Source organism: Astyanax mexicanus, chromosome 19 (genome assembly GCF_023375975.1).
Source record: "Astyanax mexicanus isolate ESR-SI-001 chromosome 19, AstMex3_surface, whole genome shotgun sequence".
In the NCBI taxonomy this organism is placed as follows: domain Eukaryota; kingdom Metazoa; phylum Chordata; class Actinopteri; order Characiformes; family Acestrorhamphidae; genus Astyanax; species Astyanax mexicanus.
Window position 1 is genome coordinate 24,966,543 of NC_064426.1, and position 144,179 is coordinate 25,110,721.

Genomic DNA, 144,179 nt, shown 5'->3' on the forward strand with positions numbered 1-144,179 from the left:
ACCCTTTCAGACCTGAATCATCTCCAGTAATGGAAAAAAATTAAGAATGCTTTTCTGTCTGTAATACACAGAAAAAAGTATTTTACTATATAAAACTATATAGCAAATAAATCAAATTACATTAAATATTTAGTAGTTTTTATTTCCATTGCAGTGGAGGCCTGTGTGTAATATTTTATAGTTCATATTGACCGTTTTATTTTTTTTAAATCATCCCTAACCAGTAAAAACATGATTAAAAAGTGTTTTAAATCACATTAAATGCCTCAACGGCTCTAGTACTATTGTTTTTCCAGTGCGGTGGGCGGGGCCAAGTTACTGTATGTTTCAATGGTTTATAAACTTCATTGGCTGATTCATGGTCTGTTCTGATGGACAACAGTTCTCAAATAGTTTTATGTGCAACAAAACATTTTAAAAATAAATTAAATACATGATGTCTGTTGTAATGGATGCAGGGTTTGAAAGAGTTAAGGTTATGAGCTTCATTTGGGTTCAGAAGTATATGGACCGATTTTTATTACGACAATGAACTTTGCAGAATTAAATCGCTTGTTTAGTCTTTATTGCTACATTCTAACATTGTAGAAATGTTCCTCACTGTCAGCTCAAGCTACATACAACTTAACTTGATATTAAAAGCAATTCAACTGCTTTTATTCAATCCTCATAAACACTTCACAAAGGTAGAGAAGCTGAAAGCCTACAAAGTTCGATCTGGCCCAGCCTTGATTAAAATGAAGAGTGTGAGCCTTAAACCCAGTGTTATTTAAAGAAACATGGCAGGTCATGTGACATATAGATGCTTATCAGTTTTCTGTGCTCATTTATTATTCAATACCCCTTCAACCCCACCCCCTCCCCCACCACCCTCTTTCTTTCCTTTTCTCACAGCCTCTCTCAGTGGGTTAGCTCTGGGGTTGTAATAGGATAACAAGCAAGTTTGTGGTGGATGAATGACAACCATAAAAGTTGAGGAACATAGGCCAATATATGGCGGTCAATCAGCTCATTATGAAGAAGCAGGGCATGCCAGGCAACATGAATGAAGAGGACTTCCAGCCTGGGGAAGACTTCATAGTGTCTGTATCGCTGGAAAATCAAACGTAAAAAGTAAAACATATAAAAACAGGCAAATAGTCAATCGTCAAACAAAAAGTCGCAAAAAAAGTTGCACCCAGCAAAAAGGGTTACTTTTCTATGCTATATGTGTGACCTGGTCATATTTATTGAGCAACACATACAAAAGTAGTGCGTAATGCAATGCATGTGTAATATGACAAGACTGACATCTCATCATGGAGTTGTAGAGGTTCCTAATGGTGCCCTATGATAAACCATCCCATGCAGCTGCAGACTGCAGTAGATGAGAAATATTGATACAGCCTCTATATGCATCTTGCACATTATCAATTAATTAACAGTCTAATGATTCTAAACATTTGAATTTGACAATTAAAAGATTATTATGAGACAAAAGATACAAATTTTAGCTTTCATTTTCAAGGATTTACATTTGGATCTGATACAGAGTTTAAGATAGAATATAGAACCTTCTGTCTGAGCCATTTTTCTAGTCAGCAAAAGTATTAGAACACATTACTGTCAGGTGTGTTTTGTTGCCCTGATGTGTCCTATTACATGAATTATTAAAACTATAAACAGCCCTCAGTTTCATATTTCGGTTTTATCTGTACAGACTGTGCAGTATAGTTAGAGGAATAACCAACATGAAAACCAGAGAGCTGACTATGGGTGAAAAACAAGCAACTTTGAAGCTGAGAGAGGATGGAAAAGCAATCAGAGCTATTGAACAAATATTGTACATAGCCAGAACAACTGTTTGGAATGTGCTAAAGAAGAAAGTCGTCACTGGTGTACTAAATAAAAGGTGATGAGCAGGTAGACCAAGGAAAGCAGGAGCAGTTGATGACAGAAGACTTCATGAACAAAAGTACAGATGCTTCACCAGAAGATGAAAACCACTAATCAGCAAGAAGAACAGGAAGGCCAGGCTGGAACCAGGCTTTTCAAGAAGTTCAAAAACCAAGCTGTGCACTGATTTGGACTGATGTGACAAAGATTAACCTTTATCAATGTGATGAAAAATGGCTAAAGTTCGAAGAAAGAAAGGATCTGCTCATGATCTCAAACATATCAGTTAATCTGTGAAACACAGTGGAGGTGGTGTCATGATTTGGGCTTGCATAGCTTATTCTGGGATATGCTCATTAATCTTCATTGTTGTACAATGAACTCAGACGTCTACAGAAACATTTTGTCTGTGAATTTAAAGAAATATAAAACCAAACTAAATGGAAGATTCTTTATCATGCAGCAAGATAATGACCGAAAACACACTGCAGCCTGAAAAAACATCACAGAATACAGAAGAACACAGAAGGTTAGGGATGTCAGTGTGTCACAGACATGATGCAGTTACTGCAAGCAAGGGATTTGCAACTTTTAGTAATTAATAAGTCTTAGTCACTTTAATTTACTTTAAGTTTATTTTTTCCAATGTTATCTGATGTAAATACTAGAAACAATAGCTGAAATGTTAATCTTTTGTTCATCTTTTAATGTCAAAACGAAATGTTTTCAGTCTACAGCTGAACAATTATAAGCATGCCTATTATTTATGCTAAATAATACACTTGAAGATACATGATCAAGAAATGTATTCTTATTAAAATTCATTTTTGTTAAACTAATCCTTGTTATTGTAATAAGATGTTTACAAACCATATTGTGTGTTCAAGAAAGTGTTTTAAGATCTATTTTTTCTTCTTTTTGCATAAATCCTTCTCCCTTACACAGACTGTTTACATCTTCATCTTCCTTTTCCTTATCAGCAAGCACAAAGTGTTAATTTACACAATCATATGGGTGATAAACAGATTGCATTCAAGCCTTTCATTTCATTAAACCTTTGCTGTTAATGTTTATATCTTTGTTTTATTACACACCCACACGAACACGCAAATAAACAAAAGATGGCTTCCCAACATTTCAGCATTTGCAATATATCATCATTTCAGTAATCACTCAGGGCCCAGTCGTGCTGATGGATGCCTTTAATTCTCTTTTGTGCTGAATATAAAAACGTCCCATCTAGGAGAGAGACGCTCCGTTCCTTTATGAGATCTCTCCATTATTCAACACAGAGCCTGAGATAAAGGAAATGAAAGCACTGAGATGTCTTTAGCAGTTGGCAATTATAAATACAGTTTAATAAAATGTCTATGGAGTTGGAGTAGGATTGTCAGGCAGCAGCCTATCTGACTGCACACGGACATCGCCTGATGGATTCATTACACATACACTATGCTGTGTGTCTAAATGTTTGTTGACACCTGTTCTACACAGAAAAAATTGTAGGGGAGACCAGGGATGGTTGTAACACTTTGCGTGACTAGTCATTTTTACTAGTCAACTAATTATTCTAAAAAGTAGTCAGCTCCTTTCAGCTCCTTCCAAAGATGCTCAGTAAAATTAAGATCAGAGCTCATAGAAGACCACTATTAGCCATTATTGAGTGTTTTTAGCCGTGTGTTTTGGTCATTATCCTGTTGCAAGACCCATGACCTGCAACTGAGACCAAGCTTTCTGACACTGGGCAGCACATTTCTCTCAAGAATCCATTGATAGTCTTGAGAGTTCATTTTACCCAGCACAGATTCAAGACACCCTGTGCCAGATGCAGCAAAGCAGCCCCAGAACATAACAGAGCCTCCACCATGTTTTACAGTAGGGACAGTGTTCTTTTCATGATATGCTTAATTTTTCCATCTGTAAACATAGATCTGATGTGCCTTGGCAAAAAAATACATTTTCCCAGAAGCTTTGTGGCTTGTCAACATGTAGTTTGGCAAATTCCAGCCTGGCTTTTTTTGTTTTGTTTTGTTTTCAACAATGTTGTCCTCCTTGGTCATCTCCCATTAAGTCACCTGTGATGCCTGTGATTTGTAGAAACACTATAATTTAAAATGTCTTTTTGGTTACATTATTTCCAGGGGTACAATCATTTTTGTCCAGGCCTGTTCAAAGAATTTACTTTTTAAAAGAATTCTGTTGAACCACGGTTCAAAATCAATGTCGCATATTCATTTGTGCATTTTTGTACAATTTTAATTTATTATTGCTTTTGTCAGATTCAAGTTATTTCTGTGTATAGATAATAGGTCTATACAGATGGGCTATGCAAAACATGTTTTTGAATTTCTTTGCACCAGCTTTATTCTAAAGCCAGTTTCAGCCGTTTAAGGGCTTGGTCACTTTTATACAAATAATCTGTTGCTGGCCCTGTCTCATGTTTATGTTGAGTGTTTACGACATTTTAGTTTTAGCTTGTGCTAAATGACAAAATAAAAACTAGCAAGTTCATGCTTAACTGTGATAGAAACACAAAATGTGTTATTTTAAAGGACTCACACTTTTCTGCTGATTTGCTATAGACAGTAGATACAGATCCCTCCCGCAGACGAAGCCTGGTGTTGGTAAAACCAGCAGACCCAAATGGGGGATGTTTAACTAATGTAGTTAGTTAAACATTAGACGGGTAAGGGGTGGTGCCAAAGGGGGGTTATGCAGGTTTCTTTGTTGTGACATCTTTTCTTTATTGTGAAAGTCTTTCAGCTGATTTATAGAAAGCGAATGGATGCTTTTTTTTCTGTTGAGTGTTTTTAAAAGAAGTCGAGACCCAAGTGGAAATACAAGAGACCCAAGCATGCAAAAAGTGAGTTTTGCATCATTGTTACCTGCTGTGTGAACATGCAGTCATGTAAATGGAGAGAAAAAACATTCAATCCACTCATTCAAAGTCACCCAGACCTTGACTCTCCTGAATAAGAGCGAGAGAGAGGGGAAGCGAGACAGGAATGACATCATCACCAGCAGGTCCTATTACAGCTTTATTGAAATTCCTCTGGCCTTGGAAACAGCTATTGACCAGTATGACACACTGCTATCCGATGTTACACAAGGTCAAAGTCATACCTTGGCCTTGGAGTAAGACGTGGCCGCGGCTTACTGCCTCTTTAACCTCTTAAACAACAGCCTTATTATTATATAGAGTTTATTTACAATACCAGGCTGGTAAAATTCATTTATGGTGTGACAGAACAATCAGGGCTGTTCATGCTGTGAAGCTTATATGCTTCCAAGCTTCCATCCTAATCATCTCATCACAAATATAAAGATTCATTTAAAACTGAGCTGAAAGACAAGCTCAGGCACTGAAATCAATAAAGAGCATTTAGGAGAGATCAAGCACTTTATAGCTAAGCAAGCCCCTAGAAACACAAGGCCTTCAGTAAAAGTTCCTAAAGTCAATAAAGTGTAATTAGCCTGGCTTCCACTCTGAGGAAAAGCATACCCTCTTTTATTATATGTTTGCATTGAGGGATTTTTTAAAAAAGTCATACGCACACACCAGCTGTGTGCAGTGTGCAGTGTGTCTGGTGTGTCCTCTATTGTTCACCAGCAGATGGTGCAAGTTCATCTGTTAACTGATGGAGACTGAGAGTGGCGTGTTCCTCACAAAGGGAGATAAACAGAGAGAGAAAGGGATTTCCTGTATTGGGTCTTATTTTTAAAGAATGTGTTTAATTTAGTTTTTCCGAAAAAACTGTGTGCTGCATTTATGTTTATGACTATACTCATAAAAATCATATCACATCCGACCCTTTGGCTTTTCATATTAATCAATAGTAATCAGGAGTAATTAAAAAAATTAAACATACATAAGTGTATATCATGAATGCAATACATACAACTAAATGCTGTCATTTGTATTATTTGCACAAAAGATTGTTGGGGAATATAGGGTCTCTCTGGAGATCATTGGGATCTTTTATTTCACGTAATTCCAAAACATATCAATTGGTTATTTAATCATGAATTTTTATAGATAGAAAGACAGGGAGAGACACATTAAATTAAGGAAAGAAAGAAAGAAAGAAAGAAAGAAAGAAAGAAGTAAGAATGACATACATACAGAAAAAAGCACAGAAAAAGAAAGGAGAAGAAAGAGGTCCCACTTGTTCTTTCTTTCCCTCACATCTCACTTTTTTGTCTTCACATCTTTTCTGTCATTGTCTCACACACCCTCTCTGTCTGATTATTTTTTTCTCTCTATTATCTCTATCTGTGTTTCTCCACTTATATGATTATCTCTCTCTCTCTTAATTTCTTTACCTCTCTGTGATTCTCATTCTCTCATCTCTCCCTGTCTCTCTGTTTATTTACTTCTTTTTCTGTGTTGGCATCTGTTTTCTTACTGATTCTCTCTCTACTTCTGTTTTTTTCCTTCTCACTGATTCTCTCTCTTTTTTCTCTCTCTCTCCCTTGTTTATGTCTCTTTCTGTCACTGACTCTCTGTCTCTCTCTCTCTGTGAATCTCTCTTCTCTCTCTCGCCCTGTGTTTATTTCCTTCTCACTGTTCTCTCTTTCTTTTTTCTGTCTCTCTCTTTGTCAATTACTCTCTGTCTCTCTCTCTCTCTCTCTCATTCTCTCTCTCTGATTCTCTCTTTCTGTGAATCCCTCTTTTTTATTTGTTTTTTTTTTTCTTTCCCTCAATATTCAAAGCTGTCTTATTGGCATGCCAGTATTGACAACAATATTGCCAAAACATTACAACAATAACAACAAAATAGTTACAATAAAATAAAAGCATTATCATTAATACAACAGTGGATACAAATGATCATTAAAATAAAGTTTCTGAAAATGTGTAAAATAAATACATATAAATGATTTATGTATATTTATATCAATACAAAACTCTCTCTTCTTCTTTTTTCTTTGGTGTGTGTGTCGGTGCTGATGCTGTTTATCTCTCCCCCTTTTTCCTTCGCCACGCCCACCTTTAATTCTTCCTTCTCCTCGCGCGCCTGAGAGCGAGCGCGTGAGTGTTCCAGAGCGCAAAAGAGCGCGAGCCTGCGAGCGAGCGGCGGAGTCGGGAGCGCGCGGAGCTGAACTCTACAGGAACAAAGTTCTGTAGAACCGGTACCAAAGTGGACCGAGCAGCTCTGAGAAGTTCTGAGAGGTTCTGTGAGAATGCCTGACCCCGCAGAACCCTAACTGAAGCATCTCTCACCTCTGCAGAACCAGAAGCAGCGGCAGCAGCGTCTCCAGGCATGGCGGCTCTCCGGCGCAAATTCGGCGAGGACTACCAGGTGGTGAACACCAACCGGGGCGCTGCGTTCTCGGCGCCCGCCATCCGGAAGAAGCGGCAGCGCTTCGTGGAGAAGAACGGCCGCTGCAACGTGCAGCACGGGAACCTGGGCGGCGAGACCAGCCGCTACCTGTCCGACCTCTTCACCACGCTGGTGGACCTGAAGTGGCGCTGGAACCTGCTGATCTTCATCCTCACCTACACGGTGGCTTGGCTGGTGATGGCCTCCATGTGGTGGGTGATTGCCTACATCCGCGGGGACATCCAGCACGGACACGACCCCTCGTACACGCCGTGCGTCGCCAACGTCTACAACTTCCCCTCCGCCTTCCTCTTCTTCATCGAGACCGAGGCCACCATCGGCTACGGCTACCGCTACATCACCGAGAAGTGCCCCGAGGGCATCATCCTCTTCCTCTTCCAGTCGCTGCTGGGCTCCATCGTGGACGCCTTCCTCATCGGCTGCATGTTCATCAAGATGTCGCAGCCCAAGAAGCGCGCGGAGACCCTCATGTTCAGCCAGGACGCGGTGGTCTCGCAGCGCGACGGCAAGCTCTGCCTGATGTTCCGCGTGGGCAACCTGAGGAACAGCCACATGGTGTCCGCGCAGATTCGCTGCAAACTCATCAAGGTGAGCGCGCAAGCGAGTCGCTGGAGAAAGCGTGCACGGGCGCGCGCGCACCCACCCACTTTACTACAGGCTCTACATGAAGTCGCGCGTAATGTATAGGCAACCTGCCGTATCTACACCCGCTTAGTAGCCTGTACACGCATATGCGTTATGCACATTACGCACGTGTACACACTACTATATCATCGAGAACACTTCAGTTTCTGAATCAGTTTCTCTGATTTTGCTATCTATAGGTATATGTTTGAGTAAAATTAACATTGGAGAAATGGCTGAAATAACAAAAAAAGGTGCAGAGCTTTCAAAACTTAAATAATTCAAAGAAAACAAGTTCCTATTCATACCGTTTTAAGAGTTCAAAAATCAATATTTGGTGGAATAACCCTGTTTTTTAATCACAGTTTTAATGCATCTTGGCATGTTCTCCTCCACCAGTCTTACACGCTGTTTTGGATAACTTTATGCCACTCCTGGTGCAAACATTTTGTAAGCAGTTCAACTTGGTTTGATTTCTTGTAATCATCCATCTTTCTCTTGCTTATAGTCCGGAGGTTTTCAGTTTTGTATAATCAAAGAAACGCATCTTATTTTTTTTTTCCAGAGCTGTATGGTCGCCAGAATACTCATCTACACACGGAGGCACTGTTCGTACGCGCGCGCGAGTATGCACGCTTGCAATAGCCGTATATGCAGTGTCTGCACGCGCATCATACATAGTATACGAGCTTGACCAGAAACTGTTGGTTGTTCGTACGCACGCATATACACACACACAACAACACACTTGTTGTTTGTACGCGCATAGTATCTATTATCGTCGCTGTCCAATGAAACTCACCTCACTCTTTGATAAATGAATCAATAGAGATTCTCCAAAATGACCTGAAATAACTCTTTTTTCATTGACTTCCATTGTAGTTTAAGAAGGTTTTATCTCTCCCTGCTGTTTTGTAGACACTTGTTTTGCATTGGACAACAAGGTTATACACTTGTTGACAGGGTCACATCTCAAATACACCTGTGCTTTTTGGTTCTTAAAACTTCCACAAAAGTACTTGATATTTTTTAAATTCTTTTGACTATTTCTAATGTTTATTTGATTACACAAAAAAATCATATTTTTTCTAACTTAATTATTTGCAATGACGGGAAATCAAAGGTGAAAAAAATAAAAATTACAGAGGAGACCATTTTAGATAAAGTTGGCATTTTAATTGTTAATGTGCCCTTGTTTTGCTTCACAGACAGTTTTTTTCTAAATTAATATATTGTAATTATCTTAAAATACTGTACCACAACTGTGTGGACAGCTTAAATTGTACCACAACTAGATATGGAGACAATATGATACATATTATGTGAAAGAAATACACTCAAAATATACACATAAGACACACACACACACACTTGTACTCAGTTCGACGCACACTTCCACACACTTGCAATAGGCACACGTTGGGAAGCATACACACTTTTTAATGCTGTTGTGCACACAAGCGCAAGTGGGTGCTGAGGTTTATAATCTAAGGCTAAATACAGGGACACACACTCACACACACATGTTGTAGAGCCTCCCAGCAGACACAGGTTTTTATGTTCCTACTTGACATTTAGACCAGCTGCTCATAAAGTCATGCATGCGCACACTCGGGTACTTAAAAGAAACGTTCCACACAAATATAAAACAAACAAAAAACCTCTCACCTTACAGTGAGGCCAGACTGACTGAAAATAAGAAGATATAAACAATAATTTGCCTTTACTTCCACTTATATAATGAAGTATTCTCAGCTTAGAAATCCCATTTTGTGGCAGTAGTGGCTCATCACGGGTTGCACTTTGAGTTCACACGTTCACACTGTCACTGTGTGTATGCTCACTAGCTCGTAGGTGTGTGTGTTTTACACCAATAGGTTAAAAGCAGAGCTTACAGTTCATCTTTGTCCAACATAAATATGGTGAATATTGCTTGTCTTGTCTTGTAAGCCAATTTGGAAACACAGAGCATAATGGATTAAATGACATAAGCAGGGTCAGACTTGCTAAGGCATCCCTAGAGCGGGGAGGGTTAAATGTGTTGCTCAAGGGACCAACAGTTGCAGCCAGGTTATGAACCCATAACCCATCAGTTATCAGTTACACAGAGCCTCTCCACATTTCCCAGGTTAGAAAGCTTGAGTCATAGCAGAGGGTCAACCATACAATGGCACCCCAGAGCAGAGAAGTGTATGGGAAGACTAATGAACTTGGGTATTGAACCCACAACCCTGTGATAAAAAATCTAGTGTCTCGTGTTATTCAAGTTATTCAAGAAGTTAGAGCAGAGAATCAGTCATCCGATAGCATCCTGTAGCAGAGACATTTAAGGGAAGATGAATGAATGGACCTGGGTATTAAACCCACAATCGTGTGAACAAAATTAAAGTGTCTCTTATGTCATCCCATCTTAGAAAGCCATGACCAGAGCATAGAATTTTGCTGAAGAGCATTAACAGTAGCAGTAGGGCATTGAACCTGCAACCTTTGCAGTCTCCTCGCATATCCAAGGTTAGAAAGTCTGCATCAGAGAATAGGGTCAGCTTCCCTTTGGCAATCTTGGAGCAAAAAAAAATTAAATCCAGCTTTGTGAACTTTGTGGGTATTGAACCCACAACCTTGGGAGCAACAATCCAAAGTCACCTTACATATGCCATCTTAGAAAGCCTGAGTCAGAACAGAGAGGTTTAAGGGAAGAATAATGGACCTGGGTATTAAACCCACAACCCTGTGATCAAAAACCTAGTGTCTCTTATGTTATCCCAGCTTAAAAAGGTAAGGCAAGAGCACAGATTTAGCCATGCTTAGAAAGTTGGGGTCAGGGCACAGGGTCAGCCTTGCTGTTGCATCTCTGCAGCAGAGAGAATGATAAAAGCTTTGTAGAAGATTAACAGTGGCTGGCAGGTATTGAACCCACAACCCTGCGATCAATAACCTATTGTCAGTTTACATATCCTAGCATAGAAAGCTTGAGTGACAGTACAGAATCAGACACAGCTAAACACAGCTGAGTGGACATGGGTATTGAACCCACAATTTCTTATGTTATCCCAGCACAGAAAGCCTGGTTCAACCCCTTGACCTTGTGTTCTTGGTTATGCTGATGTAAAAACACGCCGCTAACCCCTAAACCACACCACAAACAAATGTTTGTAAACCAAGACAGTCAGGAACTGACTGTCACCTTAAAGCTTGACTCAGAATGCCCTGCAACCACTTTTTAGTATAGAAAAAAAACACTGCATGAATAACTACAAACACCCCCACAGGAACATGTGAAATGTACATCAGTGGTGTTCTTTTTTAGCACACACTCAGGCTCAGTCAGGGAGAGAGAGCAGTGCTGCTTCAGTGATTCCAGACTTTACAATATATCACTTTTTATATACTTATAAATATCCCTGGGATAGTGTGAAACAGTGCCCAGGAAAGCGATACCGAGGGTTTTTCGAGGTTAAACACAATTCTTAGTTCTGAGTCTCGATTTGGTCAATAGTGTATATTGATTTGAGCATCAAAAAGATGAATAAATGACCTACAGCTGAAATTAATTACATTTCGTATACGATTTCCAGGCTACAGTGGGTAGCACTGTCACCACACAGCAAGAAGGCATGGGTTCAAGTTCCGGCAGGGAGGACTGGGGTCTTTCCATGGGGAGTTCTTTCTGTGTTCAGGTGCTCCGGCTTCCTTTCATAGTCCAAAAACGTGCTGTTCAAGTGAATTGAAGATGTGCATAAAAGCAAAAAGACACATGAATTCTAATTTGACCATTCACATTCGTGTCACATGTCCATGGATTGAATACGTATCTGATTTAGGATCACATATGAAAGGGACTCAAACCTGATTTAAAAAACTGAATTTGGCACGTTCACAGAGCCATGAATAAAATCTGATCGAAGCCACTTTGAGGAAAAAATCAGATTTGATTCACTTCAGCCTGGCAATGTGAACGTAGCCTAATAGATTGTGTCTCACTGCCCTGCGATTGATAGCTGGCCTGTCCAGGGTGTATCGTGCCTTACGCCTGATGGCTCCCGGGATTGGTTCCGGTTCCCCCTGTAACCAGAAATAGATTAAGTGGTTGACGATGAATGAATGATTTTTAGGCTGTGTTCAATTTCTCCTCCTGTTCATTTGTGTTGTTGACTATGCCAAGATCTACACTGAGAGAAGTAGAAATTGTCACTAAACTAAGTTGAATTAACTAAAAACATGCTCTGTAAGCAGTTACTTTTCCCTTTTCAGTTGGCATGAGTATTTTCTTCCTGTGTATATCAAGTTGATGAATGTGTATTGTCAGTCACATCTCCCTTTCCTGTCAAAGTAATCAAATCTTAGCCACGTTTAGTAACAAAGCTCATCTGAAACTCTGATGATAGTCTTAAAGTAGGCCTGTTAAACTATAATCCAGCTAACCAGAGACATATTTGTCTACCAAAATGGTCATTTTTTCTAACTGCCTGCTTGTCAAGAGACTGGAGTTCATTAGTTTGAATCCCATCAATACCACATTCCTCCATGATCAGGACTCCTCCAATCCAACCTGCAGATAGAAATGAACAGGAAGCACACTGAAGGGCGAGAACACTTAAGGCCTGTTTACACCTAGAATTAAAAATCGTTTTTGTATTTTTTTTTTATCCACATGGTAGCTTTCCTTTTTTGTGTAAAAAAACACTTTAAATGTGCAATAATTCTGTTTTACTTACTGTAAAAACATTGGTTTCTCATACAAATTGTCCTTATCAGGAAGTGATTGAATAGATTAGAGTAATGGTTGGGGTTTTACAATACTGTGAAATAATAGTTATCTTAGTATTTTCAAAAATGTGATAGACTATTTAGTGCTTACTCTAGTGCTCTCATTCACCAGTAAGCATGCACATATGTGCACACACAGACACAAAGCAGTGGAGAGCAAAACAGAGCAAGGGAGAGTAAGGGAGGTAAACAGAATCCAAGTAAAGAAAACACTTTCTTTTTACACTTGTGTTAAATGTGAATGAGATCCATCTCTGACCAACTCTGAGTGTGAATTCGAGTGATCTGATATTAATTCGATCACAATGCCAGGTGTAAACAGGACCTTACGTTCAAGTGTGAACATGTGGTTAAATCCATTACAGAATACAATTCTAATACAAACCGCTTTAAATGACAAAGTGTGAATGCGGTAAGTGTGATCCGTGGAAGTGGAAGTGTGACATTTGGGCGATCAATTCATTTCAAGATCAACCCACCCCTCTTTTCTTTCCCAGTGAAGGTCTTATCCCATGAAAGCCTCAGACATCCATTAGCATAGCTCTGACACGGCGAGCCTGTGGAAGAGATGAGTGACAGCGGGCAGAGACTGACTGTTTTAATCAAACAGCTGGATGCTCTGCTCTGTGTCGAAACGCAACCTGTGGCCAAACCCTGTCACTCTGCAGCAAGTGACATTTAACGATCCCCGTGCACCATGAGTGCTTGTGTGTGCTGGAGGAGGAGAGGGAGGTGGAAGGGGGGGGTATGCTGTATTTTTGTTTTCAAAATTATTTTACTAGATTGAAATTCAGAGCTGAGTATTGCCAAGAACCTGGGGAAATGACGCGACTCTTAATACAGGATTTATGATTCCATATATTGCAGTATATTGTGATTAGGGTTGCAATGGTATGAGATTTAATTTTTTTATGGTATGATAACCATCTCAGATGATTTTACGGTATTACAGTATGACAATATTTTAGAATAATAATTAACAAAATGCTAAATATGATAGATCACAGACTGTAACACACACACACATACACTGGGTTGCTGCTATGAGATTTAACCTTTGATTACATCTCTGGAAACAAGTGGATTTTAGCTGTTTTTCCAAGCTGGATTACTATCTGATAGTTGTTGACAGGTTGAGGATGCCATGCTCTTGGCCTTTGTAACGATTCATTATTTATATAATGCACATTGCTAACAGCTGGGCTCAGCCAGATTGCAAACTGTTTTTCCAAGCTTAATAACTCACAATAGTTTTTGATTGGCTGAAGGCTAGTTAGATAGATGACATCTTGGTGTTTGTTTCTAAATCTGTATAATTTCTGTAGTATATTCTAAACTTGTGTTATGAAGCCTAGAATATCAGGTTAGCCGCAATGCTAACAGCTGGCTTGGGCAGGCTTGAAACTTGTTAGGTGTAATGCCAAAGTTTTTTTCCAAGCTTGATTACTCACTGATAGTTGTTGACAGGCTGAAGGCTGGTTAGACAGAACATATCTTGTTTGTTATTATATGTGTACCAAACTTTGCTGTATGAATATTTTCTTGCATGCCTTTTTAAAAGGTGTATATTTTTTTTTTCCATGAGCACAATATGCTCTGTGCATCTGAATCAGGTAAATTCAGCTCATCACTTTTTTCAGCACAGAAGCTGCTGGTTCCAGCTAGTAGCTTCCAAGATGATAGGAGCAGAAAAGAGATTCGGTGAAGCTTTGAGCCTCCCACCAGCGCCAAGGTTACATCCGCAACCATGCCAGAAAATCTGTGCCTATGAAGCAGTGAGAAAACCTGCGTTGTTTTTTTTGTAGGTCACAACTCTTGAGGAATGTGCATTGTTGTGTTCCTGGAGATGATATAACATGAACAGTGAAAACCTGCAGCAGAAAAACAATGATGCAAGGATTTAGGCAATTTAAAGTAGAGCAGCTCAATATCGGTTCAGCCTTGCCATCACAATGAGCACAGGCACAATAGTCGCATTTAGCAATGTTTTTAAAAGGTTCAAGGAAGAGAACAGAAAACAATAAAGCTGTGAAAGCTAAAATTAATGAAGAGAGATGAGGAACACATGAGAAATCATGCAGTAAACTTAAAAATGTTAAACAAATCAAAATACTCTGTGAAGCGTTTATGTTGACTCTTGAGCATCTGGGGTGCTGTTATCTTACAGTTTCTTTGGCTGGTAACTGATGAGAGCCAGTTTAATCATTACATTTCTGAATGTCTTTGCAACTGCACAGAATACTTTCAAAGTTCTTGATTTTTTGTATTGACTAACCTTCTTAAAGTATTTTTTTCTTTACTTAGTTGAGCAGTTCTTGAAATAATATGGATTAGAACATAACTGAAATAGAGCTATTTACTGTATTCACCAACTCTACCTCTTCACAACTTTACAACTGATGCTCTCAAACACATTAAGAGGCAAGAAATTCAAGTCATTAACTCTTGACAAGTTCAGCACAGCTGTTAACTGAAAGCCATTCCAGGTGACTACTTCATGAAGCTGACTGAGAAAATGCAAAGAGGTGCAAAGCTGTCTATCTAAACAAGAGGTGCTTCTTTGAAGAAAAGTAAAATATAAAACATTCTGGTTTGCTTTACACTTTTTTGTTTTAGTAAATAATTAAATTTTTGCTTCACAGTTTGGATGACTTTCGTATTAATCTACAATGCAGAACATTAAAAAAATGAGAAAAAAAAAAACCCTGTATTTAAGGTGTGCCCAAACTTTCCAAAATATACAGTGTATTGTCTTACCATTAACAAGTGGAATATTCTGCAGGCCTTTTGTTTAGGCTGTGCGCATCCACACGACCGCAGCACACTGAGCAAACGGAGATACTGCTTAATGACGCGTGCAGTATTCCACAGGGACAGGGACATTGTGAGAACACATACTTACACACACACACACACACACACACACACACACACACACACACACACACACACACACACACACACACACGCGCTCAATAGGACTGTACCGGTCATTAACCACTGACAACATATAGATCATTGCTCAACCCAGTGGGCCATAACTCACTGAGCACAATGAAAAAACAGCCATTGTCCAAAATTTTCAATCCTTTATTCACATTTACATAAAAGTACACTTGATAACTTAATTAGCTCTGTATACTTAAAAAGTTTAAACTATCAGTTTAACTAACAGTTGCAAGTTCACAACCTGCTGAGTTAATATACTGTACTCCTAATTGCTAGGCAATGTAAAGTATTACATAGGGAAGTAATTTACAGGGTGTAATTTTTTTTTTTTGAGTTAACTCAATTTAGTTCTCCTTACTTATTACTTATCTCTGTTTGGTCATACAAAGAGATCCCACCTGTCACAGAAGGGCATCTTCCGCATTTTAACAGGGGCACCCTAAGGCCTGCAAACGATTTGTGTTTTTCTATGAAAAATTAGGTTAAGGTACACTTGAAACTACTTTAAATGTGAACTGATTTATTTAAGTTTTAAGAAACATAAAATTCGTGGTTTTGCATTATTTGCAAATAAAAAAAAACATACATATTTTCTAAACAAAAAAAAAAGATTTTTTAAACAATTCAGAATAAGTTTTACGTTTTAAATTCTTCAAAGTAGGCACCTCTGTCTTAGATGACAGCTTTGCAAACCTTGGCTGGATTTTCTTAGTCAGCTTTATAAGGTAGAGTCACCTGGAATGGCTTTTTTTAGTTAACAGCTGTTTTGAACTTTCAATTTCTTGAAATTCTTGCCTCTTAACGTGTTTAAGAGCTTCATTTGTAAAGTCATGAAGAGTAGAGTTGGTATACAGAGAATAGATATATTTGAGTAATGTTCTAATGCATATTATAGCAAGAAATACTCAAGTAAAGAAAAACATTCCTTTAATAAATGAAGGTCAATGCAAAATATTTTAAGAACTTTGAAAGTATCCTCAAGTGCAGTCGCTGTGATGGCCCACTAAGATCCCCACAAATGGTATGTATAAACATTAGTTAGGTGGATGCCTGGGTCCCAAACATGTTTATAGCTTAATTTTAACCTGCTAACCACAAGTTCTTATTTTACAATGTTAAATACTATTAGAGACATAGTTCTCCGTTTTTACCCCAAATTTGCTGTTAAACTATTAACATCCCTATTAAATTGTTTACTGTATTTTCAAAGAGCTCTTAATAGGTTAAAACTACTGTTCATATTCAAATTTTGTGATCTATAGTAAACTGAGTAATCTTTAAAACTGTTCAATGCTAGGAGTGCACACTAGTAAATGAAGAGTCAGACCATAGAATGGGACAGTTTTAACATTTTTATTGAGCTCACCAGTACTGTTTTACTGCCTTTTGTCTGTTTCCCAGGAGCCATGTCTGCAGCGTGGGTCAGTGGGTGGTGGATTAAAGGAAGTGCGGGCCTATTGAGCAAGTCTTTATAGACATGCTGTGAATTATGGGTAATGGAATGTACCATCTGGTACCCTTTTAGGGGGTAAACCAGTGTCTAAACAGAGAACTGAATTGCTAGACAATATTGTTTGTATTTAATATTTAGGACTAACATGTTGTTTGTATGGTTGTTTATGTTGCTTATTGAATGTATAATTTTGTCCAGTTAAAAATATTTGTTTAAAATGATATGTTAAAAAATGATTACCCTTGCTGTTTAAAATAGACTGAGCCATTATTTTAAAAGGGGCACTGTTTGCACTGTGTGGGGAATGTTTTTTCATGGCTTTGCTTGTCATAATGGTGGAGGTTGCTTCCTAAACCTGAAGTTCGTAAAAAAAAAATCTTCCATGCTAAGAGTCAGTAAAATTAAGTATTTTGACTCCTTAATGTGCCTCCTTGCCTTGCATTTGGTCACACTCTGACAGTCGCAAAGACCATTAAAAACAATGGGATGAAACTGGCTTTCATCAGGACTACCCCACCTATAGATCAAGAGTTGCATCTGTTGCACTGGATAAGTTAATCAGAGTTACCAGCCTCAGCACCCCAAATAAGAGCTACCTAAATGCTTTAATGTATTCAATGTAGAGAAAAAAAGAAAAACATTGAATGAGAAGGTGTGTCCAAATGTATCACTGGTACTGTATATCAGTGCTTTTAAAACATTTTTTTTGGTGGTGTATTTATTGCATTTTTTTATTTAAATGCATTTATATACACAATACTGCCTGGAAACCCCATTTAAACGAGCAAAGTTTTTTTTTTTTAGGTGGCTTTTGAACGTGGCTTAGCACTGTAAATAGCATCAGTGTGTTAAGTTAACAGAATAGAACAGCGCTTATCTCTGCATAAATCACAGGTGAAAATCGTAGGGCTGACACGTTTTATATACCTGTCAATAAGCTGAATAGCCAGCAGCAGGGTTAGCAGGATGGCTCCGGTAGCCTCGGCGGTGGGGTCTGTGAGGAGCCGCAGACAATGGGCCTTATTATCCAGTGGAGAATGAATTAATTGACGGCGTTCTGTGGGTCAATGGTGCCGGAATTAATGAAGCACGGCCTGTCAGTTGGAAGTGAACAGAGTTCTTCTCATTTGAAAGAGAGAGAGACAGACACTGAGAGGGAAAGAGACAAAGAGATGATGAGGTTAAACGCACAAAAGAGACCGAATGGCATCTACTTTAGCTTTGAAGAGTGAAAAAGAGGACAAAATCTGGATGAGGGCCACAATGGTGTGTTAAAGAATAGAACCTGAGAATAAGCTAGAATTAAAGAAGTCTCTTGTTCAGTATGATATACAGATTAAATTACGAACACACTGTTTGTTTTTGTTTTGTTTAGCTGAAGGCTGAAAAGCAAATACTAGCGCTGGGTGATATGCCTGAAAAGGTTTCAGAAAAATGTTGAGATTCAAAACTATACAATATTATGAAAACCTTACAAAGTATATTTTTAGTAGTAAATAATAAAATGATCAGGATATTTCATCAGATATTAAGAAAACTTTTCTAACTAGAACTGTGTGGTTTGTCACCGAAATCTATATGGGTGTTGACACCACCCAGAGGTTGCCAGGTTTAATAACACAACAACGATGCTGCAGCCATTTGAAGCTAGCAAGTGGGCTGATTCAGCCTAAACCTATACTACCCAGCTTAAAAAGCTCAATGACCGAAGATGGAATAAAACAGAGGTAAATATCGGCAATGAGTTTGACTGATGGAGAAGACTTTGAGCTCAGAAAGACTACAAGACAGACGCCAAGCTGGCTACTTTTTCCTGAACAGGTAATCTAACTAACTACTTTAGCCAGGAAATTTATTAAAAACCACTAGATTACTAGCTTACTAGGAACGGGCATTTTAATTCATTTAAAAAATGTGATAGTTTACATTCATATCAGTGGTCTGTGTGCAGCTGGGGTAACAAGGCAGAGGGTACTGAGACAGCTAACTAGCTAGGTTAGTAAGGTAAGCTAAAGTGATCTGGACTGTGCTTGCTAATGCAGTCAAGCTACACTTGCTAAGGTAAACTGCAATTAGTCATGATGGTAAGCAGACTTGTCATGTCTGATTACTACCTGGACAGTCCAAAATAAATATGGGTAAACCTTACTCATGGCCATTCCTTAAAACTAGCTAGCGTTAGCTATTTAGCTGTTTATTTTCAGACTTTACTTGACACCAGGGAGGGCAGGTCATAGCTAAGATCTAGGTCAGGTTGCAGATTTATATGTTATCTGCTAAATTAAGCAGTATATTACTGGAATCTGTAAAATAATAACTTCTGCTCTAGGGTGTTTATTTTCATTACAGTGGGCTTGTTTGCAGTATAATGGACTTGGCTTCCTCAGCAGTGCAATTTTAGTCATAAATTCCCCTTATTAATATATTTCTAATTAATAATTTACCATATTTTTCTCACTGTGAGGCGCACTTAAAAGTCCTTTAATTTTCCCAAAAATCGACCGTGCCCCTTATAATTCAGAGCGCCTTATGTATGAATTTTACCAGTCAGGTTTTAAGGAACAGTAAAGCCTGGAGCAGTATTAGCATTAGTCGCTAATCGCAGCGTTAGCTCTTTCACCATTCAGAGGTAAATATATTGAACTGTAGCTTGCGTGTTAAAACCGCTAGCTGATAGCACCCTGGCTTACCAGAACATAAAGGGTTCCTCAGTCTAGTGCTATCAGGCGGCATTTACTAGCGCTAACTGCTGCTAACCGCGGCTAGTGCTGCTGCTAATTGCGCTGTTGATAATTATTGGAAAATGTACGCTTTCTGTAAATAAACGGAAGGACTTTACTCTCCCAAATAAACTGTTTTCAGGACAGAAATCTGTGTAGATTAACATCTACTTTGAAAGAACTTTCTTTTTTTTATTACAGTTTTGTTTTCTTAGTCCCCCTCAGCAGTGAGACCTGCTAAATTGGACATGGCGACACCCTTGTTCCATACTATTGTCCATTAAAATGTGCCTTCTGTAAGAAAATAGACCAGAAAATACTTTTTATAATAATACGTGCAATATAAAATACTTACATAGTGTACGTTTAGTCACAAAATGCACCTCAAATTGCTACTCAAGTCACATGTAAGTGGAATTTACTCAGAAAAAGGGAAAGGGAGTCTTTTGGCAAACAGACAAATGCTAAGGCTAATTATGCTAGCCAATATGGCCAGTATGGAAGAATTGTACCTAAAAAAAAACTAATTTAACAGACTGAAACCTTGTTACACTAATGAGTAACTTGACACCGGGGAGGGAACAAGGCTAATTGGACACAATTTAGTTATTTTTAGTTTTTAGTTAAGGGTATACTCATGTTTGTTACCAGCGGTTTAGACATTAATGGCTGTGTGTTGAGTAAGGGCACAGCAAATTTACACTGTTATACAAGCTGAACATTGGCTACTTTACATTGTATTATAGTGTCATGTCCACATTGTTGACCCATGAAAAAGTATAAAAAAAATAAAATATTTGCAAAAAATTGAGGGATATTCTATACAAGTAAGATCTTTCGTTCTCCGTCTTTATCTATCTCTGTCCCAGCCTACACTTTAATCTCCGCAGCATTTTTATTCCGCTTTGGGGCTTTTAAAACAGGCCAAGAGTTTTTTTTCTTCAAAGACCCTCAGCCCGATCAGCTTCACTAAAATAACCCTGAGAGCTTCGGGAACAATTGGACCCAAACTATGTGACTCACATTATGCGGGTTACGTAACAGCGGAATAAAATGTTTTTTCATATCAGAGCATAAGAGGTTCTGTCTAATATAGCACAATAATAGAACTTCAGCAAATACAACAGCGAGGGATGCAGCCCGAGGAAATAATACTGGAGCTGTGCAATCCTAGAAAGTACATCTCAAGATGAAATAAGGTAGAAAAACAGATTTAGAGCAATACGGATTTTGTTCACCTATGTTTTCTAATCTGTAGTGGCACTAAGTGGCCACTGGAGGCACTGCTACACCTCCCAATTACCGTCATTACTGATGTCAGCCGGTACATGGAGCGTGAGTCTGTTTTTCTTACACCAGGCAGTAAGCAGTGTTTGATGTAGAAATGTAGAGGAGAGAAAGATACTCACACGATGAAAGTGTATCATTACTGTCATGTCAAAGCAAGCCCTGAAGCTTATTCTTTCATATACCATTTAAAACACCAGCTGTCCTTTATATGGTTAATTTAGCACACGTTAATGTCATTGCTCACAGTGTAATTAATGGCAAATCTAAATGTGTGTCAGTAAAGATACACACTCTCACACTAGTGAATACAGCAGTGAGAATATACACTTCCAGAGCTGTGAGCCTATAAAAAATATTATTTTTTCAGCTGGCCAAATTATTATTTTGTTATTTAAGCCTAAATGATGCAGGAAGTAGCTTTGTAGCTTAAACAACCATGGGGAAATCCTGTGCAGGACCACATGGAAAAGATGTTATTCTATTTTGGTATGCATCAAGCAGAGAAAACGTTTAAGGTGAGCTGAAACTACTAAAATTATGTTAAGAACTGTCCAACACATTTTTTAAACCTTGGGAAACATCATCTTCGGATGTGGTCGGGCGGTTTGTTTGGTAAAATCAGATATCAGTACAAAAACGAAACTAAAACTGAAGGATGTGTTTAATAGTGAAGGTAAGAGCTTTTCCACATGCACAATGTGACTGGATCTCAGTGGATTGGGACTAAACAGTTGTGTAGTCCTAAGAAAAACTCTGATCAGTGAGGTTAACTGGCAAAAATCGCTTCACTTTGCTAGAAAGCATAAAGATTGGACTCTGGAGCAATGGAAGAAGGTCATGTGGTCCAATAAGTCCAGATTTACCCTGTTCCAGCATGATCTTGACAGTAATTCTAAATTTCCTTGGCAGTGACATTCCAGTTCAGATGCAATGGCAAGATTAACAATGAACTACTTCAAAATCGTTCGTAATTTTGTTTTTTTACACCTGAAAGTCTGGACCAGAGTCTAAACCAAGGTTCATGTGTTTGTTACATTATACACATTTAATCCAGGTAAAATAGTTTGAAAAGGAAATGTGAGTCGGATCTGCCTGCCTGCCAGGTTCCTATTCACAGAAGGACAGTAAACAATTCCTCTTGGGTTCCTTTTGTACGTGGCAGTGCTTGCGACTCAACATTTATTGTTTGTCCACGGAGCGTTTTGATGTCAAGACGGGGGGCATTTGTTGGTGAGGTGGCTGCCTTACCTAAATAGAGCTGCGGGAAACCCTGACTGTTGGTTACTCTTAGTGTCTGTGTGAAAGTGTGCATGAGGCAAGGCAGAAAACTTGTGATACGTTGATTTTATTTTAACATCAGGATGATGTCAACATCAGTACGAGAGAAGAAAGCCCTATCTGGATGGGATTAGTTTCTCAGGGGGTCCTGGGTTAATGTTCTCTTTTATGGGGGGGTCGTCTGTTATTTTATTCCTGTCCTGAATGACCATGTACGTGTTTTTCCAGACGTCCTCTGAGAAAATGACAGGCTGAATTACCTACTGTTTTTCGCTGAACTCCATGGTCAGAAGGTAATTTTAGTCCTGTCCGGACGCACATCTCTGAGTTTCGTCACCTCGCGTTTAATAAAACAGCAATTTGTCTACTGCCATGCACCGTATTTACACTTTGAGCGTGCGTTTCCACAGAGATCTGCGTAAATACAACAGCAAGTGCAAATGGAGGAGCTACTGAACGCAATGTCATGTGACCAAGAAAGACAAAAATCCCACTGTTTTTTCGATTGCAGTCCGGGTGCAAGGGTTTTAGCACTGAGTAGAAGTGTAAAATATTTTTCACAGATGTCCCCCTGAGAAACTAATCCCATCTGGATAGGGCTTAAGACTTAACCTAACCACCTTACACTAAACAATCAAGATAGTCAGAGCAGACCATAACTCATTAACTGACTGGAAATTTGTCTGCTATGGATTAAATGCTGAAACAGTCTTTTATTTGTTGCCTTTTGTATTGTTTTAATTAGGAATTAAGAGATTATTATAACAGGTAGACTGGATATATTTAAAACTGTAAAATGCTAAATTTGAGTTTTTTGAAATTCAGATTATATGATATTTACACCTTAACAGCACCTCAAAATGCTGTTATTGGGATCAGGCCTGCATATATAATATTGGCCACAGCAGTGTTTAGACCCGAGGGGGGTTTTATTACAGATTTATTATACACACACACACACACACACAGCTGGGCACAGTAAAATGTTTCTTTGCCCACCCTGCTCTGTACCTGCACTGGCCTTTGTATCTCTCCATGGAGCTTGTGTTTTTGATTTAATAGTTTCAATATGACTCCTTTGTTGTCTGGCGATAGCCATCTGGTGTGTGTATTCAGATTCCAGGAACACACACACAACCACACACACACACACACACGTTCAGCTGTAAATACACGGTTATGAACCTGAGTACCAGCAGCGCGCCGTAATTGCGCTTATGTTTGCTCGCAGATGTGCTCTTACATGTAAAATATATAGGATTATATAGTGACACTTTCTGGTAAGGAAGAAGACTGCTTGTATATGATCATGTGTGTGTGTGTGTGTTTGTGTGTGTGTTTATTCATGCATTGGTGTGTGACTGAAATATAGTCATTATTCCGATAACAGTCTCAAACCCGGAAACACACCCACCCCTTTCCCTGCAAGCATTTTTAATTCATCTACTGTAAAGCTAACCTATACACTGTCATTGAGTAGGAACTAGTTATTGTGTCCCATGACTTTTGCCATGCGCCATGAAAGCCAAAGAATTCTGCGCTGAGCTATGGGATACGTGTGAGGGGCCTCTGGCACTACATGTGGATGTGACTTCTTGTTTGCTTGGACAATTCTAGCCAGATACCTCCGGTCATGATCATTACCACCCACTACTCTGTCCCCTTCTGAATGCCTTTTATGACATATTCCCCCAGTGCACATGTGACACTGTGAATGGAAGAATGTTAAATACATACAAAACTTTGCAAATGGAATGTCCTATCCATCTGGCACCCACTATTAGGCTTCGCTCAAATGCTGATATTTCATGTCGCCTTGCCATGAGCATGCTGGCCAGCGATTAACCCTGTTCACAAAATAACACCTTACAACATATACAGGTGTTAGCTTTTGCAAGCCATCCCCTGAGGTGACACTTAATGAGCCATTTAGGTACTGTTATCCCATGACTTTTGGCAGTGCATCACATGATTTGTAGTTTGTAGTTGAACTTGTAGTCTACAGAACAATAATTTGTAAACTCTAAGGGCCTTTTCACATCAGCACTATTTGGTTTGGTTAAAACGGTCTCTGGTTCATTAGTACCTTTAGTGCAGTTCAGTTGAGTAGGTGAAAAAACAGTACTCGCACTCAGGTGTGGATCAAAACAACTGGACTGAGACCTGCTATAGGACATCTTCCAAGACAACTCTGGAGCGGTTTAAGCTAAACTGCTGATAAGGCAAAGTTTAATCTGATATATTAGCCAGATAACGCTAATTACCACAGCTGCGAACAAACGCTGTCTCTGCTCTTTCATGCTGTTTACACCCGCAGTCTGTGCTGTGTTCACTGCTCGCACACACGTGACTCCATTTACTATGTGTACATCTCCATTGTAGCTTCTATTGAAAACACTGTGTTCGAAAGAGCTGCTCTCGGTGTTACAGCAGCATCGCACCCATTGCAACACAGAATCTTCCCCTTATATTTACTTATATTTACTTTCTTGCTCCCGCGCCAGACAGCTCTGACAAATCGGAGGAGACAGTGTGCTCACATGGATTATTGATGAGCATTTTGGTGCGTTTAGGTTTATGCCTGTGTGAAACCAAACCAAACAGAGGCAATAAACGCTTCAAGTAAAGAAACTCATTAACTGATCCAGTCCAGAGAAACGAACTACAGGTGTGCAAACGCCTTAAAAAATACGGTGAGAGAAACTTAACTGTAATAAATGCAGCTAGTTCTGTCTGTTTTTATAGCACTAGAAGAGAAAGTCTTGAGGAATCATGGGGTATAAAGGCCCCCAGGATAGTAGTTCAGTAAATTGCCAGTAATTTATTCTACAGGATGTAGGGATGCGGGAATGCATCTTAATAGTAATGCAAATGATGTCGTTATTTAAAGTAGAACACAATGAATATGCAAATATTTTAGAAAGGAATCAGGCCTTGTATGAATTTATGGTTTAATAATTTGACCTAATTGCATTAACCCCTTAAATCATGCCGGTAATCATGCTCTAAAACCTTCTAAAAGCCCAGCTGGAGAACTCTGAAGAATCTGTTATTCCACACCAACACTGTCCTCCTCGATCTTCCCTCCTTTTCTTCTACAGCTCCTCACACTTTACCATCCGCACTCTCTCCTTCACTTTGGCTTTCATCTTCTCCCTCTCTCACACACATACACACCTCTCGATATGTCTCATCTCTCCATGCTTTTTTTCACTTGTCCTGAGAGTTTTCCAGTGTGAATGAAAGTGTGTGTAGGAGAGAAAGAGTAAGGGTGGGCCAATAAGAGGAGAGCAGGAGGGGAAGAAACATTACAGTGCAGATGAAAAGGGCAGAGACATGAAAGGCGACAGCAAGCTTTGTCATATCTGGCTCTGTGGCTCAGCAAGAACAAAAATGCCAGTGATTTTCTCCCCGCTGGAGACAGCAGACAATGCGTGCTGTCTGGCGAAAGTTTGGGGACACTTAAGTGAATGAAATTCTAATGATACTCCACTTTTCATGCTGTCACTGTTAAATTACTAGTTATCTGCAAAGGTTCCAGTAATATTAAAGAGCTTGAACATTTAGTCTTGAACATTTTGTGATAGTCATATCATTTATATATATATATAAATTAACGGGGTCTGAGCCCCGGATCTTTACATACCCAGGCAACGCCCCTGGGGATCGACCCCTTTATTTTAGAATACCAGAAACTACCAATCCCAGTTCCTACTGAAATCAGTGATCTGGGGTTCACTTCAAACAGACTTGAGGGCAGACCACACCAGTGGAAGCTATCTGAGCTCAGGTCCATGTGGAACCTTATGTGATTGGTGAATTTTGTACTTAATACCTAATAAATCCACACTTTAAAAGGACAGGAAAGAGGGTACTCCCACCTCTGTGGAGTGAGTGTGTTAACTGACAGCATAAACGCTTATCTTGCGCTGCCTTGCATGGATAATAATCTTCTCATATGGAAACAGCTGCTGGTTTGGAGGAGCGTCACGGTGGAACGTCATGCATGTCAGACATACTGTTCTTCGCCACTTTTTAGCTTATAAAAATAATAAAGAACAGAAAAGTGACATATAGGATTGTGCAATCAATCCATGGTTTGTTAACATTCTCATGTATGAATACAAATCAGTGATGATAAGCTCCTCCCCCAAACAAGCCCAGAATTGGTCCTTGGTGTGGACTAAATTTTTTCACGACGTGTGAAAACACTCTTTATGCTTTAGCATACCAATAGGTTTTGGACAATTTTATGCTCTTTGCTGAGAGAGTTTGGTAAGGAAGAACTTGACTGGCCTGCACAGAGTCTTGGCCTCTTGGCCTTCTCATTCGACATCAGTGCCTGACATCACAAATTCTGGAGAAATGGTCGAAAATGTCCATAAACACACACCTAAACCTTGTGGAAAACCCGATCAGAAGAGTTGAAGCTGTTATATCTGCAGAGGGTGGGCCAACAACATATTAAACTGTGTGTATAAAGAATCGGATATCAGTAAAACAAAATGTTATTAGTGGTTTTGGTACATAACCAACACAAATTTGAGAAAGTGAACCCTTTAAACCAGGCACTACTTTTGGTAAGCAATGGAAAAATCAGTAATACATAACCTGTGTTTATCTGACTCACAGTCCAATAATATACTGTAGCCCAGTACATGTGTTAAAGACTTTTATCTCAATAATATTTTAAAAAGCTTGGAGTCCAGACTCTTTTAAGCGGCAGTGTGTGAGTTCGGATCAGTGTATAATATGCAATTATAAGTGTAGGAGGAGAGGACAAGAGGAAAGGACGATGCCGTAGAAGATAGAAAGCCCTGGAAAGCAGAACTCGAAGATGCTCTTGAGTCCAGTGGGTGGTGTCTGATGCCTTTGCTGATGCCCTTGACCCTTCAGGGCTGCATATGAATGCTGACAGTGTAGTTTTACACACACTGTTGTACATTCCGCTTTAGATGTGTGTACATGTGAAAACAAATGCACCGACATGACTGCATATAAACAAGAATCAACACTCCCAGTATTTATATGAAGATCTCCTGTGGGTGTAACACACATAAATCTCCATAATCCATTTAATATTATGTATTTATGTAAGCGGAAACATAGTGTCAGGCAATACATGCAGGTTTTACAGGAGCATTTGTCAAGACTCAAGAAATACAACATTCAAATCATGAGGAAAATGCACATGCTACACGCATATTGTAAAGTATTCAACACATTTTACCCTGATTTGTTCTGCTGCCCTTCACAATGTTTAGCTTCTTGATTGCACAAATATGAAACCAGTAAACTTAAAGAATTTGGGTTGTAAGAATTGGCTAATTTAAATAGTCATATGTTTTTGCTGTCTACTAGGTCTTTTGTAGTAAATCACCATGAGTTTTCAGTCACTACCTGTGTTATAGGGTTTCTATTTATTTCTTTGAAGGAGGATCACAAAAAACTTTACTCTCTAAAACTTATATAGAACTAGAGAAATTACATAGCAGTACCACTGTAACATTAAATGTCTAAAGTGCAATTCATTAACAATACAATGGAAAATATCCAGGTGAAGTAATGTTTTGTTAAAGTGATGGGGTGGAGTAATTGAGCATTAAAGTGATGGGGTGGAGTATGGGAGTGTTGGGGAGATGGCATTGAGTACCGGGGTGTACAGAAGATGGAGTGCAAATTGGGCAGATAATTTGAAATTATAGAAGATTAATGATAAGATTAATGATAAGATTAATGATAATGATAAGATAAGGAGATAAGGGTGCAGTAAACGAGACGGTGTTGAGGTAATGGGGTGTTGGGGTGATTAGGGTGGAGTAATGGGGTGTTGAGAAGATTGGGGTGGAGTAATAGGCCGTTAAAAGGAAAGAGTGGATTGAAGAGGTGGGGATGTGGAGGAGAGGGACTTGCATAACAGGACATTAAGAAGATAAGGTGGAGTAATGGTATATTGATGAGATAAAGATGGAGTAACTGAGCACTGAAGTGATAGGGTGGAGTAATGGGGTGATGAGTTTGTTGTGAAGTAATGGGGGTGTTGAAGAAATTGGGGTGAAGTAACAGGGTCTTAAAGAGGTGTGGGTGGAGTAAGGGGGGTTTTGAGGAGATCGGGATGGAGTAATGGGCCGTTGAAGAGAAAGGGTGGAATAAAGAGGTGGGGATGTTGAGGAGAGGGGCTGGCATAATAGGACATTAAGGAGTAATGGCATGTTGATGAGATAAAGGTGGAGTAATTGAGCATTGAGATGATGGGGTGGAGTAATGGGGTGTTGAAGAGATTGGGGTGTAGTAATGGGAGTGTTGAGGAGATGTGGGTGGAGTAATAGAAATGTTGTGGAGATGTGGGTTGAGTAATGAGGTGTTGTGGAGATGTGAGTGGAGTAATGAGAGTGTTAAGGAGATGTGGGTGGAGTAATTGAGCATTGAAATGATGGGGTAAAGTAATAGGAGTGTTAAAGGAATGTGGTTAAAGTAATGAGATGTTGAGGACATGTGGGTGAAGTAACAGGGTCTTGAAGAGATGTGGGTGGAGTAAGGGGGGTTTTGAGGAGATCGGGGTGAAGTAATGGTCCATTAAAGAGAAATAGTGGATTGAAGAGGTGGGGATGTTGAGGAGAGGGGCTGGCATAATAGGACATTAAGGAGATAAGGTGGAGTAATGGCATGTTGATGAGACAAAGGTGGAGTAATTGAGCATTGAGATGATGGGGTGGAGTAATGGGTGTGTTGTTGAGATGTGGGTGGAGTAACGAGGTGCTGTGGAGATGTGGGTGGAGTAATGGGGTGCTGAGGAGATGATGGGGTAGAGTAATGGGGGTGTTGAAGAGATTGGGGTGTAGTAATAGGAGTGTTGAGGAGATGTGGGTGAAGTAATGAGGTGCTGAGGAGATGTGGGTGGAGTAATGGGTGTGTTGTGGAGATGTGGGTGAAGTAATGAGGTGCTGAGGAGATGATGGGGTGGAGTAATGGGGGTGTTGAAGAGTTTGGGGTGTAGTAATAGGAGTGTTGAGGAGATGTGGGTGAAGTAATGAGGTGCTGAGGAGATGATGGGGTGGAGTAATGGGGGTGTTGAAGAGATTGGGGTGTAGTAATAGGAGTGTTGAGGAGATGTGGGCGAAGTAATGAGGTGCTGAGGAGATGTGGGTGGAGTAACACGGTCTTATGGAGATATGGAGGGGTAACGGGGTGCTGAGGAGGTGTGGGTGGAGTAATGAGGTGCTGAGGAAATGTGGGTGGAGTAACGGTGCACTGAAATATTGGATGACACAAAAAAATGGCTTAAACCTTATGATGAGTTGTGAATTGGTTGATAATTGGCTGAAATCACTGATGATTTCTGATAGACTAACGAAACATCAGAGCAATTATCAATGTTAAAATAAGGTTTCCCCACATTATGCCCTTCTAAAAACATGGCAAACCCCTTCATAACCACACACACACACACACAAGGAGATATGCATCAATTACTGCTATAAGGCAACACCGGAGGGAAATGATGGAGCTGTTTGTTGTCTTTATTGTTGATCTTGTAGCGTGCTGAGTTGTTTTTGGTGGAGGCAGACACTGGGGTGAAGTGATAAATTGAGTTAATTAGCGATAATTAGATTGCAAGAGACATAGAAGTATGACTCAGGGCCCAGGCAACCGTGAGTGGGGTGTATTTATGTGTGCATGTGTGTGCCTGTATATATGTGTGTATATGTTTGTGTAAGAGAGAGAGAGAAAGAGAGAGAGAGAGAGAATGTTTGTATGCTTTCTGTATAGGGGTTGATATACAATTATAAGTGTGTATGCTGTATGTAATTTGTTTTCCAGTGAAAATTACCCCTCTGCAGGCCACTTTCCCTCCCTCTCTTCCTCTTTCTCTTTCTTTCCCCCCTCTCTCTCTCTCTCTCTCTCTCTCTCTCTCCCTCTGCATGTGACTGCTGTGAGGAATTGAAGCGTGAGGTGTGAGGGAGATTGCATGTTATTTGTCTTGCTGTTAGAGCCACGTGACCCAGGAGTGATGTGCATATGAAACGTTTCTCTGAAAATGGACGTATGTTCTGTAGCGGATGAGTGTGAATACGTGGTAGAGGCAATTTAAGCATTGTGTGCATTCTCTCTCGTTCATTGTGTGTGTGGTGTGCTGTGTTCTACAAAGAGCTTTATGTCTGGGCGATATGAAAAAAAAAATCTATATATGATTTAATACAATATATTGAAAATTTAAGTATAATGCTAAAGTTAAATATTTGGACACACCACAAATTCAGTTTTTTTTTTTTCATTATTTAAACATTTTGTGCAGTGTAGATTAATACTTAGTCATCCAAACTATGAGTAAAAACATGGAATTATTTATAAAAAAAAAGGGTTAAACAAACCAATTTTTTTTCTATCTATTTTAGATTCGACAAAGTAGCACCTCCTGCTTAGATAGAGACATTTTCTCAGTCAGCTTTATGAGGTAGAGTCTCCTGGAATTCAGGGTTTCTGAATTCAGCTGTGCTGAATTTATCAAGAGTTAATTACTTGAGTTTGAGAGCAACAGTTGTGCTGTAAGGAGGTAGAGTTGGTATACAGTGAATAGTTCTATTTGAGTAATGTTCTAATCCATATTATGGCAAGAACTTCTCAACTAAGTAATGAAAAAAAAAACTTTTATAAATGAAGGTCAGTGAGTCTGGAAAATTTTAAAAACTTTGAAAGTATCCTCAAGTGCAGTCGAAACCATCCAAACTTTTTGATGAAATTGGCCCTCATCAGGACGGCTCCAGGAAAAGAAGAGCAAGAGTTACCTCTGTTGTACAGGATAAGTTCATCAGAGTTACCAGCCTCAGAAACTGCAAGTTTACAGCTTAACCCCAGATAAGAGCACCTAAATGACACGTATTTATTTTTTAATTTTTTTATTTCTAATTTTATCCCATTTTCTCGCCAGTTTACATGGCCAATTACCCAACCCACTCATTAGGACTCCCCCTATCACTAGTAATGCCCCAGCACCAGTGTTGTGCCAGTTCACAGCTTTTCTGAACTAGTTCAAGTTCAGTTCATACATGCTCAATGTGAACAGTTCACGTTTAAAGTTCACAATTTTAATTCTGAACTAGTTCAAAGTTCAGTTCATTTTACTTTTTTCGTGAGATATTCAAATAAATACTTTTTTTCACACTACAAGCTAGAAATCACTATACGTTCTTTGAAACTGCTCATTGTAGACATTTGCTCATGACACTGCAGTTGTGGGTTTCTTACCAGGTGATGAAAATGTTCATAAGGAGAAACGGTGTCTCTCTCCGTGCCATCACCTTCACTAGCCATTTTTTTAAATTGCAGCGCTTTCTATCACTCTCGTCATTGGTCTCTCTCTCTCTCTCTCTCTCTCTCGCGCTCCACGCTCCGCTCTCCGCGTCGTTACTCCTCTCTCTTTCGCTCTCTCTCTCGCCCTCGTGCTCCGCGCTCTCCGCATTGTTGCCAGCATGTTATTAACTAGCCAATGTTCTTTTACAGTGATGTCTGCCGTTCATGACACATAATTTGAACTAATTCATGTTCAAGTTCTTTATTAAAAAAAATGTGGCCAAGCAGCCAGCGTGCTTGGAGGAAAGCGCAGCGACTCGGTTCCGGTACATCAGCTCACAGACGCCCTGTGCTGCGGACATCACCCTAGGAGTGATGTGGGGAGAGAGCGCCATCTACCCCCCCCAAGGAGCAAGGCCAATTTTGCTCCTCCTGAGTGCCGGCAGCTTGATGGCAAAGCTGCATGAGGGGGGTTTGAACCTGCGACCTCCCGCTCATAGTGGCAGCACTTTAGACACATGTATTTTGGTTTGTTGAACACTTTTTAAGTTTACTGCATGATTCCATTTGTGTCCCTTTATAGTCTGGATGACTTCAGTATTCATTTACAATGTGGGAAAAAATAAAAACAGTGAATGAGAAGGTTTGTCCAAACTTTTATATACAGAGTATAATGCTTTACCTGTTATATAAAACTTTAGTGCTGTTAATGCTTAGCATAAACATGTCATGGTCAGCAACAGCTTGTTTGCATAAAAGTGACAGAGCCCTTAAATGGCTCCTTCTGAAATGAACTGAAACTGGCAGTAGAATAGAGCTGGTGAGATCTCTTTATGTGAGAGTGATTTTGTGCAAAGAACTTAATGAACCTACTGTAATAACTAACTTGTGTACAAAGATGTAAAATATGTCCCTTTTAAATGCTTGACTCTTAAAGATGTGCACACCACAGATTTGCATGGAAACGAATAGCAGCTTATAGTCATTTTCTTTAAATAAACTATGATTGTAAACTAGTTCATTTTGTGTAAAGTGGTCTAACACTGGTCATCTCCGTGTATGTACACAGTATGAAGTATTAAAGCGCCCGTGTTTTGACTTTTTCTCAAGGTTTGTTTATAGCTTTTTACAGTTTATGAATATAAAGCACTCACTGTTACACACCAACACAGGCTGAATAAATGACATGAAAATATGAAATGTTCAGACACTTTTATTAACGTCCTCAAAACCTACCCACCAAACTCAGTCAGCTCCAGCAAGCTGATAAAGCCTCAGTAAAAAAATTGAGTTGTGTTTATCTGTCCACACCTTTCCCGGTGAGCAGGTAGCCGTGCTGTCGGAGCGGCGCTAGATCACCTTTAAGTAAAGCAGAAAAATCCAGACCCTAATTGAACCGAGCGTGAGACTAAGTAGAAGTGATGGCTGCTGCCGTTACTGAAGCTGCTCTTTCTCTCAGCTCCTTTCTACCATAATGGCTTGTCTTCTCAGAAAGCATTCGTTCGTCCATCACTTTACCTTTCTTTACTCGCTCCACATCTCCGCTACATCACTCTGCATGTTCTCTCTCTCTCTCTCTCTCTCTCTCTCACTCTCTCTTTCTCTCTTATAGCATAGGGAATGAGTTAGATGGCCAGCTTCTTTAGGGTGCCATTTAGTGGCTGTCATGAGCATGACAGCATAGGGTACACACACACAAACACACACACACACACACACACACACAAACAAACTCTCAGGTACTCTCAGGAGCACACCCTCCAGGGAGAGTAGCTGGCTTTTTTTAAATGTGCTCTTGCTTTACCCAGTGGGGTTTCTATTCCTGATGGATTCATGCTGCCTCTTTGAGTGAATTCGCAAAAAAAATAAAAAAAACGACCAGCACTCACAATCACGCTACACAGTGCTTTCCACCAGAAACTGTAGTTTTTTCTCTACTCAAACTCCCAAAGTTCTTATATTGTGGTTGTTGCAAATCACTTTGCACATCGCATAAAGCAGTGCTTCCCAAACCAGGTCCTGGAGCTCTCCAGCCCTGCACATTTTACCTTTATATTTATAATTTATTGAATTTATCAATAAATTCATACCCCCACCCATTGTTTCCCCTCCAGCCTAACAAGAATCGGGACACTCTATCCCTTGGAGGGTTAGGGCCAAGTGGAGAAACGGGATTGGGCCTAAGCCTGAATAACTAGAATTAAGCAATAATACATGAGAGGGAGCGCTTTAACGTGTAATATCGGCACAGGCCGAGTGCTGTAGATCAGCACAGCAGTGCCAATATTACAAGTTATAGCACGAACCTCGAGAGTATTATTGGCATTATACCACAGTTCTATTATCACTGTTTATTAAAAGATGTTGAGTTGAAGAGGATGAGAAAATACGATCTGTTTGGTTATAAAAATTCCTTGTGTTGAAATAGTTTCATTGCTGCTCTGCTCTGTAAAGCTGCATCGTTGTTAGGTTAGCGTGGGGCCTCTATTTTCGGCCATTTCAGTAAAAATTGTGGAAATCTAAGCTTGCTGTAAAGAAGCGTAAGAGCTTTACTCATCCAAATAAATGGTTTTCAGGAGAGAAATCTGTATAAATTAAACTTCAGTGCTCTTTGACTTTGAAATAAAACGTGTAATTTTGTTTACTTAGGCGCCCCCCAGCGGCAAGACCTGTGGAATTACAATGGTCCCCTATTTTCGGCCACCTTAACATTCTTCTTAAAATACCCTATATTAACTGGAAAATGTATACACTTAAGCATTTATTTTAATAATGAAAGCTCTTAACCTGATATTGGTGGTTGATAATGTGTGTAATAATGAATATTTTTGAAACGCTGGGCTTATTTATTTGTGGGACTGCGTCTTTGCCCGCGCCGCCTATTGGCGTTTCTGCACTGTACCTATGGGATCCAGCAGCTCCCAGTGGTGTATAATGAAATCACATTTGGTTTGTATTTGGTTTGTAAGCGCTGCATCGTTGCTAGGTTACCTGTATGCGGCAGAGTATTACATGGAGACATTTGAATTAAATTAAATGCTATGGCAGGAGACCGCGGTGGACCCCACAGCTGACACAGAGCTAGACTACAGTTTGCTATGAAATGTGTGTGCCAAACCTTTTGGCAATGACGGTATGCTTACCAGAAACAATATGTAGATACCTATATGGAGCTAATTCTATATGTATCACAAGACACAACACATTCTGAAATATTTTTTGCCCAAAAGTGATTAAAAAAAAAAATCCCAATAGCTTACAACAGGGGAATACAACATGCAGCAATTGTTTCTAAGCATTATTCTAAGGTAATATTGTCACACTTTTCTAAATAGTCACACATATTGATCTCGATTCTTATAGATAACCCTTATTATCCATTAATATGTTGTTATTGCAAATCGATGGAAAAAAAAATACTGCTTAATTGGATTTTAAGAACTTTTTGAAAAGCTAGGCGTCCCTAAACCACATCAATAACAAAACCAGAAAATCACCTCATTGTTCCACATCAGACAATATGGTGGTTGATTTGCAGAAATCCTGCAGACTCGTATATTTTCCATGCAGGGAATATAGATCCTGGGAGCCATGCAGCAATTAATTATTCTTGCTAGGCATTTTGGAAAGCATTAAGATCCAATATAAATGCAGGGGTTTGCACATTTCCATAAAGCGTGATGTGACTGAACTGCACAGCAGCTACAGCTCAAAGGAGAAGAGACCTAGACGCCGGACGACGTCTGGCTATGCAAATTTCCTCGCCAATGCAAGCAAGGCTTGTTGTCAGCATCTGCTAATGCAGTAGCACTGTCAGCTAGTGGCAGTGCCAGAATTTTCATTTCCAATTGAGATAAATGATTTTCAAGGTTTATATTTCAACTAAAGTTGGTATGAAATGAGCAAATGAGAAATGTGATACACATTTTGAGTATTTTATTTCTTTGTTGACCACATTTTATGTTATTCCGTTGCCAGGAACAATAAATGATGTATGAAGTGTAAAAATATAGACTGATATGGTCAACACATGGTCATATTTATTAAGTTTCACATACAGAATTAGTGTGTAATACACATTGTTGGGCACGTTACTTTGAAAAAGTAATTAGTTATAGTTACTAGTTACTTCTCCAAAAAGTAACTGAATTACTAACTGAGTTACTCCACTATAAAAGTAACTAGTTACCAGAGGTGGAAAGTAATGAATTACATTTACTCAAGTTACTGTAATTGAGTAGATTTTATGAGTAATTTGTAATTTTTAAAGTAGTTTTTAAAATAGGTAATTTTACATTTACTCAACTACATTTTGACACAAGTAATTTACTTTGCTATTACTAAGTAAAAAACATGCTGGGGGAAAAAACAATTGTCTAAATAATAATTAAAAAAAATTGGCACGGATGCTCGCACGTGAAATAACGAGGCAATAACGTCCTCATGCAATGCAAAATGTGCATGACCCACCAGACAAAGCTGTCACCTTTCAAAACTTCCACAACAAACCTGAGAAAGCATGTGGTGGTAAGTATTTTTATCATTAAACATAAAAATCTGCTTAAATGTTAAAAAAAAAACGTAAATAGCAGTTAAAGCAGAGCAATGGCAAGTCAAAAAATAATAATGAACTGTAAAACTATAAAAATACAGTTTGTAGTCACCTATATGACTATAAATGTTTAACAGTAAAGAAAAAAAATGGATCATAGAAACCTGTGCCACTTATTCTTGAAAATGGTTTATGGTGTGGTCTAAACAAATTCTGCCTAACAGGTCCAAATTATTATGTGGAATAATAGTTCATTAAAAACGATTTCATTTATGATTTGTTTTTACTTTTTTAAATCAAATAATTAAAAGTAACTATGTAACTTTTACTCAAAGTACATTTTAAATTGAGTACTTTTTACTTTTACTCGAGTAGAATTTTAGCAAAGTAAAGGTAATTTTACTTAATTACAATTTTTCAGTACTTTTTCCACCTCTAGTAAAAGTAACTATTGCGTTACTTTTGTGTTACTCGCCCCCGTAACCCCCACCCTCCGGCCCCCACTTTCTCAGAGTGTGTTTCATAAGCCAGATGAATAGAGGGCACGACAGCAAAGACAAGTACCTGCATAGAGGTTTGTCCATGACAAATTTTTAGTTCGGGGACATGATGTGCATCAACGAGCACATTTTTACTTTTGACCTCAGTGAGTTTGAAATAGTGTCGGTATTTCCATCTGGAAAAGGCTGTTTTGCCACTGGAGTCCTCCTCACTCTCCATCTCTCGCTATGCGCTGTAAACATCCGCCACTATGCATGATCTCTAAACACCCACCCACCTATTTTCTCTGATTGGCTGAAGACGTAATCTTACCATACCTTACCCAATCATTGCTTAGGCGGTTATCTCATCCTCCCCTCCCTTGTGACTCACACACACAACGCACACACACAAGCACCTGCGACTTTTTCTGCATGCGCAAAGTAAAAAAAAAAGTTAACTGAGCTTTACTTAAGTAACGTGCAGTAACGGGGTGTCGGAAATGGTAACGACGTTATAGTTACAGTCAGAGTAATTAGTTTGATTACTCGTTACTGAAAAAAAGTAACTGCGTTATTCCCATCACTGGTAATACATGTGTTATGCATGTTGGATGCAGCATCCAAGTCTTGACATGAAGTTGTAGAGGTTTCTAATGCAGTCCTGTGTTAATGCATCTCATACAGCCTGAATACTTAAAAAAAACCTATTCAGATAAATCTATACATCAGGATAGAGGGAATTTGATTGTAGTTCGGTAAGATTTATAAACATATACCATTCTGACACTCTATTGGCTTATCCATCGCACCTGCACACGTCACGCCCACACTCCAACAAGAACATATCAGCCTAGTAAGAAAATGATCTGTGGCTCAGGAGACTCAGGAGAACTTGAGCTTTCGAAATGTCCAAAGTAAGCTTTTACTTAAGTATATTGTATTGTACTAAAATACATTCATTTTCAGTGGATACACATGTGGCTGAAACTAACAATACCCTAGTGCATCCCAATTGTATCAACATTAACATTTTAATAGAACATTATAGTCATTATGGCTTTTAGAAAAATGTGTTTTGTGGAGGGCGGGTAGTGCACTATAGAACCCTGTGGCGTGGTCTAAGCTTTTGTTCTTAATGGCATCTTTTCCTCTTACATTGCTTTGACTTATATTACTTATAATTATACTTTAAGTATTTGAAACCAGTACTTTTACACTTTTACTTGAGTAAAAAGCTTGAGTTGATACTTCAATTTCTAGTATCTATACTACTACCTGAGTAATGAATGTGAATACTTTTCACACTTTTGTTCTGGACTTTTTTAGGTGTGGAAACGCAGTTTTAGAAAATTCAAATATGAATTAAATGTATTCAAAGTGATTCATTTTCTGACTTGGTCACTATTGAATGATTTACCAAAAAAGGTACAATACTAATAGTTGAGTTAGAGTCATTGACTTCTGGTGACTTCTAGTGAAATTTCCTTCATTTTTTAATATCTCAATTAGAGCTGGGCGATTGATCGATTTTATCGATTAATTCGAATTTACAGTTAAGGATGATGTGTTTTTAGGAAAATCGATTTTCTCTGAGTTTTCATTTTCACCAACGACGCTCCCCTGAGCTTAGCCCCGCCCCTCTCTCCCGCACGCAGCCCGCCCCTCTCTCCCTCCCTCCCTTGACGTAAAAATAAAGTTATTTTGAGACGTGACTGCCTATTTAAAAAGCAATACAAGTTGTTCATTTGTTGGAGTTCATTTGTATCATTTCTAACATATTTAGAGTGTTTTTTACTCACTTTTTTCTGTCTTACAGTGTTAATCCTTTACAGCTTCAAAAACTGTATTATGCAAATTAGACAATGACGTCATTTATCAACTTTTAGCGACTTTTAGGAGATGTTAGTAGGGGAAAAAAAAACGATTTAAATCAAAAATCGGATTAAAACAAAAAACTAAGATTTTTTTTTTGGGCCATATCGCCCAGCTCTAATCACAATACATATTGCAGATTCTGAGGTTGAACAGGGTCGTCCCAAGTGTAGTCACTGTACATTTTCCATTTTCAATCCTCCAAGTCTGAAAGACATGAATGAGCAAAGACTGAAGCAGCTTCTGAAGCTCATCTGCCAGAGCCTGAACAAAGGTCTAACAGCGAGGACCAGCTGTATGCCCTCTCACACACATTCCTCCCATTCATCAGGACGAGATTAACAGGACTGCTCATGCTTGATCTTGTTGCTGTGTAAAGGATGTGTGTTTCTGTGTCGGTTTGTCTCTATTGTCTATTCAGAGCAGCGAGTGCACCATTGCGCGATGCTGAAGGGCTCTGTGTAAGAGGCTTTTCCGTGTCTGCTCCTCAGATACAGTCATCCGTCTTTCTAAGCTTAAGACGAACGGACAGGAGTGAAACAGTGGGGCGGCCGCAGGCCATCGGCAGATTAAACCCAAAAGAAGAATGCAGTGTTCCGCAGAGCACCCCTCACTCAGCTTAGGATGCAAACAACAGAACAGCCCACAATATCCTAGAGCTTGAGCCAAATCTCTCCAAACGGCTGAGTCTGGGATGCTGGGACTGGGACACATACCTTCCAAAAAGTTTCACTTTTCTGTCATCAGGCAGCAGAATAGTTTTTCCAAAGTCCTGGGGATCATCAGGATGTTTGTTGGCAAATCTTTTGTGACTTCTTGGATGAGTTGTCCATGTGCTTTTCAAGGAGTTTTGGTAAGCTGGCCACTTCTGGGAAGGTTCACCAGTTTTTCATGTTATCTTTATTCGTGAATAATAGCTCTCACTGTGAGTCGCTGGAGTCCAAAAGCTTTAGAAAATATTTTGTAACCTTTTCCAGACTGCTAGATATCAATTACATTGTTTTCTTATATGTTCTGGAATATTTTCAGATCAGGGCATAATGTGTTGCTTTTTGAGATCTTTTAGCTGCTTGATGTTGTCAGACAGGTTCGATTTAAGTGATTTCTTGTAAAAAAATGTAGTTAATTACAGTTAATTCATTACTTTTTCACAAGGGCCAAGTTGGTTTGGGTTGCTTTTTTCCCTAACTAAATTTTAATTTCTTTAAAAAAATATATGATATGACAAAAAAGTAAAAAGAAATCTGTAAGAGGGCAACTATTTTTTTCACAGAACTGTATGCACTGTAAGTGATTACAATTTTAGAACCAAAGTTTAAGTTTACTGCAGAAATGTTGATGTCGTAGCTGGTCCTGTAGATCCTCCAAACTTGTATGTAAACTTGTATCCGCTGGCTCTCCAGATGGTCATACCAGCCATTGAGGCAGTGAGTTACTTCACAGGAATGGCAGGTTTGAAGTGCTCACCACGAGGCCTCTCTAGTCAAATGTCAGATCCCAAACCGAACCTCATCTCAGAAAATCATTACTAAAGATGATATGGTTCCAGTCCAGGGCAGTCGATGATTCCTATTCATGATATCACTACAAACAAAGACGATGGTTCCTGGCTGATGGATAGCCTAAAAGTGGGCATGTCTAGCAGTCAACGATCTCTCACCAAGAGGTACACGACCTTCAAAAGTAGCCTCTAAGATTATGGTTGAAATTAGTGATGGGATGATGCACTTTTTTTCAGCTCCGATCTGATATAAAACTGCCGATACCTATACAAATACCGAAAAAAGGGCTCTTTTTTTTATTATTGGTACTATGATTAAGGTTACATAATGAGGCTGAAACTGACCACACAGCCCTTTGAAGAGTATCCACAAGTGCCTTCCAAAGTCATTTATTACAAACACACAGTAGTTTCCTTTCAAATGAAATATACATTTTTTTATTAATTCTAAAAAAAAAGTTAAACATTAAGTATGTTAAATATTAAATACAGTGTTCTAGACTAATCTTTTATTTTGACAGATAGCATAGTGGATTAGCTGCAGTGGCTAACAGCTAACTGGCGACGCTAGCTGTATTTCCTAGCTGTATAAATCACTGTTTTCTAATAATAGATAGATTTCTTAGTGCTGGATAAAGTTGGGAGGATCTGTGGTTTGACGGCTAACTGGCGATGCTAACTGTATTTTCGAACTGAATTAATCGCTGTTTTAATAACAGATGTGTGTGTTTGTGCTGGTTAGTGTTTGTAGATCCTGTGGTTTTATAGGATATGTGGATTATGACTATAATTTACTCCAGTCTGTAGTTAATACCTTTACAACAATATGGATCGGTAAGTGGATCGTCTGTGGTCACCCGATATCCGATGCGCTGATTCCGCTGATCAGCCCCGATATCGTTATTGTATCGGATCGGTCCCATCTCTAGTTTTACAGTGTATATTCCAGGGTATGCCAGCAGAAATCTGGGTAAGGGGGCTAAGAAAAGTCACTGAATGGGTTAAAATGAGAAAAAAAGCAGAGCAGTGAGTTTGTGCTAGCTGTGTTAGATTGACTCATGTTTTGTGCTCTCACCATGTGGCTCTGTGGATGTGCATGTGTGTCTGCCTCTGGCACTGGTGTTAAAAATATTCTTAAGAAGTTTTGGTTTTAATTCAAAGCCCGCAAGACCCAAACTCAAAATCAGAAAAGGAACACTTCCAGCAGAGGAAAGGCGCATCTGTTTTTTTCCAGGAGAGATGAAAGTCGAACAGAAAAACACACAAAAGGAAACTTCATAACAGCCCTGCTAATTTCTGCTACAGTAGCATTCAGCATGTGCAGACAGTTCTAGCTGAGAAACCCCTCAGGGGGTCGTACTTTATGGGGATGGTTGAGGCATTATTAATAGAATGTGCAGCTATCCCCGTCTTACTTAATCAGGTTTTTAATAAGACATGCTTATACTGTCTGACTGTTTACAGCACAATGACATTGCATTAGCCTAGTGAAGCACTTAAACATCCCACCTCTCCTGTGACTACTGTGATTCTAGTGGACATTAATAGCATATAAAATGTTTTAAAAAATCTGGACATCGAACATTGATAATTGTAGAAAAAGCATGATGCAGGGATCCTCCTGGTTGACTCATCCAGCAGATTTATTCAGCAATTTTCGGTGGGTCAGCTTTGCACTCAACCCTTCTCTTTCATAGTGCATCGGTTCTGTTTAGTTTAGTTCTGCAGCTTCATGGTTCACTGCTCCAAAATGCATGTACAGGGAAAATAATAATGCATTACATTAGCCTGTGTTGCCCATGTTGGGCTATGAACTGTAAGAAATGCTGAGGTGAGGGTATATAAGTCTCATTTTATTTCCACTACTATAGCTAATAGTATGTATACTACACAATATCACATAAAGTATCCCAGAAATATAGAGACATCGTTTGAGTGCCACAGGGAATTGGTAGTCTAATTGGTCCAGCAAACCTATTTCTGTTCTTTGTGGGTTGGCTTTGCACTCAACCCTTATCTTTCATAGTGCATCAGTTTAGTTTAGATCTGCCGCTCCAGGGTTCAGCTCAAATGTTTAGTCGCAGGTAATGTAAGATGCATTACTCCTGCTGGTATTGTGCTCATGGTGAGTTAAGGACTTTAAGACATATTGAGTTAAGATTACTGGTATATTATCTTATTTTCACAGCTTACACACATACAGGCATATAACACAAACTATAAAATAACACATGCATGTAGCTCAGCAAATAGCGGCACGGGCACAGGGTTCCTGGTGGCTGCAGGGCCTCATGAGTATGCCAATTTTGTTGTCTAAATTGGATTCATACAGCTTGATTAATTGTGTGGCGTGATTGAATTTCAAAAATGAAAAGTAAAAAATCTCTGCTATACTGTGCAGCGGAATTGAGTGCTGGGGACACCATTACTGAGGAGCAAACTGTGCTGGAGGAGATACAGCAGATAGGCTGGTTAAATTTAGAGGGAGATATGGAGTGTGTAGGCAGCGGATGGGTGGCTGGGATAGACTGCATGTGGGCCGTCAGTGTAGAGATGCTCCACACTGGAAACGCTCTCAACACGCTGGAGGAGACATGAGTACTCTGTGAATGTGGCCCAAAAACCTCTGCGTGGGTGAGGGTTGTATGAGTGTGTGTGAGAGAGAGAGAGAGAGAGAGAGAGAGAGCACAGTGTGAATGTGTGGGGGTAGGGGTTGTGTGTGATTTTATGTGGGTTGGAGAGAATTTCTGGGAAGTGATGTTTTCTATGCTTATCGCATGTGTGTGTGTGTGTGTGTGTGTGGTGCTACTACTTTTTCTGTTTTGGTTGTATGAACAGTCCCGCAGACCCAATTGAAAGAATTCTACAGAATGTATGTGGAATAAGAATGAGGCAGCCAAAGATACACTATATGGACAAAAGTACAAAAGTTAGAGATGGGACGATCGATCGGCTATGTATCGGTATCGGACGATTTTCAGCCAAAAAACAAAATGGGCGATCAACCGATATTCCTCCACTCCGTATCGGTTTATACTGGAAGCCACAGCTCTGCTCAGATAACATTAAAAGCGTGTTGGTCAATTTGCGCACCGCTCACCTCAGAATTATAACTATGCGGTTTAGTGGACATGGCCGCCAGGTAAGACTGTTGAAGGCTTCTGAAGACTATTAAAGGCTATTGGAGGTTATTGAAAGGGTTAGTGGTGGCAGAAATCAGTAGAGGCAGGTTGGAAAATGAGCACATTTACGTCCTGTCACGGGTTTGTAAAAGAAAATAGGCTTCTTCCATGTTGTAGTGTTTATTACCATCATTAAAACGTATTTCGTTCATTCCAACTATTTAGTTGGAAATTTAGTTAAAAGCTCCATTTTATTGCTGTACTTACTAAAAAAGGAGGGGTTTAAATCAGGTCTGGGCTCATAATGACAGTTTTTGGGGCGGGCAGGGTCAGGCTGTATTTTTTTGCCCAATCTAAGCTCTAGCTGGAGCGTTAGATTACTGTTGTTCTTATTAAAAAAATATATTATTAGTTATATATTAACAGTAAATATGAGCTATTTTAAGCAGTAAGCTGACTCCGAAAAAACAAGCCGTGAGGCGGCTGATGTTGGGATACCCATTCCTGCGTTATTGGAAATAATTACAAACATTCTTATAAATATTTACACATATATTTTTCCTGAAAAGGATTTATTTTGGTCAGTAACACTCTTCTGTTCATTTACTATCAGCATAAATTACCAGTGTTTGCGTAGGCATGGATGTAATTAGGGGATCCTGTACCAGGATTACCTGGCACCTTTGGGGCATTAATCCCCAGGGCTCCCCCTACAGGCTGGAAGAAAATGTTCACTGTTCCTCCCCCTAGCCATGCATGATTGTTTTGAGCACAGCAGGCCGGCGAATGCAACGTATAATCATGTCTACAGAGATACATAATGATTTTTTCCAATTTTCGACAAGTTTGTAGTTTTTGCGAACCATTCTAGAGTCATCAGTTATCAGTAAATGCTAGTCTAGACAGACACACCAGTGTCGTGGATTTTATGATTACGAGCAAACAGCAATATGTTTTGTGCTGGTGTCTTATTTATGAAACTCATTGTAAAATGCACTTTAAACCAAATCTGTGCAAATTTGATGATTTATTACTAAAGTAAATACACATATCTGGACTGAACTTACACTTACAGTATAAAGCAGGTGTACCAAATAGCAAGCAGTGGAAAGGCAGTTGTCTAGCTATTACTCATAAAACAATGTTTAACCAGCAAGTTAGCTAGCTAACTAACTGTCTAAACAAACATCTACACTAGCCACTTAGCTATCCAGCAGCAGACTACATCCATTAAAACAGTCAAACAAACACCTTTACAAACAGTGACTACCATAGTGATTTATGCAACTCATTGTAAAATGCGCTTCACACCACATCTGTGCCAAATATTGGGTTATTTAGTAAAGTAAATACACATACCTGGACTAAACTTACACTTATAAAGCAAGAAATAAAAAGCAAGCAATAAAAAGCCAGTTATCTAGCTAATACCATAAAACCATAAAATGTTTAGCCAGCAAGTTAGCTAGCTGACTAACTATCTAAACAAACATCTACACTAGCCACTTAGCTATCCAGCAGCAGACCACATCCATAAAAAAACACCTCGAACAAACACCTTTACAAACAATGACTACCATAGAGAAAGCACAAACATGTACAGAAAGAGAGAGATTATTTCAGTATTAATTCCAGTCTCAACAGCAGAAACGCAAACCTATATGTCGACAGCTATCACCATTGTGATTTTAGAACTGCTAACAACTAGCCTGCATCTCTAATCTGTTGCATCTTGTTCCTTTAACTTGCTTTTGTTGGAGTAACTGTCCCTACAGGCAGGGGAAAGTCTTTCGACCAGATTCTGGAGCATTGCTGAAAAGTATAAACCTGGGATGAAAAAAGAAAGTAGCTAATAGTGTAAAAGTTGACACTAAGCCTTTTTCTACCCATTGAAACCCATTATAAAGAAAAAGCTTGACATAAAATACATTACTTTCCTTGTAGTTGACAGGTTCATCCTTTTAGCATTAGAAAGTACTTAAAGTACTTAAAGTTTTGTGTTAGGTGCATTACGTAAGCCACATTAAGCGTTTTTGACTAAAACCCATGTTTGCCTCCTCTATGAAAGCTTTTTTTATGGATTTTGACACAAGCTGTTTGCTAAACTTTATTCAGGGGATGGTGTTTCTGTAATGGATGTTTTTCTTTTAATCTTAGCACTTTTCTCTATTCAAATGAGAAGATTTAAACAGAGAAAGAGGGAAGAGCTGAGCTGAGGGAGGCAACTAAGGAGAGGGCATATTTGCAGAGCTGGATTCAAACAACCAGCAGGCCAGCAGGTGAAGCATTATGATAGAAATGTCAAGCAGCCATTTCCTACATAATTAATTTATTGTGAAGTAGAGGCCTGTTTCCTCAGAGACATTATTCATGTTCAAAGCAGATGAACAGCTAACTAAAAATATCATTGCAATCAATGATAGCTACGTAATATAATCAACAAGAGCAATAATTGATTAAAATGTTGAATGATATTGGAAACTATAGATCAGGGGTGTCCAAACTTTTTTTGTTGGGGGCCAGAAGGAGAAATATATTTGAAGTCACAGGCCACACTCTGTAATAAAACAAATTATGAAATATACCACTTTAAATAATACATTTTAGCTGATTATATTTTTCAAATTGATGTTTAATTTCATGATGTCTATATTAAACGCCTTAATTACAGCAACTTTTAGACTCCTTGGCACGTTTTTCTGCGCTAGAAATGCGCACACTCTCCACTTTTAGACTCTTTGGCCCGCTTTTCTGCGCTAGAAATGCGTACTCTCTCCGCTTTTAGACTCTTTTGCCCCGTTTTTCTGCGCTAGAAATGCGTACTCTCTCCGCTTTTAGACTCTTTTGCCCCGTTTTTCTGCGCTAGAAATGCGTACTCTCTCCGCTTTTAGACTCTTTTGCCCCGTTTTTCTGCGCTAGAAATGCGCACTCTCTCCGCTTTTAGACTCTTTTGCCCCGTTTTTCTGCGCTAGAAATGCGCACTCTCTCCGCTTTTAGACTCTTTTGCCCCGTTTTTCTATGCTAGAAATGCGTACTCTCTCCGCTTTTAGACTCTTTTGCCCCGTTTTTCTGCGCTAGAAATGCGCACTCTCTCCGCTTTTAGACTCTTTTGCCCCGTTTTTCTGCGCTAGAAATGCGCACTCTCTCCGCTTTTAGACTCTTTTGCCCCGTTTTTTTGCGCTAGAAAAGCGCACTCTATCCGCTTTTAGACTCTTTTGCCCCGTTTTTTTGCGCTAGAAAAGCGCACTCTATCCGCTTTTAGACTCTTTTGCCCCGTTTTTTTGCGCTAGAAATGCACACTCTTTTGCCTGTTTCTGACTCCTAGCGTTCAAACTTTGAATCTCACATTATAAAAACCTGCTCAACAGCGGGCCAACTTTCGTTCTATTTCTAAAATACCTCGCAGGCCGCTACAAAAAAGGAAAGGGGCCGCAAATGGCCCTTGGGCTGTAGTTTGGACACCCCTGCTATAGATCATATGTATAAGGCTACACATACAGAAGTAGTGTATAACGTATTGCACCTGTAACGCAACATGCTATGGAGTTGTAGAGGTTTCTAATGGATGGTCATGCAAAACTCCTTACCATGCAGCATGAATATTCTCACACAGTTCCTGTGGATTTTGAGCAAGATAGTTGATAGCACTTCCAATAGCATTCCACATGTAGTATTTCCAATCGGGGATAGGTCACAAGACTACACTACCCAGAATGCACCACTCATGATGATTCTCACGATCATGTGACGCCTTTAGGAAGTCATTCACCTGAGTACTAAGACGTGACCCTGGTATGTTTTCTCCTGTTTCTCCTGTTTCTCCCTTGTTTACTGGTACTGACCTTGTTTATTTTGACTATTCTCTGTATTATTTATTTTGTTATTAAAGCTTTGATTTTTTATTTGATACTTCTGAGCTTGTATGAGTTCTACCTAATATGGCTGGCCATGTCATAGCATCTTCATAGTGTCTTCAAAGTAAGCCTTGCTTGTTTGACGTGAGATGGCAGCAGTATGTGGACGAGCATTGTCCTGTTGGACTAGCGCTCCAGAGTGTGTTGGGTTGAAAAAAGGTAAGTCCACTGATTGTGGGACAATATGAACATAACATTGAACTGTCAAGGGCCTGTAATGATGGCTTGAGCTGACCTGGCATTGTACATGGCATTGCACCTCCCCACACCATGACACCAGGCCTTTGATGGCCAGATTTGTTGCTCATCTTCACCAAGACTCATCTAGATCAATGTTAAACCTCATGCAGAAGATAACACCTCCCAACTGTTACAGTAATTCCCATTCCCAAGCAATCCCCTAAGGTGATGTAATGGCTAGGGGCCGGCCGAGTGCTTCTTCGGCCGCCAGGGGGAGGTCTTGAGCCCCTAATCAGACCTGATCCACTCCACCTGGGTTTGCCCCTATATAAACCCTGAGATTCAGGTCCTCGGGGCTGGATCTTTGAAGCTCGTGGGAGCGAATCTATGCCGGTTTCTAGACCGAGCCTCTGCTCTTTTTCCCCCTTCTCTTCCTGCTATCCCTTTGGAGAGAGTATGATCCAGCACCGCTGGCATACTCCTACCGCATAAGTAGCTTCCTCTGTCCCTTTATATCTCGAGTGTGGTGTAGTCGTGTTGTGCGGTGTGCTCCGCGGCTAACCCCCCTTTCTCTCGGGTCTGTGTGTCTGTGTTTGTGTGTGTGTGGTAGCCGCTGCGAGGCGCGCGGTGTGCTCACCTTTTCTCTCCCCTCGCTGTTCCTCTTCTCTCTGGTGGAGCAGCGTTTAATCCAAAAGCACCCCAATTCACTTCTTTGTTTAGTTTGGAAGCTCTTTTGTTTTTACCTCGCGCCATAAGAGGTAGCCGTTAGCTTCCGCGGCGAGTCTTGTTTACATTCTCCCCCACTATTTCACTCACGCTAGGCGTGGCTTTGTTTTGCACCCGTTTTCGTCCTCCGCCCGTTTTCGTTGCTCCGCCCCTTTCGGCGGAGGCTCTAAGGGCGAATAAAGCGGCCGCATCCCAATCCGCTCGCTGGTGCAGCGGTTAGAGCACTGGGCTGCGACCGCGACAGCCTGGGTTCGATCCCCGCGTGGAGCGGGGTTTAATAAGGATATATATATATATATATATAAATATATTTATATCTATATATACATACATACATATATATATACATATAATTTTATTATTATAATATTATATATCCTATTAATATATATTTATGTATATTAATGATTATATATAATTAATTATTATTGTTATTATCATTATTTCCCTTTTTTCTTGAGTTTACCTGCTTTGAGATCTACTGTTCTGCCACTGGGTTCTACAACTCTCTGGGCTGGAGTGCCACCTATCTGTAGCACTCCAACCCATTACAGAAAGATCCAGCCCCGAGGACCTGAATCTCAGGGTTTATATAGGGGCAAACCCAGGTGGAGTGGATCAGGTCTGATTAGGGGCTCAAGACCTCCCCCTGGCGGCCGAAGAAGCACTCGGCCGGCCCCTAGCCATTACAGGTGATTGATATACTTAGTGGTATTTCATGAAGTTTGACAATGTTGGTGTACAATATCATATACTTGTCGTCAAATAAGTAGTTGCAAAAATAGTTGCACCCAAACTCCTTGAAATTTGATGGTAAGGGGTGGAGTATTGATAGTGCTTTCAAATGCATTCCACATTCAGTACTCAGGGATAGGTCTGGTGGCTGTAGTCAATGGCATAACACCTTCATAGTGTTTTAAAAGCAAGCTCTTAAGTCTAGACGGCAGCAGTAGTGTCTAGACAAACATTGTTCTAGTGAAATAGTTCAAAAAAGGTAGGGTAACGTTGGGCTGTCAAAGTGCTTGTAATGATGGTCTGAGATCACCTGGCATCTTACAAAATTTCGTTGGCAAGATTTGTTGCTCATCTTCACCAAGACTCTACTCAACTGAAGATGACCCTATAATCTAACGTAATTTAATCCCATCACAGAGCAAGTGATGCTCACATTCATGCACATACACACATGGACACCAACACAGATGCACCATGCTGTCTTATCCTATTAATTTGTAGACACAGAAAGCGTGCCGGAGTGGGGGAGAGCGAGGTGGGGGGTGGCGTTGGCATTTCCTTTCGGCTTTGGCACTTCTTCATATTCTGCTCTCTGTCAGCGCTGTTTATTTCTCTTTCTCTACAGTGTGTCTTTGTTGGAGAGCCAGTAAGGGAGGATACTGTATAAAAAATAAACAAGAAGACGCCATAGAGGAGATGGAGAGTGTGTGTGTGTGTGTGTGTGTGTTTCTGTGTGTGTGTGTGTGTGTGTGTGTGTGTGTGTGTGTGTGTGTGTCACGGTGTGTCTGCGTGAGGGTTATTAAATGTTTCTGCCTGACTGTACGGCCTTATAAGGGACATGGCCTGTCCAAACACTGTTCACACACCCCTTAGCCACTGCTGATGTGCACACACACTCAAACACACACACACACATACTCGTACACACACACACACACACACACACACACACACACATCCCATGAGGACATGCCGAGCCAGAACATCTGACATGGCCCTCTATGGGAAGCTACACACATGATAAATCACGCTATTAGTATTCATGGCTGATTCTGAACATGCAGATTAAGGGAGCAGGGATGTATGTAACGCCTCAAAGTATTACATAGATACACAATATGTCCAGATCTTTGCAGACACTCTTTTTCATCGTTGCAGTATGCGCCCCCCAGCCCATGTAAAGCCCCCCAGCATTAAGCATTTTTTAATATTTTAATATGATGGTGCTTTATCCACAATCCAAATTTGCTTTATCCAAATTTAAAAGTGATGGGGATCCTGTGGGCTGGTGATTATCCAAAATCCGAATCTCAGTAACTGTAATATTGCTGAATGCAATCAAATTCTTACAGCAATTGTCTAAAATAGTAGTCAGTGGTATAGAAAAACCTTCCTGTGACAGTATTGACACCCTGTAAAAAAAACCCAAAAGAATCTGTAAATTTACACTAACAGTATAAATTTTAAAATAAAGGGAAATGGTCCAGTATTCTAGCTTAGTGTAAAAAAGTGTTTTTTTTTAATGAATTAGCACATTAATGAGCTGCAAATTTGAACCTATATGGTTAAATTAGCCCAAATAGAGCTATATATTTATATATTTATATTTTAAATAACTTATTTAATAATTTAATTTAGGAGGTTTTATTATTATTGGAAGTCTAAGGTAGCTCTTTTTTCATTTATCCATATATTTATCAATATATTCTGTATTCTAAAACACCAAATGTATTGAAAATTAGTATTTGTTTTATGAACTGAATTTTTGACCTATGTCAACTTTTCTTACGCAGTATTTGTATCTGTATATTTACAGAAAAATATATATTTTTTATACTGACTAGTCATAAAATAACAGAATTGTTGGTGGAAATTAAACCAGGAAAAATGCTTTACAAAGAATCCGTACTGTGGTCAGAACCAAGACAAACATTATGATGTCACGTGGCATACATTCAGAATACCTGTTGTCATGGTGTAAGGTGCTCTTTGACAGTTCAACATTATGTTATAAAAGTCTTGCAATCAGAGGTGATAAATTTTCCACATGCAGCTGCCATTTCAAGATCTCGCCTTGAACACACACAGTTACAGATGCCATGCCATGGTCAGCCTCCACATTTCCAGACCTATCCCTAATTGAAAATGTGTGGGATGCTATTGTACCCACAATTAAAACTCAATTCTTACCAGCAAAATATGCAGCTCAATTAATACGACCAACAGTTTTCCATATCATTCTAAATAATTTTGAATAATGTATTGTTTTTTTTTGGAATCTTTATCTTCCTTATGAATAGCATTGAAATCTGATACAGTTGCTGTCAAATTAGCTTTTCCTCTGACACACCCCCAATTAGGAAATTTGTGGCCCATTAAAAACCCTATTGAGTTTCTCACTGTTAAATATTACATTTTAAATACGTATATGGTGGCGTTCATGTGCACTCATCTCTTAAATGCAATATTTTCAACATGACTTCAAGGCAGCATTATACCTTAAACATCAGCATTATGCTAATAAATCATAAGCATTGTTGCACACTTACCTGCCCATATGGTAATCTCTTATATGGCTGTACTATATGCACATACAGCATTGTGCAAATTAGAATGAAAAATCTGCTTATCTGGACAGTAAAGTTTTATTTGCTCAGTAAATACAAATAACAGTAACACTTTCTAAATACAGTGCCAGTCAATTTTTGGACACACCTTCTCATTTAATGTTTTTTATTATTTGTTCCTACATTGTAAATGAACACGGAAGTCATCCAGACTATGAACGAACACATAAGGGATAATCAAGTAACTCCTTGTCTTCCTTTCCTGTTGCGGTCCTGATGAGGGCCAGTTTCATCATATTGTTTTTTGATAGTCTTTCCGACTGCACTTGAGGAAACTTTCAAAGTTCTTGGATTTTTTGAATGACCTTTATTTAGTTTCGCTTTGCCAAACATTCACACAAAGCAATCCAGACTGTTCTCATACAGAGTTCCCCAATGGTGGAACAAACTACCTTCCACTACCAGATCAGGAGAATCTCTCGCTATCTTTAATAAACTCCTGAAGACAGAGCTCTTCAAAGAGCACTTACTCTCCTAACACCTCTAACAAACTAACTACTTCTAACCTCATTTCCTTCTTCCCCTCCTTCACTCCTCTATCCCTTTATTTCCCTTCGACCTCCTTAAGGCCCTATCTAAAGATGTTTTACCTTTAACTTCTATTACTTTTGTACTTCATTATTGTAAGTCGCTTTGGACAAAAGCATCTGCCAAATGTAATGTAATGTAATGTAAAGTACTTATTTTCTTTTTTTTAATTAAATATGGATGAATATATATATTCACTGTATACCGACTCTACCGCTTCACAACTTTACAACTTTACAACTGATGCTCTCAAACAAGAAATTTTATTAAGCTCAGCACAGCTATTATATCACAAAGCTGACTGAGAAAATGTCAAGATGTGCAAACTGTATACTTAAATATAAACTATAAACTATAAAACATATTGTTTAAAAAAAAGTGTTAAACAAACTACATAATTCCATGTTTTTTCTTCATAGTTTAGATGACTAGAGTATTTACCTAATGCAGAACATTTAAAAATAATGATTCAGTCATAATTCAGCCATGTTATTAATGCCTTATGAGTGTAAAATAGTGTATTATGAACGTGTCTTATATAGAAATGACTTTCATAGAATACATTACTGTGTTCATTAAACCATCTTCTAATCGTATTCATTGTTAAAATTACTATATTAGTGTCTAGTCAGAGCATATTAATGTAAAATCAGGTAAGGTTCTGATTAAATTAAACACATCCACTTGGGCGTCGGCTTTAAGATGACCAGGAGGCATCTGGAACCAAGCTTGATTTTTTCAGATTTCGTCAATTACTTTTAAACTTCATCTCAATACAAAACCAGTAACCACAGCCAGAGTCTAAGTCTAAACGTGGAATAAAGAACAGTTTCAGCAGCAGTTTTTCAGCTGCTCTGGAGATCTTGCCTGTTTCAGTCTCATTTCTTTTTAGAACGGATGGTCAGAATGGATGGATGGATAGATAGAGTGATTTTTTTCAGAGATCAGGGGTCAGTGCCTGCTGTTCTGGCCTCGAGAGAAACACTCAGCCTGAATGAATTCAGCAGAGAATGTTGAATCATGTGAGAGAAAGTGAACGTCAGCTACACGATTGAAGGACTAGAATTGGAAGAATAAAATACTAAAATATAATCTGTTTAAAATTTTTATATAAATAAACATTTACTAATTCAATAATTAGACAGTGAAGCATTTAATACTTTGTAATGTTGCCACTCCTTCCCGGAACACTTAAAATACATTGAGGAACTAAGGATAGAAAGCAGTGAAGTGTTTCAGGACGTCTTTTGTCCTGATCTTCTGTGCAGCACATGCTTTTGCATTGTCTTGTTGAAAACAATGCATGTATGTCCCTGGAAAAGATGTCATCTGGAAGGCAGCTTACAACTCCAAGAAAAAATAAAAGACACTTAAAAATTATCCTTTTCGCTGGCATGTGTTTGGGTAAAATGAACACTGTTGTTTTATTCTATGAATAACTAACAATTTAGCAGGAAATGGTCAAACTAATGAAAAAAAAAGATTCTTCAGAAATCAATATCGTTTTCATATGTCTTGGGATGCTCTCCACCAGTCTTTCACACTGCTTTTGGGTGACCTTGTGCCACTTCACACCAATTCAAGCAGTTCAGCTTGGTTTGATGGCTTGTGACCATCCGTCTTCCTCTTCCAAGTGACCTACAAAAAGAATGACCATTTCTTATTTTCTGCAAATAAATTCTCTAAATGACAATATTATTTATTTATTTATTTATTTTTATTTATTAAAATGTATTTTGTTGGATGGTTAAGATGCTGTTAAATATGATGACCTCCTTCAAATTCACTCTTTTCATGTGTTTTCAGTCTCGTCAGACTCCTGAGGGCGAGTTCCTGCCGCTGGATCAGTGTGAGCTGGACGTTGGGTTCGGGACAGGTGCTGACCAGCTCTTCCTCGTGTCTCCTCTGACCATCTGCCATGAGATCAACCCCAAGAGCCCCTTCTTTGAGCTGTCCCAGCGGTCACTCATGAATGAACAGTTCGAGATCGTGGTTATATTAGAAGGCATAGTGGAGACCACAGGTAACAGTCGTTTCCTTCTTGTGTTCTTTTGAGCTTCTTTAAATTCAGTTCTCTATTTGTTTCAGCTTTTGGTTCAACTTTTTTGGGTGTTTATATGATGACTATATTGTTAGCATATATGAACTTTCTGACATCATATTTTTAGTTTCCAAATATTTTTTGGTTGTCAAATATTCTCTGCATTCAAAGTAAGCTTTTTGGGGGCTTTCACACCTACCTAATTTGGTCTGAAATTTCGGACTTCTCACTTCGGTCTAAACCAGAGTAGCTGGTGTAATAGGAGCCAGAATTTGGTCCAACCAATGCATACAATGTAACAAACACACAAACCATGGTGCATCTGGACTTGCAGGAGTGAAAACGCTCTTAGACTAGCATGGATTTTTCAGGTTTAAGGTTCAGGAAGTGTCACAGTGTCACGGTGGCCAAACACACGACAGACACACACGGATACCAAATTCACAATTTATTAAGTAGAGGGTTAAACTTGTAGGAATAGTCAGGGACAGGCAAGATCAGTAACAAAAAAGCAGCATAAACATACAACATACCGGAGTGAGCAGGCAAGGGGGTCATACACTGGAAACCCAAAATATAAGCAGAAGGGCAAGGCAAAAGGGTAGTCAAAATATACAAAATAGGTCAGCATTAAGAAGGCTAACAAAACAAATGTCTAGGTAAAAAAAGTAGTCGAAAATATGAAAAGAGTAGATAAAGAAAAGAAATGCAGGGAAGAGATTAGAGAGTAGAAGAGATTCAAAAAATAGATTGACAATGAGAGACTGAAACAGGGGGCTATTTATATAAGGGGAGCCACATGAACCTAATTAGAAGGCCGGCGAGTTAGAACATTAAAGCGGTACGTGATCAGGCATGTTCAACAGATTAGACGCAGTATTTAAAACCCTAGTAACTATACTTCTACTTGTACAAGAATGTAAATTCTTTTGACACCTTTGGTTGTTACTGATATGTGATAAGGATTCATTTCTCTGAATTGCAATGAATTCAGTTCCACTTCCAGTAATTCCGGTTTAAATTCACTTTAGCATCATGGATGGTGAAACCAACTCAAATTCTAGTTCTAATTAATTAATTGAATAAATTTTTTTATTTTGAATTTTGTACAGCCGAGATTATAGCATTATTGTACTGTATGCAGTGATGTACATCATCATATATGTTTGTCAGGTCACCCATTACATTTTAATGAATAATAGACCAAGATTGATTAAAGGAAAAAAAAAAAATAGAAACATAAATAAATTAAATAAATAAATAAGACAAAATTAAAAAAGAAGAAACTTGTTACAAAAATGTTTTGATATTACAGAGTATTCAGGAAAATAAGGGAAGAGTGGATTTAAATGTTATTCTTTCCTTTTTTTAATGGACAGCTTTAATATTTCAGTAAAAAATATACAATACAAAATATCTTATTACAAAAAACAGCACACCATTGGAAATTGAGTTTTAAATTTTATTTATTTTAGCGAGTGACATGAAAACATCCTAGTCAGCTCTAAACAAATTAGGAGACCACTTCAGTTTCTGAATCAGTTACTCTGATTTTGCTGTTTATAGGTATATGTTTGAGTAAAATGAATATTGTTGTTCTACTATGGACAACATTTCTCCCAAATTTCAAATAAAAATATTGTCATTTAGAGCATTTATTTGCAGAAAATGAGAAAAGAAAAAATAGATAAAAAAGATGTAGAGCTCAGAAATCAATATTTGGTGGAATAAACCTGTTTTTTAATCACAGTTTTACTGCATCTTGGCATGTTCTCCTCCACCAGTCTTACACACTGCTTTTAGATAACTTTATACTACTCCTGGTGCAAAAATTCAAGCAGTTCAGCTTGGTTTGTTGGCTTGTGATCATCCATCTTCCTCTTGATTATATTCCAGAGGTTTTCAATTTTGTAAAATCAAAGAAACTCATCATTTTTAAGTGGACTCTCATATTTTTCTAGAGCTCTATGTTTGTCATGTCACCCATCCCATTTCTATTTTATCTAATATCTTATCGTTTTCCTTCTATAAGACTCTGTGATGTTGAAGTGCTTCAGACACTGATGATACAGAATCTATATCTTAGGATTACTTCACTGGCTGGAGCATTAATGAAGCTTTTCTTCCTCTTCCTCTTTCTGATAACCCTCACACTGCTCAGACGGAGATCTGCCGAGAGCTCTTTGTCTGCTACCTCGCTCCTCTTCACTAATAAGATCAAATTTGATGGCTCTTCTTTTCATGTTCACTTTCAACTTACTTCTCTCGTTGTGTGTCTGCCTCTATTTCAATAATCATTATTTTTAGCCTCTTTTTTTATTTCTCTTGCCCTTCTTATACAATTATCTCTCCTCCTCTCTCCTTTTCTCTTTCACAGCAAGAGAAAAACAGTGTAGGCAACATATCTGTGATTCCTAATGAATATAAAAATATCACAATATCATTCATCCTATTTTGTGACATTTTTTTTGTACTTAAATAAGTGACCTTATCTAATGAAATTATCTTTAACATCATGGCATATATTTTTTTCCTTCAAAAAGTATTTCTCAAAATATGCCAAATGCATTAGTAAAGTAAATGTCAGAGCAATCAGGTCATTTAACTTGAAAAGATCACTTAAAATAAGTAAAATGGGTTGTAATATTTTTTAGATTCATGCAGCAATTTCATAAAGGCAAATATTAGATGATTATTTTTTTAAAGGTGCCAAAGAATATAAAATTTATTTTAATTTGCTCTTAAATAGAATAAATAGCAAGTACACCACTAGACAAATATTTGGACACACGTCATCTCATTCAATATTTTTGTTTTTTTTGTATGATGTTTTTGTAAACGAAGATGCAGCCGCTGGAAAAGGCATTAGATTAAAACATCAAGATTGTGCTGCTTAAACATAAACCATTGTACCATTATACCAAGCTTCAAACTGCCAATGGCCAATGAAATTAGTTGGGGGCATGGCCAGATCATACTTTGTGTGCAGAAATTTTAACATAAATAAATCTACAAGTATTTTTAGGTAACATGAAAAGCTCATATAAATGGGTTGTAAAAACATTTTGCATTCATGTTTAGATGCAAATGTAGCACATTTTAATGTAAAATATGTGTTAGTATCTTTGTATCATCATCATCATCACACAAAAACTTTGAGCTCTAATTTAGTGATCTACAGGCAAGCCGTCAACCACAGCTTGATTTAGGGCATGTCCGTGTGTCTTTGCTATTGTAACGACAGGAAAAGTACACCTTACACAGTTTGAAATGTGCTAAAGGGATGTATAAATTATTCAAATTAATCATGGGTGTGTTTTGGGCGTAACGTGCAATATACCGATCCACGTGTCACAATACCTTTATGAGCCAGATGTTTTCTGACTATGGTGGATTGCTATTTTAGGAGCGCAGTAACCTGGACGTGTCCAACACTTCTTTTTCTTCTTAGCAGAGAAAACTCACCTGCTTGTTCACGCCCGTTTATTCTGTTTATTGTTCATGTAAAAAAAAAAGCTTGGGGATGTGCCTGTGTTGACAGTTCGCTGCCAAGATAGCAATGAGCGTCTGACTGTTGACTTCCTAGATTGTTAACAGTCAGTGGCGCCCCTGACCTGTGTTTTTTCTTGCCAAAATAGCAATGCGGCAGAAATGTACCTGTTCACACCTCATTTTGAGACCAGTCAGCTACCAGTGTAGATATATTCACACAAGCAGTTGCTATTTAAACAACGCAGGCGAAAGATGTGAAACTAGACTGTTGGCCGGGTGTAAGATAGCAATGAGCATCGCAATGCTCCTTTCACAGGATGCGGCCCCACATTTTTCAAAATGACAACGTAACTTAAGTTATTTTTATGCATTTCTTTTAATGAAATTCAGGACTGCCAGATTTAGACAGATGTAAAAAAATAGAGACCTGTGGATTGAGCCTCCAGAAGCAGGACTTTTTTCTTTCTTTCCTGACAAGTTATGTAAACAAACCCCTCACACACACACTCACACATTCACATGGCAGCAGTAGAATAAAGTGTTATGGGTTCAGACTGAGTTATGAGGATTGTGTTATGACCTGGCTCGTGCTTCCAGCTGTAGTCTATGCATAATAACTGCTCCGGGTCTCACGCATGCTACTTTGATGTATGAGCTCCAGACCCACCCCGTTTTGTCTTCTGGTCTTCTGCACACACACACACACACACACACACACACACCGAGAGCGAGGGAATATGACTGCGGACGAGGAAACGTAGCGTATCTGCAGCCAGACATGTGAGGTAGCTTTAGGCATTTCCTCTCGCTTTCATATTTCATAACATAATTTTCCTCCAGACCACACGCACAAAGAGAAGGTATAATTAAAACTCCTACTCTACCTTTTCACATCTGTCTCTGTCTCACAGTGACACCCACCCACACGCACAGCCGCTCTCACTGTCTCGCACACTTTTAAGATCGTCCTTTGATGGTTTTATTATTAAAATAATGTAAAGAATGTAATGCAATTCTGTAGACATAGCGTTATAGTTAAAGGTGTATTATTACAAATTAGGTCGGTTCATTCGTGTACGTCAGCTTTAATTGACTGAAAGTGCTCTGTGCATTATATATAATATACATTACATATTTCATTTCCATGCAAATAAGTTCTAGGGCTATAGGGCATTTTAAATGGGAAATTTGCCTTAAAAAAAAAAAAAACATAGGATGCTTTTCTGAAGATATGTGTTAAAACATGTCACAGTAACTGCGATTTTGTTGAATGATATTTAGTATTTTACCAAGAAGAATGGTGATAAACTGTATTGTCATTGTTGCACTAAGGTTTGTGTGTTGGTTACATTGTATTTCGTTGCTGTCCAATGACAAACATCTTCAAAATAGCAACTTTACAGGAGAGAAATAAAATCTTCCTAATTTTTTTTATGGAAGTCAATGTAAAAAGAGTTTATTTCAGCTGATTTTGGAGAATTTCTTTTGGTCCATTCATCATAAAAATTGAGATACTTTATTTTTTTTATTGGACAGCTGTGCTATACAGTATATTGGTACAGTTAGTTTAGATTTCACACTGCAATTGTAATGAACTGCAGGCAGGAGGTGGACGTAAATGCAGGTAATGACGGATTTATTAAATAAATAAACAAAAAAAACAAAACAAACAAGAGATAAAGATAACATAAACAAACAGGGAGGCTAACAAACGAAACAAACGAGGAACTAAAAAGGACAAGAAAATAAACAAGAAATAAACAAGGAAAATAAACTAGGATAAACAAGAAATAACCAGGAATAAACAAAGGCACTAAACTATATGAAACAAGAAGTATACACGGGAAGACAAAACAACAGAGGAAGGTGCAAAGACCGACCAGGAAACACTGACACAAGAGGACTATATATACACGCAGGAAGCACACACCTGGGGAAACAGGTAACGAGGGGGCGGAGCTACAAATAAGACACACGTGACGGAAAATTACTGGGGAACACACAGGGGGACCAGAAACACAGGGAAAACAGTGCAAGGGTGTGACAGCAATTTAATAAGCAGACTAATGGATTTTCATATGTCCTGTCATTATCAACTATGTGTACTGTGTCTCCCTATACTTTAATTATACGTTAATTGATTTGTAGAAAGCTGTCAGTTCAGCGAATCACTTTTGCAGGTGTTGTGCCTAATTCTAGCTCTCTGCCAAAATCTGACTACCCTTTGTGAGTACGCAGAACAATGAGCTTAACAGATCACTCTCAAAAATTGTTTTTTCTTTTTTTTCTCTTCATAAGTAAGGATAAATCTACAGTTACAGTAGCTACAGAAATCACCAGTGTAGGTGTTTGCATCCATTTAGCTGTGTGGGGAGTCAGATTTCAGCAAAACACCTCTTCTTTTTGTCCTCCAGTTACCCACAATTCTTTATGCACATATAATTAAAATGAAAAAAGCCCTAACGCACATATAGCCCCGCTTGTTATGCACATTAACATTAACACGCAGCAGTGCACAAACCCTTAGGGCATGCCTGTTGGCAGCTATGCAAACTTTTACATCAACAGTAACAGAATGGTCGAATGTGAACGAGCAAGTAAGTGTCCAGCTCTTCCTCTGCTGAGAAGTGTTGGACATGTCCAGTTAGCTGCGCCATTGAAATAGCAATACCAGAAAGACAGAAAACACCTGGCTCTTAAAGAGAATTTGGGGCAAGAGACATGGTGATTGGTTTATTGCACGTTACACTCAAAACACACCCATTATTAATTAAGAGAGTGAAGAGAATTAGTACATGCGCTTTGAGAATTTCGAGCTGCACAAGGCATACTTTTCCCGTTGTTACGATAGCAAAGACTCTCAAATATGACTTTTTTTGTCATTGGTGAAGAAGGAAACATTCATACACGTATCAATGTGCGCATGTGAGGCGTTTCAGAGACAGATTTGTTCACTTTACGTTGTGAATATGAACCGTCAAGAGAGCCAAATGCGATCTGATCTAAAAATGTATTGAATTTAAGCAATGTGTCTTATAGGGGTGTGCCATATCATATCGTACGTGATAATATAGCCAACATTTTAAAATATCATGACGATATTAAACCCTGAAATATCGTGCCATTTCACCCGCCCCTAATTATCACATCAGGGTACGACTTTTTTGCTGTTTTTAGCAAAAGCATTCAGCTAAATGTCTATTAAATGCAAATGAACTAAAAGGTGAAAGTAAATGATTCTCTATTGAATATAACCCTACACCCAACTCTAACCAAAACGCTTATCTTAATATTTTAGGATTGGGTTTAGGGTTAGATTTTTAAGTTTAGGTTAAGGTTAAGGTAAGGGTTAGGTGTAGGGTTCGATTTTATGGTTGATTAAGGGTTAAGGTTAGGGTTAGGTGTACAGTTAGGTTCTATTTTGAATCTTTTACATTCAACGTAGGGTTAAGTTAAATTTAATGGACATTCAATTCAGTGTCAGTTAAGCATCAACAAGGCCATAAAATGGACCATCCAAGTAAAGTGTTACCCATTTCCCATTAAATATCTACTAGAGCCAGATTATATCTGTCCAGTATCATTAACTGTTTTACTGCAGCACTGGATATATGGAGATAAATGGTGTGCATTATTAGTATTGTGCTGTAGTGTATTCTTAAAAAAAAATCAGTGTTTTGTCATATCGCCAAGAGTATCGTTATCGCAAAAATACCATGAAATATCGTGATATTATTTTAGGGCCATATCGCCCACCCCTAGTGTCTTGTAATGTGAACGAAGTCTTAGACATAATTATAATGAAAAACATTTTTAAAGAATCCTATAGTAGAATCTTCTTTTTTTTTAAGTTTTACAAAGTTTGAAAAGTGTTAATTTGGCCAGGCCTGATGTGGAGCTCATGTTTTTCATTTATTCAGTAGTTTTTATTCATTCACACAAACAGTGATTAAGAGTAAATTAGCTCTGACGACCTTAATGGCCCTTATCCAGTAATGCTAATAGCTGAGCAGGGTTAATTATAAATCAATGTCTACATATTCATACTGTGATTTATCATCTCTTGCTCTCTCTCTCTGTTTCTCTCTCTCTCTCTCCCTCTCTCTGTCTTTGTCTCTCTCTCGCTCTCTCTCTCTCTCTCTCTCTCTCTCTCTCTCTGTATTGTCTGTATTCTCCCCGCTCTGGGATTGCCGAGCCGGAGCCGAGCGCCGCTTTGCACTCATAAGCGCTTATTGATCGTCACGGGCTCTGGACCCGGATGGAAATGTCAAGCTAATCATTGTACACAATCTTAGGTCAAGCAGCCACATTGCCCTCGGCTATTAAGAGACACACGGACGGCTGCAGTGTTCCTTTAAATTATACAGAAGCCATTCAAGAACTTCTTTAAGGCCCAAATTGCTTGGAGTCATTCAGTCTTAACAGGTTAATGAACTGAAGATGATTTTACAAGACATTATGCTTTTTTTACTCCATTCTAAAGCAATAAAAACAATAAAATAGCTTTCTGCATGAGTAGAAATCATTTTAAAGTCCTTACTGAGGCCAGTAATTACACTAGTGCTGTCAACATTAATGTATGTGATTAATGTGTTAACTTTAACAAAATTTTGTCAAGCAAATTAATCATTTTAGGATGTTTGGTCCCAGCATCCCCCCTTTATATTTTTTGTTAAATAGTCTGGTGATGCATTTTCTTTAGCAATGTAAACACATATAGTACCAGTCAAAAGTTTGGACATGCTTTTACCTGAGATTAATACTAGAGTCATTCAAACTATGAAGAAAAACATATGGAATTATTTAGTAAAACAAAACAAAAGTGTCGACAGGAATGGCTTTCAGTTAACAGCTGTGCTGAACTTGTCAAGAGTTAATTACTTGAATTTCTTGTTCTCTTAATGTATCTAAGAGCATCAGTTGCCATCGCATGCTTACTGTCACTTCAATACACAGCAGTATAGGTGCAACAAATTTTTGTCATGAATACTGTATCTACTGTAACTGTAGATCAACACTTACAGGGGTTGGAATATGAAACTGAAACACCTGGTTTTGGACCACAATATTTTATTGTCCCAACAGACAGTTCTGGTGGAAACAGGAGAGTTGAGGTGCACATTGAATTCTGCCGTGATTTAGGCAGCCGTGTTTTTATTTTTTTTAACACAATCCGGGTTAGCACCCGAACATCCCTTTCAGACAGCTTCCTCTTACAGCGTCCACAGTTAATCCTGTTGGATGTGGTTCGTCATTCTTGGTGGTATGCTGAATTTACCCTGGATACCGTGGCTCTTGAAACATCACAAAGACTTGCTGTCTTGGTCACAGATTATCCAGCAAGACGTGCACCAACAATTTGTCCTCTTTTGAACTCTAGTATGTCACACATAATGTTGTGTGCATTGCAATATTTTAAGCAAAACTGTGCTCTTACCCTACTAACTGAACCTTTACGCTCTGCTCTTACTGGTGCAATGTGCAATTAATGAAGATCGGCCACTAGGCTGCTCCAATTTAGCCATGAAACCTCCCACACTAAAATGACAGGAGTTTCAGTTTCATTGTCCAACCTCTGTATGTATAAACATAAACAAAATGAATGCAAGAGAGACCTGATGCCTGATGCAAGTGCACTTGAAGGAATGGAGTTCTGGAAGGGAGGCAGAATTTAATTGCTCTCTCTCAGACAGATATATACAATATAACAAACACACAAACTTCAGTTTGGTGCTGATTTTTATGTTTTAAAACACCCTAAAGTTATGAATGTATGAATATTAATACGAGTAGCAATTCTGCCAGATTTTCTAATTGCACAAACATTGCAGACAACCAAGCACCAGAAACATTTCATGTTGCTCAAAATAATTCCTCCTTTGATCAGCTCTCCTACTCTTTCTAATTGGGCCTTCTCCGACACCTTCATTTTGATCTGTAATGTGATATTGATCTAGAGAGCGGGGGGTTTGCGCACCTATATAATTAAAACACTAAACGGAACCATTTATAACAGGCACACACAAACACATTTTCTAATTATACCTGTAATTGGATCTTCGAATCAAACTGAATCTGTAATTTCCAAGGTGTAGGCAGAAGCTAGTTTTTAAGGAAGTGAAAGTGGCAAAGCTATTAATCAAAAGTGTAGCTTGAATTATTAACCTGTCACAATAAATATTTTAGATTTGACAATATATTGTCCCGCAAATGAAGAGATAATGCAGTTCATTTGAAACCACAGATAATGGTTTGTTGCAGATGAACTGCAATGAATTGCAATAAAATATATTAATGTAAGCTATGACAATACAGTGGCTTGCAAAAGTATTCATACCTCATGAACTTTTTTACATTTTGTCCACTTACAACCACAAACTTAAATGTATGTAATTGAGATTTTAATTGATAGACAAATAAAAAAATAGCACATAATTCTGAAAAGGAAGGAACATGAAACATGGTTTTAATCAAATAAATATCTGAATGTTTAAAAGTATTCACCCCCCCATTACAGCTGCAAGTCTTTTGGGGTATGGCGTGTTCAGGGTGATGAACATTGTTACTTTTCCAACACATATAGCGCTTCGTATTTACTCCAAAACGTTTTTAACTTTGATCTTATCTGACCACAGTACCTTCTTACACATGTTTGCCGCCACTTCTTTTACCTTTCTTTCAACAATAGTTTTCTTCTTGACACTCTTCCATAATGGCCAGGTTTGTGAAGAGCCCGGCTTTTAGTTGTCCTGTGGACAGAGTCTCCCACCTTAGCTGTGGATTTCTGCAGAGTGACCATGTGCCTCTTGGCTGCTTCTCTGACCAGTGCTCCCCATGCTCGATCTGTTAGTTTGGGTGGACGGCCTTGTCTTGGAAGGTTTGAAGTTGTTGAATACTTTTTGCATTTTTGGATGATGGATTGAGCAGTGCTCTTTGGGATGCTCAAAAAGCTTGGGATATGTTTTTATGCCTTTTATAACCTCTGACCTCTCTGTCTGTGAGTTGCTTGGTCTTCTTGATGCTGTTTGTTCACTAGTGTTCTTCTAACAAACCACTGAGGCCTTCACAGAACAGTCTAAATTAAACACAGAGGGACTTTACTAACTAATTAAGTGACTCCTGAAGGTACTAGATTTTATTTAAGGGCTTCAAAGTGCACATTACACTTTTTTCAGATTTTTATTTGATTGAAGTTTTAAAAACCAAGTATCATTTTTGTTGCACTTCACGATTATGTGCTACTTTATGTTGGTTTCTCAATTAAAATCTCAATTAAATACATTTAAGTTTGTGTATGTGAGGTGACCAAATGTGAAAATGTTAAAGGGTTATGAATATTTTTATAAGCCACTGTAATATAATTTATTGCAATGATATATGCATGAGGTTTTTATGACTTTTTTCAAATCTAACTCCTTCTTATCATGATTTTTCCTAATTAAAATCTGTTCTGTCACAGATTATGTGCATTTAAGGCCATATTGATTAATGCTGAGACTAATGGTACATGTCTTAATGTATCTATAGTGTTTTTTTAATAGCTGCTTGTGACTGTTTATGTATAAGGTATCTCAAAGACGATTTCACCCTGTGTCTGAGTGCTGTCATCTTTGCTCATTGACATTTTTTTACACAGACGGGTGAACATTTCTTTTGTGTAGTTTGAAAGACCCGCTTTTGCTGTACAGGGACAAACAAGTCCTGACTGATCGGTTTATTGACTGTTTTAAATTGTATGGAAAGGAAGCCTGAAATCAGGGGAATTGGATTTTGTGCCTCGCTCCTTCACTGGTCGCGCTCAACACAGTCCATAAGAAAGCTGGCAGAGCTGAGTAACGACGGGCTGCCTGCTTTTATGGGTCACTGAATGCTGAAAGCCTATCTGAGCTACTGCCTAAAGAGCCAGGCGTAACCGCAACATGCACACTATACCGAGAGATTGTAAATTAGCCCTCGATGACAGGCTGATGGAGGAAGCAGACGACTGTAATAGAGAGAGAAAATTCATCATTTTGGCAGTGTATAGCATTTTTATACATCTGCCAAGAGAGAGGCTGCTCTTAAACAGTGCATTTCTTTATACATTTGTCTTGTATTCAATTTTTTTACATGCATAATTCATTTTCTTGGTGTCTTTATAAAAGGCCTAGGGTAAATACTACAAAAAGCAAGCCAAAAAGCACTGTTCTCATCAGTTATTTGAGCTCTACTGAAGCACGAGTAGACTGATAAATCACTGTACTGATCAGTTATATATTATCTCAGTGTTACTGAACTCTACTAAAGCATGAGTAGACTGATAAATCACTGTGCTAATAATCAAATATTTATCTCAATGTTACTGAACTCTACTAAAGCATGAGTAGACTTATAAATCACTGTACTAATCAGTTATTTATCTCAGTGTTACTGAACTCTACTAAAGCATGAGTAAACGGATAATTAATTGTGCTGGTCAGTTATTTATTATCTCAATGTTACTGAACTCTACTAAAGCATGAGTAGAAAAACATTTCACACTTCTACTCAGTGATAAAACTCTTGCATCCAGACTGGCATAAAAAAAAAACCAGAAGCACCAGTGATTTTTTTTGGCTTTTTGGTCACATGACATCGCATTCAGTAGCTCCTTTATTTCCATGCGCTGTTGTGTTTATGTGGATCTTAGCGAAAACGTGCGCCCAAAGAGTAATTACATTGCGTGGCAGTGGACAAATAGCTATTTTATTAAACGCAGGTGACGAAACTCATGTGCATCTAGTTTGGACTAAAAAAACTAAAGTTCAGCAAAAAACAGTAGGTAATTCAGCCTGTAATTTTCTCAGAGAAAGTCTGAGAAAAACACATACATGGTCATTCCAGATGGGAATAAAATCACTGAGGACCCCCCATAAAAGAGAAAATTATCTCAGGACCTACTTGAGAAACTAATCATGTCCGGATAGGGCTCTAGGGTTACTGAGCTCTACTAAAGCATGAGTAGACTAATAAATCACTGTGCTGGTCAGTTATTTATCTTTGTGTTACTGAATTCTACTAAAGCATGAGTAGACTGATAAATCAAAGTGTCCATTGGAGTTTTGTGAGAACCACAGGTACCATAAAAACGAATTTTAGTAATCTTGAGAATTTTATATTATGGGGAATTGGAGAATAGGACAAAGAAACATGCTAACCAGTAAGAAGAACAGATTAAACTAGTACAATTCCTGCAAAAACTCTGAGTGTGAATGCAGTGCTGATTCGTGGATGGTTGCTTTCATGTTGCTATGGTATCAATGGTAGTTGCTAAGGTGTTGCTAAGCAATTTTTTTGACCAATAGCCCAGATTCAGCTGGTGTGTGGGACAGAATGTTGGTAGGATAACTTTACAAAAAGCGTTCATTCCATCAGTTCATATAGCATATTTCAATTTTCAAAATTGAATTTCTATTTAAAATTTTCTATTTCAAATTTTTTTCTTAATTGAAAAAAAGGAAATTAACAAAGTACCAATATTCCCAATCAGGACAAACATTTTGCACACTGTAATTACAGGAATTTAAAAAAAACAATGTGTCCTAAATGTATTCTAAATGGTATTTTAAAGACTGGTTCTGAATATGTTTAGAACTGTTTTCAGAAAAAGCAAGCGTTCCATGCGTATCTGTTTTACATGAATCTCTTTCTCTCTTCGTCTTTTTTATCTCCCTCTCCTTTTAGGTATGACATGCCAGGCACGCACCTCCTACACTGAAGATGAGGTCTTATGGGGTCACCGCTTCTTGCCAGTCATGTCTCTGGAGGAGGGCTTTTTCCGAGTGGACTACTCGCAGTTCCACAGCACCTTTGAAGTGCCCACGCCACCCTACAGCGTCAAAGAGAACGAGGAGAAGAGCTCGCTCCCGTCCCCCATGACCACACCCCACCGCGACCGGGTCTTCTCCGTCAACTGCCTGGAGCTGGGTGAGGAGCGAGCTGCCGGCCAGGGTAGCGGCAGCGCCTCCTGCAGGCTTCCCAGCAAGCTGCAGCGCATGAGCTCGTCCGGTAAGGAGGATCTTCAGAGGAAGGTCTTGCGCCTGAGCTCGCAGCCTTCAGAGAAAGCGTGCAGCACTGGAGATCTGCCCCTGAAGCTGCAGAGGATGGGCTCCAGCCCAGGCCAAGGGGACGGCGAGAGCCGATTTCACCTCAAGGCCCTAAAAGTGGGCTTCGAACCCATGACCATGTCCACTGGAGACCTCCACCAGAGGAGCTTGCCTCCTACTCCAGCACCCATCCCTACACACCCTCAGGCCCCCCTACACTCACCCATGCCCTCCGCATCGGGAGGGAGACCTGAGGACAACCTACCCGCCAAGCTGAGGAGGATGAATGCTGATCGTTGAGGTCGGCTGGACAGTTGGTGGAAGTTGTTCTTTGCTGCTGAACTGAGATCAGATTTTTTTTTGTCGTTTTTTTTTTTTTGCAGCAGCAGACGCGGTTCGGACTTGGTGGGACAGGCTGATCTGAATCCTGAATCAGCATCCAAAGAACAATTTCTACACCTAGAATTAGCGAATATATGGAATGGAAAGTCAGAGGATAGACTTTGAATAGCATCCTGATGGCACAATCGGCGAATGAGAATGACTGACTGACTGATAAATGCATGATGGGAGAGGCTTATTTAGTCATTGGGTTGCTTGATTCTTAGGGGTGTGACAATACACAATAATATTCACTGGATATACACTGTGAATTAAAATGGTGTTGTTTAATTTCACTCATCATCATCGTCGTCATCATCATCCAAAAAAAACAGAAAAAACATTTGCACCCAGAAGGAAGTGTTGAATTGCAGTACTATTTGAAAGGAAATATGGTTGTCCAGAAGGCATGGGGTCATATTCTTGAGGTAGCAGCAGCGTCTGGACGAGCATTGTCCTGCTGTAATAGCATACAGGAATGTGCCTTTGGTCTTTATTATAGGCACTTACTGTATGTGACAGCCCAATGTTAGGTAAATAAGGTCCTGGAAGGTCCTTTTCCAACAGGACAATGCTTGTCCACATTCTGCATCAGTCTCAGGGTCTGTCCCTAAAGACACAGCTAGCAACAATCATCAGCACTCAGTGTGGGCAAGAGGCACCTGCTCCTGTCAGGAACAGAACCATGTTGGCCAAAATGACCAGTCACAGCCTGGTGTTTTGGCATGGGATTTAAACACATTTATGAAAATCCTACAAGTATATCCCACTCTGAGAAGCTCATTTTTCATCACACTGTCTAGTGCAGGCAGCTGTTCGCTATTGATGACTAGAATTTGGATCAGAAAGCTAAGCTCAGGCGTAAACAGATATGGAGAGTCTCTACTCTAGGTGAAAAAAGTGCAAATCTACACAATTCTACACAAAATAATGCACAATGACTGTTTGTTAGCTAAATTATTCATAGAACATAAAACATATACAGTGGAATATAATACACAGTGGCATTGTGCACATGCACAATTTTAATAGACAATGGGTACAGCAGTATTTGGCTCAGTTCTTAAATTCTCCATATTTCTTTCTAAAGTGCTGCCACTATGCTCGGGAGATCGCTTGTTCAAATCCCAGTCATGTAGCTTGCCGTCAGCTGAAGGGAGCCTTAATACAGCACAATTGGCCTTGCTCTCTCTGGCTGGGTAGATGGCGCTCTTTCCCCTCTATGGTGATGTCGATCAGCACAAGACCCTTGCGCTTTCCTCTGAGGATGCTGGCTACTTGGCAATGTTGCATCAGCAGCAGTTTGAAAAGAGGCGGTGCTAATCTTCACCCTCCTTAAGTTGTGGCATCATTTGTAAATGGGTATATACAGATGAGTAGAAGCTGAATGGTGGTACAGTTAGCCTAGCTATATTGGGAGAAATGTGGGGAGAAAAAATATGTGAATAATCAACATGGACTAAACATGGATTAAATTGGTTGGATATTCTGATATACTGAAATTAACTTTTAGCTGATGCTCCCAACAAGCTTACAATGCTAGTGATAGGAGCATAGTGTTACCCATGCAAAGAAATCACTAGTTTGAGCTTGTTAATGGTGCAAAAATAGTAATTTCTTTGCATGGGAAATGCTATGTTCTTTTTTCTAGCACTGTTGTCCTGTTGGGAGCATCAGCTAAAAGCGCTGTGTTTCAAAATGCTGGAGGTAAACAGGGGTGGGCTATTTTACAAAACTTCGTACTTGTTATCATGTCATCGGATTTCTCCTTTAAAGTTAAAGACAAAGCATATTAAGACAGTCGTGAGTGTGCTATTTTGTATTTTTTTATTTTTGTGCAATTTGAGAGCAAAAAAAGATAATGTGCATCATGCAAAATAAGCCTGTCCCAAATGAATAGGAATATGACTATATGATACAACTTAAATAAAAGTTTAATAAAACCCAACAGTCAGCAAACCTGGGTTACTCTAAGCAGCTGCCTAGCACACACTGTGATAAAAAATTAGGGATGCATTAATACTGAAACTGGTATTGATATTGGTATTCATCCAACGTGACATATCCAGAGGCAGTGAAAAACACTGGTAAAAAAAGTATCCCAAATGAAACTTTCCCTGAACGTCTTATCCGATTGGCTGATGTGGACCTGACATCACATGATGACGCAGGGGAAATTAACAGGCATCCATAGAGTAGAAGGAATCTCTATTGTTATTCTGATCATAGTTTCTTTATTTCTTTCAAGTAAGCTTGTTTGAAAAAAAAAAAAAAATTATATGTGACTTTCAGAAAAAAACACAAAATGTTAACAAATGAAATGTTGTACTGCACTACTTTTCATTAATAACTACACTATTACGTAATTCTCCAAACTGCTTTATTATATCAGTATCAGCTATCAGTATTGTTATCTTTAACAGCGAATACAAAAAAACATGCAAAGAAATAGTATTGATACAAAAAGAATTGATGCCCTGAATTGAAGAATTGAAGTCGTAATGTAAGAGAAAATGGCACTAAACAGGAATGGTGGAGATCCATTTAAAATTGAAAAAAGAGCAACCGATAAACCACCAGTCAAACTTGTGAACTGTTCTACTGTGCAGCAGTACCTGTACAAATATGAAAAAGCCATTCATGAAAAACCCATTAGTAGAAACTCTTTCCTGCATCCTCCAGAAGTTCAAATGTTCAAATGAACACCTAAATGAGTTGCATGAGATGCGATATTGGTGCATCGGATGTGATGCTTTACAGTATTCTTTTAATTTTCAGACCAAGACATTTGTGGAAAAGCCAAGGCAATTTTACGGCAGACAGGCTGCTGCTGCGCGGTCAGCAAACCTGAACTGCTTTGCAATGCTGCTTGCCATTTCACACTGGATGCAGCCCACAAGCATTGCATTGATGAAGTAAAGAGAAGTAAAGACAGTTTTCTGTTCACTTTTTTCGAGTCAGTTTGACCTACAGTGATATATATATATATATATATATATATATATATATATATATATATATATATATATATATATTCCATTTACCACTTATTTACCATTTAAGCACTTGTGCAGTTAGCTGTTTAAAATTCCTCAATTCATACAATTCCTCAGTTCTTTGTTTCCTTTATCTGTCCAGCAGAGTTTAGAACATTCTTAGAGTTTGTTTAAATTAAAATGCAGCTTTCCACCACCTTGAATATTGTCCTATTCCACAAACACACACAACCATATAAAGAACTGTGAATGTTGTGTATTGTTTCACCCCTAAGAGTTTGCGGCCATTTCACAGAGTCTCTAGCTGGGACTAATGATACTTTAGCTGGTTACTTCTGACTCTGTTCACACACACACACACACACACACACACACACACAGTACACACACATGTCTCCATGTGTGCATGCATTCACTTTCACCATCTCTGTGTAGCACCCCTCCCTCATCCCATAGTTTTCAAATGAATAAATTCTATTTAAGAGGCTGCTGTTGTGCTTTGGTGTGTTTTCTTCTGCTTTTTTGCATCGGATCATACAGCTCTGGAAAAAAATGAAGGGACCACTTCAGTTTCTGAATACGTTTCTCTGATTTTGCTATTTATAGGTATATGTTTTAGTAAAATAAACATTGTTGTTTTATTCTAGAAACTACAGACAACATTTCTCCCAAATTCCAAATAAAAATATTGTTATTTAAAGCATTTATTTGCAGAAAATGAAAAATAATCAAATTAACACAAATGCAGATGTAGAGCTTTTTAGACCTCAAATAATGCAAAGAAAACAAGTTCATATTCATAAAATTTGAAAAGTTTAGAAATCAATATTTGGTGGAATAACCCTGGTTTTTAATCACAGTTTTCATGCATCTTGGCATGTTCCTCTCCACCAGTCTTACACACTGCTTTTGGATAACTTTATGCCTTTACTCCTGGTGCAAAAATTCAAGCAGTTCAGCTTGGTTTGATGGCTTATAGTCATCCATCTTCCTCTTGATTACATTCCACAGGTTTCAATTAGGTAAAATCAAAGAAACTCATAATTTTTAAATGATCTCTTTTACTTTACTTTCTTTCCAGAGCTGAATGCTATTGTGTTTATTATCAATCAACCACCAGAAAAGTGTTGTAAAGAGGTAGAACTACTTTACTACTGTACTTAAGTAGTAAAATGCTGTATCTGCATTATTTTTCTCCTACTTCCACTTTTACTTCACTACATATTTTAGATGAGTTTAATAATTTCCTTCAATACATTTTTTATGTGCTGCATCGTTACCAGTTACAATTATAATAATGTCATAAATCATACCAAACCCACATTATCACTAAAGCCAGAGCGGTAGATGCTCTACACTGTCACCAGATTTGATGAAGTTCCTTATTATTGAGTGAATCAAGCAATCAAGCTGATCTTATAAGAAGATCTCTGTGCTCCTGTTCTGCCTTTTGCACTGTTAACCTTCCACTGATTTCTATAATAACTACATAACTCAGTACTGTACTTTTACTTTCAGTACTTTAAAGTAGATTTTAGAATAAACTACTTGAAATACTTACATTACCAGTACTAGTAAATATATATATATATATATATATGCAACAACTTTGATAGAACATAAATAGATAAGCAGTACCTTCAAAAAAGGTACATGTGAAAGAAGGTAAACAAAAGGTTATAAAAAACAATTTAAACATACCACAATCATATACTGTTACATACAATGTTTAGTGTTTTGTAATAATGGACAGATAATGTGTTTGTCTTTTAAAAGAATCTATGAAACTGTTGAATTGGTTATTCCAGGCTATAACTATATTTCTTCACTTCTGATGTGCAGGTGCATTACCTGTAGATGAATTACATTTTTCAGGGGATCACAAAAGTGGGATTGTGTTCAAAATAATCATTTCCTTTCATTGTTTATTCATGCAACATGAGCAATGTTTTATTCATGCAATATCAAGACGGACCCGATGTTGCATGAATAAAACAATGTAATGAAACCATTATTGTGGGCTCTAGACCGCAAAATACAAAATATCTGATGGAAATGTACTTGATATAATCAGATACTGCAGTTTTTTACCTGCTGTACTGCTGAAACAAGGCAATTCACAGGCTGTATTCTTCAGGCTGCAGTTTCAGACTCAACAAACACTAAAAATCAATGTTCTAAAAACTGGAAGCCTTAAAAAAAATACATTAAGAAACCAAATAAACCAGAACTTGAAAAGTTTTGAAATATTCTAGTACAGAATATTCTAGATGAGTGTGAATGTGGAAAAAATGTTCTAGAACACAGATTATACAGCCACATAATAAATAACAATAGAGAATTGTGTGAATACAGCAGAAAGCTTCTGTCTATTCACAGGGTTCTGGCCAGCAGGAGGCTTCTGCCCATTCACAGGCTTCTGTCCAGACACAGGCTTCTTCCCAGCAGGAGGCTTCTGCCAATTTACAGGCTTCTGCCCAGCAGGAGGCTTCTACCCATTGACAGGCTTCTGCCCAATCACAGGTTTCTGCCCAACAGGAGGCTCTTGTCCATTCACAGGCTTCCGCCCAGCAGGAGGCTTCTGCTCATTTACAGACTTCTGCCCATTCACAGGATTCTGCCTATTTAGGGGCTTCTGCACATTCACAGGCTTCTGCCCATTCACAGGCTTCTGCCCATTCACAGGCTTCTTGCCATTCAGAGGCTTTTGCCCATTTAATGGCATATGCCCAGCTGGAGGCTTCTGCCCATTCAGAGGATTCTGCCCAGCAAGAGGCTTCTGCCCATTCAGAGGCTTCTGCCCAGGAGGATGCTTCTGCCCATTCACAGGCTTCTGCCCAGCAGGAGGCTCCTTCCCAACAGGAGGGTTCTGCCTAGCAGGAGGCTTTAGCACAGCAAGAGGCTTCTTCCCAACAGGAGGCTTCTGCCTAGCAGGATGCTTCTGCCCTTTCCCAGGCTTCTGCCTATTTAAAGGTTTCTGCCCAGCAGAAGACTTCTGCCCATTCACAGGCTTCTGCCCAGCAGGAGGCTTTTGCCCATTCATAGGCTTCTGCCCAAGCAGGAGGCTTCTGCCCAAGCAGGAGGCTTCTGCCCAATCAGAGGCTTCTGCCCATTCAATGGCATATGCCCAGCAGGAGGCTTCTACCCAATCAGAGAATTCTGCCCAGCAGGATGCTTCTGCCCAGCAGGATGCTTCTGCCCATTCAGACGCTTCTGCCCAGGAGGATGCTTCTGCCCATTCACAGGCTTCTGCCCAACAGGAGGATTCTGCCCATTCACAGGCTTCTGCCCACCAGGAGGCTTTTGCCCAGCAGGAGGCTTCTTCCTAACAGGAGTCTTCTGCCTAGCAGGAGGCTTTTGCCCAGCAGGAGGTTTCTGCCCAGCAGGAGGCTTCTGCCCTGCCCAGCAGGAGGCTTCTGCCCAGCAGGAGGCTTCTGCCCATTCACAGGATTTTGCCCATTCACAGGCTTCTGCCCATTCACAGGATTTTGCCCATTCACAGGCTTCTGCCCATTAACAGGCTTTTGCCCATTCACAGGCTTCTGCCCAGCAGGAGGCTTCTGCCCATTCACAGGCTTTTGCCCAGCAAGAGGCTTTTGTCCATTTGCAGGCTTCTGCCCAAGCAGCAGGCTTCTGCCCAAGCAGCAGGCTTCTGCCCATTCACAGGATTCTGCCCATTTAGGGGCTTCTGCGTGTTCACAGGCTTCTGCCCATTCACAGGCTTCTTGCCATTCAGAGGCTTCTGCCCATTCAATGGCATATGCCCAGCAGGAGGCTTCTGCCCAATCAGAGGCTTCTACCCATTCAATGGCATATGCCCAGCAGGAGGCTTCTACCCAATCAGAGGATTCTGCCCAGCAGGAGGCTTCTGCCCATTCAGATGCTTCTGCCCAGGAGGATGCTTCTGCCCATTCACAGGCTTCTGCCCAACAGGAGGATTCTGCCCATTCACAGGCTTCTGCCCAGCAGGAGGCTTTTGCCCAGCAGGAGGCTTCTGCCTAGCAGGAGGCTTTTGCACAGCAGGAGGCTTCTGCCCAGCAGGAGGCTTCTGCCCATTCACAGGATTTTGCCCATTCACAGGCTTCTGCCCATTCACAGGCTTCTGCCCAGCAGGAGGCTTTTGTCCATTCACAGGCTTCTGCCCAGCAGGAGGCTTCTGCCCATTCACAGGCTTCTGCCCAGCAGGAGGCTTTTGCCCATTCACAGGCTTCTGCCAATTCACATGCTTTTGCCTGTTCAGAGGCTTCTGCCCCTTCATAGGCTTCTGCCCAGCAGGAGGCTTCTGCCCATTCACAGGATTTTGCCCATTCACAGGCTTCTGCCCATTCACAGGATTTTGCCCATTCACAGGCTTCTGCCCATTAACAGGCTTTTGCCCATTCACAGGCTTCTGCCCAGCAGGAGGCTTCTGCCCATTCACAGGCTTTTGCCCAGCAAGAGGCTTTTGTCCATTTGCAGGCTTCTGCCCAAGCAGCAGGCTTCTGCCCAAGCAGCAGGCTTCTGCCCATTCACAGGATTCTGCCCATTTAGGGGCTTCTGCGTGTTCACAGGCTTCTGCCCATTCACAGGCTTCTTGCCATTCAGAGGCTTCTGCCCATTCAATGGCATATGCCCAGCAGGAGGCTTCTGCCCATTCACAGGCTTCTGCCCAGCAGGAGGCTTTTGTCCATTTATAGGCTTTTGCCCAGCAGGAAGCTTCTGCCCATTCACAGGCTTTTGCCCAGCAGGAGGCTTTTGTCCTTTTACAGGCTTTTGCCCAGCAGGGGCTTCTGCCTATTCACAGGCTTTTGCCCAGCAGGAGGCTTTTATCCTTTTACAGGCTTCTGCCCAGCAGGGGCTTCTGCCTATTCACATGCTTCTGCTCAGCAGGAGGCTTTTGTCCATTTATAGGCTTTTGCACAGCAGGAGGCTTCTGCCCTGCAGGAGACTTCTGCCCATTCACAGGCTTCTGCCTATTCACAGGCTTCTGCCCAGCAGGAGGCTTATGTCCAGCAGGAGGCTTTTGCCCATCTACAGGCTTGTGCCCAGACTTTTCCTCATTCACAAGCTTCTGTCTGGTCACAGGTTTCTGCCTATCCACAGGCTTCTGCCTAGTAGGAAGCATCTGCCCAGACAGACTTCTGTCCAGCAGGACACCTCTGCCCATTCACAGGCTTCTGTCCATTTTAAAACAATATGAAAAAATCTACAACAGGGAAAGAGGGGAATTTATGTTAATATGAATAACATTCTAAAATGATGTGTCTTACCCAGAGAAGATTCCAGAGCAGTGTGGCCAGAAGTGAAAACATTAGTAGCTGATGTTTAATGGTTTCTGTTGGTGGTTTGATTTCCAGTACATAACACCACTGGGACCAACTCTGAGATACTGTTACTGACTCAAAACACACAGCAGATCATTCAGCCAAGCATGCTACCAACACAACACACAAATGTGTGCGTGGGGAGTCTGAATGAATAACTGACCAAGTCATTAGAGAAACTTTAATGATGCATAAACCGTAAACGATAGGATGATGACCAGGCTCAGTTTCCACAGTAACCTTCCTAACTCTCTCTTCTGATATTTTTCACAAAGATAGAACCATTGCTTGCCTTCTTATTTTCTCTTTAATTCAGTCAAGCAAAACATATCCTCCATTTGAGGGTTATTTTTTCATGTGGAAAGCCCTTTTAGAATCACAAACCCGTCATTTACTTGTAGCAAATCATAAAAGCATGAACATGTGGCAGAAGCGGATTTACAGTTTTCTGCATTTGCATATGTTGCACACAAATCTCATTAACTTTTCTGGTTCTTTGAGAGATGCCATACTTGTAATCTGGACTTTGTGTGTCATCTCTGCTAAGGATAAGAAATTTCAGGACTGCAAAAAGAATTCAAAGTTCAGATTTGAGGACTTATTTAAGAATTGGTTCCATAAAGAACCATGCTCTTCACACTTTTAAAATGTTGCTTAAATTCACACATCTCTATTGTATGCTTCTGCCCAGCTTGGGAATTCTGCACAGCAGGAGGCTTCTTCCTCACAGGCTTCTGCTCAGTAGAAGACTTCTGCTCAGACATAAGCTTCTGCCCATTCACAGGATTCTGCTTAGGCATAGGCTTCTGTCCATTCTTAGCCTTGTGTCCAGACACAGGCTTCTGTCCATAAGGAGGCTTCTGTCCAGGAGATGATTTCTACCCATTCACAGGCTTCTGCCCATCAGCAAGCTTTTGTCCATTTACAGGCTTTGCCTGCATGAGGTTTCTACACAGGCATAGGCTTCTGTCTATTCTCAGCCTTATGTCCAGACACAGACTTCTGTCCATTAGCAGGCTTCTGCCCAGGAGATGACTTCTGTCCATTCACAGGCTTCTGCCCATCAGGAGGCTTCTGCCCTTTTTACAGGCTTTTGCCCTTATGATGCTTCTTTTCAGGCATAGCCTTCCACCCATTCTCAGGCTTGTGCCCAGTAGGAGGCTTGTGCCCATTCACAGGCTTTTGCCAAGCAGAAGTCCTCTGCCATTAACAGGCTTCTGCCCATTCACAGGATTCTGCCTACCAAGAGGCTTCTGCCCACCAGAAAGTTTCTGCCCATTTATAGGCTTTTGCCCATTAAGAGACTTTTGCCCATGGCATAGGCTTCTGCCCATTTACATGCTTTTGCCTTGTATAAGGCTTTTGCCCAGTAGGAGGCTTCTGCCCATTCACAGGCTTCTGCCCACTAGGCAGCTTCTGCTCATTCACAGGCATCTGCCCACTAGGCAGCTTCTGCTCATTCACAGGCATCTGCCCATTCTCAGACTTGTGACAAGTAGGAGGCCCATTCACAGGCTTCTGCCCAGGCATAGGCTTTTGTCCAATCACAGCCTTCTGCCCAATAGGTGGGAGGTGTTATTTTTTATTTATTCTTTTTTTTTTAGATGCTGTACACACAATGTGAATTATATGAGTTAGAGTAAGGCCTGATGTAACAGTTGCAGGTGTGTACTGGAAATATAGAAGTACCACTAACAGTAGACACTAGAACAGTGTCAGGTGGTAATGATTGTGACTGGCAGTGTCTGGCTAGGACTGTCCATGTGAGCAGACAAAAACTGTCAGAAATCATATCAATCTATTACCTGTATGTAATTGAAGCACTTGGTAGCTTCAACTGGACATGGCAAAATTCATGAGATATGATATTAGCTTCTTGGGAGAACCTCCGCAGCAAATTCCAAGCTGCTGCTTAAAGCAACATCAGCTCAATAACTGTGTCTGGAGCCTCATGGGTGGGATTGCTGAGAATACTGAAGAGCTGCACAGTAGGCTAGTGCAATTGAATAAAACCAACCACTGTAAAAAAAAAATGTAATTCGGAGTGGCACAAAGAGAATTGATACAATCAACAATAATGTGCAACCAACAGTGACTGGGAGACATGAGAATGTAAGCATAGTGATGAAACTACTGAATCATCACAATGCTCATCCTGCTTACATGTGGGGCAAAAGTGTTAGCCTTTTTCATGCTTGGTTTAAACAGAAAGATAAAGTATTGTGAAATCTGCCTATTCATTGGATATTTCACACTGACCACCTGGTGTCAGTCACAATCCTTTCCACCTATTGCATTGCAGTTCACTGTGGGTTGTAATGCCTTCTGTGGTGTATTCCCGGTACACATGTGACACTGTGGATAAAGGAATGTTAAATGACCACACAACTTTGGAAATAGAATTTACAATTTATCTGGAACCTACTCTCAGACCTTGCTTGATTAAAACAACTACACAAACAATTTACAAGCAGCTATCTCATGACTATCTAAAATGATAAGTGAACCAGCATGTGCCAAGAGTCAAGTCAAGTCAAGTAGTTTTATTGTCAATACTGCATATGTACAGGACATACAGAGAATTGAAATTACGTTACTCTCCTTCCCAATTTTACAGCAAGTACAGATAATAGATATAGTAAAAAAAAGAATGGGAGACACTGTGTGTACAATACAGCAGGGACACAAATAGACGGAAATATACATGAGACAGAAACAAGGTGCAGTAGTGGTGGGGGAGAAATAGATATATAAATAGAAGTAAAAAGAAATAAGATATATAATCTAAAAGAGTGGGAGACACTAAATGTACAAAACAACAAGACACAATAAACATAAGTATGACGAAAGACAATAGTGCAATATTGATGGTGATTGAGATGGAATGACAGTATAAATAGAACCCGTATAACGGTAGTGCAAATATGGTATATAGCTTAAGGCTGGTAAAGTAAATGAGTGCGTAAAGTACTTAAAGTTCACAGTTTTTGGGGAATTAAAGTGCGTATTGACAGTGCAAGTATATCAGTAGTGCAGGTATTGGGTGTATAGTGCAAGTCCTTTTGGAAGGGACCAGTACTTTGTGTATTGTAGTGCAGAGTTTCAGTACTGTATTGGTGGGGGGTGGGGGGGGGGGTCAGGATGCTGAGTGAGTGTGTGCTGGGGGCAGGATTGGGATGGGGGGTAGAGCAGGAAGAGAGTTTAGCATCCTCACAGCCTGATGGATGGGGCTGTCTCGCAGTCTGCTGGTCCTTGCCCCGAGACTCCTCAGTCTCCTACCTGATGGCAGCAGGCTGAAGAAGCTGTGTAGTGGATGGGAGGGATCTCCTGGCAGGCGGAGGGCTTTTCGTGTAAGGCGGGAGTTGTACAAATCCTGAAGGGAGGGGAGAGAGGTGCCAACGATATTCTCAGCTGCTCTCACGATGCGCTGGAGGGTCCTGCGGCAGGATGCTGTGCAGGCCCCGTACCACACGGTGAAACAGCTGGTCAGGATGCTCTCGATGGCCCTTCTGTAGAAGGTGGTCATGATGGGGATGGGGGCTCCAGCTTTTCTCAGCTTGCGGAGAAAGTAGAGACGCTGATTTGCCTTCCTGGCCAGTGACGCTGAGTTGGTGCTCCAGGAGAGGTGCTCTGTGACATGCACACCCAGGAACTTGGTGCTGCTCACCCTCTCCACAGCAGTTCCGTCATGTCATGTCGTCGTGTCATCTGCAAACTTGACAAAGAGGTTGGAGGTGTGTGCTGGTGTGCAGTCATGGGTCAGCAGAGTGAACAGAAGGGGGCTCAGCACACATCCTTGGGGAGCCCCTGTGTTCAGTGTGGTGATGCTGGATGTGTTGCTGCCAACCTGCACTGCCTGTGGTCTTCCAGTCAGGAAGTCTAATAGCCAGTTGCACAGTGAAGTGCTCAGCCCCAGACTGTCCAGTTTGTGGACCAGCTAGAAGAGCATGGACTAACAAATCAGAAGTCAAACCAAACAAAATACGGATAACAACCCAATAACACATATTGAACAAATAAAAAAATAACTGTGGATCAAAAAGTATGACAGAGAACAAAGCAAAACAAGGGGTATGTATACACAGACACAGAAAAGGAACACCTTAGGAAGATAATGAGGGGGCTGGGTTACAAATGAAACAGGTGGGAACACTAATGAAAAGGCTGAAAAACAAAACCTTGTACTACAGGGCTAGGAACACAAGCAGAAAAGAGAACACAATCAAGAACCAAAGACAGGAACAGATAGGACTAAGAAGAAACATGTAGCATGTGAAAGGTGTAACACATTTACCACCAATGGCAAAAAAATTCTAGCTCTATAAGGTTCTCTCGAATAAGGGATTTCACATCAGAACACTCTCAAATTCTGTTCACATGTATCATAACCATTCAATTATAATTGCAAAATTGGTGGAATTGACCTTTAATGCCTGACATTCTGGAGAACTGTGCATTTCCAATTTTGCAAGCGACTGCTTAGTGAAGACTCTTTCCTCTAGCAGTATGACAATGCCCCCATGTACAAAGCGAGGTCTAGGAAAAAGGGATTTGCCAATTCCACAGGGCCTGACCTCAACCCCATCCTGCTTCTTAAAGGAATTACTAATCTTACTGTGACTTGGGCGATATGACTAATCTCCTTGTGGCTGAATGGAAGCGAATCTCTGCAGCAATGTTCCGAAAAGACTGTTTCTGGGAAGGTAAAGCCTTCTCAAATGCGTGGAGGGTGTTATAACAGAAACAAGTGGGTTCAACGGCTGGATTGATGCCCATTGTTTTAGAACGAAATGTTCAGCAAGAACATCAGTTGGATGTTTTGTTCAGATGTTGATATACAGTGACCTGCAAAAGTATTGGCTCAGAGAGGTCAGTCCCTTTTGTTACACCAGTACACCACTACGATAAATCACTGACAAGTGAGGTGGATAACATTGATTATCTGGCTTGATTACAATGGCACTAGCCAAGAACTAGGACTCCAGAAAGAAGAATGATGAACGTTTTGATACGATCTAATGATTAAACATGGAAAATAATGATAAATTAAGTATCTTTAGTGTCGACCATATCATCTGCCCAGGTTTTGTCCCCTCTGGACCCAAGCACACCCTGCTGTACATAGAAGGCAGGCACAAAGCCTACCCCTAAGGGAACTGGAGGGACCATCTTGGAGAGGAAGAAGGAGGAGAAACAGCAAAGAAAGTGTCACATGAAGAAGAGGGACGAGATGCGTCTGGACAAGCTGGTCAGGCGGGCGGGGTCCGTGGTTGGTGTGGAGCTAGACTCTGTGGTAACGGTGGCAGAGAGGAGGACACTGCAAAAACTACTCTCCATCATGGATGATGATGGTCACCCACTGCATTTCATCATCATGGATCAGAGGAGCAGTTTCAGTGGCAGGCTCTTGTCACAGAGCTGCTCTACGGACAGACTGAGAAGATCGTTCGTTCCGAGAGCCATCAGACTCTTCAACTCCTCCCAGTGGAGCCGGAAGAGAGAGGACAGATGAGGAACGAGTCTCAATATGTGCTTTCTTAATCAGCCTTTTTTTATCTGTACTGGAAAGCACCCTACACATCTACACCCTGGGACTCTTTTGCCTTTTTACTGTATATACTGTTCATTTGCATCCCTGGACACTTGGCACTTTACTGTACACTCTGTACCTTTTCACTCCTGGACACTTTGTCACTTTACTGTACATCCTGTACTTTTGCACTATCTATGACTGATTACTTTCACACTTTGTATAGTTTTTTTGTATTTATATATTTATGTATATATTTTTAAGTCTCAGTTTATAATTTTATAGTTTAGAGTCTTATATTCCTCATTGTGCTCTTTTATTTTATTTTATAATACTTATTGTTTGTTTCTACTGTGTACTGTTTGTTTCGACTGTGTTGTGTAACTGCTACTGGCTGCTAAATTTCCTTCGGGATCAATAAAGTATCTATCTATCTATCTATCTATCTATCTATCTATCTATCTATCTATCTATCTATCTATCTACATTTCTTTAAAGACATGAGAAAATGAAACTAGGCAAATAAAGCAAGTGGCTACTTGTTCTCATGGCCTACAACATTGTGTCCAAGCAGTTAATCATTATATACATATAGAAAATATAAATGAAAACCCCAGGAAGGTAGCCCTGGTGGGCAAGTCTTCTACACCATGATTGTAGGTAAGTGTTTAAGGGGACATACACCCATTATTATGCAAATGAAGGACTCCAGGAGACATTAGGTATGAATGACTTTTTACACAAAGGTCTAAGAAAAGAAATGTAATAAGAAAAAATACTTTAGAAACCCTCTTTATAAACAAGTAATTATGTTACTAATTATGTTAGCTAAGGATATTTTTTTAAATATTCACTTTGGATTAAAGCATCTGATTAATGTCTTGTGTAGGACATGTGTATGTAATGTAAATGTAAGTAAGAAAAGAAAAAAAAATGTTTTATTCCCCCCTATTTGTTTAAAGCATTTGTTCAGCCCCAGCATTGTCCATCTCATTACAGGAGCCGTTGAGGTCGTAATCATTACCCACTGAGAGAGTAGGGAGGGAAAACACTAGAAAAACACATTTCCTGCCACTATTATGCCAAAGTGAGCCATTACGAGCGTGCCCTTTTATTGGTTCAGAGTTTAATCACTGCAGGGCCTCATGGAGTTTTGGAGCGTCTGATAGGTGGACGGAGTAAAAGTGGTAAAAAGTGGTGATTACTTTTGTGAGAGGAGCTATTAGGTCAGAGGGAAAAGAACAGAAAATGATGCTGTAATTTCTCCAAAGGATATGAAAACACACACATTTGAGCAGAAACTACAATATAACAGAAAACAAGTACGGAGGGAAAATGTGAAAAAGGCTGCGGTCAAAGCATGAACAACAGCGAAGAGATAAAAATCAGTTGATTTCAGCACCACGGACAGGGCCACTGTAATTACGGCCTGGAAGAAAAGAGCGTGATGGGCGTATAGTTGAAAGGCCATGCAGAGGAAATTAAGCGAGGAAGAAAAAGGAGGAAAAGGAAAACACAAAAGCTAAAGGCACAAAAGGTAAAGAGGGGAACAGTAGAAGGCCAGATGGAGGGCTCTTGTGTTGATGTGTGTGAGAAGGGCTCAGATGGTAAATGTGCTTTGGGTTTTGCACCTCAGTGACAGATTACACCAACACACAGAGAGCATCAGGGATGTGCAATCAGTGCTGGAACATTTGGGAATACTGCCCTTTTACTTCTGAGAAATACACTCAGCTGTTTTCCTGTTTCTCAGACTTCACCATAATCTTCCCTCGGTTGATGGACTCTTGAGTTCCGGTTAATAAGCACTCTGGGAAATTGCATGACCAGTTTGTTATACGCCAAACTTTTAATAGAGCAATATGCTGTGGGATACTGAGTGTTCTGGGTAAATGACAGTAAACAAGTCGACTCAACTTTTTGAGATTAATACTTTTGCGCAAAGTTTAAGTTTTGAGACCAGCTAAGTCTTTTAAGTTTTGAAAAAAAAAAAAAAAACATGCAGTTGTGCCAACCAGAAATATTTAGCCCAGATAATATGTATTGAAACTTTAAATATTAAATCTCACCAACTTAAAAATGTAATTGATTTATTAATTAATTTGATTTAAATTCTACAAAATGTGTATTGCAAGTTTTGCTGACCACCAGTAAAATGTTTTATATGAATCAAAATCATTTAGTGGGTGCAATGCTATACTTTTTTTAATTTAACATAACAACTGGGTAATTGGAATTTATGACTATCACATATCCACCTCAGTTTCAGTTATGTAAAACTATTGCAATTAATGCAAATGTAACCAGACTGACTTGGCAACACAGAATATAGTAACCTGCTCTTACAAGCTTCAACACTGAGGCCAGGCAGTTACTATTATATAACAAATATACAAATTCCAAGAGAAGGCAGCTTGTGGAGAATGCTTACACACTGATGGTGAGTGAGAGGTAGAAGGACATGCCCAATATGCAACTTGTGTGATTAACATTGCTCCATAGACCCCGATCAAATAAAGGGTCAAACTGAGCATGTGCAGAGTAGTTGGCATGGCCTCGACTAGGGTTAACTACAATATGTAAATTTTGCCAACACAGATTATTTATTTGGACCAACTTTTAACAAGAAACTTAATAAAGTAAGTTGGGATGATTAGTTTGCTATATTTTAGGGTGCAAATCAATATTTCTCATTTAGCTTACTTACAAATCACATTAAGCAGAACAATTTTAAATTTAGTTTTTTTACAGTGTACTTTTGTATTTCCTCTTCCATCCATCAGTTTTATTGTAAATCAGTCGAAAGAATTTGGTGTCAGGAATCGTAAGATTCTTAGAGGCGTTTAAATGGCTCTTTTATTGTGCAGTGACAATAAGCAAACACTGCATGGAACCACCCTGGCACCACCCCTCAGCCGTCAAACCCCACCAGAGCCCCATCCACAATCCATTTAAAACTTCTGCTTGAGAACCTCATACAGTACACAGCAGTTTTAGCCAGGAGACTTTGTCTGACAGAGGGATCTGTACCTTCTGTAGTAAGTGGCAAGTCAGCAGATGAGGGAGCTGTAAGTACTTTCAAATACTTTTTGTGCTTCCAACACAGTTGCCATTAAATATAAGCTAACACTTATATGTGGTAAATGCTCAGCATAAACATGGGGGGCATGGCCAGCAACAGCTCATTTGCATAAATGTGACATAGCACTTAAAGGGACTGAAACTGTCTAGTGCAGGGGTGTCCAAACTTTTTTTGTTGGGGGCCAGAAGGAGAAATATATTTGAAGTCACGGGCCACAGACTCTGTAATAAAACAAATAATGAAATATACCACTTTAAATAATACTTTTTCCTGATTATTTCATTTACACACCATTTTACTTAACTTACTATCTTTATCCATCTTTGACAGTGTTGTGTAAACTAAGATTTTTCAAATTGATGTTTAATTTTATGATGTCTCTTAATATTAAACTCCTTAATTACGGCAACTTTTAGACTCATTTGTCCTTTTTCTGCATTAAAACTGCGCACTCTCTCCGCTTTTAGACTCTTTGGCCCGTTTTTCTGCGCTAGAAATGAGCACCCTCTCCGCTTTTAGACTCTTTGCCCCGTTTGTCTGCGCTAGAAATGCGCACCCTCTCCGCTTTTAGGCTCTTTGGCCCATTTTCCTGCACTAGAAATGCGCACTCTCTCCGCTTTTCGACTCTTTGGCCCGTTTCTGACACCTAGCGTTGAAACTTTGAATCTCACATTATAAAAACCTGCTTAACAGCGGGCCAACTTTCATTCTGTTTCTTAAATACCTCGCGGGCCGCTCCAAAAAAGGAAACAGGCCGCAAATGGCCCGCGGGCCGTAGTTTGGACACCCCTGGTCTAGTCTAGCTAAAGTGATTTTACACAAAAAGTGTAAAAAGATATAATAAGTATAATATATCATATGTCCACCTTAAGCCTTTTCTAACTTAAGAAAGCTGAAACGGTGTAGGTTTGAATTCAACTACAAACAGCAAAAAATAATCTAGATATTTTTACCTCACTGACTTCTTCAAGGTTTGTTCAGTAATCCACAAAAGTAAAGTTTTAACAGTGACAGTTCAAAAAAGTTTTAGATTCAGTAAAATAAACTAAATATTACATAGAGTAGGTAAGATTTAGGTCCTAGAAATTGTTAGTTGATTCATAAAAGTCATATAGGGTTTTCTACTGGGTCTTGTTCATTTTCACTAAAGCTAGATATTATTCTTCAGGAAACAGTATAAGGTTATAATCACAGTGTGAATATGCACACTTTAAAACACAGACTTTTGTACAATTCCCAAAGCCCATACTTATTACAAATGGGCTAATACAAACCCAGACAGATCTAAATATAACTTACTCAAACATTAGTCAGAAACTGTTAAATATATCCTCTCCTCAAAGCCCATCATTTTCTCATATCCTTCTCAGCTGCTCATTGTGGCAGAAATGGCAGTGCCCTCCAGCCAATCACCAGAGTCAGGGTCTCAGATGCGATAATAAGACTGATCAAGCTGACATTCTACAGGTGTAAAAATACCTGCAGCATTAAACTTTCAGCAGGACAGGACAGGAGAGCGGGACATTAGATTTAGGAGCAGTCGTAAAGCCAATGTTTCAACTTTCCTTCAACAAGCAGCACAGGCAGCGCCCTGTACTGGAGAACAGTTGGATAATCAAAATGACTCTTGGGGGAAAGTGATAAGAGCTGTACTGCATGCTTTAATTAAATTAGCGAAATGGCAATTCAACAGATCCATGGCTTTCATCCGGAATTATAATCGTGCCCTACAATCAAAGCTCCTGTAAGCTGCTGAACTACTTCGGAGTGTCCTCAGGAAACTTCTGGTCTGATACAAAGTGTAGTTGAGACTTTATATGCAAATAAATAAGGTCTTCAGAAACTGAAACCCAAACCTCAGGGACATAGGGTAGTTCTGGGTCTGGATACTGTACTGTTCTAGCCAAAAGCTTTTTTTTTTGCTGTAAGGCAGGGATTCTTCACCTGGGGGTCGCAACTGTCAAGGGTGTTCTGACATAGTCCCTGGGGTGTCACGATAGTGATACTGTACTGTGTTTGTGAGTGGAAGTCGTAAAAATTGTAACTGCTTGAGTGCATGAAAAAAACAGCAAATCATAACCCCAATCTTTGCTTTTATTTTATTAAACTTAAATTTAATTTGTATGTTCGGATTAAAACTGTGTTGTGAGTGAAGCCCAGACTCTTTATTTTTGCTGTAAGCTGACAAAAGATCAACATTTCCTGGTAGAATTAGCCAGCAGACTTCCGAAAGCTTTTTCGGATGCCAATTTGTTTTGGTGACAAAGTTTTTTCTGGTCCCAAAATTTTTCGGAGACGAATATTTTTCAGGTCACAAATTTTTTTGGTGACAAAGTTTTTTAGGGTCCAAACATTTTTGAGACAAAGTTTTCTAGGGTCCCAATTTTTTTTTTATGACAAAGTTTTTTCGGGTACCAATATTTTTTAGAGAGGAAAAATTTTCGGGTATCAAACTTTTTTTGAGACAAAGTTTTTCGGGTCCCAAAATCTTTCGGAGACGAACATTTTTCAGGTACCAAAATTTTTTTAGACAAAGTTTTGTCGGGTCCCAAAATTTTTTAAAACAAAGTTTTTTCAGGTCACAAATGTTTTTGGTGACAAAGTTTTTTCGGGTACCAACATTTTTCAGAGACGAACATTTTTCCGGTCCAAAAAGTTTTTGAGACAAAGTTTTTTCGGGTCCAACATTTTTTGGAGAGGAAAACATTTTCAGGTATCAAACTTTTTGAGACGAACATTTATCGAGTACCAAAATTTTTTTAGACAAAGTTTTCTCGGGTCCCAAAATTTTTTGGAGACAAACATTTTTCGGATACCAAAACTTTTTGAGACGAAGCTTTTTCGGATGCCAATTTGTTTTGGTGACAAAGTTTTTTCTGGTCCCAAAATTTTTCAGAGACGAACCTTTTTCGAGTACCAATTTTTTTTTGAGACAAAGTTTTTTCGGGTCACAAAATGTTTTGTGCCAAATATTTTTTGGATGCCAATTTTTTTTGGTGACAAAGTTTTTTCGGGTCCCTAAATTTTCTTAGACAAGGGAATCAAACTTTTCGGGTATCAAACTTTTTTGAGACAAAGTTTTTTCGGGTCCCAAAATTTTTCAGAGGCGACCATTTTTCGGGTACCAACATTTTTTTAGACAAAGTTTTATCGGATCCCAAATTTTTTTGAGACAAAGTTTTTTCAGGTCACACATTTTTTAGGTGACAAAGTTTTTTCGGGTACCAAAATTTTTCGGAGACGAACATTTTTCAGATACCAAAATTTTTTTAGACAACGTTTTTTCTTGTCCCAAAATTTTTTTAGACAAAGTTTTTTCGAATGCCAAATTTTTTAAAACAAAAAAAGTTTTTGGTGTTTTTGGTAACAAAGTTTTTTCGGGTACCAACATTTTTTGGGACAAAGTTTTTTCAGGTCCCAAATTTTTTGGGCGACAAAGTTTTTTCTGGTGCCAACATTTTCTTAGACAAGGATTTTTCGGGTCACAAATTGTTTTAGAGAGGGAAATTTTACCAAATTTTTTCTAAGACGAACATCTGTAGAGTCTGTAGTTTTTTTTTGTCACATTGCATGACAGGATGAGAACCCTGTTTTAGGGAACCAAAATTTGCATTTATTTGGCATTGCTCCAAAGAATCCTCACACACAAAGAACTCTGTCATGCGTGAAAGTCGGCCTGTCAGAAAATATGAGTAAGCATGTGAGTGTTTTTATGTATGAGCAAGTGTAGGTGAGTTTTAGCCTCAGCACAGATTGGGACAGTCATTAGTTGCTCATCTCGGTGCATCATTCCACCCATAGCTATGAAGGTCCTGTTTGGAGCTCAGCCAAGGACAAACTTCCAGAAACAACACAGGCTTCAAGGTTTCTTAGAGCGCACATTATTACTATTACATAACACACTTATTACTGGGAAAAAGATGGTCAAATGCAGAAACCATCCTCATCCTTCTGGTGTAGGGAGCATTATTAGAGATAGGGGAAGATTATATGAATGGAGCTTAAGTAATAAGCCTTCCAAACTGTGGAGAAAATGTTATAAAATTAGAAAAAATAGATACTTTTCCAACATTTCCAACTTGGTAAGCATTTCCCTTTCTGGAAAATTCCCTACCGGGCAGGGGGGTCACTGAATGTTTAGATAAACATTAACATGATGTAGATAATGTTAGCATAACATAGGGTTATGAAAGTGGCCACTCTACACTTTTCTAAGGGCGTCTTTACACCTGTACTGTAGTTTGTTTCTCTGATCCGAATCAGTTGATAAGTTTGTTTCCTTGGAGCGTTTTCCTCTTGGTTTGGTTTGTTTTCACACTGGCAAAAACCTAAACGTGCCAAGATGTACCTCAACAAACCATGCGAGCAAAATGTCTTATCTGATTGACCAGAGCTTTCTGGCTTCTCTGTGAACAAGAAAGTAAATACAGCTAGAAGGGTCTGTGTTCCAGACCAGCATGTATAGTTGTACAGTGTGAAGCTGCTTTAACACAGAATGCAGAAAATTTGTAGCTTTATTTTCAAACACAGGGTTATCAATGGGTAGCACAGCATCCATGCAGTTGCGACAGTAAGTGAAGTTGTGCAGAAGTTGCGGTGTCCAGCTTGAAAACATGGAGCATGTTTAGCATGGAGCTGCAGCAGATACAGTGTTTGTTCATAGCTGTGGTAATTATCTGAGTAATAAATCAGGTTAAACTGCACCTGAACAGCAGTTTAGCTCAAATACAGTTGGTTTGAGACCAGACCGAGACCACCTTCTCTGGCAGGTCTTGGTACAGTTGTTTTAATCCGCTTCTCACAGTGCTAAAGCTAAACCAATGATGCAAACGAACCACAGTCTGGATAGAGTTTTATGTCCCACCCACTCCTCTCCAGACTCGAAGCTCACGTGGGTTGCCAGATTGACACACAGTGGCAAACAACGACGAGTTTTACTTTGTAGTTGATCAGTGAATACACATATTTCAATTTCCAAAAAATTAAAAGGGTTAGCAACCTTACTGAAGCTCAGTAGTTACCTGTTCAGCAGACAAATAGCCAGATCACCTATATATTCATGGCTGCAGGACACTTGAAGTCTACAACACATACAGATACACATACTGCACTGTTCAAATAAGAAAATACTGACTAAAGATCTGCTGGCAGTTCTTAAACTCAGTATGTTTACAGGAAATATTATCCTTAACGGCCCTTTAGGGGTAACAGATTTCTTCAAATGATTTACTTAAATTCAACAGGACCAATTGGTGGTCACTTTTTAGAAGTGGTGTCTAAGTATTTAATAAAGACACACACTCTTTTAAAAAATCAGTTCCAGACAGTTCTGGTACATTCGCTTGATGTTTCACTTGACGTCACACTTCCGGTGAACTCCTTCAAGCGAGGTTCCTCCCTAAAGGCTCCTGCAGCAGCAGTACAAGCCCGCTGGGATTTGAACCAATTACCCTCTGATTATGAGTCCATTAAGAAAAGCAGTGAGGCTCACCAGCACGCTGCCTACCCCTGCTGTTCTAGTATATCTTGAAAGAGAGGTACATTAAAGCTGGGGTTCCCTCTGAGTGCACACTGCTAGATTACATGAAGATCACAGAGAGCCGAGGCAGCACTCAGTGACCCCGAACGCTGCTGATGTGCCACTAAGAGCTATCCACACACCACTCATCTGAAAGGACCCATGAAATTTACAAGCATCAGCTCGGACCGGGTCTAAACCCTTCCACCGAAGCATGAAATACAAATTTCTCTGCGTCTGAGATTAAGCTGCATTTTTGCCGCTTCGGTGAACTCCTAATGTTTACCTCTTGTTCTCAACCTCAGAGAACAACAATAAGAAGCTTATTTCAGTGGATTTTATTTTAGCACGGACGAATAAGACAGTAATTGAATTATACATCCAAAATAAGACGTTGAAAAGGACAGACTGCTTTGTTCTGCCAGGACTAATGTAGACTGTTTTGGTTGTACACTAATAACACAATGGATAAAAATAACAGGATATAAATAATGCATTATCCAAAGCTTTGTCACAGCGGCATGAATTCCAGATGTACTAGTGCATCTTAAAAAAATGAGCAATTATCTTTGAAAAGTTACTTTATTTCAGTAATTCAGTTCAAAATGTGAAACATTTATATTATATAGATGTATGAGATATTTTTTATCTTATTGTTGATGATGATTATGGCTTACGGCCAATGGAAACCCAAAAGTCAGTACCTCAGAAAATTTGAATATATATATATATATAACAGTGGTGTGCAGTGAATATAGTGGGTACCCCTCCTGCAAGCCATTAATTACACACAAAAACTCACCAGTCAGACAGCCTATTATTGTGAATTAGTTTCACATTGAAGAACAGCCTTTAAAAAGGATTTTTAATATGATGTGACACAATATCTGTCTTATTTACAGTCACAATTCTGTGATAGTTAGCTAACTACTGAAATAATCCAGCATGCGCGCTGTTTTACTCTAACCAACCCTTCAGCACAGCACTCAGAAGGGGTTAGACAGCCATGGCCCCTCCCCCGGAGTGAAAATCATGAATCTCATTGGTTAGATTGTCCTACGACTTTGCAAACAGACTCATTACTACACCGTTCTCAAAATCAGGAGAAGGGTCCACGAGCAGACACAAGGGGGCAGAAGCCATTTTGAAAAGCTTTGATTGGTCAGTACTGTTGTCAGTCAGATAAGAGTTTTGTAGCAACTGAAAAACACAGACTAATGCTTTTGAATTGCTGTTTTTTATTTGAGTTAATTTATAAAATAATTCCATACACTTATAATAACTATAATATATATTTCCTGATTGAAAATGATGTCATAATTTACATGCTCTTATTGTCACCCCTTCTCTGAAGGGTTAGATGGGCCTCACTACACACCACTGATATATAAATACCAATTGGTACTTTTACCAGTGCGGGCAGTGTGCCAAGTCCTGCTGGAAAATGAAATCTGCATCTCCTTAAAAGTTAAGTCAGCAGAGAGAAGCATGAGGTGCTGTAAGATTTTTCAGGAAAACACTGCACTGACTTTTTCAGTTTTTCAGCTCAATTAATAAAACATTCTATTAAAAAATCCTATCAAATTATTCATTATTTATTGTTCCTTGTGATCTTTGCCTCCCTTCCAAATAGCACTTCAATTAAACACTTCCTTCTAGGCAAATATTTTTTTATGATACTTGTGTATATAACATTACTCAAATGCAAATTGCACTACATAAGAGCTACAATAAAATGTTAAAAGTAAAGTAAAAGAAAGTAAACTTGAATAGTCAGTTTGATGAGGCCTAAAAAAAAGAGTGTTTAGGCCTACGTTTCATACTACCATCACTTCCTAACTGTTGATAACTGTTGATCCAAACGCAGGCACAGATCCACCTCCAATAAACAAACTGAAATACTGAAATCACCTAAAATAATTGTGCTCTTATGATGATGAAATATGCGTGATAGGCCTTGTTTTCACCACTCAACATCACACTCCGCACACTGCACTGGATATTTCACAGGCTGCTTGTATTGAGTAGCTTACGTCTTGTAAGCTTCTCAGCCTGAGGAAACCGGTCCTGATTCCCAGCAGTAGGAGGCCAATCAGAAAGTCTGAGGAGTTTTGAGGTCTGTTGTAACTACAGCACAGCAGTTATGACAAAACTGAGGCCTAATCAACAGAGCCGGTACATCACTGGGTACTTTTCTACATTTATAATGTGTCTGTATTTTAATTTTGAGTGATGATATGACTGAAATTCATACATATCAGTTTAAAAACTGGATTTTAGAGTTTGCACAACAGATGTGTATGAATCAGATCTCATACAAATGTATCTGAGTTGTAAACGTTTTTTTTCTGTTCTACATATGATATAAACTTCCTTATAATACTGAAAGTGTTCACTCTTCCATCCAAATCAGGAATTTATGTGTTGCAATTACTTCTATGGCCACAGGTGTATAAAACCAAGAGCATCCAAGACTTACATCACAGAGCACAATGCAAAGAACCAGATGCAGTGGTGTAAAACACACCACCACTGGACTCTAGAGCAGTGGAGACGTGTTCTTCAGTGATGAATCACATTTCTCAGTCTTGCAATCTGATTGTCAAATCACGGTTCGGCAGTTGCCAGCAGGACGGTGCTTGTCTGTCTCTATTATAACAAGTATAAAGTTTGGTGGAGGGGTCGGTTTTCAGGAGTTCTAAGGGCTTGAACCCTTAGTTTCAGTGAAAGGAACATTTAAAGCTTTAGCTTTGCAGGAATAGTTTGATGTATCATCCAAAAAGCAGTGTGAAAGACTGGTGGAGGGCATGCCAAGACACATGAAAACTATGATTACAAATTTGGGTTATTCCACAAAATATTGATTTTGGAAATCTTAAAACATTAGTATTTTTGTTTGTAAATAATTATTAACTTGTTTTCTTTGCATCATTTGAGGTCTGATAGCATTTCTCATTTTCTGCATATAAATTCTGTAAATCACAATATTTATATTTGGAATTTGGAAGAAATGTTGTCAGTAGTGTATAGAATAAAATAACAGTATTCATTTTATTCAAACACATACCTATTCATAGTACAATTAGAGAATCTAATACTTTTTCAGTGATCTCTTAATTTTTCTGAAGCTGTAGCTTGCAATCACAATGAATTAAATTGATCAATGTGAAAGTGGAAGTGGGTGCATTATCATCATTATGCTGATGCATAGAGCTTTTTTCTGAGGTAAATTATCACATTCATGCAAACTCGGGTCAACATACAGTTCACAGAAAATGTTAGATTGCAAAACAATTCCGTCCTGAATTAATGGATTATTATATAAACAAGTACCTACTTGATTAGTGTTTGAAGGTCAACAGTAAGTGGATAAATGAAGCCACTTTTCTAAATCTGTAACCAGTTTCACCACACACCCACTCTCAAATCTGTCCTGACAGATATAAACACATTAGTTTGATGCAGACTGCTTATCATGCTGAATTGTTTCACCATGAGCATTCTCTAAAATGAGCGTTTAATAACATCATAACTCAGACATGACTATAAACGCAAGAAAGAACTTCCTTTATCGGTTAATTTTGTGCTCAAGTGGGATGTATGCTGATAGCTGTGTGAATTCTCTGTCCCTCTTCCTTTTGGGCTTAATTTATTCTTATTTTATTAATCTACATTTACATTATCTTGGACGTTTACACTTACTGGGCCTTCATGTCCTCAGTGATGGCATAGTTACTGTGAAAAAGTAATCTGATAACTGATTACCCTAACTGATTAAGTTACTTGGATTGCTTGATTTTAAAAGTAACTCTTTTTATATAATTTTATTTCTAATTTTCTCCCCAATTTACACGGCCAATTACCCTACCCACTCACTAAGACTCCCCCTATCACTAGTAATGCCCCAACACACCAGGAGGGTGAAGACTAACACATGCTTCCTCCGATACATGTGAAGTCAGCCACCGCTTTTTTCGAGCTGCTGCTGATGCAGCATTGCTGAGCAGAATCACAGCGCGCTCGGAGAACAGCGCAGTGGCTCAGCTCCGGTACATCAGCTCACAGACGCTCTGTGCTGTGGACATCACTCTAGGAGTGATGTGGGGAAAAGCGCCATCTACCCACCCGGAGAGAGCAGGGCCAATTGTGCTCCTTCTGAGCGCCGGCAGCTTGATGGTAAAGCTGCATGAGCGGGGGTTCGAACCTGCGACCTCATAGTCGCAGTGCTTTAGACCGCTGGACCACTTGTTACTTGTAACTTACTGCTGCCTCAACAGCAGTAGGATTGTTCTGTAAGTGTGCTGCTGTGACTCCAAACGTATCTTAAAATTTGTTGTTGTGTTTTTGAAGCTAGGTAGCACTTGTCGCAGCACAGAGTGAACAACCAACCTTGATATCATCATCTTTAGCTGATACAAACTCAGAACAGTGGCACTGTTGTGGTATAAGACAAGCATGTGTTTGGAGGAAAGCATAGGATTTCGCTTGTTAGCTTGCTAGTTCGGGAGCCTGTTGTTATTTTGGCATGGTTGCGGCCGAGAGTAATAAACTTTAAACGTATTTTTCCGTCCATGCTTTCAATGTGCCCAGCCGGATGCTATGATATGTTTTATTTAAAAAAATTACAAAAAGTGACTTGGATAAGTAATATGATTCCTGGATTGGAAATAGTAATACTAGTAACACGTTACTAAAATCACTGCAATGCTCTTTGCTATCTTACACCCCGTCAATAGTCTATTTTCACGCCTTGCATCTGAATCGTTTAAATAGGCTGTGAAGACATTGAAACTCGGGCATGTTGATGATGGCTCGGGCATGTGTGAAAAAAGGATGAAAAAAAATGTAATGGATAAGTGTGGGTCAGTATTATTGTGGTACAAATGCATGGGAATTATTAAATGATGGGAACAATGGATGCATATCAAACCAAAAATAAACAAGTGTAGATCAAAACGCCTGTTAATTTGAGGGCCAACAATGAGATATAACATTTGACCACTTGGGCTGGCTGAGAATGCATGCTCACTGGTAGTGGAAATGCTGATATGTAAAAAGATATGTTTAAATATATGAAAGCTAGAATGCTAGTCATCGCAATACACTCATTATCAGGTTTAATGCTTGATGTTCTGTACAGTGCAGTCTTTCATCACATTGCAGAGCCCTGTCCTCAGTGTCGCTGTAATTAGAAGACACGCTGGGTTTGCTTTAAAAATGAGCAAACACTCCAGTTCACTCACAAACACACACACACACGCTCTCACACACAGGCCAGAGGGCTCTGTTTGGACATCTGTTGGCTGTCTCATTGTGCCAAAGGACAGTGGTCATCTCTATATACTGTAGTAGCTCTTTTTTATGTCTTTATGTTATCTGCAACCCTGCATCATGTTCTGCCTTTCTCTGAATCACTTTATACTGTTTTTTTTACTCTTTAGATCCTGTTTACACCTGGTAACATCATGTTACTAGTATCTGGATTGTATCCTGATAGGGCTTTAATCACATGCATTCACACTTGGTCGTCAAAAAATGTACTCCAGTTTGTTACAGTAGACAAAAAAGAAGTTGTATGGAATATTCAAAATTAATTTGTTGCATGGCAGCAACTGGTGTTTTAGTTGTACTGGAAGTTTTTTTTTGTCTGCCAAATGCTATAACTTGCCTTGAATCTATATTTTGTATCATTTATTGCACCTGGTAACTTTCTGTCACGTCCGTTTTCTGTCTGTTCTCGTGCCTGTGTTTGCCCCATGTGATCTGTGTCAGTAGTTTTCCACCTGTGTTAATTTGTAGCCCCGCCCCCTAGTCCCAGGTGTTTAAACTTCCTGTGTGTGTTAAATAGTCCTCCTGTGTCGGTCTTTGCACCTTCTCCTGTTGTTTTGTCTCTCAGCGCTTTGTTGTTTTTCCATAGCCCTTTTTCATTACCTGCGTTTACATCCGCCTCCTCGTCTTCCTACTTGGTCTACCTGACACTTTCGTCTTCTTTCTGAATAGCATTACAGACATTTTCGTCTGGGTTTAACAAACATATACAGCTCCAGACAAAAATTAATATTACTTCTAAATGATCAGTTTCTCCAATTTTACTACCGTGTTTTTCAGACTTTAAGGAGCACTGCTTTTTAAGGTGCACTATTAACAAATGTCTATTTTCTAGTGTATTTCATACATAAGGCGCACTGGATTATAAAGTCGAAGTGAACAACAGGTCTGCCCGCTGGGGGGCGCCCATGTAAACAAAACTGTAATTCTTAACATAACTCTTTTCTTTCAAAGTCAAACGAGTGCTGCATCTTAATCTACACAGATTTCTCTCCCAAAACCTGTTTATTTGGGTGAGTAAAGTGATTCTGTTTATTTACAGTAAGCTTAGAATTCCAGTGTTTTGACCCGGTTAGCAGCGCTAGCCAGCTATGATTAAGCACTAGTAAATGCCATCAATAGCAGTAGACTGAGGAACCCTGAATGTTTCAGTAACCCAGGGCACTATCAGCTAGCGTTTCGTTCCGCGTAGCTTGTTTTAACACAGTAAACATGCAGAATACAATCCAGTATACTCACCTTTGATTGGTGAAAGAGCTAGCACTGCCGTTAGCAGCTAATGCTAATGCTGCTCCTGCCTCGGTGCTGGAGAAACTGGCTTGTAATGCTCCTTACAACCTGATTCTTTCATAAGGGGCACTGGATTATAAGGCGCACTGTCGATTTTTTTTCGAAAATTTAAGGATTTTAAGTCAGAAAAATACAGTATTTAAAGGTATATGTTTGAGTAAAATTAACAAAAAAAACGACAGATTTTTTTTTTTTTTTCAAATACAAATATTGTCATTTAGAGCATTTATTTGCAGAAAATGAGAAAGGGTCAAAATTGTCAAAACATTCAGTTCTTTCAGACCTTAATTAATGCAAGGAAAACAAGTTCATATTAATTTAGAAACAACAACAATATATCTTTTGGGTGCCCTCTTGCCACTCGGCCCATAATACAATAAAGGACCTCCAAATCAGGACCACCTTCATAGCCAGCCCAATCTCCAGACCTGAATCCTTATTGAAATCCTTATGAAGGATTTACTCAAGAGGAAGATGGATGATTACAGGTCATCAAATAAAGCTGAACTGCTTAAATGTTTGCACAAGGAGTGGCACAAGGTCACCGAAAGCAGTGTGAAAGACTTGCGGAGGGAATACCAAAACACATAATAGTTAAGTTATTACACCAAATAGTGATTTCTGTACTTGTTCTGTTGTAAAACTTTAATATTAATATTAATTTTTCTTTGTATTATTTGAGGTCTGAAAGCACAACATATTTAAGTGCAGGCACTTTCTGTCTCTTTCTTTCTCTCTCTCTCTCTCTCCCTCTCCCTCTCCCTCCCCCTCCCTCCCTCCCAGGTGTCATGGGAGAGAATTGTGGGTGGAGACTAGAGAGACAGAGAGAGACAGAGAGAGACAGAGAGAGACAGAGAGAGACAGAGACAGAGACAGACCATGCGGCATGCTTATAGGCCAACGCGCTCTTGTAGCTTATTTTATTGTATTACTTCTCTGATGTGGTCAGTTTAACCCCTCTTCTTGGTTAAAAGACAACTCACTGTCTTGGCTGTACCACTTGGGTATGCAAACAGGTAAGATAGGTGCACCTGTACATTTTTACATCACGTAGGAATTGTTTGTATAGGTCCCTAGGTAAGAGGGCGGGTGCTATCCCTTGTATTTAGGTTATTAGTTAGGGAGTATCTTTTCTTTATATTCTTTTGTACTTAATTTGGCTTTAGGTAGTTTAATATGGTTATGTTTTGTTGTGTTCTTTTCTTTAGCACCGTCCATAGTTTGCATTTCCCAGAGTGGTACTTTCTTTGTTGTTTTATACAGCATATGTAAATAATGTAAATACTGCCGTGGTTTGTTGTATGTGTTGAGTGGTGTGAAGCTAAAATTAAATCATATTTCTGTACCGCTATTTACTGCCTGTTCTCCTCTTTCTTAGTCATACTCTGCTGGCTCATTGACTTAGGATAGCCATGTGTTATGTTCTCCATAGTTTTTGTGGAGAATTGTAACAATATTTTTTGTTATTTTGCCTTTATCTCATTTTCTGCAAATAAATGCTCTAAATGACAATATTTGTATTAGAAATTTGGTAGGAATATTTTCCATAGTTTATAGAGCAAAACAACACTCTTCATTTCATTCAAACATATACATATAAATAGTAAAACCAGTAATATATTGTTTCTCAATAGTCTCAGATACCCTAGCTACAACGTCCACGCATCAAAATGAATGAATAACATATATTCCTTGTGCTATGTATGTATTATTGTAGTCTCTGTTTTTGTAGCTGTGCAATACTCCCTAGTATATTTCACCATATTTCATCTTTGTTTTCCTTTTCTATTCCTTTTTTACACCCCTACCCCCTCACCCCGCTGTGAATTAGAATTCGTACGGGGTCCACCACCACTATCTGCTTCTTAGCAATAATTCCTTTGTTGTGTAGATGGAGTATTGAGCTACAGGGGCTATCAGTGCAAAGGCCTAGCAACAAAACAATCCTCTATTTTCCGCTAACGCTAATGATGTGACAATATTCCTGAGAGGGGCCTCAGACAATTTTCAAGTGCTTTTGTTCATTTTTGAGAGGGCATCTTTGGCTCGGGTACCGTGGGGTAAATGCGAGATCCAAGGCAAGGCAAGGGGAGGACAATTACAAAGTGATGTACAGTGGAGGGGGGTTGTAGAAACAGAGGTTGCTGGGTTATCGCTTTACACTGTTCTGACAAGTGTTGAAAGATACACCCAGCACATATCCATATATACCGTAGCAGCACATAATGAGGGTGTACTGACCCACTTTTGATCATTTTTGAGTTTAGTACTAAAAGCTGTGTGTTACTGGTTCAATTAAATCTTTATCCAGTATGTAAACATCTATCTATCTATCTATCTATCTATCTATCTATCTATCTATCTATCTATCTATCTATCTATCTATCTATCTATCTATCTATCTACAGTGTGGAGCCATATTATCAATCAATTAACATGTTGTACTATCTGTTCTACTTCATTACTAGCATTAAATGCCAGGCAGGTAACTATTAGCTAACATAAAGATTACCCATATATTGTATTGCTAGACTTCCTACTGCTAAATTACACCATTTGTACATGCAGGTCAAATTTATTCAGTGTAAATGATCACTTAATGCTTCCTTACTTACTTCTTCTTCCTTTCTCTCCTTTCTTTTCTCACCTCCTGATGGATTGCATGTAGAGGTTTACACTGGAATGCTTTTTGAATGTGAACTGAATTCATTAAATGTAGAGCTTGAAATGTACTTATGTATTCATTGTATTTATCAAACATCAATATAGTGCTGGATAGCACTGTCCCATTTATTATCACAGTCCAAACGCCGTTAGGTGAATTAGAGATACTTAAATTGTCCCATTGGTGTGTGTGTGTGTGTGTGTGTGTGTGTGTGTGTGTGTGTGTGTCAGTTCATCATCTGCTTTTATATTTATCATCAATATTTTAAGGGTTTTTTTAGCTGCTTGCATTGGCTGTTCTTTGCAGCTTTCCTTGAGTGCCAGTTGTGCGTCTGTTATACTCATGAAGTTAATTTTAAAATTACATTTCTTTGAGTTATTCTCAGGGCTAAAATATACTGATCAAGATTTAAGTATTGATTGCAGCCATATGAAGAATTTTGTAGTAGAGATGGATTAAGGCCTGTAAAAAGGATGAAGGGATTGATTCAGGAATAAAAAAATGAACGAAATTTAAATAAATTAAATGAATGAATATATACATTATTATTATTATTATTACTTATGTTCGTTAGGCATGGAAATCATTGCTTGATTATTATAATTTTCTGGACTGTTTATTAATTTGTAGGATTTTTCAACATGTGGTCCAGGTCCCGCATTGCCTGAATGAATTAAACTCACGCTCCTGCCAATAAATAATTAAATTCTGTCCCACACCGCAAGATATTCTAATAGGTCCTGCGAGTCCCGCACGTATACAGACCTCTAACTGCATGACTACAGTAGTACTACTTGTAGGCCATAAGAGCCAAGTATGTATTGCTGCAGACTGGAGCACCTCCAAAGGGGAGGGGCTTAGCTCCAAGTGGGAAGTCCATCAACAGTATACAGCTCGACTGGGAGCGCGTTTGTGCGGAGACCTCTCTCACCACGGCTCCGGCGAATGTCATAATAAAAGTCTTACGTGATTATTATTATTACTATTATTCTATTACATCAAATTTAATGTTATATAGAATGTACTATCACATCATATTATATTATATTATATAAAAGTCTACATCGTAAGGCAGGGAGATATCACTCAACACAGCTCCATTTCTCTGCCGAATGCCACAAAAAAAGTCCTCCGTGATTAAAAAGCTCATGGATGTCAAAAAATATATTAGTCAACAATTAATGATTATTTATATTTCTTAAATGTCAATATAATAAAATACGTGTAGTGTGTATGTATTTATAATATTATTGGCTATGAATAAACAACTGCATTTATTATTTAGATCTTTACTATTTTATAATTTGAAAAATTCACAGCATGGCAAATGTTTAAAGGTTTTAAATAAATAAAATGTAGTTGCAATGTGCACAACATGCTTTTAGACTCTTAGAAAATGCATTTTAATATAAACAAACATTTAATAAACGAAATAGATTAATTAATTAACCTTTGGGGTTATTTACAAGCACAAAACGTAAAAAACACCATACTGTGTAACATCAAGCACCATCCTACTTGGAGGTAGGCTCCGCCTGTTTGAAGGGAATGTTCCTCCCCTTTGGAGGTGCTCCAGGCTGCAGCTATACCCTTCTCATAAGAGCACGTATTTCAGGTGGTTATGGTAATTGTCTATGGTAGTGCATTGGCTTGGCTATGTTAATGTATTGTATTTATGTATAAACGATGCACATCACTTCCTTTTACTTCAGAGAAAGTATTAGAGGAACTAGCAAAAGTTTCCTTGAAAACGACAGAAAAGTTGTATCTTTTTAAGCAGCAGGATCACCACCAATGATCAGAGCGTCTGCAGATGACAACTCTGCCTGTCCAACTCTTCTCAGCAACCCATCAGAAACCCCACAGTCAGGCCTGGCACAAGCAGCAGGGGAGGGAGAAAGACTGCGTCACTCTCTTTGTTTAACAGAGTGTCACTAATTGTGTTTATCTAGACTCTGACCTGAATTTAAGATCAGTGTGGTTTGAGTACATGTGTGTTCAGTACCAGTCAAAAGTATGGACACACCATCTCATTCAATGTTTTTAATTGTTTTTCCTGTTTCTTTGCATAAATTAACACTGAAATCATGCAGACTTTGAAGGAACACATGAGGAATCATGTAGTGAACCATAATACTCTGTAAAGCATTTAGGTGGTTGTTATCTGGGGTGCTGTTAACTTCTGATTTCTGAGGCTGGTAACTCTGATTAACTTATCCTGTGCAACAGAGGTAACTCTTGGTTTTTCTTTCCTGGGGCGTTCCTGATGAGAGCCAGTTTTATCGTAGGGTCTTAGATGGTCTTTGCGACTGTACTTAAGGATATTTGGAAAGTTTTTGAAAATTTTTCTAAATTGACTGACCTTCGTTTCTTAACTGTGTTGAGTATTTCTTGCCATATTATGGATTAGAACATTACTCAAATAGGGCTATTTACTGTTTACCAACTCTACCTCTTTAAAACTAATGCTCTTATTCTCATTAAAAGACAAGAAATCCAAGTAATTAACTCTTGACAAGTTCAGCACAGCTGTTAACTGAAAGTCATTCCAGGTTACTCTACTTCATAAAGCTGACTGAGAAAATACAGCCAAGATGTGCAAAGCTGCCATCACAGCTCACTGAACCAATAATCAGCCGGCACCATGAGTTCCCATATCAGACTGAAAATGACAGGATGGAACAGGCATGAAAAGACTAAACCACCATCAAGCCGAACTCAATGGAAAAGGACGATGGGCTTTTATCTAGGGAACCAGTGAGGGAAAGAGGTGCCATAAATAACAGGCTAGACTGCACTACCGTGTGCTCTGCACCGGCGGAGTTTCCAACAGAGGAATATATATATATCCAAACAGAACACTTTCTGAAGTAATGCAGGTGGCAGCAGGTGTAAATAACGTTGGGGTGAGTGGGTATAGGGATTGCAATTTGCTCAGGAAATCTGGAAACGTGTTGGCTTTGCAGATATGCTTATCAAGCTCCATCACAGGAAGACTATGGATTGGGGAAAAGTTGTCACGAAGAAACTGAGAGACACTCAGAAATGTTCTGTGAGTGCTCTCACAAACACACCAATACACTCATAATATAAACATAAAGGTTTCTATATGGTGCGTCCTCAAAAGTTATTGCTTTCATTGTTGGAGGTCTACAGTAAACAGTGAAAGATATGTATTTGAGTGGTGCTCAACAGCAAAGTTTTAGGAAAAGCTGGACATTGTGCAATGGCAATGGGGCTGACGTTACCTCCTCCAGTTTTCAGCAGCCTGTACCTTTAGTGCAGAGGTCGGCCACAAATCCGACACATGCACAGTCCAATGCATACTTCCCCAAAAATGTAGCATTGCTTTGTGCAATACTGCGATTGGTCTGCTAAGCATTGTATCCCTGCCTTACATTTTCATGATGCGAACAGTCAGCTTAAAGCAGGTTTGTCACAACAGCCAACATCGGCAGGCTTAGAGCATGATATCTGCAATTCTTACTGTTTCTCTGAGCTGAATTACTCGCTGATTGTTGCTGATAGTTTTGATGAACCATGCATTTATTAAGGAGGTATGAAAACTAACCGATTATTGCTGATTGTCTGTTGTTTTGTTCAGGTGTACTGATATAATCATCATAGTGATGCTACAAATAGTAAAAGTATAAATGATATAAATGAAATTTAGTTAAATGTAAATGTAACTAATGTAAATGTAGTCTGTAATGGAGGGTGGATAGGTCATCTGAATCATGTAGCAGTAGCTGCACGATGGGCAGCTGCTCTGAAACATGAAGCAGGAGACACCGATGGTCAGATGTAAAAGGCCAGATATAAAAAGTAAAGAGATTAAAGTATTAGTTCTGATTGAATTTATGGAGTAGAAAACTGAGAATGTAAACTGTGGCTAGTAAATAGAAAAGAGTCAGAAGGTAACATAGATACAAAGACATCCATTTAATAGTGTCCACAAATCTAAATCATTAAGCATATGTGGTAGGATGACAAAACCAGCAATTCAGTTTATAACAATGTTCTACTTCCTGCAGTATGTTGATGAACCCCTGGATCTGCAGATTTTTTCTAAAGAAAACCTTCACTACTAAAAACTAAACAAAACAACTGGGGTTTCATCTAAACCTACATATAGGCTTACTGTAACAAGTATCACTGCCAAACTCTTCCCGAGGTAAAATGACACAAACATTGACAAGAGCTCAGTTTATGGAAAATGAACTTCAAAAAAATGTGCCTTTGTAAATATTTATGCAGGTTTATTTCTGTTGTAGTGAAAGGCTTACAAAAGTGTCCGGAAGCCTGACAAATGCTGCCCTTCAAGAGGAAAATTGTTTATTCAGACAGAACCTTGACATTTTCTTTTAGCTTTAAAGCTCCTCTAAGAGCTGTTGACACTTGCAAATCTCATTTACCAGAAGAGATCTTTAAAGAATTAGCATTAACTGTGTTTACATACTCATAACAGACTCTACAGCTCTGGAAAAAAAAATGAAGAGACCACTTCAGTTTCTGAATCAGTTTCTCTGATTACGATATTTATAGGTATATGTTTGAGTAAAATGAAAATTGCTGTTTTATTTTATAAACTACGGACAACATTTCTCCCAAATTCCCCCAAAAATATAATATTGTCATTTAGAGCATTTTCTTTAAACGAGAAATGGCTGAAATAACAAAAAAGATCATATTCATAAAGTTTTAAGAGTTTAGAAATCAATATTTGGTGGAATAACCCTGGTTTTTAATCCCAGTTTTCATGCATCTTGGCATCATGTTCTCCTCCACCAGTCTTACACGCTGCTTTTGGATAACTTTATGCCACTCCTGTTGCATAAAAATGTCAGCAGTTCAGATTGGTTTGATGGCTTGTGATTATCCATCTTCCTCTTGATTATATTCCAGAGGTGTTCTTCTTATACTCTAGATTTTATTAGACTTTACTGTTTATGTGATTATTATGGTTACTAACAGTTTCCAATACGGAAAACGCGAAAGTGATTTATCTGGTAGCCTCATTGTAAACCTTCTTTTTGGCAAATCAGATGTATCGCTCTCTGGCTCAAAAAATGCCTACAGCCAGAAAGTCCATTATCACTCTTTCTCACACACACATATACACACACAGAACACACACACTCACTGGTCAAAAGAATGGCAGGCGCTTCTTGCCATTGTTCATTGTGACAGGGATCCTTTCAATGCATCAAAAAAACAGCCTGTGAGTGTCCTCTTCAAAAAATTCCATGGCAACCCGCTCAACCCACCCTGCCTCATTTCACCGTCTGCCTTTGTGTCTCTTTCTCCTCTTTTTCTTTCTCTCTCTCTCTTTCTCTTTTTCTTTTCTGTATAATAAATCTGCAGAGAGTTTCATTATGAAAAGTTGCACCCGTCCTGGACCCATGGCCTCGTCCCATTCCGGAGACAGAAAGCTTAAATGACAGGCAGCCATTATGCCACTGAGAGACGGGTGTTAAAAAGACCAGAGGAAAGACGCAAAGTAGCGAAAGAAGCAAGAGCAATTTCAGCCGGCTTTGTTCTTCCACAGTTTTATATTCCAAACAGATTTTGACTTTTCCCAATGGGTTCCGTCCTCGTAATGAAGCGGGGGTCCCTAATTTGAGTCAGTCCCGGACTCAAGCAGCCCAACAGCCAACAGAGTGCAAATGGCTTCATATCGAGGGCAATTCCACTTTTTAATAAAATACAGGGCTTGCGACAATGAATTATGGATCAGGGCTGGTTTCACAAGCTTGTGTGTGAAGCCTCTGCTAGCTTCAGTAATGGCCTCGCTGACCCTGACACAGTGTGTGAAAAAGTGCTAAAGAGGCTATTAATGCACTGACAGCTGTTTGTTTACACTTATTTAGCCTTTTAGATGAATAGAACTGAGAATTAGGCCTAAAGATTAAGACAGAATAAATGTCTTCCATTTTCTCTGAGTCTCACTGATTATGCCAGGAAAGATACCTCAGGGAAAAATGCACAAAAGAGCAGCATCAATACTATTCCTGCTTTCTACCAAGACTTATGGAGGTGGGTCTGCAGTTTTGCATCTCTATAGACCGTAATGCCTTTTCTACCTAATTTTCTACCTCTGCCTCTGCCTTCTATCTGTCTCACACACTCCGAAAGAACGCACACATGCAGCAAAGTCCATTAGAATTTGGACATTTTGGATTTTTTATTCCTTACATCATCTCAATAGAGTTTAGACTGTTATTAAAACATTTAATCATTATTTTTTAATGTGTTTTCTTTATACTAGGCTGATTTGCCCAGAGGGGTACATCCCAATTGGTGGAGAATGTGGACTATCCTGGAAGACGGCTGAAGACAGTTAAAGTGGATGATCAAAACACAATTTATTTCTTGGTAAAAAAAAAAAACCTTTACAACATCTACTTATCAAGTCAGGAACACTGTTAAGTCTACAATTAAGTGAAACATTAATAAATGTACTGTAAATCCAGAAACTGTGTAATAAAGTATGTATTTCATAAACAGTTGATACAGCATTTTATTTTAGATTCTAAATAATAAATACTACATTATAAATATACATAAATATTAGGTAAAACTTAATATATTTAGGTGTAATAACAGGATTTTTTTTAAGTAAGATATTTTTTTGAAAAATGTAATCATAATACCTTTCTTTACAAATATATATATATATAGCACTTTTCATAAATAAATTATAGCTCAAAATGCTTTACAGCATAAGGTAATAAAACAAACAAAACCATAAGTACTGCAAAAAAGTATGTGAACAAATTAAAATGTAACTAACAAAATAAGACAAAAATAATAATAGTAATAACTTGACATTTACCTCAACAATAAAAAGAATAAAAAAATAAAATAACATTGCTGTTCCTTTAAGTGAGCTACTGCCGTATCTTCACAGCGTGAATGCGCAGGTCAGCTTCCTCTGCTGAGACGTGCAAAAATGCAGCGCTGTTAAGATCCCAACGTGCCAAAGTCAGAGCGCACATGCCTCTTAAAGGGAATGACAAGTGACACACTGATTGGTTTATTTCATTGGTTCATTACGCTCAAAACACACTCATGATTAATTAAGAGATTTAGTCAGAGGTGGAAAAAGTACAGAAAAATTGTAATTAAGTAAAAGTACCTTTACTTTGCCAAAATTCTACTCAAGTAAAAGTAAAAGTACCCATCTAAAAATAAATCTGCTCGAGTAAAAGTAAAAAGTACTCAAGTTACATAGTTACTTTTATTTATTTGATGTAAAAAAGTAAAAACAAATCATAAATGAAATTGTTTTTAATGAACTATTATTCCACATAATAATTTGGACCTTTCAGGCAGTATTTGTTCAGACCACCCCATAAAACAAGTGGTATAGGTTTCTATGATCCATTTTTTTTCTTTACTATTAAAAAGTTATGGTCATACAGGTGACTATAAACTGTAATTTTATAGTTTTACAGTTCATTAATATTTTTAACTTGCCATTGCTTTGCTTTAACTGCTTTTTTTTTACATTTAATCAGATTGTTTAATGATAAAAGTACTTACACCATATGCTTTCGCAGGTTTGATGTGGAAGTTTTTAAAGCTGACAGCTCTGTCCGGCAGGGCAGGCACATTTTGTATTGCATGAGGACGTTATTGCCTCGTTATTCCACGCGCAAGCATCCGTGCCAATTTTTTTTTTACTTCAGACAATTTTTTTTTCCCCAGCACTTTATTTTTTACTCAGTAACGGGGAGTTTTCCAATGTAGCAAAGTAAATGACTTGTGTCAAAATGTACTTGAGTAAAAGTAAAATTACCTATTTTAAAATCTACTCAATTACAGTAACTTGAGAAAATGTAATTCATTACTTTCCACCTCTGGATTTAGTACAAGCCTTTTGAGCATTACCAAATACCAAACCATGTACACCAACATGCCCTAAATCCAGCTGTGCAATGTGCAATTGACCGATGCACTATAGGTCACTAAAATAGGGCCCTCAGTATTTATTGGTTACAGAGTTTTGGTGCATTGTGCCAAAAGGCTGTTTCTCCAAATGGACCTGATCTATCTGAATTAAATAATGAAATTATGAATGTTCCTCTTTGATGTTCTACAAAATAAGGCCTAAAAAGGCATGAAAACTCCCTCACACACACACACACATACACACACTGGCAGATATTCAGACACTGTAATATGCCATGTCAATAATTCTGTCTCATCTCCTCTCTGAAAAACGGCATAAGAAAGGAGTCAGGGTGATAAATATTTATCTGTTGATTTGTTTGGAGGGGTGAGGGAAAGGGTCTGCTTTGGATTACAATGAGTGCAATCAATACTGGCTAACACAGACGCTCACACACTTTTCGTCTGCCTGTCTGTCCGCACACACACACACACACAACACACACCTGTGTTTTTCCGAGTGAGGTGGATTGATATGATTATGTGCATGACTGTGCCTTGTAAAGCTCAGTGCTCTCAAACAACAGAGACGCTGACATCTGCTATCTGCTTACCTCCACACCAATCACACATTAGCCCTGCGTACCGCTTCATCATACATCACATACTGAAGAGAGAGAGATACAGCGAGAGAGAGAGAGAGAGAGAGAGAGAGAGAGAGATACAGAGAGAGAGAGATACAGAGAAGATAGAGAGAAAGAAAGAAAGAGAAATAGACAGATACAGAGAAAGGAAGAGAGAGAGAAATGGACAGAGAAAGAGAGGAGAGATAAATAGAGAGGAGAGAGACAGAGAAAGAGAGAGAGACAGACAGACAGTAAGAGAGAGATATAGACAAATACAGAGAGATACAGATGGAAAGGAGAAAGAGAGAAAGAGATACAGAAAAAAGAGAGAAAGGGAGGAGAGATAAATAGAGAGGAGAGAGACACAAAGAGAGAGTTAATGAGAGAGATATATACAAATACAGAGAGAGAGAGAGAGAGAGAGAGAGAGAGAGAGAGATACAGATGGAGAGGAGAGAGAGAAAGAGATACAGAAAAAAGAAAGAAAGAGAGGAGAGATAAATAGATAGGAGAGAGATACAGAGAGAGGGAGACAGACAGACAGTAAGAGAGAGATATAGACAAATACAGAGAGATACAGATGGAGATGAGAGAGAGATACAGAAAAAAGAGAAAAAGAGAGGAGAGATAAATAGAGAGGAGAGAGACACAAAGAGAGAGAGAGTTAATGAGAGAGATATAGACAAATACAGAGAGAGAGAGATACAGATGGAGAGGAGAGAGAGAAAGAGATACAGAAAAAAGAAAGAGAGGAGAGATAAATACATAGGAGGGACGGAGGGAAGGAGGGAGGGAGGGAGGGAGGGAGGGAGAGAGAGAGAGAGACAGTAAGAGAGAGAGATATAGACATATACAGAAAGAGAGAGAGATACACAGGGAAAGGAGAGAGAGAAAGAGATACAGAAAAAAGAGAGAGAGAAATAGACAGATACAGAGATGGAGGCAAAGATACAGAGAGAGGGACAGAGAGAGAGAGGGAGAGAGAGAGCAATGAGATCAGCTGTATGTTTCAATTTCATACCTAATTAGTTTTCATTTCAGGCTTTGTAATGAATCCTCCTGAACACACAGATGAAAGCAACACATCCCACACACACACACACACACACACAAGCACACACACACAATAAAATAAGCCCTAGCAATAAATGAATAAACGAGAGGCACAACATGGAAGGAAAGGTATAAGCAGTAAGAGCCCATTCTGAGTATCTCCAGTTCTTCTAAACTATTAGGATCAGAAGGACTGAAGAACATCTTCTGCAGTGGAAAGTTACAGTGTTCCCCTTATTTACAGTACCAGTTTGGATGAATCTTCTCATTCAGGGATTATTTTCCTACATTGTACATAAATAGTAAATAAAGTCAAATTATTAAGGAACACATAAGGAATCAAGTAGTAATTTAAAAGTGTTAAACAAAGCAAAATATATTGGGTTAAGCTGTGGATTAACTTGTGGATTATAACTTGTGACTGCTGGTAACTGTGATAAACGTATCCTGTGCAACAGAAGTAACTCTTGGTCTTCCTTTCCTGGGGCGGACCTGATGAGAGCCAGTTTCATCATAACATGTTTGATAGGCTTTGTGACTGCACTTAAGGATATTTTCAAGGTTCTTCACATTTGATTGATTGATTGACCTTCATTTCTTAAAGTACTTTTTCTTTACTTACTTGAGTAGAACATTACTCAAATAGGGCTCTGTTCTTTGCTGACAGAAGGGTGACAGAATTCAAGCATATACTGTACAATAAGTTATGTATTTAAATAATTTGTTATTAAAATGTATAGGAACAGCTTATGCTTATCAGCACAAGATGATAAGTTTGTTTTATGAATAATATTACATTGTATTGAAATATTATTTACAGTTATGCACCCTAAAGAGACAGACATTGGTTCTGTTGACTTACTATTGTTATGAAGCATATTTCAAAGTAATAGAGCTTATTGTTGCTGTCCAATGAAAAGCAAGTATCTCCATTTTTGGTGTGTTTTTGTTTGATTACATAATTCGAACACACAAACTGTCACTGTCACACTTTACACTGTGTCAAAATGTCTTGATGAATGGACCAATAGAAATTCTACACTGTAAAATGATTGATCTTACTTAAAAAAGTGAGGAAACCGGTTGCCTTGAAAAAGTTATTATAACTGTTATTTTCAAGTTAAGTTCACTTTATGCTTGCTATTTAAGTGTACTCAAATCATAGTTAAATCTACACAGTTTACTTGAGTTGTTTCTACTTTAAATAGCCTGTAAATGCAAGTTGTTTTTTTTTAAGTGTGTAAAACCCGATAAGTTGACTAAATTCAAAACTTTTGTTGTAACCGATTACCTAATAAATTTTAAGTTCATGTAATATAATTTTTAAGTACAGTGAACTTAACAAATACATATACATATATATTTAAAATTAATATTTTTACTACTTTTCCTCTTCTTTCTGGTTTAATTTTTTATATAGTACTGAGAGCACAGGTGATCTACAAGTTTACCTAACCTAGCCTGGGAGGAATCACTACACACTGATGGTGAGTGCCAGAAATTGGGGGACACACCCAGTATGCAAATCGATTGTGACAGAAGCCAATGGAAAAGAGGCTGCCAATGGCAACAGACTAAACTCAGTTATTATAAGTTGGTTCAACTCAAAGATCTCAGTTTAAGTGTTTATGTGCCCACGAATGTTCAACTAACTTAAAATAGTTGAGTATTGTCTAGAAATCTCCAATTTTATGTAAAACAGACTTAGTTTATTTTAGTTCAAACAACTTCTGGGTTTACAGTGTACATAATGACCTGAAATAAACTCTTTTTTATATTAACTTACATTGAAAGTTAAGAAGGTTTTAGCTCTCTCTCCTGTAAAGCAACACTATGATTGTGATTCGAGTTTCATTCCATTGCAAATGCCCATTGCTTTAGTTTGAAAAGGTTCTTCTGTGAATATGATACCTCATAAGTACCTCATTTAATATCTTGTATATCACTTGAAGTTTGCTTTAGAAATACATTATTCAATGTTTATTCATATTTTATAACCTCCCAGTATAGGCAGATGTTAAAACCTAACCCACAAATAAATAAATAAATAAGCAAGAATTTATTTTACATAAATTAATATATAAAGGCCTTTTTTTGGCTTCAAATTTTGTTTTTTACATGTTTGATTGATGTCTTCAGCAAAACCTCTGTGCGGCCTTTCCGTCAAGAGCTTACAGGGAAATATAAATGAACTGCCCTTCAATATCTGCTGCACTAAGCTTTTTAGAAGGCTAAAACACATTATGAAACATTCACTTTTCATTCTCCAGGGTTGCTTACTTATTTGACAAAGTTTTGACATGTTTTGAAACTACAGCAAACTAACCTAACCTGACACGGTGGAGCAAAAGCTCTGCATTATTTAATAATCAATATCAGTGTTGCCAGCATTGAATGCATTATTATAAGCACATCATTCAGAACATGTTCCCTGACTTTCAGACCATCTACAGCAAACTGTGCTGGACCAAGGCCAAGAAGATTGTAAATAACCTCAACTGTCCTCACAATGGACTTTTGTTTCTGCTGCTGTCAGGGAAGATATTTCGTGTCCTGAATGCTATAAAAGAAGGGCGAGCATGAGCTTCTTTCCATAGGCCATTCAGCCGCTAAACCAGGACAATGTTCTCTCAGTGTGGTAAGTGGTTACCAACTTAGGAGATAGTAGCTTCTTTTAGCTATTTTAAGTTGCACCCATTGCTGGTACAAATGTGCAAAGGCCCTCGTACACAGCTGTCTAGTCTCTGTGTAAGCGAAGTATTGCCAATATACAGTGGAAAGACACTTGGGTGCTTAATTGCAGGTGTAGGATAGGAGCTGTAGTGGATCAGTGGTTGAGCGATCAGAGAACTGGACCCTCGATAACAAGGTTGTGGGTTCAACAGCCAAATCCTGTTGGACCCCTCCCCACTGCTATGTGACCACTCTCTCCCTATGTGTTCACTGAGTGTGTGTGTGTTTGTTCACTGCAAAATTTTATCTGTGATTCCAGCAAAATATGGTCACTTTGGTTGTCTTGTCTAAGGGATATAAAGACTCCCAGTATTGAGCTGCAGGGGATTTAACTGTCTTCTCTGGAATTCTGGTGTTCCATCCAGTACTTTTGGGATAAGTTAGATGAGTTGAGGAGTTGCTGAGTAGCTGGTTTGATGATCAGCCAACATCTGACAACCTGACCCCCAATGTTTCATAAATCTAGGAGAAAGCCTTTCCTAGACAAAAGAGATTACCTTAATTTTGGAAGAAGCAATGATTATAAAGAAGTTTCCCAATACTTTTGTTTATATAATGTATTTTCTTGTTATATTCTATAACATTAGCTACAATAAGGGCGGCTGCTATCCATTTGGGTGCCCCAAACACAAATTCAGAATAAACTTTGTAAAAACAGTATGTAGCATTCAAGTATTAGGTCTAGTCTAGTGTTGAGATAGAAAAGTACAATAGAATTTACTGAACAAAGGTATGTTACCATCTCTACAATGAGACTATGCTCAGAAGCTCCTTCTAAATTAGCTATAGCTCCACATTATCTCTGTACTGTTGTTTTTGTTCTGTTATTTATGTTTGTACTGTCCTGGTCAACCAGAGGGGGATGGGTTCCTTTGACTGAGTCTTGGTTCCTGCTAAGGTTTCTTGCTCTTAGTATAAGGGAGCTTTTCCATGGCAAATTTTCCATGCTAAATAATATAAAATGTAAAGTTTGTTAGCTATTTGCCTGGCAGTCAATTCTAGTAACAATTTAGTTAGTGCAACTTTTTTTGAATAGGCTTATAATATGTCAATTTAGCTATGAAATGGTCCAAAAAACGATAAATTCTTTGTTTTTCAACATATTGTCGTACCTACAAGCAACGCACAAGCATCCTCTGGCTGTCTCTTCTTTTTCCTCATTTCCACCCTCTGACTCTGGATACCTTTTCAAGGCCATGTCCGAACACAGGTGTCTCCCACACTTGAGTTTTAGGCGCAAGAACCAAACATTACCTGCAGTGATTGACTGCATTTGAGGGAAGGAGAAAATCTATCACTTAAGTCAGTGTTAAGTCCAGCTGTCAGTGTTATTTTAGAACACTTTTGGAACATCGACTAGAAACGAGACAGTTTGGAACTTTAGACAGTGAGGATGAATACACTGAGGCACCGTGGGAGAGAAATCTAGAGAGCTGGATTGACTGGGTTGCCAACGTCTCGCCCCAAAGACTTGTTATCTGGAGAAAAATGGTATTTTAAGGTGGAAGACTGACAAATAAGCTCACCCTAGAAACGGTACCCACTGCATGCTGACAGTATGATGACAATCATCACCGGTTAAGTATCCACACGCCATCCACGTTAAGTGAAAGCAGTGCAGACTCTAAAATGTATTTCTACCCAAGCTTGCACACATGTACAGTCACTAGGGGTGTAAATACATGGTCTTAGAATCTAGAGGGTCTCCCTGTTGTGTGGTTTGGATTTCGAAAAATTGCAATCGCTGTCTCACATTGATTATTTCTTCAGATATCTGATGCGGTGAGACAGATGAGAATGATGAACATGTGCTATAAAAAATAGGATCACTCTGATACTTATGTGATCTGTCATAACTGGACAAATCCCAGACATGTGCAGATGCAAATCAAAGTATACATTATTAAACAAAGTAGCAGAAAAGGCAGTGGTCAGAATGAGCAAGGTCAACACCGGGAAACAGCAGCAAGAGGGCGTAAACATACCAGAAACAAAATACAGTCCAAAGGTCATACACAGCAAGACAAGATAAGAGGGAAGACAAATACAAAAACCAATTCAGAAACAAAAAAAACTATCACAGGCAGGGAAAAACACGCTGTAAATGCTGTAAACCGTCAATACTCAGCAAGGCATGAAGGAAATGACGGCATATATATAGTGAGTGTAACAGGTGAAATCAATATTCAGGTAATTGACTTCCTGGAAGTGCTGTATATGGCGCCATGTAATTGTAAACAGGGGTGATGTCAGTGTGTGGTGCATCCTGGGGAATGAGTGTGGGAGAGACAGAAGCACCTTTGGCACCAGGCGAGACAATATCCATAGATGTAGATCACATTTGAATACATAAGCTGCATGTCATATCTGAAACCTATCTGGTTTTCATCTGGATAGTCCCAGTGTCCAAATTTGTCATTTGTCCGGTTCTGTACTGTTCTCGTGATCATTCTCTGTAAGGAGAAAAGGACTAATTAAATTTTTAAAAATGTGGGTCAGTTAGTTTGTCACTCTCACCTAATGTTATTTTAGCCGCAAAATTTAAAAATTGTGAAAAACTGAATTTCAAAAATGCCTTGTAATTGAAACTGTATTTAAAAATGTAATGGAAAATTTCAAATATTTCAAAATAATAGTTTGAAAAAGAGATGTCTAAAAATGCATATTTAAAAATGCAAAAATGTGAAATTTCCAAAGGGGTCTAATAGCAAATGTTCACAAAGTTCTAGTCTCTGTAACTATTAAATGTAAAAGTATTTTCTTTAGAGTAATTACACATGAAGCCAGAGAGCGGTGAGTACTGTTTCCTACGCCTTTAAAAGACTTTTGATAACTGCATAAAACTGGTACAGAAAGTAGATTCATGTCTGGCTGATGCACATAGCAACAACTCCTTAGCTTAGCTTTAGCTTAAAAAAAAAGATATGTGTTTTATAAAACCATTTGAATGACATTTATGAGTTATGTCACATGTCACATCTTATTGACAGATATTGTTGCTGTCCAATGAAAGACAAGTCTCTCAATTATTGTTATTATTCTTCAAACTGACTTCCATTGAAAGTTATGAAGATTTTTCTCTCTCCTGTAAAGTTGATACTTGTTTTTCATTGGACAGCAACAATATGCAACAGTTTTACATTTACAGCTGTTTCACATTCATTTGGAAGATGAAAAGCATTTACTAGACTGAGAAAGTGTCTTTCAGTGTGTGTGTGTGTGTGTGTGTGTGTGTGTAAGGGAGAGTGTGTGTACTACTCTGGTTCTTACATCCAGTAATAAGTGTTTTCACACCACTCTCCTGATCGTTCATCATAGTCATATCAGCCCTTCTCACCTCCCCAAGGGCAGAGAGATAACCACACACACACACACACCACTTAGTAACAGTGTCTCCCCTCTCTTTCTCTCTCTCACACACACGCACACACACACTCATACTGCAGACAGTGCAGATAGCTCAGAGGTGCTAAAGAAAAGTTTACTGCTGTCGTGCCACAGCAAGTCTTTAATCAATGGATTTGTATTTAAAAGATTAAATTCATCCAAATGATTCAGTCACCTCTGATTCAGATTCAGTTCCACATACAAGCTAAAAGAAAACAGAGTCAGGTTCTTTATTCAAAGCCCATAGCTTGTTAAGTTTCAGTGGTATGTGCACAGCCAGTACGTCACTAATTAAAATAGATGCTTTGGGTAAGAGCTTATTTAAAAAGTATTAGGATTTGGAACATCCAGTACAGTCAACAAAAAAAACTACACTCATTCTCTTCACTTCACAATGTTCTCAGGATGTTCTTAAATATGCTAATAATAGATTATACCCATCTGTAATTATCTGCTCATTCCACTCTGCATTGGACAAAGGCTAAATCCCGGTCTTTCCCCTGGATTCAGGATCATTGTCCTGCTGCAGAACCCAAGTATGCCTGAGCTTCAGGATTTTCTGGTAGAAGGCAGAATTCATGCAAAGCAGCCCCAGAACAGCACCATGTTTGACATTTGAATGTTTTGCCAGATGTAATGGAACACTTACCTTTCATAAAAAAATACACATTTGTTTCATCAGTCCACAGAATATTTTCCCAAAACCCTGGCATCATCATCAATATGTTTTTTTTTTTTTTGGCAAATGTGAGCCTATTTTTTTCTTATTATTGAATCATGAACACTGACCTTTAACTGGCCAGTGGTGCAAGTGAGACGATTCGTCCATTTTGGAGTAATTTCGGTAGCTGGGATCTAAGCTCTCTCTCTTTCTGCTAGTGCGTTCCATTCCTGGCAATCCGGGGTGTGGAAATATGACATGCAAATGGGCAGTGTTTCCTTAATATTTTGGGAGTTAGTAAAAAAAATGATAACACTTTAATTGGATGGTCCATTTGATGGCCTCTTTGATGCTCAACTGACATTCAACTAACATTCAACTACATCTCTACATATTAAATGCAAATGAACTAAAAGGTAAAAGGAAATGATTCTCTATTGAATATAACCCTACATTCAACTCTAACCCAAACGCTTATCTTAATATTTTAGGATTGGGTTTAGTGTTAGATTTTAAGTTTAGGTTAAGGTTAGGGTTAGGTGTAGGGTTTGATTTTATGGTTGATTAAAGGTTAAGGCTAGGGTTAGGTGTACGGTTAGGTTCTATTTTGAATAATTTACATTCAGCATAGGGTTAGGTTAAATTAATGGACATTCAATTCAGTGTTAGTAGAATGTCAGTTGAGCATCAACAAGGCCATAAAATTGACCATCCAAGTAAAGTGTTACCAAAAAAATATATCACTAATTGGTGCTTTAAGAGCAGAACGGCAAGAGAGGGTATTTCAAGCAAGTTAGACTCAAATTAAACTTATTTAAGCAATAATATAAATATGCTGGACACTTGCTTTGCATTGCAAACACTGTAGCACTGATAGACTGTGCTTTTATTTACAAACATGAATGTATTCGAGTAGCCATTTTACAGCAAATAAAACTGTAATCATATTATCTTTCAAAACAAGCCTTTTGTAAAGGATGCATCTGAAGCACACACACCTGCAAACCCACACACACTCACACACAAACACACTTTTAACAAAGACCAGTGAATGCACTGAATGTCCACACAGTTTAACCTACTAGGGACAAATGCTAATAAATATAATAAATAAACTTTACCATTACCATATAAATAAATTTAGCCATGCAATTCCTCTTTGATATATGCATCGTACATATGCAAAATTATGCAAATTAAAGCCTCTACACAGTATAATGAGCTGGCCAGGCTTGGTAAACATGGTAGGCCGAATTTCAGCCTTTGTGCCAGTCAGTCTGTATTAGCATGTTTAGTGAGCGTGGATTTATGGGTCTGTGTGAACAGCTTTAGATCAGGGCCATTGACCACACACGACAAACACGTGCGCACGCACGCACACACACACACACACTACAAGGTCTATAAACAAACACACCTGTCAGTACATGGCACCAGCTTAGCGTTCCTGGGAATAATATACCTGCTACTTGTGATGGATAAGTGTACTGTATGTTTGTGCAGTGTTTAAGACCTAGACACACACACATACAGATATTACAACCATAAATATTATCAGCAAGTGTCTGCAGTGCTTGAACATTCGTACACTCTCAGCCGAGGTATCAGCCTGACACGCACCTTGATTAAAGTAATGTTTGTACATCTTCCATTCGATTAAACAGAGTTAATGGGAAATGACCGACACAGTCAGAGACACCCGATACGGCTCGTTTTCTGGGTTACGCAGACTGAGAAGGAGCTGATGCATATTTATGAAGAAGCTGACTATTCATGGATGATTTTCTAGTGGGTTATGATTCACTGAATGACGAAAATGCGTCAACTTTGCACGAAAACGAGTGCCAATTGAGATTCGCCCATGAACTACCAGTGTCTGCCACACCATTGAATAGTTGAAGCTGTTGTAACAGGAACTTTTCCACTTTTCCTTAAATACAAATGTGTAGACACCATGTAAAAGGTAGATAAATGTAAATGAATAGAGATTAAACTGGTTTGCTTATAGCTTAGATTCATATTTTATTCACAGTAGAACATGTAAAAGTGCTGGCAGCAACATATATCAAAAAAGTTGGGTCTGGTCTATTACAAAAGTCGGGAAAAGTAAGTGGTAATAATGTAAAAATCACAAGTCGACTAATTTGTTAATTTGATATTTGTTTGATTAGTCAATTAGTCACGATTATTTTTTTGTCATGCCCTCCATTTATACTGATGAGAGCCACTAAACGTTTAGGCCCCAAGACCAATTTTGCATTACATTTTAATAGTTTGACGTACCTATATTAAAAATATAATAGGAAACATTCACACTCAGCATGAGGACAGGGCCAATCAGGATGCTCAGGATCTGTCACTCTCTCACTATGTATGTGTGTCAAATGATTCAGAGAATCTGGAGAAATTTGACCGAAGGCTGTCTATCAAAACTTAATGCTAGTGATCTTTGGGACCTCAGGCTTTATCTAGGTTCATCAATAAAAATAATTTAATAAAAAAATAATCAAATACTAATATTTGGTTCTTGTATGTTCTTATGCATTTATTTACTGTACTTTAATTAAAGCAGCAGTCCTTAAGATTTTGCACAATCTTCTGACCCAAACCCAACTGAGATGGGAGATTTGAGGTGATTTGAGATGAGCTGGAGCTTCACAGCGTGAAGGAAAAGCAGCAACTATTGTTCAGCACCTCCAGGAACTTGTTCAAGATACTAAGGAAAATATTCCATGTAACTCTACATGATGAAGCCAGTGAGAAAATACCACTTTTTGTTTACCAAATAATTCTGCATGTGTTCCAGTGTAGCTTTACTATAGTCTTCAATATAAATTTTACAGTGAACAAAATCATAAAAAGTAAGAAAGCATATTAAATAAGAAGAGGCGTGTCCAAACATTTGACTAGTACTGTAAAAGAAGACATTTTGGTTTGCAGACAAAGCCAACAGGAAAGGAAACCAAGACAGGCTAGTCTCAACAGTCCTGGCTCGTCCCTCATGAAAAACAGCAGGTTTCGTGAACCGTAGAGTAGCTGTGTGGTTTATCTGTCCAATTCACACCTCAGTTAGGTGGGAAAGGAAGAGGATTAAGTGGAGGAGGGCGGAAAGAATGACAGCGCGACAAGCTAACACATGCTTGGTCGCCTGATGACCCTCTCCCGACAGAACTGGAGAGCTAAATGAGGAAGCTCTTAGTGGCATCACGGGAACGAGCGATTCTCGCGAGCAAACACCGGGCGCCTTATCTGTACAGCTGCCGGGTTGCCAGGTCTGCTGGAGTGGCTGCGTGACGATGGTTGTTTGGGTCAGGAGCGCTTCAGCCCTGCAGCAAGGCCATCTGTCCGAGTACATCACACCGTCCTTAATTAGCCTGCTAAAGGTCAGCTTAGCACTTTGCCAGTCAGGCATGCCCTTGGCCACCCCTGGGGACGGCTCGAGGGCCTGATAGCTGCGCAGCGCCAAGTAGCTAAGGGTGCCTGTTGGTGAGGTGGGCTAGCACAGCTGCTTAGGGGGTGAAAGCTGTGTCACAAATCAAGTACCTGTGTAGTGTACAAGAGTGACAGTGTATGTAGCATGTTTTCTTGTGGGAAATGTAGCTACTAATGAACTCTTAAATACATAAATATATACAGCACCTCTTGCTTAAAAAAAGGGAATGGCTTTCAGTTAACAGAAGTGCTGAACTTGTCAAGACGTACGTACTTACAATAATACTACTTAAATTTGTGGAAAAAAAGTGCTCCGGTGATTCGGTATAACGTTGCTTTAGTCTGGTGGAGGAGTGTGTGGGGCGGGGAAAGATAGGATTTCGGCTCTTGCTCATGAATATTCATACATACAAACATATCACCTCTGGTTGGCTAACAGCACTGAGAGGCAGTGAGACGAACAACAGTAAGAAACATTTCGAAGTAAAGATATTTTTACACTAATAACAGTCTTTTCAATGTCATATGTTACTTTACAACATGTGCATATTGCCCTGCTAAGTGCAGTTCAGCCTCTGATCTAGACTGAAATCCACCCGAGATCCCATGTAAGACCTATGTAAACGTACAGAGGTGGGTAGTCCAGGTCCAGAAAGTAAAAATCCCCCTGGGATTGGGTGGATTTTTACTTTTTTTTAACTAGTGTAAACAGAACTGTTCTAAACATACACCTACCTATTTAAATTGTACTTTGCTGGTGTTGTTCAATGGTGTTGTACTGATGAAACTGGCTCTCAACAGGACCACCCAAGGAAAGGAAGACCGAGAGTTACCCCTGTTGCACAGGATAAGTTCATCAGAGTTACCAGCCTCAGAAACTGCAAGTTAATATCACCCCAGATAAGAGCCACCTACACAGTGTCTGACTTGAGGCAGACCCAAGGTATATATGTGTGTGTATTTTTGAGAGCTGCATTAAGTGAAGGAGGCCTGCAATGTCATGATAGTTAAAGGAGGACAAATAACTCGGTTGGAAGTGTGACTGTGTTATTTTTCTTTTTTTTCTGTGGTCACACTCCTCAAAGAGAGGGAGGAGAGAGTCTGAATAACTCACCGGCTGCTACTGGAGAGCGGAATGACCAGAGTCACAACACGGTGGATTAAAGCAACACACCATTCCACATGAACCTATTAAAGCGTGACACCCCCCCAACCCTCCCCAACAGCAGTAGGTAATCAGTAAGAGCAGTGTGTGTGTGTGTCTACTTCTCCCTACAGTGCTGCCCCAGTCAGTAGGTCCCTTTATATAAAGCCCCTGGCCTTCACCGCCGAAGGCCTCGGCCAAAAAAACAATTTTCCTCCATCTCCTCCACTCTGTGGCCCAACCAAATTGAATTCTCCTGGTCATGAATCTTCAATTAAAAGCGAGCCACTCCAAAAGTGTATTACTCTCCAAGTTCCAGTCAGCCGTCATGGAATGAAATTAGCCACACTAGTGACTAGACTTCACTCAAGAGTACATTTTCATTAGAACGGACTATTAAAAAAAGATGTCAAATGGAACTGTTCAGCCGTGAACATCAGTCATTTTTCACCTGTCTATTAGGACTGCATGATATGAATTCTCCATATTGCAATATTCTTTTAATATACTCATTGTCAAAGACACAGTTCCGAAATAGCTGCACCCAGAAGGAAGTGTCGATTTGCAACTCTATTCAGAAAAAAGATAAAAGTTGCCAGGAGTTGTAGAGGTTCCTAATGGTGTACTGCAATAATCTGCCCTATACTGCTTTAATATTCTTAAAAAGTCCCTGCAGATATTTAGTGGTAGGAGTGGAGTGTTGACAGTACGTCTAATAGCATTCCACACATTTTACTGCTCAGTTATTTATCTTGATGTTATTGAGTTCTACTAAAGCATGAGTAGACTGATAAATGACTGCATTATTTAGTTATTTATTTTAGTGTTCCTAAGAGCTCTATTAAAGCATGATCTACTAAAGTTGATCAGTATTTTATCTCAGTGTTACTGAACTGAACTGAAGCATGAGTAGACTGATAAATCACTGTGCTGATCAATTATTTATCTCAGTGTTACTGAACTAAACTGAAGCATGAGTAGACTGATAAATCACTGTACTGATCAATTATTTAGCTTAGTGTTACTAAGAGCTATATTAAGGCATGAGTAGACTGATAAATCACTGTACTGATCAGTTATTTATCTTTGTAATACTGAAAGCTCTACTAAAGCATAAATCACTGCACTGTTTAGTTATTTAATTTTGTGTTACTAAGAGCTCTACTAAAGCATGAGTAGACTGATAAATCACTTTGTTGATCAGTTATTTATCTCAGTGTTACTGAGAGTTCTGATAAAGCATGAGTAGACTAATACATCACTGCACTGTTCAGTTATTTATCTCAGTGTTACTCACTTTTAGTAAGGCATGAGTAGACTGATAAATCATTGTGCTCATCAGTTATTTATCTCAGTGTTACTGAACTGAACTGAGGCATGAGTAGACTAACACATCACTACTGTTCAGTTATTTATCTCAGCATTACTGAGCTCTAATAAATCATGAGTAGACTGATAAATTAGTGTGTTGATCAGTTATTTATCTCAGCGTTACTAAGAGCCCTATTAAAGCATGAGTAGATTAATAAATTACTGTACTGATCAATTATTTATCTCAGTGTTAATGCACTTTGCTAAAGCATGAGTAGACTGATAAATCAGTGTGCTGGTCAATGTTGTGCTCTTTTGAAGGATAGTTATCGATATACATATTTTAGAGATATATTCAATCATTTGTTTTTTTAATAGCTGAGTCATTATTGATACATGGTTCATTTGATTCAAGAAAAAACATTCATCTGTGGCTGTGGGCATTGCAAAGACCTATATTGCGACAATTATCAAGAAATGAACGTCACACATTTTGCAGCAGAAGCCAGATGGTGTTCTATTATGCTATTTTAATGCAGTAAACAACCTGCCTTACCAAGAGGAAATGAAGAAATAGCATAGGAACAGAGTCAGAGAAAGGAATAGGACATTCTCCCTGGAGATGATGGTGAGAATTAAATGAAAGTATGGAGGAGGGGGAGAAAAATCAAAGGGTAATGCCTCTGAGACATGCAGCCCTCGCAGGTAGTGAAATAGGAGATGGTGACCTTTGGCTTCCCTCCCTCCGGAGTTTCCTTTGCGGTAGTGAGATGCTGCGTAGATTAATCAAGACTTACATGCTATCCCAATGCTATCATCATATATCATATATCAGATACTGAATAAAGAGAGACAGATGGAGGAAGAGAAAGAGAGATATAGATATTAGGGAAAAAAGGAGATGGACTTCATCTTGTCTTCATCTGAAGCCTACGACTCTGAATTTGTATTGAAATGTTCAGAAAGCTACCCACACCATGACTTTAACTTACCAGCCACGAGACATAGCTGATGCAAGCAGCAGGAAATAATTGCCCTTCAACAAGCTAGACGAAAACCACTTTAAAATGCACAGACAGAAAGGGCCGGGGGTCTACAAGGCCTAGGGTCTGTTCATCTTACAATAACATACTACACTATAAAAACTGAAGGTTATTTTTTCTGTCCAAACGCTGGCTTGAGCTTGTTGAGTCAATGTCTTGGGTTAATTTCCCCAGTGCTTGCTAGTTTAGGGGTTATTTTTGTGTAGTCTGGTCGCTGAATTACTGACTATGACACAGCAGTAACATCTTCGCCAGTGGGTCGGTTATTTGTGTTATATAACAGCTTCTGTTGGCATCAAATATAAACATTTCACTACATAAAATTATTTGAAACTAATACTATACAAAAATGTTCTCAGTTAACCTGATATACCCCAGTGGATCAAAACCAGCAGATGACATGTCTCTCAAAACCATCACTGACTGTGGAAACCTCACACTAGACCTCAAGCAGTTTGGACTGTGTGTCTCTCCACTCTTCCTCCAGACTCTGGTCCCTTGATTTCCAAAAGAAATTTAAAATTTACTGATGGTCAGTGATGGTTTGGAGAGTCGTGTCATCTGCTGGTGTTGATCCACTGTGTTTTATAAAGTCCAAAGTCAGTGCAGTGTTTTTCCAAAAAAATCTTATAGCACTTCATGCTTTCCTCTGCTGACAACTTTTATGGAGATGCGGATTTCATTTTCCAGCAGGACTTGGCACACTGCCCACACTGCCAAGAGTACCAACTGGTCTTTATATATAATATTTAAATTTTCTGAGACATTGATTTTTGTTTTTTTTTTATTGGCTGTAAGCCATAATCATCAACAATAGAATAAATAAATGCTTAAAATAGATCATTCTGTCTATAATACATCTATATAAGATATACGTTTCACATTTTCAACTAAATTACTGAAATAAAGTAACTTAGTAACTTTTCAATGATATTCTATTTTTTTAGATGCACTAGTATGTTTTTGGTCTCCTACCTGTGTTAACTCTTTATTTACCGACTGATCAATTAACCTGACTTTATTACTTTTTAATGTGTGGCCATCCAACCCATCTGTTGAGCAATAGAATAAATAGAATACATTAAAGTCACTTCTTTGCCTATATTAACACTATCTGCCTAACAAATTTATTAAAGTTTACTAATAATATTTTTACATCCTGTAACTGTAATATGCATTTCATTTTATTAATATAATTTAAAAAATATCATGTTAAAATGAACAACCCCAAAAAAGATCTAAAAACAACACAGTGAAGTAACTATATATTTTAGTAAGGTTTATGCACTATTGTGCTTTTATTATGCTATTAGCCACCCATGAACAAAACATATTAACTCAGCAGGACAACTGTAAACACTATAATGCTATTTTAAGGTAACCCAAAGCTACCCTAGGCTGCAGCCTTGGGGCCTATACAATGATTAGGGCCCACTGATTGGCCCTAATTATTATTTATTTTATTAATTAATTTTCACCCTAGCTTCACGCTACAGTCAGAGGCCTTATTAATGATGGAAATTATGAGTTTTGTTTATTGCTTGTCCAGTTAACAATAGGGCTAATTCAGCAAGCTACCTATAGACCTACATCACTGTGCTGAAGACTCTCAGACGCTAGCTCTCTCTCTCTTTCTTGCACACACACACACACACACACACACACACACACTCACACAGCATGTTTCCAGGTTGTTAAAGGTAGAATATGCAGATACACTAGCATTTCTGTCCTTTATTAAAGCTCTCAGCACATTAAAATATTCTAATTTAAAAATCAAAACTAGCTTGAAATATGCCTAAAAAATAAATCATGATTTTAATAATGATTAATCACAGAATATTGTTGTGATTAATACAATTTTAAACAAATATCTGTAAGTGATTCACACCATTAATATACCTAGCATTAGCATTACATAGCATTATTTTTTTTTGTGTATAAAAATGTTTAGTGTAGCCTAAAAAGTGTAGCCTAAAAGTGTAGCCTAGGGGCCCCGATCACCTTAATAAACCACTTCTGACAGTTATTGCAGTGTTAGATATGTATTTTCTAATGTTTTCTATATATTTATATAGCTTGGACATACAATATGATTGTTCTATAGAACTGTTACATTATGTGAAGGTCAAAAATAAGAGCCTGGACCCCCTAAAACAAGCTACCATCGGGTAGAATCTGGTCTTGATCTATTTTTTTCCTTAAAGCAGTTATGTCTTGCTAGCAAACAGAATTAAACTGCATAGAGATTTCAAAAAAGAAATCTAGCGACAAAATATGCTATCATACTCGAATAAGACGCCTCAGAGACAGAGGGAAAGCGAGGTGTCTCGCTAGAAGAAAGATATACACCCACACCCTGAATGCTTAATCTGTTTCTTGACCTCGCTTCCACCCTCACATGTTTGAACAGCCCAGCCCCAGAGCAACAAGCTAAATGTTAGCATTAGCATTTTGGCATTTCAAGTGTATGTGTGTGTGCGCACTACACGGCCCCAGAGTGTCGTTCTCTTTCTCCCTCAGTCTCCCTCCCCTCACGTCTGTGTGACTGTACTGCCATATTTATATGGACAGTAGCCTGCCTTCACTGACCTGAAATCACCTCGCTAACAACATTAGCACGTCAACGCTAACAACAAGAGTTCAGCAGGTACGCAGAGTGAGAGAGTGCTCAAATATCTGTAAAAAATATACATAAAATGTTTATTTTTACCTTTCCTTTCCTTTCTTTTTATCCATTAAATATCAGTAAAAAAATAAAGTTTAAATTTATTGTTAGAACTATTCCAGATAGAAAAATAATCTGTTAAATGTCCTTTAACTGAATACAAATGCCAAAGAAATTCTAAAGCATTGTGGGAGAACTTTATTATGGAAGCCCATTCCCGCCACCTAAAAAAAATAAATAATCCAGCAAAATGTTTTTTTATTATTATTAAGTAAACTGCTATCTCAATATTTTGAGATACTAAGTCAATATTTTGAGATACTAAGTCAATATTTTGAGATACTAAGTCAATATTTTGAGATACTAAGTCAATATTTTGAGATACGAAGTCAATATTTTGAGATACTAAGTCAATATTTTGAGATACTATCTCAATATTTTGAGATACTAGTAGGCTGTACAGAGACAGAAGCAGGTGAGACAAAGATGCAAAATGGATACCATCATTGAGGACTACTTCAGACGTGGATTCACAAATCATGAAATATTGGAACTTTTAGAGGAATCACACAATATCAAAATAAGCCTCCGGATCTTGGACGAGGCTGAAGTTAGCTTCTTATTCGCCAGTGTCTTATTCAGATTTCCGTTCCACCTTAAATGCTGGCTGAACATTCATACGGCCGCCTGTAGATGTCGCATTTTAACAGTAAAAAACAGCATGTAAGCAAAGTGCTGTGAAAACGCTCTGAATAAAGGGGAGAACACAATGCGAGGGACAGAGTTTAACTCTGAGTGAAATATAATGTAAATAAAATTAAATATGAATTAAAACGTTATTGCTCTCACTTTTGGCCTAATTCCCAGGTCATTATCTACAGGTGGCCGCATGTATATTCAGCCAGCATTTAAGGTATCTCAAAATATTGACTTAGTATCTCAAAATATTGACTTAGTATCTCAAAATATTGAGATAGTATCTCAAAATATTGACTTAGTATCTCAAAATATTGACTTAGTATCTCAAAATATTGAGATAGTATCTAAAAATATTGACTTAGTATCTCAAAATATTGACTTAGTATCTCAAAATATTGAGATAGTATCTCAAAATATTGACTTAGTATCTCAAAATATTGAGATAGCAATTTACTTAATAATAATAAAAAAAAATTGCTGGAGTATTTTTATTTTTTAGGTGGCGGGAATGGGCTTCCATACTTTATTGTTACAATACTTTAAAATTATAAAATATAATAATACTTTTCTGTTGTTTTTTTTTTTTTTTTTTTTTTGAAAACAGTAACTTTCTGGCAGCAAGTGTGACGGAAAATAAATTGTTTTACATTTATATTGTTGCTTATATTTTTGTAGTTATAAACTATGATATATGATATATCTGCATAACAACGTATTTAGATTTTTAACAATTTATATATATATATATATATATATATATATATATATATATATATATATATATATATATATATAAATTGTTAAAAATCTAAATACGTTGTTATGCAGATATATAACTAATTATATATATATATATATATATATATATATATATATATATATATATATATATAATTAGTTCCTGTAAAATTGGAACCTCAAGGCTGTTAAAAAAAACAATTCATGTATTCTGCTAATAATTTTTTTTTGTCCAATAACGATACACAATAACGATACACAGTGCCAGTCAAAATTTTCTACACGTCGTAAATTGTGTTTTTTCCTTATTTCTAAATTGTCTGCGCTGTAGATGAATACTAAAGACATCCAATTAAAACATATGAAATTATTTAGTAAGTTTATGAGTTAATGAGTCTTGCTCTCCTAATGTGTTTAAGAGCATCAGTTGTGTTGTGAAGAGTTGGTATACAGTGAATAGCTCTATTTAAGTAATGTTCTAATCCATATTATAAGAGGCAAGAACGACTCAACTACGTGAAGAAAAAAAAACTTTAAGAAATAAAGGTCAGTCAATCAGAAAAAAAATCAAGTAATTTAAAAGCATCCTCAAGTACGGCTACAAAGATCTTTAAAAACTGAGACTGCAAGTTAACAGCAGCACAGATGGTTTGTTTAAAACTTTTAAGTTAAACTACATGATTCCTTATGTGTTCCTTCATAGTCTGGATGACTTCAGTATTAATTTAAAATATATGGGGAAAAAAAAGAAAAGATTGAATCAGAAGGTCTATTCCTGCCACTTCAAGGTGATTTCTCAGAGAAAATGCACCAATGTCTTTCTTACTCTGGAAGTTCACCAATTCATTACATTTAAAAGCCTTATAAAAGCCCATTACACTGAGTTTTCCCAGTGCCATCAAAAGCTAGCTCTATATTCAGTAGTAAGACATCATAACTTCCTTGGCTCTCTCGCTCCCCAGAGGGATAAACGATAGCTAGACGGTCGTTTTGCCTTCCGCACATGGCTATAAAGAACGTGGCGGATCATTAAATGGGAGGTGTTTGGAATGTCAATGACTTGATTCCACTGCAGCACAGCCGCACCGAAGCTACGCTGATTATTAGCAATACTTTCTTGCACTGACTGCAAATTACTATTATGAGATCATAGCTGTTAACTGTTAACTGTCAGGCAAATAATTCAGATTTACAATGTAATTGTTTTGGGTTATTCCTCTTTTATTGTGTACGCAAAATGATAATGCAATAACACACTTATTTATTACTTTCATAAACCTGTTGCTTTTATTTTCTGCCATTTTTTCTATCGTTATTTCCTTCTGTGTGGCACTTAAAGATAAAATGTATGAGATCATTTCTTTATGCTAATTGTATGATTATTGTTGTTAATATGTTTCATGAATAGCCATTTGGACAACATATATACAAATGTTTGTGGACACCGGTTCTAATAAATGCAGCATTTAACTTTACTTTAAATTGATTTTTACAATAAGGATATATTCATTAACAGTACTTTAAATGACAGAATGTCTCAACTACTTATTACTTTACACTATTTAAGACATTATTAATCAGTAAAACTATTATATCTAAAAGGGGACATATTATACAAATCTCACTTTTTGCATGCTTTTGCGTCCCTTCATTCTCTGTGAGTCAGTTGAAAGAGTTTGGTGTAAGGCATCATATGTTTCTATGAGCAGTTTGGATGGCTCATAGGATGGAGAAAACAGGCATAGAACCACCCTGGCTCAACCCCTCACCCGTCAAGCCCCACCCACTGGATCAGTTGAATTGTCCACCATTTTGGTTTGCTGGTTGAGAACCTCAGACAGTACACAGCAGGATTAGCCAGCAGACTTTTTCTGAGGGAGGAATCTGTAACTGCTGTCCGTGGCAAGTCAGCAGATGAGGGAGATGTCATTTTGAAATGATTTTTGTTTAGAGATAAATAAGTATCAATAATTTGGAATAAATAGTAAGTTTGAGGTTCCAACAGTGTTTACATACAACATTAAACTCTTTTAATATGGGGCCTTTAAAAGATTCTTTAGGGAACAGTGGAGGGAACTTTATTAATAAGAGACCAAAGGAAAATGCAAAATCTTCACTTGTAGATAGTTAAATTTTGTATTCCCTGGAATTAACACAGTTTCTTGCACTGCACTCCTCTTTTGTCCGATAAATGTGGAACGTTGGAAGAAGACTAGGAATCGCCAATTTGTTCAACGACTGTACAGTTTCATATTCCGGTAATCTCCTTTCCTCCTTTCTTTCCGAATCTTCATGCATTATACATCACCCCAGGGTGCCAGTGAGGTGAAAAGGGTGAAAAGAAGGGAATACCACACAATAGCGGCTCAGCCAAAGCAACAAATCCGTCAGATCACCGGAGCTTTCATTGTTTCTTCCAGGAAAAGGCTTCCTCACGTCAGCTCCTAACACACATCGCCCACACAGCCACCAGCAGCAGATCTCTTCAGACTGATGCGTTCTGCTACTGACCTTTGATCCTTGTTGTTAGAGCAGGAGTGTGAGTGTGTGTGAGAGAGTGTGCGTAGTTGCGAAGAGCGAGTGTAATGATGGATCCTATTAGGTGGTCCCTGTAGTGTCATTAATCGTGCCGATGGTTCCTCGTCCCGCTGCTTTGCGCACATGAGAGGCCAGCTTTTATCTGACAAGCGGCAAATGTAATTAAAGCAGCTCGTACGTGACCCCTGCCTCACGCTCCCAACTCCTGCCAGCTCAGTAATTTCACACCCAAACACTGACTGGTGGCAGATTCAGAGTGAGGGCCAGAAGGATTCGTGTCTGGGATGATGTGGGATAGTTAGAAATTAAACTAGGTCAAATTCAATACAGCTCAAAAGCTTTTGGTTTATTACAAAAATGATGCTATAGAATATAAAGTGTTGGTCCTCTTCGTGATTTCTTATTTTTTTTGCATGTTTGTCACTCTTAAACGTTTCAGATCATCCAACAAATTTAAATATTAGCAAAAGACAACACAGGAAAACGAAGGTTTTCATTATTATCTGAGAGTAAAAATTCAAAACCTACATCTCCCTGTGTGAAAAAGTGTTTGGGCCACCCTGCAAACCCAAAGGCTTTTTGCTCTACAGCAGAATTCATGGATTAATTTATTTCAGCAATTCTTCCAGGTCCTGAAGCAGCAAAACAGCCCCAGACCATCACACTACCACCACCATGTTTTACTGTAGGTATGATGCTATTTTTCTGAAAGGCGATGTTACATTCACACCAGATGGAATGGGACACACATTCCAAAAAGTTAAACTTTTGTATTGTCAGTCCACAGAGTATTTTCCCAAATCATGGTGGCATTCTTATCAGATGCCCAAACCACTTCAACTGGCCCCTATCCAGCAAAGAAGCAAAGTACATCACAGACTACTGACCTTCTCAACCTCAAACTCTAAGGGAGACCCCAGGCAAACCATCGCTCATGACCACAGGTGAGAATCAGAATAAAGTTCAACTTTTGTCTCGTCAGTCCACAGAGTATTTTCCCAAAGGCATTGGGGATCGTCAAGATGTTTTCTGGCAAAATTGAGACGAGTTTTAATTTTTTCCATTTTTGCCCAGTCTCTTTCTTATGGTGGAGTATGTTATGGAGCACTAACCTTAACTGAAATAAGTAAAGCCTGAAGTGCTTTTGATGTTGTTGTGGGGTCTTTTGTGACCTCTTGGATGAGTCGTCGCTGCGCTCTTGGGGTAAGTTTGGTCGGCCAGCCACAGCTGGAAAGGTTCACTAGTGAAAACACTGCTACTCCGGCGGCACTTTCAAATAATTATTCCTTTACCCATACTTCTCGTCTCTCAGGACGAGGAGGTGGAACTGGCCTATTGCTCGCGAATGGCTTAAAATACACTCCACTATTACCTGCAAACTCATACAACTCGTTCGAGTATCATGCCACACTGGTTAATACTCCATCAAAACTTACTGTCGTTGTCATCTACCGTCCTCCTGGACAAATGGGCGAGTTCACACATGAACTTGACATGCTACTGTCTTCTATCCCCGAGCAAGATTGCCCCATGCTCATTCTAGGGGATATGAACATCCATCATGACAGTACCAGCTTCACAGACTTCTCATCCCTCATGCAGTCTTTCGATCTGGAGCAGGTCCCCAGCCCCCCAACACATAAAGCTGGCAAACATCTAGACCTGATCTTCACTCGTAACTGTGACACCGACTCTTTAACTGTCACTCCTCTACACCTCTCAGACCACTTCTTCATGCAACTCAACGTTCGCATTTCGAAAAAACCCACAGCTACTCCTACTATGGTCTCGTTCCGCCGAAATCTTCGAGATCTCCCAGCAGACCAGTACTCCTTGCTGGTGACTGACAATATGCCTCCATTAATTCAGGAAATCATTAACTCAATGTTAATGATGCCACTGATACTCTTTGCTCCACATTAAGCTCCTGTTTGGACGACCTCTGTCCTCAAACATCTCGAGCCATTAAACCAAGCAAACCGCAGCCATGGCTCAAAAATGACACGCTCAGGGAACTACGCTTCAAACTCAGAGCTGCTGAAAGAAAATGGCAAAAAAAAGCAAAACCAGACAGACCTAAAAAACTACCAACTGCTCCTGGCTTCTTTTTCAGCCAGCCTCACTGCTGCTAAAGCTGAATTCTATCACAAAAAAATCAGCTCCCTCACAGACTCCCGGAAACTATTTGCTACATTCAAAATACTACTCAACCCTCCACCTCCTCCTCAGGCTACCTGCCTTACGGCTGAAGCTCTTGCCTCATTCTTTACTGGGAAAGTGGCAGCTATCAGCAGACAGTTTACTGATGCGACATGTAGCAGTCCTACATCATGCTCTGCTGCCCGGTATCCCTCTACCGAAGGCGTCGCTTTCTCCTCGTTCGCTCCTCTCACTGAGAACGAGACACTGGCTCTCCTAACGCGTAGCCGTCCTACTACATGTCCACTTGACCCGATTCCTTCAGACCTTCTGCAAACCATTGCACCTGCAATCATTCCGGCTATTACTCACATGATCAATGCCTCTTTAACATCTGGTGTGTTCCCGACTGCTTTTAAACAAGCACAGGTCACACCACTGCTTAAAAAGCCTTCTCTCAACCCCGCCCAGGTTGATAACTACAGACCGGTCTCACTACTGCCTTTTCTTTCTAAAACATTAGAAAGAGCAGCTCTCAATCAAGTCTTTGGCTTCCTCACCCAAAATGACCTCCTGGACCAGAACCAATCTGGTTTCAAGAAAGGGCACTCTACTGAGACGGCTCTGTTGTCTGTGACAGAAGCGTTAAAAACTGCTAGAGCTGCAGGACAGTCCTCAGTGCTCATTCTGCTGGACCTCTCGGCTGCTTTCGACACAGTCAACCATGACTTCCTCCGAACTATACTCTCGAACATGGGGATCTCAGACAATGCGCTGTCATGGTTCAGATTGTACCTCACTGGGCGCTCGTTCAGAGTGTCATGGCAAGGACGGCTGTCCCCAGCCCACTCGTTACCCACTGGGGTTCCCCAGGGTTCGGTACTGGGACCTCTTCTCTCTCAATATACACCACCTCTCTAGGTCGGGTTATCCGCTCACATGGTTTTTCCTACCACTGCTTTGCCGACCACACTCAGCTATACCTGTCGTTCTCACCAGATGATCACTCAATCTCTGCACGAATATCACAGTGTCTCTCAGACATATCCGCATGGATGAAGGAACATCACCTCCAACTAAACCTCTCAAAGACTGAACTTCTGGTCATACCAGCAAAACCTTCTATTCAACACAACTTTGCCATAACCATCGACTCTCTCTCTCTCTCACCGACAAAGGTTGCCAGGAACCTGGGTGTCATGGTTGATGACCAGCTTCTCTTCACGCACCATGTGGCCTCAGTTGCTCGATCCTGCCGCTTTGTGCTTTACAACATCGGAAAAATTCGACCGTTTCTGACGCAACAGGCCACCCAACTCCTGGTACAAGCTGTGGTAATCTCACGCCTCGACTACTGCAATGCCGTACTAACTGGCCTCCCGGCCTGTGTAGTAAAACCACTACAGATGATTCAGAACGCAGCAGCACGTCTGGTCTTCAACCAACCAAAACGGGCACATGTCACTCCGCTGCTGATTGAGCTCCACTGGCTACCGGTTGCTGCTCGCATCAAATTCAAAGCGCTTACAATCGCCTACAAGGTGATGACAGAACAGCTCCTTCCTACCTGCACTCGCTCCTGAAGGCCTACGCTACCTCCCGGCCGCTGCGCTCCTCCAATGAACGTCGCCTCGCTTTGCCAAACACTCACACAAAGCAATCCAGACTGTTCTCATACAGAGTTCCCCAATGGTGGAACAAACTACCTTCCACTACCAGATCAAGAGAATCTCTCGCTATCTTTAAGAAACTCCTGAAGACAGAGCTCTTCAAAGAGCACTTACTCTCCTAACACCTCTAACAAACTAACTAATTCTAACCTCATCTCCTTCTTCCTCTTCTCTACTCCTCTATCCCATTATTTCCCTCTGACCTCCTTAAGGCACTATCTATAGATGCTTTATTTTTAACTTCTATTATTTTTGTACTTAACCTCTTCTATTATTTGCACTTCAATATTGTAAGTCGCTTTGGACAAAAGCGTCTGCCAAATGTAATGTAATGTAATGTTTTATGCTTTCACCATTTGTGGATAATGTCTAATGGTTCGCTGGAGCCCCAAAACCTTAGAAATGGCTTTTAACCTTTTCCAAATACTTTCTTTTCGCATTTGTTCCTGAATTTCTTTGGATAGTGGCATGATGTGTAGCTTTTAAGGATCTTTTGGTGGACTTCACTTTGTCAGGCAGATCATATTTAAGTGATTTCTTAGATGTGGCTCTAAGCAGGTCTAGGTGTGGCTAGAAATTGAACTATTGGCGTGATAAACCACAGGGAAAAACAATTTTACACTACTTTTTCAATTTACATAGGATGACTCTCATGCTGTCATGCCAAGATAGCAATGAACAATGTCTGATGGTTGATTGTTGTCTAAATCCTAATCAGTCAGTGGTGCACCTGTGTTTTTGTTGCCAAGATATACGCCAAAAATTTACCTGAACACACCTCACTTCCAGACCATCACGCCCATCAGCATACATATATTCATAAGTGCCCTTACTATTTAAACAACACAGACGGAAGGCACAAAAAAAGGCAGGGTTGACAGGGTGTAAGATAGCAATGAGCATCGTGACACACCTTGCGCAGGGTGTCAGGAAAGGCTCCATCTTCAAGATTGGTAATGCATGAACCATACATCCATCATCAACCACTTATCCAAGATTTGGTCACAGATGTAACTCTAACTGAGAAATCCCTAAGTGTTCCCAGGCCAAAGTGGTGATATAATCCCAGCTGGACATACCGAGAACACTTCCCTAGGGGGACATCATGGTGGCATTCTTATCAGATGCCCAAACCACCTCAACTGGCCCCTTTCTATCTTCTTCTCTGAGTCCATCACGGATTACTGACCTTCTCAACCTCAATCTCTGAGGGAGACCCCAGCCAAACTATCGCTCATGACCACAGGTGAGAATAAGAATGAAGATTGACTGGTAGATCAAGAGATTTTTTTGTTTTTTGCTCAGCTCTCTTTTCTTCACAACAGTCTGGGAAAGTGAATTAATATCACCCCTGCTGATCTGATTCTCCAGCTAGTCTCATGCTCCATCATTCCCTCACTCGTGAACAAGACCCAGAGATATTTGGACTTCTTCACTTGTGGAAAAGTCTCATACCCTACCTGAAGTAGGCAATCCATTGGTTTCCTGCTGCATCAACAAACATTACATTATTAACTGGTACACTTTTAAAATAAAACTCCTTTTTGTTTCTTAGAGACAATGCTCATTTACCTTATTCAAAAGTAGCAATTTAAAGGGTATTCTCATTTATTCTAGATCACTAGATTCTACAACAGTGCGAGAAGAGGAGACCTTCTAGAATACCAATGAATGGAGTAGACGATATTCCATCAAGCTTTACATGTAAGGGTTTTTGACCAATTTTGGGTTTTTTTACAATCAAACCGATTCCAGGCTTTTGCACTGTGGAATACAACCAATTTTCTTCCTTTAAATGGAAAATTCTGGGATATGGAAAATGTAATTCCGGCTTTTGTCAGACTGCCATCGCTCCGGACCTCCTATTCACTGTGAGTGGCTGTAGATGTTGGAGTTGGAGTCATGTGTAGAGTGTGTTTCCCCTTGTCCTTCTGCTTCGATATCACCCCTTTAACCCGTAAATATGTTCCTCCTTGTGCCTGTATGTATGTGTGTGTGTGTGTGTGTGTGTGTATGGGATGGGGGGGGGGCTCTCTGAATACGTTTTATCTGCCAGCTGTCGAGACTATGACAGCCAAACTGGAAGCCCTTTGAAGTGTGAAGCGTCGGAGCTATGCTGCCTTCAGTTATGTGTGAAACGCCTTACAAACACACCACACACACAGACACACACACACACAAACGCACAGACAGACTCGCAGAATATTCTTCTCCACTGTCCTCAGCCGAGAGCTTTTAACAATCAGACATAAATCTAGCAAACGCACAATTAAAGAGAGGCTTCTTTATCGTAGGAGGCTGGGGCTTTAGGGAAAAGAAAACAAGCAGACAAAATCAATTTTCTTCCAATTTTGCATGAGTCTGTTTTAAAAAACACACATTTCTCTTTCAGCACTGCACGACGCGGAGCCTTGCTCATCACCACCACGCAGCAAATCACACATCTGATACATTCCAATACTTATGAATATTTCATATTTTTTAAATGTTAATTTCCAATACTGACCGCTTGTTTTATTCATGATTTCATCATCAGTTTCAGTGGCTCTCAGTCCCCGAGCTGGGGTCCATATGCACCACACAGCAGCTTATGAAGGACCTAATTACTTGATGAGCTGGACCAGGTGCACCACAGCAGAGAAAACACAAGAGTTACTTGATGACTGAGATCTAGAAATACCAGCTTTTTTTTTTCTCTGGTCCATCTAGATCCCAGGCTTCTTTTTTGACATCACACACTTTATCTTAACATTATGATTAGTGGCACATTACAACTTATAGAAAGAACTGAAAATTAACACATTCTAGGACATCATAAATGGAAGAGAGCTTCTAGAACATCATGAATGGAGTTGACATTCTGGAACAGCATTAATGAAAGTGACATTTTATAACAACATGAATGGATATTAAGGAAAGGCATTTTAGAACCATGAGGATGTGGGGGGATTAGTGGTAATGAAGGAGACATTCTACAGAGTATAAATAGAGATGCCATTCTAGAACATCATGAATAGCTAAGATGTTCTAGAGCAGAGAATGAAGAAGACATTCTACGATATCATGAATAGACATTCTAGAACAACATAAAAGGAGGAGACATTCTAGAATGATGTAAATTAATAGGCAATTCTAGAACATCATGAATGCAGATTCTAGAACTGTAAGAATGGAAGAGACATTTTTAAAATATCATGGATGCACATTCTAGAGCAGTATGAATGGAAGAGATGTTCTAGAAAGTTACAACTGGACATTTTAGAACACCATGAATGGAAGTGATGTTCTAGGACATCATCAATGGAAGAGATATTCTAGAATATTATTAATTGACATTCTAAAACAGCATACATGGAAGACACATTCTAGCATGACACAAACGGATAATTAATTCTTCATAAATGCACATTCAAGAACTGAGACATTCTAGAGCGGCATTAATGGAAAAAAAACATTCTAAAACATTATGAATTAACATTCTAGAACAGCATGAATGGAAGAGGCATTCTAGAACATTACAAATGAACATTTCTAGAACAGCATGAATTGAAGAGACATTATAGAATATTATGGACATTCTAAAACAGCATGAAAGGAAGAGAGGTTCTAGAACAGCATGAATAACAGAGACTTTCTAGAACATTACAAATGGACATTCTAGAACAGCATGAATGCAAGAGACGTTCCAGAACAGTGTAAAGGAAGAAGACGCTTTAGGACATTCGGTATAGATGAGACATTCTAAACCAGTGAGAATGGACAAGATGCTTTAGAAAAGTGTAAATAAGGGGGAGAATGTGAATAGGTGAAATTTTCTAGAACAGCAGTAATAGACGGGGCCACAGTGGTGGGGACATTCTAGAACAATGTGAATGGACGACTCATTTGAGAATAGGATGGTTTAGTACAGTACAGAGGAAAACCTAAAGCAGACTGGTAAATAAAATACAGTAAACACAGAGAACAGGACATTTGAGTCACGGATAATAAATGAGCAGCACCAAAGAGATCAGTCCTGAGCAGATTAATGGTGCAAATTATGCGTAAACTGGAGCAGTGCTTTAGGAGAGCAGGAGTGACAGGTAGCCCATTAAAGGTAGCAGCATAATTAAGGAATAAGCCTCTGTGTTACAGTGATTTACCACAGTAGTTAGAGGTACTGTTCGGCACACTGCATACACTACATACATAGTCTAATGGGACTTACTGGCTGTAAAAGCCAGTAAAAAATAAATGTTAAATAATATGTTTTATTTATCAAGAATATGATTAGTAACTACATAAATAAAGATTAATAATATTACTTATTGGCAGGAACTAATGCTGTAAAGTTGGTAGATATTGTACAATGTTTTTGAACTAAACATGTAACAAGTGAACCGGTGTGAATGAGAAAGAACTTGTTATAAAAATGCAATGAGTGAAAATATTCTAGATCATTCTCAATTTTAGTAAAATTGGATGAAACAAAGAGGTGGAGTACATTCTATATTGTGGAAATAGAAGAAGCATTCTAGAACAACTGGAAATGTCATGAATAGAGAGCCCCTGTAGAACATGGAAGGCAATCTAGAACACACGGAATAGCAGAGGCATTTAGAACAGAGGGGGCATTCTAGAACAGTATGAACAGAGGGGGCATTCTAGAACAGTATGAACAGAGGAGGCATTCTAGAACAGTATGAATAGAGGGGGCATTCTAGAACAGTATGAATAGAGGGGGCATTCTAGAACAGTATGAACAGAGGGGGCATTCTAGAACAGTATGAATAGAGGGGGCATTCTAGAACAGTATGAACAGAGGGGGCATTCTAGAACAGTATGAATAGAGGGGGCATTCTAGAACAGTATGAACAGAGGAGACATTCTAGAACAGTATGAAGAGAGGGGGCATTCTAGAACAGTATGAATAGAGGGGGCATTCTAGAACAGTATGAATAGAGGGGGCATTCTAGAACAGTATGAACAGAGGGGGCATTCTAGAACAGTATGAATAGAGGGGGCATTCTAGAACAGTATAAATAGGGGATACATTCTAGAACAGTCTGAATATAGAGCTCATTCTAGAACATTGTGAAGAAAAGAGACATGCTTGAACAGTATGATTAGATGATTCATTATAGAACAGTCTGAACATGGGGACATTCTAGAACATTGTGAAGAAAAGATACAATCTTGAACAGTATGTTTAGAGGAGACATTCTATAACAGTAAACTCTAAAAACAGAGGTACGATATGAGTACTTTTTTGTACTCAAAGGTACACTCTTCATAATTGTACAATCAAAGGTACAATATTGGTCTTTATAGGATCAGATTTGTTCCCTCTGAAGTACAAAGTAATTTCTAACAGCAATAAGTACAAATTTGTACCATTTAACCAGCCAAAGGGTACATTCAGTATTCTGTATCACTGCACTAATAAACAATATATATTTTAATTGCAAATTTTTTATTTGAAAGCCAGACAATTTTGGATCATCAAGTTTCTGAGCCATATTTAGTTGATGATAATGTTTATAATTTTTATAATCTTTACTGGCACAAAAACCATGGGTACAAAAAAGGACTTTCACTGAAAGGTACTTTTTTGTACCTCAATATAAGGTACAGCGCCAGCAACAAGCTTTGTACTCTTTTAAGTACAAATCTGTACTTACTTTTCTTAGTGTGTAATAAACATTAGTAAACATTAAGGGACATTTTTAAAGAGAAGGTCTTGTAGAACAGATTTAATTAAGGGGACTAGAATGGTAAATACACAAGACATCCTAGAACATCCTGTTATGGAGGAGTTCTGTAAAGTTCTAGAATAGCATAATTAGATGAAGAAAATACATGCTGGGAATGTATGAATGGGTAAAAAGTGGTAATAGCGAGACCAGTCTAGTGTGTTTATAAAGAACACACACACACACACTTACCTCCCAGTATGTAATCATACATTACATACCACACAATCCTGCGCTCCTGATAAACTATGATAAACACTATGATAAAAACAACAGAACAACAGCAGCCGCAGCAGTAATAGAAGCACTCAGGCTCTGAGTGCGAACAACGGGGGGCAAAGGTGAGGCAGTAATCAGCGCACACACACACACACACACACACACACACACAGTAGTAATAGCATACCCACCCCTTAAACACTGTCAGATCTGCACCTGATTATAGGGTACAGGCTCAAACTGAGGGCTCAGGATTCACTGACTGTATTATCCATGTCTGAAAGAGAGAGGGAGCAATAGATAGAGAGAGAGAGAGAGAAAGAGAGAGAGAGACAGATACACATAGCGAGACAGGGTAAGAGAAAAAAAAAGAGAACAAAAAAAATCAGCAAGTGAAGAAGATTAAAGACCATAACCTAATACCATAGAGCATAGGGTCACTGACCTGCCCTGACCCTAGAGTGAGGGCATCTCACACTTTTCCACACACACACACACAGACACACACACACACACACACACCAAACTAAACACAAGCACAACACAACTGTTTGAGAGTGATGCCAGACATGGATCAACATGCTTAGTTATATCTACTCTCAATTGGTAAATCCAAGCTCCACCTACAGCTGTTTTGGTTAGTAAAACGTTTCCTGCACGTGATGCTTAAAATTCTTAGAACATTCATTCTGTCAAGTTTTCTGAACGTTCTTAGAACATTTTTAATGTTTAACATTTTAAGTTTTTTAATGTTTAATGTTTTTTAGTTTGGGTATTGTTATTTTTAACGTTTTCATTAATGTTAGTATTCATCTAACTGGGATCTGTATTTGAGAAATAACTAATTCTAATAATTTTGTTATGCAAACCAATATCATGTCACACAATCATGTCATATTTCAGTAACATTACAGGACGTTTTTCAAAACGTTGCTAAATGTTCTTTCAACCTTCTCTGTTTGCTGGGAGGATGAGTCCCAGCGTATAAACAATTCCACTGATGTGGAACCAGCACCGTTCTGGTTTGCGAACCAAATTCTGAACCATTTGCCGCGTTTCCACCAACAAAAGAAGGTTCCGGAACCAGGAGCGTTCATTCACGGTGGGAACTGAAGAATACTAAGTGTGACAACATCTGTGGGTGTGTTCTTCACTTCCGCTGTGCAACCCCTTGTCTTGATGACGTATGAGGTGAAGTTTTGAAGGTTCCACTAAAATTGGTGTAAATGTGGGCTGGTTTTTATAAGCCTGAACACAACTGGTTCAAGAACCAGAGTTCTTTTGGTGGAAAAGTGTTTCATATGAGCCTTGGTTACTTCCAAGGTTTTGTTCTCCAGCTCTAAGGGAGTTTTTCTCTGCTGCTGCCGTTTACTGGTGATTTTATGTTCAATGTTTTGTCTGATTTTCTGTCCTGCTACCAGATTTCTGTGAAGCTGCTTTGCAACATCAGTTGTAAAATTGCTAAATAAATAAATCTGATTTGAAGTCCTTGTTAAAGCATTCACCTTTGAAAGCACCTGTAAAATTAGTTGTAAAAATGCTATATAAATATATTGAAATATATATATATATATATATATATATATATATATATATATATATTTATTTTTCTAGTCCCTGTTAAAGCGTCCATCTTTGAAAGAAAAGAAGAAAATCAATCTCTGCTCTTGCTTCAGATCTGAAAACACCCTCAGGTGCTTCTGTCCATCCTTCCACTGTGAGAAGATGACTCAACACTGTGGGTCTGAAAGAATGTCACGCTGATCAACAAATTGAGAAACTGAGAAAATCCAACAGAGAGAATATTTGATGAAATCCATCTTCTAAAGCTGCTGATGTTCTCAGAACAATGGGCTGACCACCCCAGACGGAGGCCGGACATCAGTTTCATTTCACGTACAGCAACAGTTAAAACACCTTAAAGTCAGTCATTTTAATATAAACATCATCCAAACTTGAAGAAAAACATGGAATAATTTAGTAAACAAAAGTCTTAAACAAAACAGAAAATATTTTATATTTTAGATTACTCAAAGTAGGCACCAGTCGGCTTTATGAGGAACTCGACTGGAATAGCTTTCAGTTAACAGCTGTGCTGAACTTCTTACGAGTGAATTATTTGAATTTCTTGCCTCTTAATGTGTTTGAGAGCGTCAGTTGTGTTGTAAAGAGGTAGAGTTGGTATACAGTGCATAGCTCTATTTGAGTGATGTTCTAATCCATATTATGGCAAGAACTACTCAACTAAGTAATTACTTTAAGAAATGAAGGTCAGTCAATTAAAAAAAAATTTAAAGGTATTCACATCTCAAACGCAAGTCGCAAGTTGCAAACACCATCAAAAATGTTATGATGAAACTGGCTCTCATCAGGACCACCCAAGGAAAAAGGGGAAGAGGTACCTCTGTTGCACAGGAGAAGTTCATCAGAGTTACCAGCCTACACCTAAATGCTTCACTTTTAAGTTTACTACATGATTTCTTACTCTGAGAAGCAGAAGATGCTTAAACTTCTATGACTGAACTTTGGTAGTATGGGGAAAAATAAACAACCGCAAGCTTTAAAAGAGAAAAAAGGCAGATTGGACCTAATTGAACAGACTTTGTTCCTGGTATTTGCTATTATTTGAAGAAAATTACTAAGCTAAATTGAAGCTGCATGCTGTATTGCTGGCACATTGGAGTACTATGCCTGGGAGGTCCTCAGCGGCCCATAGCTGATTATTTCAGGTAAAATCTATAATTTATTACATGCTTTTTAACCTGAAGACAGACTGGAGTAATTTAGCCAGTGTTTCCCTGGATATCTGTGCAGATGGAGAAAAAACTAACAATTTTTTTAGTTAAAGAATGAGGGGAAGACATACAAATGAGGAGAAACAAATCAAGAAAAAGAAGAGTAGTAGAAAGAGAGGACAATAAATGAGGAAAAAGATTCATAAGATAGCAGCATGTAGTTTATATTGATGATGTAGGGGATGACTCGGACAATTACCGCATCTGTATAAGTTGTGAGGTGTTATCTTTTGTGGTAGTGAAGTTGAACCGAAATCTATAAGAAAGTTTTACCAGGACAAAAGACACAACAAATGGGCTGCTCTTTTAAAATATTTTTTTTAAATAATAATTTTGATCATGTAGTGTACATTTTCTGGTAAATCTAGTCAGCACATGCTTTATGTTGTAGTCCCACTGCAGCAATGCTAATGCAACGCACTGGCTGAAGGTATGAAAGGCTGTGTAAGTATAGCCTCCAGCTAGTGTCCGCTTTGATTCTCTACATCTTTTTCTCTTTATTTTCTTCCTCTCTTTCTTATCTTTAGCTCTTTCTTATTAACTAATCTCTTTCTCACTTCATCCTTTTTTTAGTCTCTTTTTTCTTCCTTTCCCATTCCTTCATCTTTCTCTATTTTTTTTTTTTTTTACTTTTTTGGCTCTCTCTTTTCTTCTCTCCTTCGTTCTCTTCCTCCTCATTCCTCTTCATCTCACCCCTCTCTTCTTCTTTCCTTTTTTCTGTTCTTTTTGTCTCACATTAATTTTTTTATCCCTTCCTACTTAATTTTCTATTCTTTCCTGATTACACTTTGAAGCCCTACAGTCTGACCTGTAGCTTACCTGTAGCTGTATTTGGATTCCCACATGGGTCTTGGCTGCAACTTGAAAAAACTATCCATCCCTCCATTTTCTGTGAATCAGTTTAAAGAGTTTGGTGTCAGGAATCGTATGTTTCTCTGAGCCGTTATAGCTATGGCTATTGTGACGTTACAATAAGAAAACACACCACCCCTCACCAATCAACCCCCACCAGAGCCTCACCCACTAAATCAGTTGAAGAAATTACATTTTGGTGGAGAACCTCTGTTAGCCAAATGACTTTGTTTGAAGGAGGGATCTGTACCTACTGTCCGTAGCAAGTCAGCAGATGAGAGAGATGTAAGTACTTTAAAGTAATGAAACACTCAGAATAATGGCCAGTGATAGCTTATTTGAATAAAAGTGACAGAGCCCTTACACGGCTCGCTCTGAAAAAGGGTCTGAGTGATTTTGTGCAAAGAACTTCATGAACATTTTTTACCTATTCTTAATAGTTTACAAAGAGGTAAAACATTTTTAACAGTGCAAAATGAGACAGAGGCAGATTTTTAAAAATCCTCATTTATTCCAGTCATTAAAAATCCAACTTACACCCAGAATGCCAAATAGAAATGGGGATAAACAACTGGAACTGACTTTAAAGTGATGACATTTTGGTGTTTTGCTGGGAAGGATGTATTAGGGTGGTTAAGGACCCCAGAAAAACACACATAGACACACATGTTCACAGGCAATACATGCTAGGGTCATATTATAGTTCTTCAGGTCCCAGCATGGCCAAATATCAATATGTGTGTGTGCATGAAATTGCTAGAAAATTGATTGGTTTTGTGGGGAAAAGTAGGATGGGGTTTTGTGTGTGTGTGTGTGTGTGTGTGTGTGTGTGTGTGTGAGAGAGAGGCTACTCTCTTGGGCATTGCCTCGGGCTAGCCAGCATCAAGAGAGCTTAAGACTGTTAGCTCACCTCAATAGAGCTCCATCCATGAAAGTGAGAGGAGGAAATATAAAGAAAGAGAACAACAGAAAAGAGAGCACTAGAGAAAGAAAGAGAGAGAGAGAGAGAGAGAGTCGGGGAGCCAGCTCACTTATCACACACTGACAGCAACAGCTTTTCACTGCGGGGATCCTCAAACCCAGCATTTATTCACTGAGCACTTTGCATGAACATAATACAAATACACATAGACACAATCATCATCTGTCAAACATGGTGTATTAGATTTTGATAATGTCTCATTATGTATTGTTTAACCACAAACACACACATACTAAAGCCAGTGCAATGTAATAAAGCATTCGTGTAATTTCCTGCTGTGTTCCTAAGCCTAGGCTATTCGCTAGGTCATGGAAGGCTGTTCTTTTAATAATTTGTCATTTCT

The 144,179-nt window shown here is 38.9% G+C and overlaps 1 protein-coding gene across 1 annotated transcript; it reads left to right on the top strand.

Annotated features, from left to right (window-relative positions):
• Positions 1 to 6,779: 6,779 nt before the first annotated feature.
• On the top strand, positions 6,780 to 69,249 carry kcnj19a (potassium inwardly rectifying channel subfamily J member 19a). The gene is made up of 3 exons (XM_022672885.2): positions 6,780 to 7,808; positions 53,638 to 53,854; positions 67,067 to 69,249. Exons 1-3 carry the CDS (start codon positions 7,140 to 7,142, stop codon positions 67,726 to 67,728), a joined length of 1,548 nt encoding a protein of 515 aa, XP_022528606.2. The 5' UTR covers positions 6,780 to 7,139; the 3' UTR covers positions 67,729 to 69,249.
• The last annotated feature ends 74,930 nt before the right edge of the window (positions 69,250 to 144,179 follow it).

Coding starts and splice junctions, on each gene's coding strand:
- kcnj19a (XM_022672885.2), top strand. CDS start 7,140: ATGGCGGCTCTCCGGCGCAAATTCGGCGAGGACTACCAGGTGGTGAAC. Junction 7,809..53,637: donor TTCGCTGCAAACTCATCAAG/GTGAGCGCGCAA, acceptor ATGTGTTTTCAG/TCTCGTCAGACTCCTGAGGG. Junction 53,855..67,066: donor AGGCATAGTGGAGACCACAG/GTAACAGTCGTT, acceptor CTCTCCTTTTAG/GTATGACATGCCAGGCACGC.